This window comes from Strix uralensis, chromosome 19 (genome assembly GCF_047716275.1).
Source record: "Strix uralensis isolate ZFMK-TIS-50842 chromosome 19, bStrUra1, whole genome shotgun sequence".
Lineage (NCBI taxonomy): Eukaryota > Metazoa > Chordata > Aves > Strigiformes > Strigidae > Strix > Strix uralensis.
The window spans coordinates 14126509-14241911 of NC_133990.1; the positions used below are offsets into that span (position 1 = coordinate 14126509).

General features: G+C 50.1%; 4 protein-coding genes across 6 annotated transcripts; 2 read left to right on the top strand and 2 right to left on the bottom strand.

Annotated features, from left to right (window-relative positions):
• The first annotated feature begins 722 nt into the window (after nt 1-722).
• Nucleotides 723-30350, top strand: GNA13 (G protein subunit alpha 13). The gene is made up of 4 exons (XM_074889618.1): nt 723-1091; nt 3032-3258; nt 20673-20723; nt 25386-30350. Exons 1-4 carry the CDS (start codon nt 809-811, stop codon nt 25956-25958), a joined length of 1134 nt encoding a protein of 377 aa, XP_074745719.1. The 5' UTR covers nt 723-808; the 3' UTR covers nt 25959-30350.
• Nucleotides 30351-47903: 17553 nt separating this feature from the next.
• SLC16A6 (solute carrier family 16 member 6) lies at nt 47904-57171 on the bottom strand. Its single transcript, XM_074889142.1, has 6 exons — nt 56800-57171; nt 54584-54825; nt 53828-53971; nt 52948-53076; nt 51137-51958; nt 47904-50508 (listed from the first exon to the last, which is right to left on the bottom strand). The coding sequence occupies exons 2-6, from the start codon at nt 54816-54818 to the stop codon at nt 50267-50269; spliced, it is 1572 nt and encodes a 523-aa protein (XP_074745243.1). The 5' UTR covers nt 54819-54825; nt 56800-57171; the 3' UTR covers nt 47904-50266.
• On the top strand, nt 55681-83914 carry ARSG (arylsulfatase G). 2 transcript variants are annotated; one of them, XM_074889140.1, is made up of 12 exons: nt 55681-55978; nt 63799-64568; nt 64862-65049; nt 65902-65949; nt 66029-66140; nt 66456-66596; nt 70256-70452; nt 71074-71154; nt 74494-74602; nt 79037-79157; nt 83151-83241; nt 83557-83914. In XM_074889140.1, the coding sequence occupies exons 2-12, from the start codon at nt 64360-64362 to the stop codon at nt 83886-83888; spliced, it is 1629 nt and encodes a 542-aa protein (XP_074745241.1). In that variant the 5' UTR covers nt 55681-55978; nt 63799-64359; the 3' UTR covers nt 83889-83914. The 2 variants fall into 2 exon arrangements, with proteins under 2 accessions (XP_074745241.1, XP_074745242.1); XM_074889141.1 differs by having other exon boundaries at nt 66459-66596.
• A 1785-nt stretch (nt 83915-85699) lies between these two features.
• Nucleotides 85700-111184, bottom strand: WIPI1 (WD repeat domain, phosphoinositide interacting 1). 2 transcript variants are annotated; one of them, XM_074889145.1, is made up of 13 exons: nt 111166-111184; nt 105787-105869; nt 104037-104206; nt 100515-100611; nt 96704-96801; nt 95579-95671; nt 95209-95279; nt 94189-94296; nt 93393-93557; nt 93106-93213; nt 91769-91890; nt 90917-91017; nt 85700-86236 (listed from the first exon to the last, which is right to left on the bottom strand). In XM_074889145.1, exons 3-13 carry the CDS (start codon nt 104121-104123, stop codon nt 86189-86191), a joined length of 1098 nt encoding a protein of 365 aa, XP_074745246.1. In that variant the 5' UTR covers nt 104124-104206; nt 105787-105869; nt 111166-111184; the 3' UTR covers nt 85700-86188. The 2 variants fall into 2 exon arrangements, with proteins under 2 accessions (XP_074745246.1, XP_074745244.1); XM_074889143.1 differs by lacking the exon at nt 111166-111184 and adding an exon at nt 107254-107387.
• Between the last annotated feature and the right edge of the window lie 4219 nt (nt 111185-115403).

Below are 115403 nucleotides of genomic sequence, written 5' to 3' on the forward strand. Positions count from 1 at the left end.
CAGTGGGATTTTTAGTCCTTGCATGTCTCTCAGCCTATTATTTGCTCCGCCCATCACATGAAGGGTTGCTAAATTTTAGGAAAATTTTACTATTAAGCACTTGAAAATACTGCCTTTGTTTCTTTTAATTTAATAACGGGTAAAAAGTTCCACTCGCTTTTTATCACCCTGACTGCATACAGCCCCCGCGTGAGGCCCAGGACCGGTGTGTTTGTTCAGCCTGGTGCCGTATCCCAGCAGTACTGCAAAGCTCTTCTCAGAGGAGCAGAGAGGAAGTACGTGCCAAGTTGTTCAAAGCGCTTTAACGAAACTATTTTCTCTTTGTACCGAGAACAAAAACTGCTTAGCTGGCAAGCTCCATCCTGCCCCCCTGACCGAGGGCTGACCTCCCCCGGCCGCTCGCCTGTCAGCTTCCCTCCAGCGGCTGCGGGGCCGCGGCAGAGGTGCCGCCTCTGCCGGGGCAGGCTAAGCCTGGGCCTCATTTTCCCTCACGCGAGCGCACGCTTCGCTTCGGTTACGGCTGTGAGCGCGGCCCCGCCGGTAACGGAGGCAAAAGCAGCCGCCGCCCCCTCCCGCCATTTCCTGTGAGGCGCCGCTCGTGGGCGGGCGCGAGCCGCTGTCACGTGACGCTCCCCCGCCCTCCGGAGCGGGAGGGGGCAAACGGCCGCGGTCACGTGAGCGGGCGTGTGCGGGCGGAGGCGGTGCCCGGCGGGGCGGGGCGGGGCGCGGGCGCGCATGCGCGGGCAGAGAGCGGGCTGGTGCGGGCCGGGCCGGGCGGCCGCTCCCCTCGCTGGCAGTGCTCGCTAAGATGGCGGACTTCCTGCCGTCGCGCTCCGTGCTGTCGGGCTGCTTCCCCGGCTGCCTGCTCACCAGCGGCGAGGCCGAGCAGCAGCGCAAGTCCAAGGAGATCGACAAGTGCCTCAACCGCGAGAAGACGTACGTGAAGCGCCTCGTCAAGATCCTGCTGCTGGGCGCGGGCGAGAGCGGCAAGTCCACCTTCCTCAAGCAGATGCGGATCATCCACGGGCAGGACTGGGACCGGGCGGCCCGCGAGGAGTTCCGCGCCACCATCTACAGCAACGTGATCAAGGGTGGGTGAGAGGCGGCGGCGGGGCCGGCCCGCCCCGTGAGGCACCGGGCCGGCGGCCTGCGGGGGCCCGGCCCGGCCCGGCCGGGGAGGGGGGGGCGGGGGAGTGGCCGCCTCAGGGCGGGGACGGGGGGGGTCCCTCGGGCCGGTGAGAGCTGCGGGGTCGCTGCCTCCTCCCGCACTGTCGGCGGTTTCGTTTCGGGCGTCTCATCCTTCCTCCCGCCGAGGACTATCGGCCCCGCGTTGCCGGCGTCGGGGAGCAGCCCCCCCGCTCCGGGCCCGCGGGGTGTCACCCCCGCCGTGACGGGGCGTCCCCCGCGGTGGGCGCTGGCCCGGGTGCGGCCCGCCGTGCTGCGGAGGGCGGCTGCGGCTCTTGCCGTGGGAGCAGCGGTTTCAGTTCGTAAGGTCCCCGGCTTTGCCATTTCCTGGTAACGCGATCGCAGTAATGAGCGGTAATGGATGGGGGAAGATGCACCTGAAAGGGCTTGAGGATGAGACGTGTCCCGTGTCCGGGGAGGAAGCGCTCTCCGCGCTTCGCTTCACTGGAAGAAACGTTGCCATCGTGTTGGAAACTGGTCTGACACATCAATCAACAGAAACCCGCACGCAGAGCCGCTGTTCATAGACGCGTTGCCAAAGCCTCCACACATGGTTTAGGAGCGGGCTCTTGATTTGACTCCTGTCATCCTTACTTCTTTTCTCTCTCTTATTTAAACCGCTCGTCGCATTTTCGGTTTGGACTGTGTAATAGTTGGACAGAGGTTTAACTAAGTTTCTCAAAACGGCAAAACGTTGTCAGACGTCAGACTGGCTCTCGAAGGAGACTGAGGTCCAGGGATTTTTAAAAAGAATTGTTTTACAAAACTGTTTATGAATCAAGCCTGGAAAAGCTATAAATAGCAAGGCAGTAGAAATCACGAGCATGTGGGTTGACCAGGTGATAGTTTATTAATAAAGTAAGGTACTTCCTACTCTGTGAAAGTATCACATAGGAACTGCAGATCTTTTTTGGAGGCTGCTTTCCTGCAGTCATAGCTTTTGACAGATAGAAACATTATGCAGAGAATGAAGCTTGAAAAAATACTTTGGCATTGGACAAGTATGGTGTTATTTTCATTTGTTACTATATCTTCATTTCCTTATACCTCGCCCCATGCCTTTCCAAATGTTTATTTCTGGAATTTTCTTTTTTCTTTTTATTTTTCATCGGTAAATTTAGTCCTAGAATTCATTTTCCTGCGTTTCCCTTATCAGTATGAGTACAATGTGGTTTTTTTTAAAGTCCTTTATAAGAGAAGTTTAAAATACTCTCTTTCTCCTAGAGAATGTTTACCAAAACAACAACAAAAAAATTGCGGAGAAGTCTTTAGGTGATACAACAGCACTTTGGCAGTAAAAACATACTTTTTAGAAAGTGCTATGGTTTTAGTAAATACTGTCTTCATATCTCTGAAAATGGTAAAGGCAGTGACAGCTCTCTACAATTTGATATAACTAAATGCCAAGTTCATAAGAATACAAAAACTAGAGAACCTTATAAAGAAGCCATCCGATGGTTTGACGATATTCTGAAATAAGCTTTTAAACAGACTTCGTTTGTCTTGTATTCGTGCCAGGTAAAAGAGTTTGCTTGGTAGCACAGATTGGGGATTTAGCAATTAAAAATAGCACTTTTTCAATAGTTAAACTTGTACTATGGACGTTATACTGTTGAGCATGGCCGTGTTTTTCTGATAGCAAATATCTGAGTTTTGATATTACCTGAAAATGTAGTGCTTTGAGTAGATTTTTCAGAAACTTTCTGATTTGCTGCTGGGTGGATAGTCCTATTGAGCTTTGACTGTACAGAGTAAGTGCATTGTTTGAATCCTTACAGATTTGTAGGCTAGTGAAACAGTAGATGCTGAGAAACTCTAATTGCAATGCCCTTTCATGTTGTTAAAGGTGTGAGAGTCCTCGTAGATGCCAGAGAGAAACTTCATATCCCTTGGGGAGATCCTGCTAACCAGAGCAATGGAGATACGATGATGGCTTTTGATACTCGGTCAGTCACGGTGGTGCAAGGCATGGTGGAGACGGCAGTTTTTTTACAGTACCTTCCAGCCATAAGAGCTCTATGGGCGGATAGTGGTATCCAGCACGCGTACGACAGGCGCAGAGAGTTCCAGCTGGTAAGATTTGTGTTTCAGTGTTTTTAATTGAGCGCGTATGATTCTTGTTTCTGTGTTGCTTTTCCATAAAACACTGATCAAGCGACCTCCTTATGGAGCTTAAGCGTTTTTGGATGGTAGACTGCTACACTGTGGTATTGCAAACAGATGCATTTTGCTCCTTCCTCCCCCCCGCCTTTTTTTAAAAACAAGAATAATAAAGAGCTTCTGACGTAATTGTCCTCATTTCATATGTGAGAAAGCTGAGGTATAGAGGGCTTTTATGTTTTGTAACAAAGCTAGTACCTGTGTAGTGTTTTTACCATATAATTATTTCCACCTTTTGTTAAGTGCATCGACTTAAAAAAACAAACCAAAACAAAAAAGCAGTTTGCAGTAAAGGAAGACTTAATAATATGATTTTTAAAAAGAGATATGCATGGGTTAATGAGAAGAATTTAAAAACCACTCCCTTCTCTATTCCAATTTGAGCAATCTAGCAAACATTCCCTTTGTATACTTCCTGTTTAATTTTGAATGTCTGTGTTAATACTCATGTAATGAGATTTGTTATATTGGAGTTCTCAGCTGAAGATGGAGTATACAATTTAATAGTGGCGTTGAGATGGAGTATACAATTCAATAGTGGGGTTGGAAAGGAAAAAGAAACATGTCTTGATTCTTGAGCTGGACCTTTAACTGTGACAGCTGAAGTCCCTTCATTCTGTTTCCATGCAAATGCTGCAAAAGGAAACAAAGAATTTAAGTTAAATTTGCTGTTTATTAGTTCATAGACTTGTGTAGTAAATGCCAGTGGCATGGGGTTTTGTGGGGGTCGAGAACCTTAAAATAGATTAAATCTGTTTTTGTAGGTCTCTTAAACCTAAATGGCTTTGTGTTTTGATGTCTTAAAAATAACCTTTGTGTTAGTGTGAATCTGAACAATAGCTGATGATGTCTCCTGTTGAGCTATTATGAATAGTTGTGTAATCATGCTCTGTCTTAAATAGGTTGTGTAAATAACTCTCTAAATATGTATTGCCCTGATCATGGAATGTCTTGAGATTGCAGGATGGGCAGGTGCTGGAGTAGCCTATCACCTGCCCAGCCTAGTTCTGAGCTATGTAAATAAGTTCCTAATGAGACCCGTTGCTCCTTGTATTTTGCCTTCAGAGTGCTCATAAAAGGGTAATTGCTCTGCTATAGCCAAGGTCCTCTTCTGGTGCAGATGTGACTTCTAGTGACGTAATTGCTGTGCTGGAGTGATCTGTTTCAGAATCAGTTAAATAAAATTGTTTCATCTTTGATTAAGCATGTTTAGTGACTTCAGGCTAAGTAGCAAAGGCGAAGGGAGCTATTATTATTCTGTCATCTTGAGTCTCTGAGAAGTAGGTTCTTTCCATAACTGAAGCATGTGCGGAGTTTCACTTTGAGTAGGATTTGAAGAATGTGTTCTTCTGAATCTGACAGGACAAAAAAAGCTATTTCTTTCTTTAGGAAATCCTTAAATCTGTGTAAGGTTCTCTGCAAAAATATATACGGATCATGTTGTGTTTTAGGCAGAACTCGAGAATATTTTTTTAAGTGCTCTTAATAGTTGAGTACTGTCCTAATACTAATTTCTGAAAGTAAGGTAACTGCTCAGTTTATACTTACATTGTTTTATTTCCCAAATCCTTTCAAAATCTCAGCCCGAGATATTTATGCCAAGTTCTAAACATTAAAAAAAAAAAAAAGGCTGAATGATGTCACTATATTGAGTGCAAGCAGTGTGATCAGTGCTGGCCAAGCGTGAAGTCTCTGTTTTACCCCGATAAGCTTCCAGCTTAAGTTATGACAGAGCTCCATGTGGGCAGCAGAATGGTGGAAAACTCCTGAAAGCAGTACCCATTTCTGTCATACCTGCTGACAAGCTTTGCAGAAGAGTGTTCAGAGAGTTTAGATACGTGCCGTAATATGGAAGGAAGGCACAAATGGTTAAGGAGGGAGTGACAGGCGTACCTGTGTCAGGAGGTAGTGCCAGGGGAAGTTGGAAGAGACGCAGACGGTTCAGTTGTGTCAAGTACTGACTCCTGAAGTAAAGGTTCAAGACTAAAAATTGTTAGTGTTGTAGAGTGGGGAATAAGGGAAAAATACTGTTCTACTTCCGGTTCGACTACTTGTGGCCAAAAATGTAATGAAAGGAGAGATACCAGCAATGATTAGAGGAGTAAGAGAGGGAAAAAGTGGCATTAAAAAAAAGTGTAAAATGCAGGGACCGAGTATGGTAGAAGAGTATTATTTGCTGGTGTATACTCTAACTTCTTTTCAAACTGTTGAGGGAATTTAACTTTTTTCACTGGATCGGGTTTGACACTGCACTGAAAAACATGGTTCATATTAAGAGAGCGCAGGCAGGAATGCTGGGAAAGCATTGTTTGTCATGGGAATGGGACACTTTGGGGCAAAGGTAGAAGAGAGCAAATGAAGAACAGAGCAGTGATGGATAAGGAGTGAAAAATGTCAGAATTTACGTAGAAATTCTGGAGGAAAGGAAGCAAGAGTGTGTAGTTCTAGAAGCCATTTGTAGCTTGGACAGATAGGAAGTACAGAGAAAGAGAGTTTAAGATTAAAGTTTCTGCATATATGTGGTTAAAACTTAGGTGTATATATACATTTGTGAGAGATCAGTGAGCTGTTCCTGCTTTTTTCGTTTTTTCTCCATCATCTTTCACAATTCCAGAGATGATACTAGGAGCCTAAAGAAACAATTTGGTCTTTTTATAGCAGCATGAGAGGGCAAAAACCAGAACTTGGTTGTATTTTAATGGAATTAGAAATCAGCATTTCCATGCCTAGTTCACCGGAGTGTCCTTCCTCATTTTGTTAACTTAAGTGGTCATGGGGATAGTCAATATGATTTATTTTCCTTGGTATAAAAATAGGTGCCTTCTGGCCACTAACAAAAGTATTTATGAAAATTCATTAGTTCACGCTTGTGTAGTGCTTTAAAACTGGAAAGAGGTAATTACAGCTTAGTGCAATGTATGCCACTTCAATACTTCTCAGGTGGTTAATATTGTAAGCCCTCAAATTTTATTACAAACTGAAGTCAACCATGTTAGTGGAACTATCACCCAAATGACTGAAGACTATTTAGGATCTGTAGCTTAGTCGGTTCCTGCAGTTTATGCTTAAGATTCTGGTCATCCTCAAGCTTTCCCTCCCTCATCTACTGAGTTTGTTTCTCCTACGGCCTCCAGTCAGATGGCTGACATGGATTAATTAGAGTTAGGCTGAATCAGCCATACGCTTTCTGTCATCTAATTTACATTTCAGATTTCTCATTGCAAGTTGATTTCCGGTGAAAATCTCCTGAAATGACTTGGAGAAACATACCCATTATCTTAATTTTACACCATGCAAACTGATTTAATTAGCCATTTCCTAGTCTTTATACTTGTGAGCTATTCAATTATGTGGTTGTAAAGGTTTGCTGTTCTCACTGAAATTTGCTTTGAGGCACTGGCAGCTGAGGAGTGTCTAGTGCTGGTGCTGCGTGTCTGGTAACACCAAGGAAAGTGCTTCTGAGTAAGAGTACCGTTGTATGCTGCCTCTCGCTTCAGTGCGTTTGCTGTGAACTTGCCTTTCTTGAATTTGCTGTGAGAGTCGTTAACAGAGAAGCCTTCTGAAGTAGACTCCAGGAGTCTTCTAATTCTCTGAGAATGGAAAAGTGGGATGAGAGCCGAGTTGCTCAGATGCATGATAAGCTTTGAACGTGTTAAAGGTTTGTTCTTGTTAAAGATAGCTTTTGGGTGGGTTTGGATGTTTGCTACCAGCCAGTGTTGATCTTCAGATAAGTACTTTTTGCCCTACTTGCAAATTACACCCAACGTTGGAGGTTTTTTTTTTTATGCAATGCGCAGGGGCAGCGATGACACTTTATTCTGTCCTCATTTGCGTAGAACTGCAGACACAGATGATACAGTAAGGATGATAGCATGTGCATTTACCTCTGGATCCTGTTTACTTCTGTGACATGTCTGCAAGTGCTAGATCAGATTATAGAAGACAGGAAAAGGCGTGTTCAGCTTGAAGTTCAGCTGCTAGTTTAGCTGCAGCTTCTCTTTAGCATTTTTGTGTTGCAGAGTAGTGTTTTTGGAGAGTGTTGTTCAGTTTACCGGAGGATTGTACTTTTATCTTGCTCTAGTTGGGCTTTTCTGGGTTCTGTCTCTCAATATCAGTGGGGCTGTTGTACATGTGAGAACATTCAATTAGATATACTGAAATAATGAGTCTTCAAATGACCACTGCAAAGTGTTAGCAAAGCTTACCATTCTTTCAGGTGCAGAGCAGCACGTCCTTGGTATGTGCTTGATTATAGAGTTAGATACTGTGGAGGTCAGTTATGTTTGAAGCCAGACTAGCTTGCCAGATGTTGAGGTCTTCCTCCTTCTCAGGTGTGGATGCCCATCTTATGAAACAATTCTGAGGTCAGTGCTTCAGCATCTCTCTGAAGTCACAAGCATAGAACCTGGAAAAAGATTATTTTCTCTGTTCTGCAACCTCCTCACGCCCTTAAGTTGGGGGTTAGAGATGTCTTTCCCTCCTCCCTTTCCCAGATCTCTCTCTGGTTCTGGGATTGCGTGTTCGGTTGTCCCACTCTCTTTCCGCTTGAAGCGTGTAGGTGGTGCTCCTCTTAGGACATGCTTGAGTGCATAAACTGTTGGTAGAAGGTTTCTCAGGCTGATAGAAGAATCTTCTTCGCAGATAATGTGATTCAATCACCCAGCATTTCTGTAAACACGTGCATTGAGTATTTGGGCACTTAATCATATAATTCAGAATTACTTTATTTAAATACATTTCTGTAGTTACACTGAATATTGCTTAATTTTTTTGTGGGGAAAAACAAAAAGCTGCTGCTTTGTATGTGTCGAGTTATGAACTATTTTTCCCCTCTTTCCCTGATCAATAGGTCTGCCAAACATCAAATCACAGGATGGCATGTGTGCAGTGAGCATGATTCCTTGAAGCCCTTGAAAAGATTAGAGCTACTTGCCATCTTCGGTCTTGATGTGAAAAGGATTTATCAAAGATTGTTGCTATAACTATGGAAACAAAAGTGCTTTACAGATTTACACTTAAAAATGAGTCATTCGCATCCTCAGAAAAGAATTGGAGTTCTTGAGGATTTGCTGTTTTTCCTGCCCAAATGACAAGATAATGCTGGCTTTGAGTTTGTATTAGTAAGGCTCCATGTAGGGATTAACACAGAGTCAAACAATAAGAAGGCTTGAGTTCCCTTATTCTTGGTTTGTGGCCAGAAACCCTTCAATATGTATGCCAGTGCTTTGGTAATGGGGATTGACCGTAATATTTTAGTTGAGCTGAATGATCTCCAGGTGAACTTTCATACTAATGTAACACAAAGTGCCATTTTTTTAAATAGTTTTCCAAATTGGGATTAGGATTTCTCTCTCAGCCTCTGTGAGTTACTGTGCCTTGAAAGGCTGTTTCTGGGACTGCCTTGCTCCCTTTCCACTATTCTTCCTTTCCTGACTTTTCTCGCTGGCAGTAAAATACTGAAGTCTTTGGAGAGGAGTGGTCTTGTATTGACCAATTGATGTTGTAGTGCAAGCTGGTCTGGTTTTACTGAAGAACATCTTTGCCATAGTTTTTTCTGAATGTTACTATTTTTTTATATATTTTTTTGTGACTGTTATTTTTAAGCACAGATGTGGCTCTGAATTGAGAGGTCTTTCAGTGGGAGCTGTCTTGATGTGGACATGTTATCCCAGCACACACGTGCCAGACAGAAACATGACGAGTTGTCTTCCAACCGAGAATGCGAGCAACTTTTTGGGAGTCTTGTGTGCTACACTTAGCTTGTTCCAGCATATCTTTTCTGTGTGGTTTCAGTGCAGCCTCTGAGGATGGAATTCTTAATTCAGACTCTCCAGATACCTGTTTATGGGGAACTACTGCTTTTAAAATGCAGACTTTCACAATACAGTGTGGGAGCAGAGTGATGTGTTCTTACACATACTCTGTCTTGAACAAGCTGTGTCATGTTGATAATCGTGTGCCTTGGTTTCCTAAACATTTTGTTGTAGACGACTAAAGGATGACTAGCTTTCTGCAAAAATTTGGATTTCTATAACTGAGCCTTGATTAAATAAAGGTAAAATGTAAGTGCTCTTCTGAATATGCTGTGCATGCCAACAACCTCTTAAGACTTCAGAGGAGGAGACTTTCTCAGCCTTTCACACGTCTTGAATGTGTGAACCTGTTCTCAGCAGATTCTTCTAAATTGGTGCAAATGTGTTAGATCAGCTTTTGCTGCTTTCATTCAGAGCCCATTTCCTTGCTGGCTACTAACCTGCAAGATAGTGCATGTTAGTACCTGTAGAACACTCTCACTACATTATTTCGCAGAATTTAAATATAGCAGTGGCTATGCTGTTCTCAGTAATTTCTAAATGGACATACTAAATAGAAGCCTGATCTACACAACAAGAGTCCCAGTATTCATAGCTGTCAGCAAATCTCCATGCTGGCAAAACATGTGGTATGAATGCACTGTGATCTTCCATCTATACAGGTGAAATTAATTTTGCACCTGAGGCAAAGAATATGGAGTGATCTTTTTCATATGTAAATCAGGGATCCTTTAGGATTAAGGTGCGATGCCAGGGGCAGTGTTGATTTGTGCTGCTGTTCGCTAGTTTGAGATTACTGTAACAAGACTTCAACCTTAGAAGCTACTTAAGTCTGTTCTCACTGGGCACATATTACACTTACATTTGGATGACTGTTCTGGTGGTCTTTATTGACCTAAACTTCAGTTAATGATAAATGCTATTTATATGTTCTGAGTTCATGCTGTACTTCTTACGCAGAACTAGCAGAGTGGTAGGGAAACTTGGGCTTGTGGTAGCTGAGGAAGTTGTTCTAGAAAATGTGAGAAAACGCAAGCGCAGCTGACCTTACTGCGTAAGAAAGGCAAGAGGATAACTATGCTAGTGTCTCACATAGAAAGCAAGGTAGTCTACATACCAGTGTTGTGTCCACTGGCGCTTTTTTTTTTTGGTAAGTATCTAAATTTCCCACAGATCAGTTGAGAAATCTGGAAGGTGCAGAGCCTGCCCTCTTGCAGAACAGCGAGCTGTCTCACTGATGGTGCTGGTGGAGTCTAGCTGACACCAAGTCGTGTCTTGCATTGCTCTGGAATATGAAGCCTTTGTATCTTAAAGGTGAATAAATGAATCATAGAACATAGTATTAGTTAACTCGACAGCCTCAAACACTAAATATATTTAATCCAAATAAAAATCTCTGAATAATCCTGGAGACTAACTCTTATACTCTACAACCCTTATACTCTACAACCAAAGTAGTTTGACAGGTAGAATTTAAATGGTGAATAAAGGAGGTATTTAAGACTGTGTCAGCAGCTAAAGAAGGTACTAAATTATTTCCAATATCTTCTCCACTTGCATGTCTACATTAGCAATAAACATCAGGTAATACAGCTGAGAAAGTTGAGCAATTTTAAGTACGGAAGACACCCTGAATTCTTCATCATTGCAATAACTGACAACTTCAACTATTTCAGAGAAGAAAACTTATGGACTATAATAAGCAGTGAGCTGCCTTTTTCAGCACTTAATTCACTGTACCATGCTGCACGCTTCTCCATCATGGTCATTCGTGCCTTAGGTGTTTTCCCAGGACTTCAGAGTCTCCTCAGTTAAAATAAGTGGAATATCATGCTCCTTCCTCTGCAGTGACTTAACCAAGGAACTGAGAAGACCCCAAATTCTTTGTATGGATGAGAGGTACAGGAACGTGTAATCACACATGAGTTTCTGTATCTTTTTCCTTTGTTTAATGATGCCAGAGAAATAATTTTAAACAAACCGACGGGAATCTCGGCAGGCTGCCTGGGAGCGCTTCTCACGGAGCACGTGATGGTATTTGATCACCTGCTGGTGACCAAATAAAGAGGATGCAGAATTTCCAGGCAAGAAAACACAGTGCATTGACACCATCTGTAATTCAAAATATCTACACAAAATAGTGTGTAAAAAAAACCTCAGCCAGGGTGATCTGAAATGTTACAGGTGGGTGGTATTGGGACCTTTAACTGTTTTCACTAGCAAACAGTTACATAGTTGCTGTAGTAAGTAATTTCTAGTTTTTCTATTTTTACTTCATTTCTAGTATGAAATTCTACAAGTGATGTGAAATGTTTGCAGTCTCTTGGATGTTGCTGCTGTTTAGGGAGTCTGGTGTACTTTACTGTTGCTTTGAGTGCTTTAGACACAGCTTTTACTAATTTTTAAAAACACTAACATTCATCTAATGATCCATGTAGATCTTTCATAAGACCTAGTAAATTATCACTGAATCTTGTCAGAGCTTGTAACAAGAACTGATACATTAGTATGTCACCGTTTGCAAACAGAAATACCAGAACTTAATTGAAATGGATTCTGCTAATTGAGGCAGAGGAAGGAACTAAAAAGCATTTGGTCATCTGGATTTCTCATGAGGCTGAAATAGGAACCAAATGTACTTTAAAACTGAATCCTAGGGATGCATCAGTGCACGCACTGGTATCTAGTTTAAAGTTCTGCTTTTGAAATGTTGTGATTTAGTTTACAGTGTATGCAATAATGGGCTTTTCGAGCATCTTAAAGTTCAATATGGCCAGTTTTAGCGCTGATATGTTTTCACATGCCAAATATTTGTCATGTTTTTGGGAGCCTTTGCTGGTCTTGTACAACTTGGAAGCAAGTAACGCTCTAAATGATGGATGGCAGATTTGCAGACTCACTGCTGCTTCAGTGTTAAATTAAATGCAGTTTGAGTTGCAAACACATGAAGTCATGGAGCCCGTGGGTCAGTGCACTGAAAGAAGAGCGGTGTTTACAGTCTGGTTCCAGTCTGTTTTGTGTGCAAAACATCTGAAGTTTATATAGATGCTTTCCAGAGTGTAAATAGTAATTGGGAGGTGGTTGTTTCGTCTTGATCAGTGCATGTGTTCATATTACTTCTAGGTCTGAGTGTGTGCCGTGACTTGGACGATTTCTTTCGTCAATGAAATTTGAAAATATTTTGCAAAGTATCGGTGTCTTTTCTAAAGTAAACTTTCTGGAAGAGGAGTTTAGATTGTAAATACCTACTGAGGGAGAGAGTAAAAACATCTTTGAAGAAAGAAAGTGCACCTGATCTGTGCACAGCATATCCTAATTTGCTTTCATGGATTAATCTCTGTTCAGGTTATGGCAAACAGAAGCATCTTCGTTAGGTGCTCTGGTTCTGCATGTGTAGTGTCCCATATGCCATTTATTGCATTTTTTGACCTGGCTCTGATCTCTACAAGGGGCTGTAGTAGATTTGAGTTTGCTTTTGTGTGGTGCTGAGTTTGCACCTTCATGGTGCTCAGTTGCCTTCTGGTCTTAAACCACGACAGCTTCCTATTTGGAAGCATTGGCGATCCTGAGGGGAATGACATGCCAGGGTAAATGCTGTGTATTCCTTGGGTTTTTAACTGTGGGAAAGAGTCTCAGCAGACTTTTGGGTTTTGTTCTGGAGTTGTACAAACTCTTCATGCAAGTCAGAGCTATGCAGTTTCTTAAAATTCTCAGCTGTTTATACAATATGGCACATAGTGGCTTCCAAGTAGTCTTTCAGAATTAGTTAGAAATATGATAAGAGTGCCTTGCGTGGAAAAAGTTGTAGTTCTGTAGGCTTTAATGGAATGCTGTTTCATGCCTAAAAGCTGTAGTGAATTTTCATATTTTTAGGCAAGTTTTGTTAAGAATCTGGCAGTTACTTCAGGAGAGGGGAGGAATACCTAGCTAAGAAAAATGAAATTGGATTTCTTCCCTCTTAGGAAAGTAATTCAAAACTGCAGCAGTTTGCTCTGTGGTATACTAGTATGCAGATTATGCTTGATCATGTCTTCATGTGGTTAATTGGGATAGCATGTTCTATCTGAAACCGTGGAGATGCCGTACTGATGGGAGAAAATCCGAGTCTGAATTGTGTAAGTGAATGAGGCACTTGGAAGGGTAGTGCAAAACTGAAGTGAGCGCAGGAAGGAGAAACAGCTGATACTGGAGCCTTATTTGGAATATTTAGTTCGAGACTGACTTGCTTGGCTTGGCTTACCTCCTCTCTTTCACTCCAACTGTTTGGTAGGGCAGCTGCAGCAGATGCTCTTGGATACCCAGCAGCTTGCAGATGCTGGCTAGTAGCGGAATGCAGGAGCTGTGGTTGGCATGCTCTGTCTGCCTCCACTTGTTATCCCCATTTTGAGAATTACGGATTAATTGGATTACACAGTAAAGAGGGGATAATAGATTAAAGGGATATTATTGGGTTAAAACCTTTCTTAAGCCCCTTCACCTTTCTTTGTTAATGCCATTATGCAAGATAAAAATGTCAGTCATGAAATAAACAGTGTAACTCCTCCCTTGCTTGGTGCTTTTGAGCACCCTCCACCCAATGTGATCCGGCTGTTCTGAATATAAAGTCCACTCTGCTACCAAAAGGTTTTACAAAAAAACACTTCTATGAGTCAGGACTTCAACCCTTCCTTTTTTTAGGACAGATACTCAGTTTGTGTGGCCAAATGCAAGTCAGGTGTCACTTCTACACCGCATGATGCAGTTCTGATTGCTTTGAAAAAAGGCAGATAGAACTCGAGCTGCACTGAGGAAGTGCTGAAAAGAGGAAGTAGGGTAGAGCTCTCAGAGGTAGGTGACGCATTTGTGACGTTCTGGCGGAGAACAGGATTATTTTATACTCCTGTGTAAGCAAATGTAGCCTGTGTCTGAAACTCTCTAGTCTTACAAAGAAGCGGCAATTAATCTCAACGTACTTAAAATTGATCTTTGAAAATGGGCAGATCAGATTTAAATGACTATTTGAATGGTTGAGCTGGAGATAAAGAAGCTCGGAGATCCTGAAATGTCTGATCTTGATGTATGGTATCTGTGCTTTAGCCCTTTTAAGGCTGGTCCATTAATGCTTCCCCTGGCAGCAGTGCCATTTTAAAGCAGTTTGCCCTCCCTTCTTAGGGAGGGGGGGGATTATTTTAACAGGGAGCAGTTGGCTGGTCTGCATGTGGCTGCAGTAATGCTTGTGTGGGCATAAATGGGGACTGCTTTGTTTTGGCAGGAGTGCCAGTTTATGCTGGTTTTAACATAACTTTGGCCATAATTAACACTTAGAGAAAGGAAACATACTTCTCTCCAGGAAATGTGTTTTGTGTTAGCACACTCTCAAATATTTTGACCCAGACTTGCAGTTTGGTGAGTAAATATACTGTTGCCTACCTTGACACTTTTCCCTAAATACCTTTAGCACCCTTATTAAAAATTAGTTATTGTATATGCTTATTGGAAACTCCCAAAACACTGCTAATAAACTTGCTGCTTAAATAGAGAGCACTGTATCAAGCACAGGAGTGGCAATTGGGAAACAAATTGTTTCCCCTCACCTTAGGAGATACCAAGCAAGTTGCTGAATTGTTGCTATAAAATAGGGAAAGTATCTGGTTTTTAAACTTAGTTCACTGAATAAAGAAGTTATAGGTATGAATGTGTAGCAGTTTTGTCCTGTTGACTGGGGCATGTTGGAAAGAGGAATCCTCTTTAGAAAGCACTGGGAGGAGTGACTGGTGAGAGAATTTAATTTGTAGAAACCTGAAAACTGTGAAGGAACCAAGATTATTTTATTTACCTCCAAGTCTGAGGCCGGTAAAAGAAACCAAACCAATTCAATGTTTCAACATAAGACTTGGTTCAACTTCCACTGGTCTAACAATAAAGACAATTGTGGATTTGAGCTCAATAATATAATCAGTGCTCGGTGCATTGACGGCATAAATGTATCATCTGGATCATCTGCCTCTTTTGTGTAACGTTGTGGACATCCCTTGTTTGGGTGCAGGGAGAGGAGGTTGTAGTGCTCTCTACTGCCTCTCCAACTAGGAAATCTGCATTCATTTGACTAAAACATATCTCCATTAGTTATCTCTCTGTTTATTACTGAAATTTCAGAAGACATCTGGTGAAACGTCAGTAGCAGCAGTATTGATTTGCAGTCAGTCATCTTTTGAATCAGCTGGGGTGGGGTGTTCTGTGAAATTCTGTGAAATAAAGGTTAGAGATTATTTTCTCTGGATTCTGTGTCAAAATCCTCAGCTATGGATTTATCTGGATTAAACCTCTAACAGAAAAGAACTGTACATAATGAAGTGTATACTATAAGGATTATTAGGGTGATGTAAGATGCAGAATTTTAAGGCTCTGGTTATTCCTCCATCATCTTTCTTTGTTCAAGCTGCTTTTCCCATGTTATGGATGGTTTGGTTTGTGTCAATTTAGGCATGTACATGCCAACCTAAAAACATTGTAGTTACCTATTCTTACTATAAACTAGGCTTTTAAAAAAAACCTTCTTTTGTCATTGGTTTTGTTTGCTTGGTTTTTTTACTTGGGTTTTTGCTTGGGTTTTTTATTTAAAAAAATAGGAAAATTTTGTTTATCTTTTCTCAGAAATTCAAGTACGGTCAGGAAGAGAAAATGTTTGGTGGTTTCTGTAATTCTAATCTAGAGTTACTAAATTGTGTCTCCTATTTTCTTTAAATATCTGATTTATTATTTCAGATACTTAATAAGTCTTGTCAGTTCAGTATGTTCCACTGAACTTGCAGCCAAACATAGATGGTTTGATAAATTGTACGTTTATTTCTTTCAACCTTGTGATGACTAAATTTGATGAATTTTCTCTTTCTTTTTTTTTTTTTAAGTGATTGCTATTGGAAAAAATGTAGTGTCTCTGTTGCCCTAGAACAGCTAAAAAGCCATTTGGCTATGCTGAGGTTTCAACAAATCATATTTAGGTTGCTGACATTGTTTTCATGGAAACCAAATAAATTGGTGCCACTTCCTGGGTTTAAAAGATGTGTTCATCTGTTGTGTATTTCATGTAGTCTTTTTTTTTTTTTCCTCCTCAAAATATTTTTGTGGTTACTTTGGTTTAGGCACTAACTAGCAACATTTTAGACAGTAATCTTCCTCTGTGCCATGTTTTGTTTATAAAAGATAACTGCTCTGGTTTACTTCAGAAGACCACACGAGCAGCTACAATACACTATTGTCTTATAGGTACATGACCAATACGTGCTGTAATCCTGCCTTTGCAGAAAGGGTGCCTTACGTAAAACTTGAGATATTTCATTGTCCAGGCCTGATCAAGACTAGTTAAAATAAATGCAAAGTTGTAAGGGAAGCTGTTGTAACATGGAATACCTTGATAAGAATACGATTTAGTTGTGTTTTCTTGTAAATCACTTGTTATGTTCATGACGCAGTGACTTGGTTTGGTTTTCTTCAGTAAGGATCGTAAGACTCCAGGAGGCACACAAGCTGTTTTGAATCAAACCTTTCTGAAAATGGAATACTTGACAGTTATGAATAAAGTTATTTAACAGGCAACTTCCTGTGGTTTACATGCATTTCTGAATCAGGAGGAGGCTGAAGGGCTGCAGCTGAGATGCGTATACTCCATCTGAACAAAAAAGAGCATCTTCTACAAGCAAAGGGATTGCTTAAAATCTGATATTCTGATTTATTTTAATACTGCATTAAAAGGGCAAAAGCGCAGTCACCAAACACTGGAAGATCTTTGAAGCTAATGTGTAGGCCGTTCATTCTGTTGTATTGGTGTGTGTTTAACAAGTTTGCTTTATTACAGTATGTCAACATGCATATGAGAAATGTGTTCAAGCCTGTCTTTGACTCTGTCACTTCTATTGGGGTCTTTGGGCCTGTGCTTTAAGTTGGGCAGAAGGAAGCGGGCAGTGGATGAGCAAGGCTCGGTATGGTTCCTGCAGCGTAACAGCTCCTTGGTAACCTTCAACCACACTTCAGAAGTTTGTAGTTCAGAACTGCTCAACTGTAAAAATGACTTTAAAGGGTTTGCCTGCATTTAAAAGGAAAAAAACAACACAAAAGTTTACCTGTGACTAATTTAAGACCTTCGTGTCGCTTTATCTTTTTAACTAGATCTTTAATTTTAAATTTCCATTGTATGTGCTCACAGAACATGGGTGAGAAGACAACTGGCATGCAGTGGAGAACTATAGAGATTTTTAACGGGGACAGATCCTCCAGTTTCTCAGTCACCTCTTCGTTTTGCTCTTGGCGTGGCTCCTTTGTGGCATGGTGGCAGCAGCCTGACTGCTGCAGCAGCCACGTGGCAGGGGCTGGCCGCGGTGAGCCACACTGGAGTTAGTCAGGCAGAGCGGGGAAACCCGGTTTCTTTTTGCTAGTCATCTCAGGTAAACCAGAGTTTACAGTTTGTCTAAAGGGAAATTTTAGAATGCGACCACTGTCGGTTGAATACAGCCGTTTAAATATAGCCACTGTCATCGATTTACAGTGAGATCTAGTTCTGTATCTAATACCAAGAAAAAGCAGCCGAACCGTTGTGAATAAGTTGTTTTCTCAGTTTTAACAATTGCTGGCATTAAGGCTTTCCTTGGTGGTTGTGTGGTGGGTTTCTCTTCATTATTGCATAAAATACATAGGTTCACCCCTTTGGAAAACGATCAGAAATCTTGCTTGGTTGCATTGTAATGCCGCCTTTTTGAAGCTTGTTTAAAATGGGTCAAAACTCTTTAGTTCTGCAGTCATGCGTTCCGATAACAATCTGTTAGTCGTGGTAGTTGGCTGTTCAAGAGTATCTGTAGTTAGAGCTTAGCCTGCTCACATGAAAATGTCCAGGTCAGATGGAAAATTACCACTAGTCAAGGCACTGACTTGTAGCTGTGGGATATGGAGGGGTGTATGGAATGTGATGGAAGAACAGATGATGAGTTTGAAGCTATTACTAAGTTCTTGATGCCATATAAATTGGTAAAAGCCAATGATTGAACAACTTTCATCCTTAAATACAGAGTTGAGTCATGTTGACGGCACTCACTTGGTGTGTCAGTTGTCTGAATAAGGGAAGAACCCAGTGACTGAGCCAGAGATTTGGAGGAGGGAAAACGATATGTCACTGCTTTATTAACTGTATTATGCTTGTAACTGATTGCTTTTATAGTTTAATGTCCTGAGTTTCAGAATGGCCACCTTGATATTTGTCTGCCATTGTCTTTGATACGTGACAGCCTCAAAAGCTAAGCAGTCTTCTGGTGTGCTTTCTGGCAGTTACTTTACTGTTGGATGTGTGGCTCTAGAGCACGCATCTAGTTTGTTGCTGCAGGCCGATGTATTTCACATTCATGTTTTCAGGAAATCCCCTCTTTTGGGAAGCTGCCTCTGGGGGTGTTTTGTGACCTTTACAGGCTGTGGCTTACTTGTCTGCTCCAACTGCTCAATCCATTGCAGTAGCAGTAAGCCCTGGGACTTAAAGGAGAGGTAGTAACTCATGCATTCCAGTACTGGGGAGTTAATGCTGCTTTAGGGAGTAGGCATTGCTGTAAGTAGTATAAAAAAGAGCTCAGATTAAAATGCATGCATGCACACACACATGCATACTTACAGCCTCTGAGACCTGGGTATGCTAGAATAAATACCTCCACTTAACGAGTCTGAAATCTGGCTGATTTGTACATAGTCCTGTGAGGGAGGGAGGGTTGCCAGCTCCTACTAGGACCTAAAAAAGAAATTAAGTCTGACCTTAAACTTTATTTTGTCTTAATATTCAGCTACAGACAGTGGTCTTAGTACTTGGAAGGCCTGAGTTCTGATCCTGTTACTCCTGCTTGGGAAGCTTGGTGGATTTGTGCATCAAGCTTGTGCGTTTTTATTTTCCGTAAAATAGGAATGCTCTTCCCCATACTTCCCTTACAGGATTGAGGCTAGAAGGGATTTCTGAAGTGCTGAAAAAGATGTAGGTGTAAAATACTGCTGTCATTGCAAGCAGTTGCTGGTGTGTGCCGCCAGGCTTTAAAATGGTTAGTGTTACAGCTGCGGTTTGTCACCCTAGAGAAAATCGGTAACGTTAAGCCAAATAGAAGGTAAAATAAGGTAGTAGAACTGTGTCGGACTCCTTCCCTGCGGGTGTGTCGAGCACAAGGCATGTTTCAACCAGAATCCCTGTCTTCACCAATTAGATGTTGATGTTCAAATTGCACGCTTAAAGGTGCAGTATCTACTAGTGTTATGTAACTTTTTTTAGTACCTGAAAAACTTGCAGAGGTGCCTGGCTCATGTGGCTGCCAGAAACCTTTTTGGACTGTTATTTACCCTACCCTACTTTGTTGCTGCTTAGATGACACAGTTTAATACTGAGGTTTGATATTCTTCCTAGATAAGTTGCAGAGTTCAAATTTAAGTGAGGGGAAGTCATTATCAGGGTGTAACTCCTGTCCTAATTCACCTATCTGGCTTAGATGTAGTCACCCCAGCCTTGGATGCTTCCTGAATTTCTCATCAAGAAAATTCAGTCAGAATTCTTGCTCTTCCATCCTCAGAGTGAAAACACAGATGGTTTCTTTTCTATATTTACTATAAAGTAAATAAGTTACAGCTTGGTAATCAAGAGCTTTCAAAAGGAAGCATGTTTCTGCTTCTGAGATGATGCCGAGAATCTTAAAAAGGTACTACTTTCCTTTTCAATAAATTCAATCAGTACATTACCTATTGCAAGTGAACTCAGGTTCAGCAGCATCCTTGTAAGAGTTTTCCCTTAATCCTAGCACCCTAATGGAGTTCTGGAGAGTTGGCTGTAGTTCAGGCTTACAATAAAAAAATCTTTAGTTCTGCATTATTTGGAGGGATTAAAAGCTGTAGTTACTGTTTGCAAGGACAGTGATGGCTTGAGCCCGTAAGCAACCTGTGATATCATGCAGTGTGTCAGTGTGGAGCTCTGTTCCTTACTCCCAGAGTAAGAAGTTCTTCTCCGACTTCGTCTCTGATAGGAAACTTGAGTAAAATGCTTCATCTGTTGTGGTTTCTCATCCTCTATTCTGCTAGTCATTTGCCGTGCTCAGGGTTTGAATGGGATTGTATGGAAATGCAGTTATAAATTAACTTATCTCCAGTGATTAATCCCAGTACCTGAATGCCTGTATGTGCAGGCTCTTCAAAGGGTTAGAAGAAATAAATCTATGTTTTCATCATAAAGGTGTGGTTGCTTAGTTGGTACTTCCTGTGGATAACACTGTAGGATTTATTTAGCAATTCTAAACTTGGAAAGAATTTAACTGTTACAAATGTGCCTTACCTATGCTTTTAAGCTTAAATATTAACTGGCCTAAAAATAAAACATCAGTTCTGTTCTTAAGATAGCTGCTTTAAAAAATAGTAGTGATTAAAGCTTGCAACGCTTAAATGTAGATTCTGGTAAATTCACTGGACTTCAGAATGTAAACTATTGGGATCAAGTGTGCTGCCTATTTAAATAACCATTTGCTTTGTTTTTAGGGGGAATCTGTAAAGTATTTCTTGGACAACTTGGATAAACTTGGAGAACAAGTAAGTTCTTTTTTCAGTCTTGAGTTTTAAGTAGTCTTTGTGATCTCTGGGTTTTAAACAGATGAAATGTAATTAGTGTCTACTCAAATAACTTTATCTTTAGTTAACTTTGTCCCATTATCTCAGCAGTTCATCACTGACATGTCAAAAACACAGGGCAATGCAAGGGCCAAGAGACTTTCTGGAAATAGAACTTCTGTAGAAATTGAACAAAAAACAAGTTGCAAATGCTTGTCCAGTTGGAAGACGGTTAAAGTAGCACTTCAACATTAATTGATACACAAAAATGACTGCTTTTGGTTTTACATACCCAGTTAGGAACAGTAAGTTAAATCAGTGCACAAGTCAGTGGTACCTTTCTGCAGTAGCAACTTTAAAATAAACAGACTTGACAGAGAATAAAATCTGTTTTCTCTGGGGAAAAAACTGAAACTTCTGTGGAATACTTTTTGATAGAAATGTTGGTTACTGCTTGAATAATGAAGTTGTATGCCGATACTCGTTAGTTGTGTATTGCAGAAATGGCATGTGGAAAAAAAAAAATGGAATGCTAGCTTGAACTCCATGGGGAGATGGTTTCTCCATGGTCACTTCCAGCTGGTGGCTAACGAATGATGAAGGAATCCAAACCACTTCAATTGAGTCCTGTTACATCATGCTTAATTTCATTTTTCTTTTTCTTTAACAGATAAAAGTTTAATTTTAAGCCAGACTATTTTTGTGCTTTGAACTGTCATTTTTCTTACTAGAGCGCTGGTGATCATCTTGCAGAATACATACGCTTCCCAGATACCTTGCTTGAGAACTCCAGCACTCACTCTCTGGATTTTGATTTGATCTTGAGTTATAAGGCAGTACCAGAACTGCACTCACTTTAATGAACTGCTAAACCTTCTGCTAATGGTGGATTTCTCATGGTCTTTGAATCCAATGCCACTTTAGTTTTGAAGGTCCTTGGTTATATTTTTTTTTCCCCACACACCATTTACGCATATTTGGGTAAAGATTTTTTGCAACTTCTTTTCAAAGTTCTTTACTTAGAAACCTTCTAAACCTTGGTCCATTCTTTGATTAAAGCGTCAAACTTGAAGTCACTAGTGGTTTTATATTTTTATATACGCACACACTCTTATTGTAGGTCTGATGTTGCTGTGGGAACGCTGAGCTCTGAATTACAGCTTTTCCAGTTTAAAGTTAGACCAAATGGTGTTGAGATACAGAGGGACTCTTCAAGATCTGCTGTCACGGAAAATTCTAGGTCTTTGTGGGATAAGTGCTAAGTTTTGTTACTGAGTAAAAGATTTGATAGGTTCTTCTGGTTTATTCTTATCTATATGCAAGATTTGTCTAATGATTATTTCCCCAAACTGTATTATATAAGTATTTTACTGTTCTTATCTGTTATCTGATACAACTGGGCTGGCCTGCAACTAAATTGCTTGTAAACAGATAGACCTGAGATTCATGTGTCTCTTGCCAAAAGGAAGCTAATGATAACAGCGTGTAGGGAAAAGAACTTAATGTTCAGATTTAATCAGATCAGCAAAATAAGAGTAGCTGGCTGGCAGTGTGGGATCTGCCAGATTCCTTGCAACTGTTTGTTGTTATTTCAACTGCCAGTGCAGACTATATGTATTCAAAATACCTCATAGAGAGACATTGCTTTCCATGTTGTGATTGGATCTTGTTCATGCCTTAAATTCTAATTTTAACTAAGCAAACAGTGATGTGATAGCCAAAAGGAGCTACCTGATAACCAAAAGAAGTCCTGTAGAAAGAAAACAGATTAGTGAATTTGAGGAAGGAGATAATTCAGGAAGAAAGCACATGTTCCAAGTCAGTATCAATATGTATCCCTGGGAAGAGCTGCACAGAAAATAAAACAAAAAACCAACAGACCTCCCCCCTTCCAAAAACAAAACCCCAAAATGGAAGAAGGTGAGGAAGGAAACAATCAACATGGAAGTCTTGGGTAAGGTGTAGAAAAGGAGTGTGCTTGGGGATGCTTGCAGGAAAAGTACCGATTGATGATGGTAAAACATTAAAAGGACTTAAATAACAGTGCTGTCCAAGGAAAATACTCACCTAATTCTGGAGTCTTCAGATACAGAGAATGGGATCAACAGTGAGGACGGGGCTTGTTCAGAGCTGCTGCAGAGGCAAGCTGCTAGTATCCCAAGGATCAGGGCATGGGGGAGAAAAACCTAATCATCCTTCAAAAAGATAACTGAAATACTGGGAGATTTCTTAGGAGTTGTTGTATCTGGTTTCCTGTAGCCAAACGATGGCTGTATCCCAAGCACTTGACTTCCAGCACACTCATTTGCAGACTGTTACATCAGAGTAGCCATTATTTGGTATAAAACATGGTAGGTCTTCTGTGCGTGTAGAACTTGAAAGCACTTTATTTGTGGTTGCAAGCATGGAAGGAATTTTAAATGAGTAATACTCGAGAGGGAATTTGTCAGGAATTCTAGGGATAAGCTCCTTGTTCTTGAAAGCTTTACTGAATAAACATTACAGGCCAACTCCCAGAAGAGTTTGCTTTGTGCTTTTGTTTCAATATTGAAGTTATATATGGCTTTGCCTATTATATTAATTGATTTTATTTATTTACTACTTTTAACTTCAGTCACTCCTGAGCTTTCCTAAGACTATCTGGTTTAGTTCTGAGAACTTGAGACTAACTTTTTAAATAACAGAAGTTTATGCGTTCCTGTTTGAGAGATGGAATAAGTGTTGAACCTGCAACATTCTCTTGCCTGAATGTTAACAGCCAGCTTTACTCAAAATCCCTTCACATGTGTCCAGTGACATTTGATAGAGTCATTGCTCTATTCCTCTGACTGTTCTCCCTCTCTAACAGTTTCTGGTAGAAAAGACCCAAGATAAATTTAACCAATAAAGAGAAAAATCTTACTACCCTTTAAAGTTGCTTCTTTTAATCAGACAAGGGGGTGACAGCACGTGTCTGTCACTCATTTTGGAGAGAACATAGTGCTGCCCTAGCAGTTCAACTTTCCTGCAGATTTAGGTGGTGCAGGTTTTGGATGTGTAATAGTACTACAGCAAAAAGTGCAGGGTGGGGAGCCTGTGCTTCAGAGAGCTGCTTTGTAATTTGTGCCACGATAAAAATCAGTACCTTAGTCATCGGCTGCTCGAATAAAGAAACCCGGGAGTTCAAATGAAACAGTGTTTCTCTAGCTGGTTTCACTTTTGAGCTTACATAGTAAAGCAAAGTGATCTGTGAGTTTTTGGAACATTACACTCACTTCATGATTTTTAAAATTGCTTTCTGTGGAGCATACTTGCCCAGCAGCCTTAAACTTGGAATACTAGTATTTAAATAGCCATGCAGTTGTGTATTTGTTCCCTCCACCCCAGCTTACTAGTTGAATCAGACTTTCTGGACTGTGGTCTCTAGACATCTTTATAAAAGCTCCAAGCCTGGTAACTGGCACTGTCAAAGGAAGATCATAGATCCTTCACTAAGAGGAGACTAAAATTCCAACTCTGAAGCCTCAATCACGCTCTTTGAAGTTGTGAGAAATGCTGGAAAATGTAAGGAAGAGTTTCCATAACAAGTGAACAACAAAGCTTTAAACTTCAGCCTCAGCCAGCTGCTCTTATGGATGCAGTTTTTAAATAGCAGAAAGACTTGTACCATATGTGAAAGGGTAATTCTACAAATGAAGAAATCCCCAATACGAGTCTTGAATTTCATGCTGTCGAAAGCTGACTAATAAGAATTCCTCTTCCTGTTAGCATCTGCATCCGTTGATGATGACTGTTCATGTAACAGTCAAAAAACCAGTAAAAAACCACTTACCCTGCGTATTTAATTCTGGGAATAAAGGCAGGCTAGGGAGAACTGGGTACAGCTGTCTTGGGTGCCCTCCTGGGCTGTGCCGCTGCGAAGGGGCTGCTGTCCTCAGCTGCCTGTTTCTTCTCTTTACCAATTGCACAGAATGTTTTGGACCAGATGGGGCTGTGTGAGCTCACAGGTGTGGCACACAGCTAACAGAAGTGACTTCTTGGACCGATAGAGCTGGATGCAAAAGATCCATGGCACAAACACAGGAAGCTGCTTAGGTTTTGCTTTTCTGGCATAATTGATTGCCTTAAGTACTTAGAGGAGCAGCTCATTTTTCTAGAAGCGGTTGTGCAGTATCCACGAGAACATGGGAGGAACTGAGTGCCCCGAGTCAGAATGAGATACTACCATGGTTACTGATTCGAGAAACCTGTTTTAGACGCTATTTGCTGCATTGCAGCGTTGGCAGCCAACATGTTTCTCAGCTTTGTGGGAAGAGGATGAATGAAGCATAAAGTCACCCAGAATGAGGGAAACTGGCATGTGAGGAATTGATGGTACACCTCTCGGGTTGGTTATGGATCCTTGCATGTGGCAAATAAAAAGCTTCTGTTCTCTGGGGTACATGTTTTGATTTCATATTGGGTGTGTTTCCTGATTTGGACTCTAGATCTTTCCAAAATGCTTCAGTGTTAGCATATAAATATGCATACATGTGTACGTTTATTCAAAACTTCGTGCTGTTCCTCTGCAAGTTTTCTCTCGATTGCAAGTTGGCTGTGATCACCATGCCTGTGACTTGTATCCTAATCGGCAAATTCTCCTTTTTTTTTTTTTTTTTTTTTTAGGATTATCTTCCTTCACAGCAAGATATACTGCTGGCACGAAGACCCACAAAAGGGATTCATGAGTACGACTTTGAAATAAAAAATGTTCCTTTCAAAATGGTTGATGTAGGTGGCCAAAGGTCAGAACGGAAACGTTGGTTCGAATGTTTCGACAGTGTCACATCAATACTCTTCCTTGTTTCCTCGAGTGAATTTGACCAAGTGCTTATGGAGGATCGGCAAACAAATCGCCTTACGGAATCCCTGAACATTTTCGAAACAATAGTCAATAACCGGGTTTTCAGCAACGTCTCAATCATTCTCTTCTTAAATAAGACGGACTTGCTTGAGGAAAAAGTACAAAAAGTGAGCATCAAAGACTATTTTCCAGAGTTTGAAGGGGATCCCCACTGCTTAACAGATGTCCAAAAATTCCTGGTGGATTGTTTTCGTACTAAACGCCGGGACCAGCAGCAGAAGCCCCTCTACCACCACTTCACCACTGCTATTAACACAGAAAACATCCGGCTAGTTTTCCGTGATGTTAAGGATACCATCCTTCACGACAACCTCAAGCAGCTTATGTTACAGTGATGTGCAAAAAGACATTTTTATTTGAGTAACTTTCGTGTGTTGTTTTTTTTTTTTAATTAGAAGTTTACAGCAGGAATAGAGAAATCCAGATCCTGTCAGACTTCTTGATATGTGGCTAAAAGCTGCTGCTGAACACGTTATTGCCAATTTCTGCAGAAATTCAGGCTTAATCTCATCCAGTGTAGGTTCAAGTTGTCTCAAGTTGTAATTTTATAGCAGACCTATGTCTAAGTTACCTGTAAAGTGATAAATTTGACCTTTTACAAACATGTATATTATCCTAGAAAATGACTTCCACCTTCAGAATTCTAAGTCCAAACTTCAGTGAAATTGTTGCAATTGTTAGATGGTGGCAGTAATTTGGGGGGGAGGAAGGAACTTTTCACACCTAACTTCATTATGAAGACTGTGATACCATAGCTGACTTAACGATTTCTCAGGTCTGTTGTTGGTTAGAAATTCCACAAATCCCTTGCTGGAATCATCTGTTTGAAGCTCGGATTCCTGTGTGTAATGTACTTCCTGTTTGAGTATAAATCTTTGCATGGGGTTTGACTAGAAGGTGGTTTAAAAATACTTAGATTGGGAGCTTCAGCCATAGCTGGCAGGAAGTACTAACGCAGGCAGAAGTCTAGTGACGAGGAATTAGCGACTGGCACAGTACATGGTTTCACTCCGTTGCATCGTACGTACATCCTAGAGCCATGGCAAAGCACAGAGCACTATGATATGGTCCTCTTGAAATTCTGATGTGGGAAGGAGGAAGCTAAACTTGTATTTCTTATCTTCACTAACCAGATGTTACATTACCTCTTCTTGAAGCGCTTTAATATAGCACTGGTTTATTTTTACTTTCTTCATGACTTCTTACAGTGTGCCTCATCTTAATCAGTAAGCATTTGGTGACGGATAGAAGTACTTGCAAACCTAAGTGCCTCCTTGTGTTCTGTCCTACGGTATTCTCAGTGGCCTTATGTGAGCATATGTGTTCCCAGCAGAGGCCTTGTGTAGCTGACACCGTGAAGATGAATGTTTTCTGCTGAAAAAAGAAATGTCACAGCAGAATGTGCTTCAGCTGATGAGGTTCTTTCTGAGACTTTCCAACTGGGTCTAGCAGTCCTAAGTGTACTTGAGCCAAATACGTTGCACAGCATCCTACAGAGTGCTGCTTGTGACTAAAAGAATATTTTACCAAAAGCTCCATTGCGGTTTCTTTTTTTTTTTTTTTAAGGGGAGTTGTTACTGTTGCCATGTGATTAAAAAATAATAAAAAATACTTCTTGCCCAGAAATCCTCACACACCACACAGCGTATTACAAAATGAGAATAAGCTTGGGAGCTTGTGTTTTGAAGTTGTGCCGCTACCAAGTTTCCCCCAGCCTGTAGCGTCATGTAGGCAGTTCAGCTTGCCACTTTACCCCATGGAACCGGCCAATTCCTGTGGATCATGATGCTGGCCAATACTTAAAGGAATTTTTATTAACATACAGCACATGTGGCAAGCGGTGTGACGTAATATTCTCACTGCTTGGAGCAGTGTCCCTGCTAGAACATAGGAAAGCTGCCTGTCTCTGAACTTAGCCTTTTACTTACTGTGAGTGTAAGTTGTATTAACATCTCTGTACCTCGTTCTCCTGCCAGTAGAAGGAGAATAGTGTATTTTTATTTAGTTAGGTGCTTTGAAAGACCTCTATTTTTTTATATCATCCAATGAGTAGTCATAGATTAGTCTGCAATTTCTGCAATAAGGCACTGTTTTGAGAGGAAAGAATTCTGAAAAGAGCTTGGGAGAAGTCACAGTGCATAATCTAAGCATGAACAGAAAGTCTGGGTGCAACACTGATGTCAGGAGGATTAATATAATCTTTAGATGGGGATATTTAATGTAGGTTTTGCCTTCTTACTGGACATAGATCTCATTACTTGTGGTTTGATGTGTTCAGGTCATATGTGAGCAATTCAAGAAGGATGATGAACTAGAGACCTCAAAAAAGGCTAGTGAGGCTATTTAAAGGACTGGATGACATGCCTGTCATGGGAGTCCAGAAGTTCTCCATTTCGCTCTTTGGAGAAGGCTGACAGGTTGATGTCGTTGAGCTATAAATGCTGCATGAGCAGACAACAAACCTCTGCCTAGTAGCCTAAAAGTCCAGTGTTGGAAAGCAGAAATTCATGTCCTTGTTAGTCAATGAGAGGAATAGTAGGATTGGATTTTTTCCTTTACTGACAGCAGTCTGAAAAAGTTTCTTTTTTGAGAAGAGATTTATCTCTGATTAAAACAATTTGGAGAGGGTCTGTAGTACGTGTTTTGCAGGATGTCAGACTAGATGATTGCAGAAAAGACTAAAGACTGGATAGTGGATGATATGAAGATTACCAGGAATTTGTCTATAAACAAATTTGTTTATGTAAAATGCTGATGAATTTTGTGTCAAAGGACCTGTTAATTACTAAAGATCCTCAAAACTGATGTCAGTCTAAGGACATAGTATCACCAAGGCACTGGGCACTTCTGATGTTAGCTAAAGTGAGAAGAATATTCAGCAGGCTTCTCCCCTGAACCCACCAAAACCCCCTGGTTTTAGTCCTTTCAGATCACTTTCCCTGTGAGCACCAGGACCTGTAAGATAGCGAGGTGGACCCCGCAATGCTGGGTCACTTCTGACAACGTAGGCCCTGGTAGATAAGCACTATATAAATCTCAGGCAGAAATGAATTATTTTAGTGAAATGACTGAGTCAAATCACTCACATTTCCCACTTCCACTTCTTTAGCGGGGGTGAGGCAACTAACCTTGATGTAACTGTTTACATGGTTCCTATGTTAACGTACTGCCTAAACAAACCGAATCAACGTTTGGCTTTTCCATCTTCAAACTTACTCTTCATTAGCTACCTGAAAAGGAGCACAGCATGTACTGTCGTATTTCTTTTTAGATTTGTTTCTAAATATTATTTCTTTATAGCAGGATATAATTTTGGTACAAGAGCGGAAGGATTGATGTTTTGAACAGACTGATTTTTATCCTGAAGCAAACAAAGAGTCACAGCTGGCTAGTAAGAGTGAAGCTTGTTCACGTAAACCAGTCTGTGGTGCAAGGTCAGGACATATTTCTAGTGAAGGTGGGAAAGCAGGTAGAAAATCAAGTTTCCCAAAACTTTCTTCGTTCTCTTTGATGGAGTGAGCTCTGTTAAAAAGATCTCTGGTCACTGACCGTATGGAGATATACCACTGTCTTGTACAGCCTTCCTGTACTTGAAGGTGAAATCGGTGTTTTAGGAACTGTTCCCTGCTGCAATGTGTTAAACTGAGTTGATTGATACCTGAAAACTGTGGCTGTTCATCAGGGCTTTAAAAATGTTACTTTTTTTTATATATTGTATGTGGGAGTGTAAGCCATCAGTTTGTGTAAAACTTAAGCTTTCTTCTAGAATATGTACTCTCAAAAAAAAGTCAGGTGGGCTCATTGATCTCAAAGGCTGTATATTGGACTCATTTGTCTAGTAAGTAGCTTTAAATTTTGCCCATCAGAATTATTCTAGCAAATTGCTCAGATCGGGTGGGTGTTTCAAGCTTCATGTCACTTGGCTAGTAATAGCATTTACGATCAGTCCCAGGTTGCTTGGTCAAACTGCATCTGCTCACCCTGTTTGGGAGCAACTCACTGCTTAAAGACTGTGCGTGTTCAACGTGTCCATCGCCATCGGGAGACTTCTCTGGTTATTCCTCTTTAAGGATGGTTGCAGAAGGTTAATTTTCCAACAATAACATTTCCTGTTTCAAAATGATCAGAAGTTTCATGCCATACCAGGATGTTCACAAGTTAACTTTACAGGTCTTGTCTATTTGATGGTACCATTAACATAGTTTTTTTTAATTACACAGCATTGCAATACAGTGCCATTTTGCAATTTCTTTGCATTGTACTTGAAACTAAGTTGAATTGCAGACTATTTAAAACCGCTTTCCTGCGCTTTCAGTAGCAGTGAGAGCTTATCTTACGTGAAGCCTTTATGTAAAAATATATTTTGTAACAACCTCATAGATCTTTAACAAAACCAAGATTTGTATTAGCTTTGTATAAATGTTTGTGGCTTACAATTTTATATGTTTAACTTTTTATAAACTTTCCAGGGACTACTTTTTATTGTAAATTTTTTTTTTCTCCTTACTTTAGTTTAAGATTGGCAATAAATTATTTCTAAGGGAGGTCTTAGAAGAAAAAGCATCACTTCCTTTTTATAAAACGGTTAAATTGATTAATAGTTTAAAACCTCTTACACTCGCTTGTACATTGCTCTGTACATACTCTCCAGAAGTGTTGCCTTTCAGCTATTAATATTTGCCTTGTGTACAAAAATTACTGACGATGAATAAACATATACAGCCTCATGTTGGTATTACGAAATTATTTTTTCAAATTAATGATGTGTGGAGGCAGCCAAGTGACTTTTTTTGTTGGTTGGCTAAGGCCAGCTGTTTCGCTTCTGCCACATCTTGTGTTTCAAATAAAATATGTAATTAGAGTTAGTCTCTGGTCTCTAGCAAGCTCTTTGCTGAAAGGGCTGGTCCAGATCCTTGTTCAGCCTGATTGCCGTCTCTCCAGGAGAGAGGCAAAAGGAAATCGCTGACTTGGGTTTGACAACCAGTTTGGTACTCGATATTTAAAATATTGATGGCGCTCATGTGTGTTCTGGCATAAGTGGCAAGTCTCTGTATAAATTATGTATCTCAGTATTGCAGAGTTAGATTTTTTTTTTTTTTAAGCTGTTTTCTGAGTAAGCCAGCCTCTGCCTCTTCTAGAAAAGGATCACTGGCTGTTCTGCAGTCAGCTGCCATATGAAGCAATGTTTTTGTAGCAAAACATTGATTTCTCCTTGTCAGTTTTTATAGGCCTGAGATGCTTCATTTTCCACAACAGCCTTTGGATTTGGCTGGCATGCTGTGGACACTAAATCTCTGAAAATACTCAGACCAAGTCATGCTTGTTTATAAAGTGAGTGCTCAACATTAGCCTTTGCCTTGGTAATCGGAATACATAAACCGTAAAAATCCTCAGTGTATGTGAACGTGGCTGTGGATCGGTGGGAACCTGCACGCTCCCCCCAGGCTCTGTGTTGTGGGGAGCAGTTCCCTGTGGGGAGGAGCCGCCTCCAAGTGCTGGCGTTCGGAGTTAAAAACCTGCCAGGTGCCCTGAAACTTCACCCAGCTCCGCAGTGCAGTTTTGATTCCAGGTCCTGCCTGTTCCTACCGGGGCTGTTTCTGAGGAATCGCCACCTCACCTCATGACTTTTTTGCACTGAAAGGGTTACATCAAGTGAACAGCGTTTGGTTTTCAAAGTCAGAGTAACATTACAATCTCTTTAGGTTTTTTTGAAAGCTTTTTTCTTTTTGCATCTTATTTCCTGAGATGGAGTCAGACACTTGAGGAGTAAAACATCTGGAACTCAACAGATTGTCTTTGAGGGTTTTTTAAGCCCAATATTACAAGTGTAATTGCATTAAGGTTCACCTGGGCGTCTAGTTAAGCTCTTGCTGACTACAGCTCTCCTTAGAACTAGGTTAGTGGTGGTGTTCCTGCAGCAGCAACTCGCTGACTCCGATAACCTCACGGTGCTGATGGGCCCGCGGGTGACAGCGCTGGGGAGGGCCGAAGGAGGGGCAGGGAAGGAGCATGTTACAGGATTTATGTGAGCAAGTGGAAGTTCCTTCACTTTTCACAAAGCTCTTGATTTAACAAAACACCTCATTGCATGTACTACCGAATGTAGGTTGGGTTTTCGAGCCTCTTCCTTCCTGTTCAAGTAACTCAGCGATTACACAAGAACTGAAATAAGGGAATGAAAATGGAGTGGAGCTCTGCCAAAAGAGCTGCCCTGGCTGCCCCACCAGCAGCAGGAGCTGGTTCCAGAGCTGAGCTCCCAAGTCCGTTCCTGCGGAGGAGCTGACCCGGTGATGAAGCTGTACAGCAGCTGAGGGGCAAAGAGCCGGAGGAGCGGCTGCGGAGGAGCAGGGCCCTTCGGGGAGCACGGCTGGAAACGGGACAAGAGTCTGTGTAGGCGCAGACCCCGCTGGTTTTTTCTCTAAAACAACAAAAAAAAAGGTAATAGCATCAAGTTACCTCTGGCCAGCCCACCTAATGGTGTTTTCCACAAAAGCTGAAATGTTTTCACTGTGTGTGAAATACAAATTCCTAGATTAAATTAAGAAGAAGGGTCCAGATAGACCGAGTCCCACAAGGTTCTGTGATAGTGTTCTATTTGTGCCTAACTTTAGATAGTATTAGATTGCTTTTCTCTGCTTGCTTCCCTTGTGTTTCTATGCATGATTAAAAACAAGGGGCAAGATTTTTGTTCCTGCTGGAGTGCAACTTCCACCATCAGTGGCTTTGTGGGCTCTGGGATTCTGGCTCACTATTGCTCCTAAGAGAAGCTCCTGCAAAATGACAGAGTGAGCCCCGCTCCAGCCCGTGAAACGTGCCGTGGCAGAGCCAGTCCCTGCACCCCAGGTCAGTAAACAAGCTGCAGATGACTCGAAGATAAGGAATCAAAACATCCAGCAGAACCGAGATGTGCACTGAGACGGGAGCTGCGGTGCCGCCCATGCGTGCAGCCAAGCTGCTGCCTCTGCTCGGCTCTGCGGGGGAAGCCAAGAGTTTGATTAATTGCTGAGCACTAGATCTGACAAACCTGGATTGGGGGTAGGCTGTTGTAAGCAGAGGTCCGCTTCAGTGCTTGCGACTCCATATGAAGGTTGATATTTAAAGCCTGTGTCCTCTCAACCACCGGCTGTTAGCAGCGGGTTGTGCGTTTGCTGTTCCTCGGGCAATGCGGGCTGAGAGGCGCTGGAGGATAAGGTAGGAACGTGTTTGTCAGCAGATGCAGTAAGTGAATAAATCTAATTTCTCTTCCTGGATGGTTTGAAACGTGGTGACCCAATAAGATGATACTGATCAGTACAGACTGTTTTTTATTAATTTAGGACTTCCAGAGCAGGAGCAAGCACAAGACCCTGTGCATCCAGTGGCATCAGAAGAGACCTTTCCCCGCTCCCTATTCCAATATTCAGTATAGTGGATCTTGGATCTTGCCTGTGTAGAAGATGCTGACTCCATTCCCAGGCTTCTTCCCACGGACAGGCAGCAATGCTTAGAGCCAAAATCCCTGCCTGACTTCCAATTCTCTCTCCTATCCAGCACCAGGCCAAACCTTGGATGGCTTTTAGCTGTGTTCCAGGCTCTGTCCTGTGTTCTCTCTCTCAAGTTGCCTGCAGCCTGGAAGACAGGCAACTTCTCTCATGTAGAAGAAAGCCACCCCTTTATCAGATTCAAAGGGGAAGCACTAGTGGGGAAAAAAAAAAAAAAAAAAAAAAAAAAGGCATGTATTTTAAGGTTAACACTCCCCCAGATGGTCTTCTGCGCTGATTGGGAGACTGAATGACTGTTTCCATGTTGGCCATATACCATGCAAATGATGTTTGTGGGATGACACCAACCGTGAATAATTTACCTCCAGCAGCTCACCACATCAGGCTGTAGGGCAGTAAGTGCTTCCACAAGTAGTAGGTGTGATCACTAGCCCTGACGTGAGGTTCAAATCTGAGTGCTCTTCGTGCCCACAGTCTTTGCCTGGGAGTTGTTCTTGGTTTTCAGCTTTTATCGAAAGAAAAGGCAGTATCTATAAATGATACAGATCTTTATGTGATTGCCTAAGCATAATATTTTGCACTTTTTCCCTATCAGCTGGATTCTCTTATATTAATCAAAAGTCTAATGGTGGGAGCGGCTGTAAGTTGCTGACGGTTTCCTGCTGTAGCCTCCATTTTCCCTGAAGAAAAAGGAAGCAAACAAAAAAACTTCAGGGAAACCAGCATTTTCAAAGAGTTAACACCAGGATTCGCAGGGGAGCAAGTTGAGCAAGGCTTCAGCAGCAACAGCCTTCTTACATCATGTCTGGCATTTGCTAAAAATTGCCTAGAATTAAGGGGAAAACTTCCTCTTTTATTCATGCAGATGACCCAGGCAGACTCTCCCTCCCCCTCCCTCCCATCCCCACTTACAAAACTTCAGGAGAAAAGGGGATGTGATGCGGCCCAGGCACAGCCAGATGTGGTGCGGGGCAGGCTGCGGGCGCTGCGGTGCCCCTGGAGCGTGCAGGGCTGCTACCAACCGCTCCGGGAATTCCTGCTTCATGGAAACCCGTGATGCCCTTTATAAAACCACGACCAAACCAACCTCCAAGTTTCCTGTTTTATCGTCTGCTGTGCTCCACAAGCCTGGCTGCTGCCCAGGAAGGTCCACAGCCAGAGCCACGCCAGCTCTCCTTCCTCCTCTGCTCCCGATGTCTCTCCCCACCGATGGCATTACATCTCTGCCCACAGCAGGAAACCTTTCTGCTGTTCCTTCTCTCACCTCTGCAGTACTCAGGGAGAAATCACAGAATCGTCTAGGTTGGAAAAGACCTTGAAGATCATCCAGTCCAACCATTAACCTAACATTGACAGTTCCCAAATATTACTAAATACTTTTTTCCACCATGTAGCAAATCCTGAATCCTCCTCCTGTTTCCAGTGAAATGTTGCCTTTCATTGCACTTGTAATAAAGCAGTGCACGGTCATCTCTACTATCTTTTATCCGGGGATGCCACTGGGGTTAAGGGAACATTTTTACATGTACAGACAGCAGCAGCAAGTCACCATGGCTGTTTCCTTGTTGTGCCAAAGCACTGATTGACACTGTTGCAAGATTTCTTCCTTTAGAAAGGCAACCCCATCTGCCTGAACCGGTAGGTTAGATACATGGAGAGTATTTAGACGTTTCATATTCAAATTAATTCCCAAAAGTAGCTCCTCTCTAAGAGGCTAGCAAGGTAAAGTGTTTTGGTTCTCCCTCTTCACAGAAGCAGGGATCGAATATGAAAGCATCTGGAAGGCGGCCAGCCGTTTCGCTGGAGCCAGGCTTTCCACTCCGTGTCTCCGTACCCAGTCTCATTTGCTTGCAGCAAGACAAATGTCTGTGATGATACCAAAGTAAGGAGAGCAGAGGAGGAAAACAGTCTGGCACCTTCACTTACCGCTGTGGCTCTCCTGGGAGATTAAGGCCAGTGATTCCCTGGGCAGGTGGGGAGCCTGCTGGTCCTTGGGTGAGAGTCGCTGCCCACATTTAGGGAATGTTTCTCAGAGCCAGGAGCTTCAAGGGCCTTCTGTAATCAGCAGGGAGGAAAAAGCACCTCCAGAGAGCAATTCTCAGCCTGAAACAGTGTCCCGGGTAGGTCAGGTCAGTCACTCCCCAGCAGTGCCAGAAGTGACCAGCCCAGACTTAGTCGTGGGACTTTCAGATGCTTCCAGTGAAATGAAACCACCTCTGCCCCAGCACCTTTGTCCTGTATTTCCCTGATAAAGAAAGGCAGTACAGTGTGAGCATGTTAGTGTAGAGTGCTCTTGAGATCCTTGGAGGAAAGGTCTAGACTATCTTCTTGCTGAGGATTGTTCTCAGTGCAGGGTCCTTCAGTACCTCTTTGTGGCAGGATTTCACCCGTCCCATCTCCACGTTCACTTTTGTAACAGTCACAAGCCATTGCAAATAAATAGTTCCAGATCTTGGCAATGATGTAGGAAATAACCCCACATATTTTACAGTTCCTTAAAAGCAAAAGAGTAACTAAATCCTCATTTAAATTCCCATTTCCATAGCTGGAGCTCTTTGGATCACACCTTTCTCTAGCATAGGCTGATTTGTTCCTCCATCATCCGGTCAGGCAGGATTTCTGTTTGTGCAGACACGAGTGTCACCCCATCTTTATGTCCCACCCACTGTGGGTAAGCCCAGACTGCCTGGGAAGAGCTCCTAACACGATGCTTATGAAAAATACTTCAGAGCTGAACATACTAGTAAGAGAAACAGCAGATCTGCAATGCACAGCTAGTTTGTTTGACTGAAGTGGCAAGATTATTCACTGCACACAGTTCTGTTGGAGCCCTGGACCATTCTGAAGCGAGCACACCGCCTGATGCCAGCCTTACGCCGTGCGTGTGCCCTGGACAGGGTCGGAAATATCGGAGCTGTCTCTGCTCGCTTCAGACCACATCATCACGGAGGAGCCGCGCGGCAGAAGGAGAACTGCCATGATCTGAGCACAGAACTGGATTCCAGGAACATCTGAGCACTAAATATAGCAGCTGTGCTCACTCAGCGGCTGCGGGTCCAGCAGATAACATCCTGCTTCGGGACAAGGCTACGGCAGGAGTCACACCGCCCTAAAGGGAGCTGTGAAATTCAGTCTCTTATCACCACATCGGCAACGCTTTCCAGGAATCCCAGGATCCCTGTCTTTTCACTGGTTTATGTCTCGTTGAAATAGTTGAGAGGATAATGAAATTGTCAGGGTAAAAAATAGAACGTTAACGTACTTATGTTGGAACCACGGGCTAAACTCTGTCTCAACATAGTATCTTCCAGCAAGCCTCACTGATGTTTGTAAAAGCTTCTGAACACAAAAAGCATCACATGAGCATAAAATATTAGAGCTTTTGTTTGTTTGTTTGTTTTATAAAAACACCACAGAACTATTAGGTACGTTGGGGAAATGCTGCTTCTGGCAGGGGAATAGAGAGGACACACCTGTACAAACCAGTAAGCCCAGGAATAACTCCTGTTATAATGTTTCATAGAAAAAATGTCTCCTAGTTGCACGCATGGAGGGAGGTGATCCCCTGACGGGTTTCAGCTCCGGGATGAGAGCGTGGTCACCGTGCCTCATCACTCACGGCGCTTTTTTCCTCCATTTTTGCAAAGTCTACACAAATTCTCCTCCAGAAAGGGCGATGCTCCTTGCAAAGATCACGAAGATCTCCTTTGCTTGCTGCTGCTTTCATGCAGGTCTTTTAAAACTTTTAAATTGGCAACTTTTAAATGACCTGTATTAATAAAATACACTCCGTCTCTCTCATGCACATGTTTTAAATTAATAATTGCAATCCTGTTGTAAATACATGTAAATACATGAAAAAAAGCAGATCAGCATGCCAAGTCCTGGCACACGTATTTGCCTCGCATTTGATGGGCTGTTTTGGGGACGCAGTGCTCCTTTCTGAACTGAAAGCTGAATTACAGCTCAATGTCCCACGCTGATGGTTTTTTCGGCGCTGCTGGTTGCAGGTAACACAGTGTTTGTGTGTTTTTAGCCTCATGTGTTGCCTTGCTTGGGTGTGATGGCAGTAAGCAAAGCCCTTACTCCGTGGCAATAGAAGCTAGCTAGCATTGCAGTAATTATTGCAAACATCTGTAGTGCTGTTATGCAGTATCTTGGACTGCTGCTGCGTAGTTCTCTTTTCCTTTATTTATTGGTTAAGTTGGCAAATATCAGTGCAACAAATTCGTGGAATTATAAGGAGTTGCAAAAGGTTATGTGTATAGCGGGGGCATGTTATAAATGCCATTTCGCAGCGAATACATGTATTTTTCTCCTGAGAAATGAATAGAAATTTGGAATTCATTAAACACCAAAATAAGTGGGAATATTACAGCTCTGAGGAAGGGCTGTGAAGTGAATTGTTTAACCTAACAGAGGGGACTTTAGGCTCTTTGTGACTTGTCCCAGTGCTTTGTGCTGCAGAGAAGGGCTGTGAGCGTGGTTTAACGCTCCCTGTCTCGCCAGCCCCCATCCCAGCTCCCGCAGCTGTTGGATTCTGTAATTTTTATTCACATAAGTCCTTCTGTTGCAGCCAGCAGGATAATCCAAGAGCTGTGGGCTCCTGCTTCAGGAGCTGGTTGAATCACTGTTGTAGCTGTGAAGTCCGAGCTCTGCCAGCCGTCGAGGCTGAGGCATAAACTCCCCACGTTGATGCAGTGGTCAGCTGGAGGTTTTGCCTTTTGTTGAGCATAATTACATAGAATTTAGGTTCTAGCTTCAACAGTAAAGATCAAACTCTTGTCAAGCCTGTTTAAGACAAATTTTCTTTGGGTATTGTAATAAAATCTACTGTTTGGCCATTCTTAATGGTGATTTTTATCTGATGTGGTCTGCTAGGAATTTTGCTGAGCCCACATAGTGTCCATAGGGCTAGAAAGATTCTTCCCGCTAGCAGTCAAAAACAGATTCAAGCATCTAAGTTTCTTACTCGTATTTCTGCTTTTGTAAAGTAATATTTCAATCATCTGTGAACCAGAAAAAAAACCATCTGGGCTGGTTTGTCCTGAGGCCCAAGTCTGCAAAGAGAGCTTGGCCTTGAAAGTCTCTCTTTGGAATACGATTGTGTCTGAATGCTCAGGCTTTCCAGATCAGCAGTGTGCATTTACGTATGTAAAACAATCCTGTGTGTTCACAGCTTTTCTGCATATTGCTGCTTGTTTCCTGAAAATAGCTTTCTCACTGGTGCTTTTTTTTTTTTTTTTTTCAGGGAACCTCTTGAAATATCTAAAGGAGAAAAAGCCCAGAGATGCTTTTGGTATTGTGGGAATAACCCAGATGAGTCTCGGAATTTCATCATTGGACAAGCTTCCTTGACAAAAGAAGCACAGCTTTTAAGTGTCAGAAACTAAAATGACTTTCAAAATATGAACAATCATCTCAATAATAGGAAAAATGCCAAATCATGCTTGCTGTTGAAGTGTGGTGGAAGGCGAGCAGGGATGCTCAGTGCCTAGCAGTTTCCTTTATGCCGTTTTTAGAAGACCAGTGAATTTCCAACTCATTAAGTTCTAGATCATTTGGAAAAGGCAGGACACGGGTAGTACTGAATCACTGCGCTGCTCAGGCACCTTTTCCTTTGCCAAGTTTCCCAAGCAGATAACATGGAGGGGAATTCCTAACAAATGCCGGCTGCCCTGTTGCTTGCAAGTGAACTTTTCCATTGTAGGGGGAAAAAAATGTACTTGATGATTGTTTTTACATACTGAAAATCATCATTACATGTGAATGACTGGATACAAGATATTATTTTGCTATAAACTGGAGGCAAAGAGTGTGAAAAGATGGGGAAAGAGAACCAGACCCTAAGCGACTTCAGGTTGCCTCCCGATCGCAGCAGGATTCTCCAATGCCCAAACCTTACTAGCCATAAATACACTTTTTGGTCCTTCCATCACAAAACAACGGCTGTGTTCCTTAAAGCTGTCATGTATTAGACTTCCCTAAAGACATCATGCTTAAAAAATCAGATTCGTACAGCGGCAGGGTGAGCGTGCAGGCTCCGCGGGGAGGCTACGTGGGCATGGACGGTATCAACCCCACAGCGAGTTTAGTGAGAAATAAAGCTTTAAAAAACTGAAAAGCAAGGATGGGAGTGGAGGTTGGAGTTCGCGCTGCCTGCGTGAGCTTTAGCGTGACAGCCACAGCCTGTCCTGGAGCTCATCTGTCCCATCCCGCGGCAGATCTGTGGGTCATTCGGCACGGTCAGGGTAGCCCACGCTGGCTTCCTCGGCTCTTACAGGCAGTTGGCCTCTGCCAGGAGCCGCCTGCGGGTTCCACGGGTGGGACACTCTCGTCCCCGCGTGCTCTCGCTGCTGCGAGAGGCGCGGGGCTCAGGGAAGGCCGGGCTTGGTTAGGCTCGGCAGCGCCGGGTCACGGGGGAGAGCCTGTCCCGAGTGGCGGCGGCCGCCAAGGGGCGCTCGAGGGCCGCGCAGCCGGGGAGGAGCGGGGGGGACCCACGGGTGGGACACACGGACACACACGGACACACGGACACACACGGATACACAGACACGGACACACACAGAGACACAGACACACACACACACACACACAGACACACAGACACACACGGACACACACACACGGACACACACAGAGACACACAGAGACACAGACACACACACAGAGGCACACAGAGACACACAGACACACACACACAGACACACACACATACAGAGACACACAGACACACACACAGAGAGACACACACACAGACACACACACACACGCACAGATGCGCACACACACATGCACAGGCACACACAGACACACAAACACACAGACACACACACACAGACACACACACACAGACACACAGACACACACACATACAGAGACACACAGACACACACACACAGAGACACACACACAGACACACACACATACAGAGACACACAGACACACACACACACAGAGACACACACACAGACACACACACACACGCACAGATGCGCACACACACATGCACAGGCACACACAGACACACAAACACACAGACACACACACACAGACACACACACACAGACACACACACAGACACACACACTGACACACACACACAGACACACACTGACACACACACACAGACACACACACACACGCAGACACACACACACAGACACACACACAGACACACACACACAGATGCGCACACACACAGACACACACACTGACACACACACACACAGACAGACAGACACACACACACACCCACACCCCCAGGTGAGAGCCGGGAGCCTGCGGCCGGGGTGCGGGAGCGGAGGGAGAGGCGGAGGCGGCGGTAGGAGCCGTTGGCCCCACACAGGCCGTTTGTCAGCCCCTGGCCCGTGAAATCGGGCCCGGTTTTGGTCTCCCGTGGCTGCAGGGGGTCACGCAGGGCTCCAGCCACCCAGAGCACCGGGGACACGTCCCCTGGGCCTCTGCCCAGTTTCTCTGTGCAGGGTGCCGCAGGCTCGGGGGGGTGCGGAGCCTGGGCGACATGCAAGCGGGCACCCACTCTTTTCTCTCCTCCCTTTCCAGCACCCGCCACTGAGCCCTCCCGCTGCTCGTCCCTCGCAGGGCACCGCTGCCCACCCCTCCTGGCAGGGCAGACCCCAGCAGAGGTGGTTCTGGTGACACGGGAGAGCTGGAGGAGCCCAGACCACCAGCCAGCTGCTTCCCAGTAAGGTCACCCACTGCCCCGCAGAAACCAGTGCTCCCAGGTGTAGTAGCCCATCCTCAGCGCTACAGCATCACCCGAGGCCTCCTGGAGACAAGGGTGTCCAGCAGCAGCCTGTTCCCATCCCAACGCTCTGGGCTGATTTCTGGGAGCCGTGTCCCTGTCCCGGGATGGGACGGACCCGCTGGGCCCGGGAGCGGGTACCGGGGTGCCTCTGCCTGGGGCCGTCACCTCCCGCTCGAGGTTGGGTTACAACATCAGTGGTGGGCATCAGGCAGCCTCGGTTTTTAACTTCCTTGCAGGATGAATTTCACAACCCCTACGTTAGTTTGTGTTTCAGCTGTTGCTGTAGATACTGTAGCTTCTGTCTGTGCGTGTTTTCTTGTTTTTCTCATCTTTCTACAGTCTTACAGACGTAAAAACTGAAGCAGCACATAAGTTCAGGGTTTCCAAAGGAAACTGTGGTCTGAGACATGCAAAGAAATGTCAGTGGTAGAGAGTTATACTTGTGGTTAGTAACTGTTTATTTGTTTTGCTAAGTAGAAGCAGGTGTTACAGAAGAGTCAGGGTATTTGGGGGAAGAGGCAGAAGGGTTGCGTTGCTCACACGGGTTGGGGGTTGAAAACCTAGCCAGTGTTAACCATATTGTTTTTAAATGCAAGAAGCAGAATGCAGTGGAGAGAGAGAATGATTTTGCTTTAGTCTTTCAATATTAAGATTAAAATCTTTCAACTTTCTTATTTCATTTCCATTCCATGTGTTACTTCTTGAAGACCTTCCTATCAAGGAATGAAGACGAAGCGAAACAGTGGCAGGAACCCAAATGTGTTCACCAAAACCCCTACAAGCGTTCAAGAGAGCCACAAGTGGTTCTTAAAATGCCTTGATGTGCTGCAGGACTAAAGCGTGTGAGCAGTGTGTAGTATATGCAGAAGGGCTCATGTATTTGAAGGGTTACTTTCTGTCATTTACTATGGACTATTTTAAAACTTGCTGTCTGACAAGAAACTACCAGTGCACTAAAAATTCTTCACTGAAAAGCTCATGTTTGTATCATCTCTTGGCTGACACTGGTTGCTAACGTGATGCTACAGTATTTGGTCTCTGCTGATGCCCTGTGTATCCAGGGATGTTTGTCCTCATCACTCTTTTCTAAATAGGGTCTGGGGTGTGCTGCATCCCACACAGCCACAGGAGACTTGTGCGGTTTAGTTCTTTGGATTTTATAAGACTAATAAAAAAATTACAGGAATGGGCGTCCCTAAGTAGAAGTAAAAGGGTAATTGCAGGTGAGAGGGGCAACTATGAATGAACAGCCGGGTTTTGGGGCACTGGCACTATGTGGGGAGGGGCAGCCTGGGAGCACCCAGCGTGTGCTGTCCTGAAAAAGGGTCCCCAAGTACCACGATCTGTCCACAGCGCAGGTCACAAGGGGAGGAGCGAAGTCCAGTTGCATCTAAGAGTTTGCATGAAGATCAAGAGAAGATGCCTTGAACTTTAATCCAGGTTATTTACATAGTTTCTCTTTTTTTTTTTTTTTTTTTAATCGGGTTCACAGATTTAATTGGCGCTTTGTGCGAGAGGTTTAATTTCCTGTGTCAGGATGTTATTTTTAATTACTGTGACCAGGATTTGGTTAGGCTTCCGTTTTTCTTTACATCACCCAGGTAGGACGCTTCCTCCTCTGTGCTGGTAAATTGACTCCCTCGTACCAGGGCCCCAAATCCGGCTGATGGGGGAGAGTTCCCACTGGGCACAATTTTCGGGATTAATTTTTGCTCCCTGCTTCACAAGTCTACTTTTGTGCTCCTTTCCTGGTCTTACACACTGTGAGCAATTAATTTCTCTAAAGTGTGTGAATTATCGGCTATTAAAAGTACACACCAGAGTGCATCTATATATATTTTAAAAATTACTCTTTTGAAATAGAATCACTTGTGCATTTTGATATTTATTGCTGTTGCTTGCTTATTAAAATTGAATTTGACATATAGAGAGAGTTTATGTCCAGTTATCACTTTACACGCTATTAGCTGACCAGTTTGGCCCCTGTGCCATGCTGAAGGTGCTTCTTAGGAAGGAGAAATTCAACATATAGGTCAGGCTGCAAGATCAGCGTCTAGTCCTTGAAGACAAACACTGAAGTTGAAATTCCTGTCTTATCCAAAGCTTTGCAAAGGAGATTGAATAAAAATCTTTGAGATGTGAAGATACCAGTGTAGATCTAGGAAGGATAGGAGTTGTCCTCATGAAAACATTTTATGAACTAAAGCTTGAACGTGGCTTTGTATTTAAATATTCAGGTGATTTGTTTGCATCAGGATTTGCTCTAACAGCTGTGGAGGGAGCGGGTTTCCATCTTTTCTCTTCTAAGTGCTCTTGATTGAGATATTGGAAAAAGCTGTGAAGGGCTCTGAGTCCTCACCAGGGGAGGGGGAGAAGAGCCAGCAAAAGGGAGAAGAAGCAGAAAAACTGCCTTTATGCCCGCAGACTCCTTTCCAGGTACAGTTTATTTAATGTATTTTACTTCTGGTAGAGCATGGGGAATTGTAGGAATTAGTGAAGGAGGGGAAAGTCTGGCAAGGCCGGCGGGGTCTCTGTGCGGGTGAGGGTGGACACGAGCGTGGTTGAAGCTGTGGTTCGGGGTTTCCAGGCTGCGGTGGTGTGAGGGCAGGGACAAACCCCCCGCTGGATTCTGTGCGGCTGCCGTGCGGTCAGGAAAGGGCCGTGTTGGGCGAGCAGCGAGGGCACGACTGCGTGTCTGTGGTGCGAGGGCCGGCTGGAGGTCGGGGAGCAGATTCCTCCGGCGGTACCGAGCAGATGGGGCTGGGGTGTGTCCCCTCTCGTGCCCGCTCTCGCCCGGGGGGGACCACCGGGGACCCTTTGCTCGCCTCGACTCCCCAGCCCGCGCTCCTCCCCTCGGTGTGGACGGGGACGGGGAGGAGCGGGGCTCCCGTCGTCACGCCGCGGCAGGGAGGACTAAAACATGGCGGGCAGCTCTGCGCCGTGAGTGCACGGGCTTTCGCTTCGGGCTTTTCTGACTAGAGCCGGGGGGGACCCGGCTTCGCGCTGGCTTTCCCTGGCAGTGCCAAACTGCCTGCTGGCCTTCGCCTGCTGGGACCAGTTGGCCGGAGCCCATTGTGGTGGTGCGGGAGGCCTGCAGCACCCGATAGCGCCTGGGGGTGCCCCGCAGTGGGGTGTGGGGGCGAGGCCTGTGCCTGCCTGATGCTGATAACCCATTGTAGCGGCAGCCCGCGGGGTGTGAGGGGGAAAGATACAGGCACACGGGGTGTTTGCTGGCTGTTATTTGGTACAGTGAGGGCGAACTCGGAGCGTGCGCCGGAGGGAGGCCTGGGGCTGCAGCAGGAGGAGGGGAAGGGAGTGATTTCACAGTGGGCAGGGAGCCCTGCGGGGTGTGGGAAGGAGCTGGCTTTTTGGGGGGTTCAAGCCCAAGCAGGGCACGAGCTGTTGCTCCAGGCATGTTTTCCAATTTCAAATTTCCCAGCATGCGTGTTGCAGTTTTTGGCAAAGGCTGGCTCGTCCCCTTTCGGAGGAGCAGCAGAGGCGCATCCTGTCCTGCATCCGCAGGGATACATCCCGTCCCGCGGTGAGGCTGGCGTCTGGTGCCAGAATACGGAGGGGTCCCTCCTCCCCGTGCAAACCAGAGCCTGTTTCTCAGCGGGTACGAGCTCTCTAGGAGAATGCAATGTGGGAATGCTGAGGTGTACTCAGCGCTGTGCCAGCTCCTGCCTGCGGATGCTGCATCTTGAGTAGAAGTGGCCGTGCGTGTCGAGGTGTCCTCAAGTCACCGCTGCGCTCCGGCTGCCAGGGCCAGCCCCGGCCGGGACACGCAGCCGCTGCCTGGTCACCGCCAGCAGAGAGAAGCAGGGATGCAGAGCTGTGAGGGGAAGGGTTTGCGTAACTTTGGTCAAATGCTGTGCCTGGGAGCGGATAAAAGGCTTCAGCAGCAGGTTTGGCCGAGTGGCAGTGCCAGAATCAGACCTTGCCACATGTCTTCCTGCCCTCCAGGCGATCTGTGCATCCATCACTGCGTTATTTAGTCATTAATTTACAGTTGGTTTATGCCCACTGAAGGAAACCTTCCCCTACCATCACACACAGCGTGGGGGCCACGTGTATGGGCTGCTGAGCTGGGGGTTGGAGCACTGAGAGGGGAGGTGACCCTGTTCGCTCAGTCCCCAGGACGGTGCTTAGGGGGATGCTCAGCAGGGGTTAGGACATTGCTTGGCTTAGGCAGGAGCATCACCCTGTTACTGGGCAGCAGTGGGAATGGAAAGCCTCACTGGCAATGTTGGTGCTGGCTGCCCAGGGCCCCCCATGCCTGTCCCCTGCCGTCCTCGAAGCCCAGGTATAACTTCCCAAATGGCCTTTGCTCTCCACTGATGTTTTTGGGTCTTTGTCTCATTTTGCAACATCAAAAAAAAACCCAACCAAAACCAGCCACATCAACAGCAAAATGCAAAAGCCTTGATGCGCTTGAAATACTTAAAAAGGTGAATTTTGCTAACTTCCCATAGCACAAGCGCAAACTGGTGGAGATGAAAGCGAATTAGCGGAGCAGAGAGGCAGGAGGGGGGTACCAGCATCGCTGGGGAGAGCAGGTCGCTGAAGCAGGAGCACAGGGTGATGCTCAGCACCCCAGTTTGCCGTCGCCTGACTTGGTCTCGCTGCTGCTCAGGCTCTTTGGGGCTGGTTTGGGCCGTTTCTCTGCCAGGCTGACTGTGGCAAGCAGCCGGCAGCGGATAAAGTAGAAAAAGACGTTCACAACATTAATGAAAGCTTTGACAAAAAGGAAGCGGGGGAAACTATTGTCTCCTCGGCCTTATTCTCATAATGTCTGCGTGTAATAAGTCTTTTGGTTATGCTTGTGGCTTCTGTGACAAAGCAGTGATTTAGGGGGCTGTCTTTACAGAGGCAGAGCTGCTCACACGGGCCAAAGTGCTGGTGAGTAATATTTTACCACAAATTGTTGTAACTGGAGCTTGACAGCTGCAGTAGGAAGGAGGGTGGGGGATTGCATTTGATTTATTAGATGACTTACTGCAATTTGCAAGAGCAAGCTTTATGCAAGCGCAGCCATGAATTTGCAAATCCTGCAAGTAAAAGTCCATGTGAGTGAAACCGGGGAGAGGAAAGCTCTGTGTTTGGCTGCCAGAATCCCCAGAGGCGTCCTGGACCGGGGCAGGCACACACACATGGCGGCTGCAAACCGCCTTCTCGAACTGACGGCGCCTCGGGATGCCTGGGAGCCTTTCCCACGCGTTGCCGCTGCGGTGTGCTGGGGGGAACCAGGGCTCCTGTCTTTTGGTGTGGACATCAAGTATAAAATAATTCCTCTTGGCAGCAGTGCTTTCTCTCTCAGCCTTCAAACCAAGCCAGAAGTTAAAGGGATGTTTTTCCAAACCCAACCTGTGAAGCACCTTTAAGATGAGCTTTGAAGAGGGAGGGAGGAAGGCTGCTGCTTGGGCTTGCGTCACCGTCAAAATTCAGGTCATGTTTACTACGGGCAGCTGGAAAATTATGATCTCAGATGCTAACAAGTAACATCTGAAGGGAAGCATTAAAACATTCGAGCTGTTTTGTAAGCACCTACTTTACTTTTTTCCAAAACCAGTTTAGCTATTTTTAAAGATTCATTTGTCCCCTTAAGTACCTGATGTCGGCTTATCTAAAATAAGAACAGGAGGTTGCCCTTCCTTTTAATTTCAAATGGAAAAAATGGTTTTGTCTCTTTTTAGAAGACCCCAAAACAACAAACCAACCTACTGTACAGCTTCCTTTCTGCTTCGGAAAGGATAGATACCTACGGTCTGAGGGCTTTCTGTCCTTCTGCAAGCTGACCTTGTGTAATTTCCTTTATTTACATTTGACTGGCACTGGCCTCATTGACTACAAGAGTTTATACAACCACTTTTGAGAGGAATACCAAGGCTTGCAGAAGCGAGTTCTGCCCTGCGTTGCCCTCTTATTTACTGGTACAAAGTAGATATACAGTGCTTCTGAATAAAAATAAGTATTCTTATCCTATTTTGTTCTGGCCTTAATGCCTTTGTAGCAGGAGAACAGAGGAGGTTGTGGGCAATTAATTTAAACCAGGTGGGAAAAATTACCCCAAATTGTTTCTGCGCAGGGAGACATCTGATAGTGTTACAGTTTTACGTGCTTTTATTTATGTGAACAGTGTGCAGCCTTTGTAATCCTTTTTTTCTGTTTTTTGGGGGTGTTGTTTTTGAGGAAGCTGTTGCAAATAATGTTTGTTCACTGCTGTAATTGAGCCAGAGTCAAATTTGGAGACAGATTATCTTCCTGGGACTTTGGTATTTGTGTTAAGTCTGCGCCGCTTGCGTGCGTGATCACCTCTGTTCTAGGACTTTTGCAACCATAATGAAAACAAATTGCACTTAATACGTATCAGTGGCATGATGATTCCTTCAACAAGTAGTTCTTTTGCAAGTCTAATACATGCATTGATATTTGGAATTAAGCAGCACGGCAGTGTTACCCCTTGTAGGGTTTGATGATGCTAGGAGTTATGGGCTAAGCAGGGAAGGGTGTGAAAAGAAATAAGGTTTGAGGGAGAGAAAATTGCCCTTTAGTGCAACTATCCTGCTATTTAGTAGCTTGATTTCTGATACATGAGCCGCCTAGTCTGGCATGAAGAAAGTATTCTGCAATTCAGAGATGATAAAATAATTACATGATTGCGTGCTTCTTGAAGACACGAGGATAATGTTCCTAAGTGCCACCAATTCAGTTACCAATCAGCAGAAGAAAAGGCTCCTTCTAATCAGGCCTCCCCGGGTAAGGGTTTACAAGAGTACCCTTGAGGTCAGCACTCATCTACCAGCTTCCAAGCAACCCCTTTAGAAGAGCGTAGGATTGCCCAATTCGCAGAGCAAACATGCTGCTTCAGGCTGAGGAAGTGGCATGTGATGGCCACGCTGCCGCCAGCCCTTCGGGCAGGGGAAACGGCGGCCAGACCCTGCATCAACCCGCCCCAGCCTCACCCTCGGGATGGAGAAGAGGGAGAGGAGGAAAGTTTCTTTCGTTTTATTAAAAAAAAAAGACAAAAAAAGGAGAAAAAAAAAGAAAAAGTTTATTGCAAAACTCAGTGTTTTAGAGTATTTCCAGAGTCCACTAGGTACGTTACAAACAAGTCAGAAAATCCTGCTTTGAACGCATTAAAGCCTGGCTTCTGGGTCTTCTGCGCCCGCACACACACATACTCACTCGCTCCCCTGCTCGTGCCGCGACACAGACAGGAACAGAAACGTACTGTGAGGTCAGTGACAAACATATTATTTGATCTGTATTGGAAATTGTTGTAAAAAAAAAAATTAAGTTACAGTAGAACCTCGCAAATCTGCAGAACAGGGAGCTTACACACACACGCAAAACCTGGAGGCCTTGTTCCACTTCCAAGCAGAGTTGTAATAGCAAAGTGCTGTAGTGAGGTCTCGTATCACAAAGACTTCAATAATCTTACAATTATAGTCTACAGAACATTTACCAAAATGCTTGAAGTATCATAAATTAACAATAAATAAAAAGCACATCTTAATGCAACATCGTTATTTGTTCTTTACTCACTGATTCACAAAACTTTAGTTCTCAGTAAGGGGTCTTCCAGTCCTGGGTGCAACACAGCGAGGTTCTGCTGGCCGTGATAAAGTGCTGAGGCAGAGGAAGGACGCGAGACCGCAGGTCTCGGGCAGTGAGGATGAATTGCTCCAGCCACTTGGTTGCAAGAGTGCCTGTTTCTTTTCTTTTTTTCTTTTTTTTTTTTTTGGACATTTAAGACAGAAAAAACAAATCAAGCACCTTCCCAAAAAGAGGTTGGTTTTTGTTGTTGGTTTTGTTTTTTTTTTTTTTAAACAGATTGTCCCACATTTCTATGGCTGGTAATACAGACAGGTCAGCATAGCAGTTAATGTATGATACCACTTCCACTTAAATACACAGAAATGTTGGTTTGTTTTTTTCCAAACCAAAACAGACTTGTTTTATTTGTCCCCCTGAGTTGCCTAGAGGCGTTAAGATGCATATAGGTGGGGTAAGCAAGCTTGTGTCACCGTGAGTAGGAATCTCTCCCATTAAGACTAAATGAACAACTAGCACGTTGTCTTTTATCCTAACCTTCATGCCTTCAATGTGCACAGGCTCTGGTTCATTTCTCACTGAAGTCAGCAGCAAAAAAAAAAAAAAAAAAAAGAGCCTCTCGCTGACTTTGGGGGAGCACAGAGAGCTGGGGAAGGGGGTACAGCTCAGAGCAGCCACCCCATGCCCACACAGTTGGCAGATGCGGGGAGCAGGCTGCGAGGGGCCGGGTATCGTGGGGGTTTCCACATTCATGCGGTGATACGGCCAAGATTTCCTTGTGCACCTGTAAGCGAAGGTTTCGGGTACATTAAGACATACTGGGCCAAATCCTCCCTGTGGGGTGGGCTAGTTATGGCAGCAGAACTGGGTCCAGTGACACCAGCTGAGGCCTTATGGAAAGAGATGCTGGATCTGTAGTTTATTATTTGGTTTTTTTTCCTTTTTAAATCACAACTGGGTTACCTAAGACCTACCTATTAAAAACAGCTACACTCTATGCTGTAAGAGTAAGTTTCCCAACAATTTCACAAGCTAGCAATACAAGATAGGTATTGAAGAGATTGATGTAAGGACAGCTTTCCGTTATGCAAAAGATGATTTTTCCTCTCCAGTTATTTAAGATAACCTCCTTTAACAATCTTAGAATAAATTAATAAATACTAGTTAAATTAGAAACAGTACATCAGATCTGACTATCAATAGAAAACAGTCCTAAGGATACCAATCAGGAGAAGAAAAACGATCTTATGAAATATGTGCAGTAATAACTGGCCATAAAGACATACGGAGCCTCCTATTTCCCAGCATTTGTGACGTTCAAGTTAATTAGAAGAACACTAGCAATGGTTTAAGTCAGCTATCTAGCCTAGCCTCCTCCTCAAATCTAAAACATGAGTCCATATTCTTCCAGAAGAAGATTCAGTTGGCTACTGGTGGCGTATGAAATGCTCGTCTCCAGTTTGTATCATCGGTTTCTTGTCTGCATGGAATTTGTGATAGGAGATGGGTAAGGGCAGTCAGAGGCTGAGCTGCTTCTGCTGCGGCTGTTCTCAGTTTTTCTGGGATCAGTTGAACCTTTACCTATGCTTGTTATCAAGAAAGCAGGAGTGTGCATCACATCTTCATGCTAGACAGAAGTTATGTGGCTATCTGTATTTTCTATGGAGCTTTCCATTGTTGGTTAAAAAAAGTTCTTTCTAATAAAAAAAAAGTCGGTAGCAACTGTTCACATTTAAAATTTCACATTCCCTTCAGAATGTAGTTTTAAAACGTGGAGCAGAGCTGACCTTTCCCCCAGTCTTACGCCGAGTACATTAGATGGAGAAGGAACCGGTTTTGTTTATGCCATACCATCACAGCCTTTTCCTGAATTTTCTGCTTTTCCAATATCCATTTCAATAAAGTCATCTGGTAATTCTGGTACGACCTCCGCCGCGCTCTCCTCTGCGCGCTGCTGCTGGCGGTGGCACAGCCCAGCCTTGCACGGTCTCACCAGGGACAGAAACACAGCACCCAGGACCATGCCAGCAGCACAAGAGTAAAAGGCTGAGCTGTAGTTCTGTGTCGTATCCACTAAGACACCTGCAGAAAACACATTCACAGCAGTTAGCCACAACCAACTCTCTCTCTCTCCCTTGCCCATCCATCCCTCCTACAGGATTTTTAATCTGGGTACCACTGCATCATTTTATTTGCAATCAAAAGATGCTCAATGACAAACAGATGCTCCCTTAAAACAAACAAGTCAAAACACTGCGTTCAGGGGTACATAGTGTCATCTCAGGCAAGTCAGAAGCCTCTGGGCACTGCAGGGATGCAAAGCCCGAGACGCATCAGGCATCTATTTGTTATGATAGAGACTTCACCTTTCTGCAGCGTATGGCACAAACACACGCACAGTGAGAGCAACTCCGTTCTGCTCTTCACTAGAGCCTGAAGTGATGCCAGGTTTAGGTTTCTAAGAGGAGCAGGGTAGCACTGCAGTATTTTCCCTCACTCCGAGGTTCCTCAGTGGAGGCTGCCTCATCTGTGGGACTCTGCAGAGCTGCATTGCAGCAGCCTTCTGGCTCTGAGAGTCTCCTAATACTAGTTGCAGGGCTTTTAGCATAGTACTGAGATTAGCACTGCCAGAACACTCTCTAGACAGAGATCAGCACCAATAGCTGTCAAACATACCAAAAAAAAAACAAGATGAAACTTTTAGACTTACCTGCAAGGGGTGGTCCAGCCAACCCAGCTAAGCTTTGTATGAAGACGTAGACTCCAGCCGCAGAAGACATCTTTGCGATGCCAACCACGTCGTCTTCTGCCAGGAGGGGAATATGTGTGCCTGCTACCGTTCCGAGCATGAACCCAAAAAATATGCTACATGTCATCAAGCCCCAGAACTCAGAGGCAAAAGGGAAGGCAAACAACGCTACAGACAGCAGAACAACACAGATGAGTTCGATGTAGATCTTGCGGATAGGCTTTTTGTTGAGAACCCAGCCAGCTGAAATTCTTCCAAAGACCTCTGCGATCGCCATGGCAGACAGTATGTATGCAGAGTGGTCTTTGCTGATGCCAAGGCTGAGACTCAGGGGAATAATGTAGAGGGAGGGAGCAAAGAAGCCCAGGGTAGCAAACAGGCCAAAGAATGCATAACAGATAAAGCTATAGTCTCTCATCACAGAAAAGTCCAGTAGTTTGGTTTTTGGTTCTGGAGGGGTGCTGTTATTTTCAATAAGTATCTGCACGTTTTCCTTTGGTTCTTCACTTTTCGGCTCTGCTTTGGTGTTTCCAGGCACATTGCTGGGTGAGGTAGTTATTTCTACTCCTGAGTCTATGGACTCTATTGAGGTGCGTGTTTGCTCATTTTCAAGCATGTACTTTGTCTCCGTGGGCTCTTCCGGAGGCTGTGCTTTCACTTCTTCTTGCTCTTTGATGATAATGGGTCGCAGCAGTGATCCACAGATGACAATGCTTAGCTGTAGCACCCCAACAGACAGGAGGCTGTATCTCCAGCCAATCTGCTCCTTCAGAGCAGTAATTGCTGAGGGAAGAGGGCAGAAGAGGAAGAAAGTGTAACTAAAAAAAGCCTGTACTTACACACCAAGGAGCTATTTGAATTTACAGCTACTGAAGTAACTGGAGCTTTCTCACTGGAGGGTCCCAAGCACCTCAGCTCTTGCAGAGGCTGAGCAGGGGTCCCTCCTGGTCCATCCTGCCCAGGGCCACCCGGGGGTCCGGCACCCACATTCCTCCCATCAGCTGCAGTGAAGAGCTAGGAGTTGCATTTAACATCTGGCTAGCAGAAGCTACCCTCTAGGTAGCCACTTCTGAGGTCCCAGTGAGTTTGGGGTGCACGAGGATGAAGGTGGTGTTATTTTTAGTGAGTGAGAGCAAACTCAACATTCGAGTTTCCTCTCTCAGCTGACCCCACCCTGAAACCAGCTACTAGAGGAAGTCTCTTAGCTCTACTCAAAGGTGCATGTCACTGCTTAATTACAAGCCTTCATTTGCACTCAAAGCAGCTTTGCAACGGGTATTAGCTGAAAGCAAGCGTGCACAGCAGAGCACCTGAACTGCAGGGGACAGCCGGTGACAGGGCAGCGCTGCCCCGGGGACAGGTCCCCAAAAGGCTGGAGCAGTTCGGCAGCCTGTGCTAAGCACAAGCCCACTAACCTTTAGGAGCAGTTACGTGCACTGCGTGTTTTAAATAGCTGGGAGTTTCTCAGTCTTTATTTTTAGCCTGCTAGATCTATATAGGGAACCCGACGGGCTGCGTATCAGTGAGACACATCCTGCGCTGGCAGGCGATGCCAGGGAGGGCTCAGGCATCGTTGGACCAGTCTCTAGGATTGCTTGTAACTCTGCCCCTGGGTTACGTGAGCAACCACCTGTGGGCTTCAGCAGCTCACGGGGAGGTCACGAGCACCCTGGTATCAATGGTCTTTGGCTCCCATTTGCTTGGGAAAAGGCCTGGAGCAGCGCTGTGCTTTGGGCACGCACGTATGAACCCACAACGTTCGGGCACTGTACCTGGTGCAAAGGAGAAAACAGCAAAACATTCCCCTGTAGATGCCACTGCTGTGACCAGCGAACGTCTTTTGTCAAAATACTGTGATAAAATGGTGACAGTCGGGAGGAAAGAGAGGCAGTATCCAAGGCCTGTGAATAAATGCCAAAAATTGCCATAACAACAAGTAAGGGAGGGGGAAACACCGATGCAAGAACACGTTAAGTCAGCTTTCCCAGTGGCGAGATTACAGTATCATTTCGGCCAACTCAGCAAGTCATCCTGGAAGAAAATCATTGGGGAAACCAGAATGTTATTTTTTTAAATTGGAGGGGGAAAAAGAAAAAAAAAAAGAAGAAAGAAAAAACAAAACCAAGAGACCCAACCTCCCAAATCTGCTAGATAATGCCTTCTGTTCCCCAACAGCCAGTGGGGTCCACTTCAAGGACCTCATCTGCTTTAAAGAGTTCGAGCCTGTAGCAATTGCTCCCTGAAGCGAGGCAAGCTCCTGGCCACGGACACGAGGCCAGATTGGAGAGGGGGAAAAGTATCAGAAAAAAAGCAAAGAGATAGAGGGAGAGGTTAGAGGATTTGACCCTGTGAACAGTTTTCATCTCCCCAGCGATCCCAATGAGAAGCGATGGGTGCAGCCGCGCTAGCGCAGCGGTCTGCAGGACCGAGTCCCTGGGTGGTCCCCAGGGTAAGCCAGGGCAGAAAGCCAAGCCTTGAGCCCAGCTCAGCACCTCTGCTAGGAGGGCGAGCTCAGCTCAGAAGGGGCAGCAGCATTTCTCAAGCACTCCCCATGTCGTGGGGAGTCAGACCCCCCCCGCGCCAGAGCCGCGCTTGCAGGAAGCTGCAGGAGAGCAGGAAGCGTTTGGCGGGTACGGGAACAGGACGACTCACCAGAGATGACACCAATGGTGACATACATGTCCACAACAGTGCGGGCAAAGGAGGCAGTGACCATGCCGGTGCTGATCAGCACCCCTCCAGCCATCACCACAAAGCGGTGACCGAAGCGATTGCTGAGGACCGTTGACAGAGGAGCTGGATGGGCAGGAGAGCAGGAGAGCCGTGGTCAACACCCAAGTCAGCAACTTCACCAGCTCCCATCTCCTCTCTTCTCATACCCCTACCCCGGTCCCTGTGACATGCCACCTCCCCTGGCCTCACACAGCAGAGCATCACCCTGGAGCCATCCCTGGAGCACTGCACAGCTCACAGCATTCAGGATGTGCCAAAAAAAAAAATCCTAAGAGACTATGATGGGTGCGTGGCAGCTTGGGACTAACCTGCAGCAACATCCACAGACACCAGTGGATTTCAGTGAGGCTCAAGTTACTTCTAATTCTTTTCACTAGAGTTAGGGTTCAAAACTCTTGTTTTCAGCCCTTGCTGGTGAGAGCTGAGCGGCTGGGCCAGGGTCAGCGACACCGCCCTGTACCACACAGCAGGACACGAGATGGGGCTCAGCGGGACTGCCGGGCTGAGACAGCCGTTAATTGGTATTTCAGGAGCATGCAGCCTCTGGGCTTTATGGCTTTTACTTAGAATGGAGCCATTAGAGGCGCAAAAAGTCACAGGTACCGGGTCCACATATGCTGAGTCAGCAGTACAACAGCCCCCTTGCACTCACGCCCGAACGCCCGTTACTCTTACCTGTGAAGGTCTGTACAAACACACATATGGATATTATCCAGGATATCCTGCTGTTGGTTTCATCAAAGCTTTCCATCAGGTCGTTAAAGAAGACACCAAATGATTTTATAATGCCATACGTTAGAGCTTCCACAAAGAAGAAAGCAAAAGCGATTGTCCAACCCCATCCTCCGTCAGGCACTTTAGTATAAACATTTGGAGTGGTGCACGGCATGTTTACAGCTTTGACAGTCATTTTTGATCTGGAAAAGAGGGGAGAAAGAGCCAGGCATCAGTTTAAGATGATTTTTGCTGAAAGAGGCACGGCCTAGAAGCTGTAACATCCCTAAGGCACCGCTAAGCCGGTCCCTGTGCTGCCGAGGGATTAAAGGCAGGAGTTGGGCTGAACTTTCTGCCTTTGTCACCCCACAGGGCTCGTTTCTGCCGGTGCCCTTTGAGCCCAGGACCAGAAACCCTCCGCTCAGCACCCGGCCGAGCTGTTTCCATCAGCAAAACCCAGCGCCTGGGAGCCGTCATCTGTATTTCAGCGCGTGGGGGTGGATGGATGCAGTTGGGGAAAGATCCGCCGCGGGACCCAGCACGGGCTGGGGGAGCCACAGGAACACCCCAGGAGCACCCATCCACCCCCTGCCTGGCCTGGGGTGCCTGCTGACACCTCAGTACCCCCCCCCCAGTTGCTGCGGGGTCGGTCAACGACACAACCCACCACCATCGCAGCCTGCGGTGCCCTAAACCCACCTGGCAGCCGCTGGCACTGGGGGTGCCAGGAGCCTGCTCGCCCCCCACAATGGTTGCTCCAGGGCACACCACAGTAGCCTGGCAACAGCCGCTGGGGGTAACCCCCACTTCCCCCAGCTCCCCGTGCTGTCCCCTGCAGCCCTCGGGGTCACCGCCACCCTCAGGGCAGGGGGAGGCTGAAGCAGGGGGGCTGGAGGGGATCACCCCGTACAGCACAGGGGGGGGTCTCTTGGCCCTGCCCCGTGTCACCCGTGTCCCGTGGATGCGCTGGGGCAGTTTCTGTCCTGCGGGGGGGGAGGGGTGCTCCTTGCTGAACCCGAGCACCGTCACACCTGCGCGGGGGGGACGGGGACGGTCCCGGGGTCAAGCCCTGGCTCCCAGCGGCCACGCCGGGAGGGGACCGCGAGGTGACCGTGGGCTGTCGCCCCGTGGGCTGTCGCCGGCCCCACGCCCGCCGCGTCCCGGGCACAGCGTGAACCTGCGGCTCTTGCGGGCGGCGCGTTTCCTCCCCACGCCGCCGGCCCCGGCAGCCACCAGGCATTTCCCTCCTCCATTTTCTACCGCCGATCATCAGCACGACTTTGGCAGCAGAGGAAGCCAGAGCGGCTCCGGCAGCGCTTCCCCATCCCACCGGGGAACTTCTCACGGCGGACCGAGGCGAGTGCGTGCGCGTTCCCGGGGACACCGGCACCAGCACCCACCGGGGACCCGCGAGCGGCCCCACGGGAGCCTGCCGGGGGTGGGGGATGCAGGGGCCCACCCCAAGGGTCCCCTGAGCAGGGGGGGAGGTGTGTGTCATCACCCCGCTGACCCCTCTGCGGTGCTGCGTGGTGGGTGAAGGCTGGTGCCCGGCTCCCGTGGGGGCTTTTCTGCCGAGGGACGGAGCCAGGCGTGGGCTCCAGCATCCCCCGGTGCTGCCCGCGCCGCGGCTCTGCTGCAGCCCGGGCAGGGCGGGGGGCACAGCAGGACCACCCCGTGTGCCCCGGCGGGAGCTAAACTTTGTGGGAAGTGCCTGGATCCCCACCCCCCGCGAGAGAAACAACGGGGCTGCAGCGAATCCCTGTGTCACCGCATAAGGAATGGGGGGAGATTGGATCAGAAGGAAGCACGCTATTTAGAAGGAGAAAAAAAAAAAAAGAAAAAAACCCAAACCACAAACCTTTGGCGTACATTGTGTACGTTTAAAAATTAAATGACGTTGGGGGGAAAAAAAAAAATTAAAAATTAAAATGCCTGAGCTCAGGGGCCCGGCGTGGCCCCCCCTTCCCTGCATCACTTTCCGAACATTTCAGACCTGATTTCTGCATCGCCACCGCCGCACCGGCTCCTCGGCCGGGGCCGCCAGCTAAAAATAAAGAGATGCGGAAAAAGGGGAGGGGAAGCGAAAAGGCAGGAAAAAAATTAAAAATAATAATAATTTTTTTTTTAAAAAAAAAGAGCCAAACAAAGCCACACACACACACAGAGTCTCCACTCACCGGGCGGCGCTGGGTGCTGCGACGGGGCTAAGGGCTGCCCATGGCCGGGGCAGGGCGGGCGGGCGACCCTCGGTGAGGAGGAGGAAGGCGATGAGAAGGAGGATGAAGAGGAGGAGGCGGCCCCGGTGCCCGCCGGCCGCTGCTGCTCCCGCTGCCCGCGGCGGCGGCGGTGGCTCTGCGCTGCTCCCAGCCCTTTATATACCGGCTGCAGCCGGTCTCCGCCGGCGGCTCCGCAGCGCCATGTGCGCGCTGGGCCCGGCTCGCCCCGGCGCCGGCTCCGCGTGTGCGGCGGGGAGGGGCGGTGCTGCCGCGGGGACCCCCCCCCCCCCCGCTCCGCTCCCCGCCCCGCGACGGCCCCTCTGCCACCCCCCAAACCCACCCCCCCACGGGCCGGCACCTGCCGGAGCGCTGCGGGTTCGGAAGGTGGGGGGGGGAGCCCCCACCGCACTGCCGGGGAGCGGCACCGGGAGCGGGTTTGGGGGTCCCGGTGGGGGTTCTGGGGACGGTTTGGTGGCGAAGTTTTGAGGTTTTGGGTTGTAGAAATGGCCTTGATTTCCTGATGGGAAAGGGAGGAGAGGGTGCGAGTTGGGGCGCGGGGAAAGGGGAGCCCCGCGTGCTTTAGGCCCTTTGGGCAGCCCGGCTGGGGGGCGGCTGTCTGCTTCCCCCCTCCCTTGTCCCACCGCAGTGGGACGTGGTGCTGGGAGCAACCCGGGTCTGAGGTCACAGAGGGATTTGGTGTCAGGAGCATCCCAGGTTTGGGCTCGCGGCAGGTTGCGGTGCCGGGGGCATCCTGGGTTTGAGGCTCACAGAGGGATTTGGTGCCGGGAGCATCCCGGGGGATTGGGCCCACAGCAGGACGTGGTGCTGGGGAGCACCCTGGGTTTAGTCTCACAGCTGGGATTCTGTGCCAGGAGCATCCCAGGTTTGGGCTCACAGTAGGATTCAGTGCTGGGAGCATCCTGAGTTTGGGCCCACAGCGGGACACGGTGCCGGGAGCATCCCGGGTTTGGGCTCGCAGCGGAGCAGGCAGCCGCCGTCCCGTGTGCCGGGCGAGGTGCTGGGGACGGGACAGGAGCCGCTGGGACAGGGCTGAGCACACGCCGAAGCCCTGTGCGCCGTGCGCTTGACCCCTCGGTGCTCCATCCTTGTGGGCAGCACACGTTGCAGTTTTAGGGGAGAACATCTCCTTTATGTAGGGAACTTAAAAAGTAGCAATTTTTGAGTCAAACTGGAAGCAGGCGAGACCGACTCACGGATGGGGGAGGAAGGCAGCGGTGGGGGTCAGACATCTGGCACGGAGAGCGCGGGGCTCAGCAGCACTCAGCAAAGGGGGATGGAGCTGAAGTGATGGACACTTTAGGGTTTCCCCTAAATTTCCCTAAAATCGGTACAACAGAGGAAAAAACTGACAGCGCTGCGTTTCCCGGCTCGCTGTGCCACAGCCACCGCTACCACCCGGTGCTGGCTTCGATGCGCCGGGCGCGGACGGACGCTGCGGGGGAGGTTTTGGAGCCTCACACCCTTCCTCAGGGCTCATGGGCGAGTGACTTTTGCCCACAGGTAGTAGCAGAGGGCTCCGTGTGAGGCAGTGGCCAGGCCCTTCCTCGCCCACCCTCCCGCACTGGCCCAGGACCCCACTGAAATTTGCTGGGTTAAAGTGGAATCTGGTGATTCTGGTTTGTACCCCTGGAAAAGCTGCCCGGGTTAAAGTGTTCCTTCAGTGCCTCACCCGTCAGCAAGGGCTGCTGTGTTTGATTTGGCAGGAGTCCTTTCTCTTGGCTTTTTTTTTTTTTTTTTTTTTTTTACAATGGGCAGTGCAGGTGAAGGTAGTGGGCAGCAGAGGCAAATTCTGCAAACTTCTGACAAATCAGGCAAATTAGCTATTGCTTTCGCTCGGTCACTTCAAGAAAGCTGCTGCTGGTTTCTCACGGCAATGCTGCTCCAACGGCTGCTGCCTCCAGCAAGCTGCTGGTGCTCTTGTCCTCGCAGGGAGGTTTTGGCAGCTTCACCCCTCGCAGTCCCATCCTAAACAAGCTCAAATGCAGGCGCTGGGGCCATGGGGAGCCATGTGTGACACGAGGATGTGTCCTTGGGGAGCCTCGTATCGTCCCGTCCTGCAGGAAACCCCCTCCTCCGCCAGGTTATGCCTTTCAGGGGTACAGGTAGAGGCCAACCACCTCGTCTGGCCTCGAAGAGCCGATATCCCGTTACACAAGCTTTTCCTTGGGAATGGGTCACCCTCCCCGAGCTGTAATTCTTCCTGGCAGCGACAGTGCAAGTGGTTATGGGACAACAAAAGAGGTTTGTGCCTCCAGGGGAGAAATAAGAATGCAAATATCTTTGGCATGAAAAAACAAAGGCGATTTACTCCTTGGTATTTCTTGTCAGTACTTTGCATCTGTCTCTGCTTCACCTTCTCATTCCTTTCCTTCGGACTTTCCAAGTGCAATAAGGCTTTGGGGAGCGATGGGCGCTGGAGGGGCCCCGTGGGAGGGACGGGGCTGGTGGCTGCAGCCTCACCAGCTTCCCAGCTCCGCTGTAAAATCCTTTTCCCCCCCATATTGTTTGCCCACTTTGGGGGGATTTTCCCCTGCTGCAGCCCGGCCTCGGAGAGGACTTGGCCGTGTCCTTGCCGGGACGCTTTGCCCCGGCACATCCTGTGTGGGTCTGGCCTGTGCCAGGCAGCCGCTTGCACCAGGACCTGCTTCTCCATCTTCCCGGGTGCTTCTGCACCGCTCCCAGCCCGGGTGCGCGGGGGGGTGTTTGGGGGTTCTACCAACCATAGCAGAGGAAAGCAAGTGTCCCGTCAGCGGGCATAAATCAGCCAGGAGCTGGAAAACAGGGCGGGCTGCAAACAGAGAGGGAGCGCGGGCCCCTGCTTTCTGCCGCCGGATGGTCAGGGACTTCCAGTTCATTTATTCTGCTGGGGTTCGCCCAGCCCTGCTCGGCATGTGTAATGTTTTCTCTGAAAGACTTAGCAGTTAGATGGGTGAAAAACATTCTCCTGTCTCAGGAGCTGGCAGAAATCCTAGTAAATCTGCAGAACTATGTTTTTGTCGGTGCTGCTTATTCTGTTAGGGGAACTAGTATAAACTATTCCAGTAGAAAACCTTTTCCTGGAATAAAGTCTTGACTCTGTTCAGAGCATTGTCAGGACTTTATACCGGGAACAGAGCTTTGCTGGTAAACATGCCGGGACTAAGGAGGCCTAACAGGGCAGACACAGAGCTCGGGCAGCATCTGCCCCATGGATAAACCCCTCACAAGGCACCTGCTGCCCTTTGCTGTGCTCGTATCAAAAAAAAAAAATATCCGTGCGTGGTTAATTTGCAAACAAAACATGGATTTATTTTTTCTCTCCTCTGAAAGCCCGGCTGTCTCTACTGGGATGTGCCACTGTTCATCCCCTCCAGGCTGCGGCCGGGCATCCCCCGGTGGGGTTGGGGTCAGTGCCACGAGCCACGCCGTGGGGACACGTCCCCATCCTGCGTCACTCAGCAGCTGCGGGATCCACACACAGCTCGAGCGCTTGCTTCTCTGTGGCTGCCTCAGTTTCCCCAACTCAGCCTGGCTGATGCGAGGGGTGATGCTGGGAGCCCTCAGGGCGGCCCTGGCATAACAGCAGGTGCCCACTCCAGTTTGAATTTCTCATCCCCTGCTGTGTCCTTATCTCCCCGCTGTCCGGACCGGGATGTCTGCAGGGCTTTTGGCAGAAGAGCAGGCCTGCCGGCGCGGGTTTGGGCCGGAGATCAGAGCTGTGATGCCCCGGGTGGGGTGTGAGCCCCGGGTGCTGGCAGGGGACAGCTCGGCACAGCCGGGCGTGCTTCAAAGGGCAGCAGGTTTTTCCGGGCTCCGGCTGCTGTTTTGCTCTCCAGGCAGGCGTGAAAATGTGAAAGAATGTGAAAAATGTGAAAATGATCGTGCTGGCCCCAAGATTTGTAAACTTCTGGTTAATGTGTAATAAATACATGACAGATACTCCCAGCACTGGGCTGGTGACCACGGCCGCTCAGTGGTGGCACAGCCAGCGGTGGCATCCCCCAGCGGAGGAGGCATCTCCCCTGCCCTGCCCTGGGGCCAGCCCCAGGGTGTCCTGAGCAGCAGTTGGAGCGGCTTTGGGGCTTTTCTAAACTGGTTTATCTGGTCTCCACTTATCCCTTTCTCTCTTTCTGTGAACCGCCTTGTCTGGCTTGCAGACATGCACTTATTTATTCGTTTAATTCTTCCCTGGTACAAGGTGGGTGCGGTGAAGCCCATGAGCACAGCGTCCGGCCCGAGCGATGCCGGCGAGGAGCACGGTGCCGGTGCCGGTTATCTGGAGGCCTCAATCCTTGGCTGTGATTCTGCCCAGGCAGCTCATCGAGCTGTAACCACCGACGCAACATGTCCTGCTTGGCACCAAGTGAGGTGCTGCAACAACCGTGCTCCCACCATAGTCAGCCCGGGGGAATCTCTTCCGCGTCGCTTAATTTTTTTTGCAAAAATAGCTGAAAGATGGTCCTTCAGCTCTACATGTTGTAGCAAAGCTATAGGGGAACAGAGTTGCTGCTGAAGCGTGGGTCCTGGCGTGGGGGAAACGGGGCTCGTCCCAGGGAGGCTCCCCACAACCGCCCTGGCACTGCCGCAGGACGTGCGCAGCGCAGAGCCGGCTCACCCGGGAATCTGAGATCAAAAGGGTTGGAGAGGTGCCTCTACCAAGGAGCTGGGAGCAGAGCATGCTGGAGTCGACTCCAGAGGACGGCCTGGTGCTGTGCTGGGGCTGGGACCTGCTGTGGAGGATGGGGACGGCTCTGCAGGAGGCTGGCGAGAGCTGGGCGGGCACATCCCACCTTCCACAGGCTGTGATCCACCTCTCCTTCAAATGGCCTCCGAGCACCAGAGATCAAGAAGTTTTGTCTGACTCTAATGCATAAACTTCAGCCCTGGATGACTTTCCCCTGTAATTTAGAAAGAAGAGAGTGTCTTTTGAAAATGGTTTTGATTGTTTTTGTTAGCCGTGTCGTCCTGGCGTCGCTCCCCAAAGTAAATGGAAAGGACAGAGGTTTGTGGGTGAACACAGGTTTGGCTCCCTTGGGTTTTTCTCAGTTTTTCTGGGTGGCTGCAGGTGCCAACTGGGGGTCCCCGGTGCACATTGCGTGGTGCAGGGCCACCCCCTGGGGACGGGATGGGTGGAGGATGCTCGGAGGGGCTGGGGCTCGGTGCAGGGACCATGCTCAGCCTGGCAAAGGGGCCCAGGAGCTGCTGGATGCTGGTGAAGGTGCTGGAGGGTGGGATTACGTGGTGTGGCTTCCTGGAAAGCCTCAACATCACCCGCCTTGGGCACGGCTCAGCTGGGATGGTTATGTGGGGCTCAGCTGAGCTTTGTCGCTTTATTTTTTCCCCAAAACCGATTCTAGTGCTGGGTGATCTGCTCCATCCCCCTGCGGAGAGCCCTGCCAGAGGGCTGAGGTGGGGCTGAGATCACCCCAGGCCGTGCCCGAGTTAATCCATGTTGTTCCTGTGTAACTGGTGGCTCAAGTCCAACCGGGCTCAGCCCCTGCATGGGGGTGTTGGACTGAAGCAGGGCTGCTCCTTTCAAGCACCCATCCCCCAAAGAAACCCCAAGGGCTTTCCAAAGAAACTGCAAAGGGATTTTTTTTATGGGAAAATAAAGGCGATTTAGCCACCATCAAACATGTCCTAACCTTGATTCTTCTTGCTCTTTGGCAGTTCAGGGCACGAGGGACGAGCTGTGGGTTTGCAGTTAGGGTGCAGAACGGGAGCTGGGCTCGTGCACTTCGTTTGGGCAGGGCCATGCAGCCTCTCCCACAGCTCAGCCCCCACCCGCGGCTCAAGTCACCGACCCACCGCATCCCACCCCCCTGAATTCATGTACCGAGAGCTTCAAGGCCCTCGGATGGAAGTTTCTAAATTGATGCTCTGAGCTATGAATTATAAATGGAATCACACCCCTGATCACTGCAGTCCTGAAACTGCTGATCTGAGCGACAGCCCAAGGCTTTTAAAGATGTGAACAGCGAAACCTGGGAGTAATTTGCTTTGCCAGCTACAGACCTCTTGGCCTACAGATGGGGCTCATCGTATTCCCTCTCCTGCCTCCTCCTGTCCCCTTCTCTTTTGTTTTCCAGCATCAGCTTCTCTCCTCGCCCTCCCAGTTTGAATTCATGGATGTTGTCCTGCTTGGCTGTGTGACAATTCCGTGGCATGTTCCTCCTCCAAGGTTGCTGGTACCAGCTGGGGACATCTGCTGCAGTGGTGGTCCCAGCTGGGTCCCACTGGCCCCCAGCTGTCCCCATCTGGTCCCCACACCATTCCCACGGCCGTTGCAGAGCTCCTCACACAGGGCTCGGCAGGTTTTTGGCAAATCTCTGCCTCTTCATCTCCCTTTGGCCATAACTTTGTGCTCAAGACGTGGTATTTCACAGCTCCATCTCTGCCATCGGTCTTTGGGGTGTTTGTCCTTGAATTTCTCCACCCCTGGAGGCCAAATCCTGCCCTAAGCAACCGTATGTGCTTAATCCTGTAAACCCAGGTATTTCTGGGGTTTATTGACTTCTGGGTTTGCTTGGATTTCTGCATTCTTGCCTCCAGGAGCAGGTCCCTCCCGGTGCCCCAAGGCGGCTGCGCTGCCTGCTCTGACCCGCCGACAGCAGTGGGGCATCGTGAGCAGAACTAAATTTAAAAAATGAGCTCTAGAAACTTCTCATTTGTTACAAATGAAGGCAAGGCCCTGCACATTGCCCCCCACGGTGCTGGGAGGGAGCAGCGCTGCTCCCTGGGGATAACAGCACCATGGGAAACCATCCCAGCCCGAGCGATGGATGCGGGAAAGGGGCACTTGTTTTTTCCAGTCCTTTCCAGTTGAGTCATCATGAGCCAGGCAGCAAAAAATACAACTTCAAAGGCAAAGTCTTGGTGCCTGGATACAGCATTCTGCCCTGGGCTGAGATGCAGGAGGGCTCCGGCAGGTCCTGACTGTGTCTTGTTTCTCTTGCACAGGGGATGCTGTAGCTGTGCAAGGTGAAGGACGGACCAACAGTCACAGGCAGAGCCACGACAGTTATTTATCCTCCTGAAGCAAGGGAGGGCAGCGCTTAGGGGAGCCGAGGAGCGTGGTCTGCAGGGAAAGAGCCATTTGTTGGATGTGAATATCCCTGCGGCTGCGGTGAGGGGAGAGGAGCTGCTGCCACAGATCGAGCACACTTCTGGAGGGAAAAATACCACTTTGGTTTGGTGTCTAATTAGATATTTACCAGGAAGGAAGGAAAGTTAAAAATAGAGTGACAGTGACTTCAAAGGGTGTTTTTGTCTTCTAAGAATAACACCTTTGCTGGCACCGACTTCAGGAATATCAGCTGTGCCTGGGTGCGAAACATGGAGGAGATGTTGCAGCTCTGTTGGTAGCCAAGGGAGCAAACCTGGACCACCCGGACCCAGCCCTGCGGGAGCAGCTAAAGAGGGGACATTTGCATCGCTGCGAGGGCCCGTGGAGAGCTCAGCTGCATCCCCAGGGTCGCAGCGGAGGGAGTCTGGGGAAGACGAAGCCGCTGGTGCCCCAGCATGGGTGGCACCATGGGGACCCCCTCCCCGCGGGTGGTGCTGGTGCTCGCCGCGGTGCTGGTGGGGCTCTCGGCTCCCTGGGCAGCATATGGGTGGCCCAACTTCATCATCATCCTGGCAGATGACATGGGCTGGGGGGATCTTGGGGCCAACTGGGCAGAGACGAAGGAGACCCCGCATTTGGATGAGTTGGCGGCCGAAGGGATGAGGTAACATCTGTCCCCCCTCCCCAGCCCCCTCCGAGCATCCCTGGTTACTCTGTCCCACAGCAAAGGGGGTTTTCCTGGCAGGCGAAGGGGGTTTTGGGTGCACGGGGAGGGTGGCTGGTGCCCAGCACCTTGGGGTGCAGGTCCATCCATCCCTGCTGCGACCTGTGAGCTTCATCCTCCACTCCAGACCCTCATCCTGGGGCAGAAGGGGACACATGCAGGGGAGCAGGGAGGGAGGGAGCAGCGTTGGACCGCGCAGGGGCTTGTGACCGAAAGGTCCTTTCATTTTCTAGGTTCGTGGATTTCCACTCGGCTGCATCCACTTGCTCCCCGTCCCGTGCCTCTCTGCTCACGGGGCGCCTTGGGGCACGCAACGGGGTGACCCACAACTTCGCCGTCACGTCGGTGGGCGGCCTCCCCCTGAACGAGACCACCCTGGCCGAGGTGCTGCGGGAGGCTGGGTACAGCACGGGGGCTATAGGTAACGCCTGCCGTGCCGAGGCTGCGTCCGGGGTGGGGGGCGATGGCGGGGGGGGGTCGAATGTGCCCGTGTCCATCCGCAGGTATTTAGGTGAAACACTGGCAAATAAAGGAAAGTCTAAAGGATCATGTGGGAGAGATTTTGCACCTCCCCCTTGGATTTTGCAATCCCAAGCTTAAAATCTTCATTTTCAAACATACGATATTACCTGAAATCCAGTCCCTCCCCAGCTCTCCATTTAAGCTCTAATTGCTTCAACTCGCAGGGAACGCACCGGATTTTCGTGCCCGTGCACAGCAGCTCTGTCATCCCACATCCCACACCGGGGTGATGCCACTGGTGCTGGCCCCGTGGCTTTGGGCACCCTCCTGTCACTGTGGGTCCCCCCGGCCCGCGCGAGCCCCAGCTGGTAGCGAGCCCTTTGCACCCGCAGGTCCTGTTGCTTGTGCACATTGCGCTGGCAGAAAAGCCCTTGGTTTCTCCTTTCCCCCACAGTTTTTGCAGTTCTCCCTCTTGGATCGGCGCATTCAGTGGGAGCAGGCGCTTGGCAGAGGTCAGAGGATGAAGCTGGTTGTTTGGGAGGGGTTAGAAAGTTGTCTCCTTTGAACACAAATGCATGAAAGAGCCTTTTAAGGCTGGGAGCAGCTGATTTGCACAGGCACGAGATACCTTATACATTTTTTCCGAATTTTGGAAAAAAAAAAAGACATTCTGGAAATGTGGCCAGCACAAAAGTAGCCTTTCTGGTTGCTAGATTAAAGCCCTCAGAGCTTTGGGCACCTCGTGGGTGATGACTGGTGGTGGCTGTAGTTCTCTTAACCTCTGAAATGATGTTCTGTGGCTTCCACGCAGGCAAGTGGCACCTGGGACACCACGGCCGCCATCACCCCAGCTTCCGCGGTAAGGACTGTGCCAGCGGGGACGAGCCGAGCATCCCGTGGTCGCCTTGTCCCCGCCGACACCCTTGCTTGCCCCTCAGGCTTTGACTACTACTTCGGGATCCCCTACAGCCACGACATGGGCTGCACGGACACCCCTGGCTACAACCTGCCGCCCTGCCCGCCCTGCCCACGTCTCGGCGCGGCTGCCAGGTACGGGGGCACGTGGGGGTTTCGAGTGCTGGCGCGAGGAGTGGGTATTTGCACTGGTGTCCCCAGTCCTGAGAGCTGCCCTTTGCTGCAGTCACCTCCCCTTATGCTCCATGCACCCAGTGTCCCCCGTGTGCACCCCGCAGCAGGGCGCAGGTCGGGGAGGGGTGTCTGTCCCTGTGCCATGGGGACATCGGCATCGTCCTCTTTCTCCTCCCCTCCTCGTCTTTCTGCAAAGTCAGGAGAGCAGTTGGGCTCCACACCTGCTGCCACGCTGGTCCCCGCTCCGGTGACGAGTGTGGGGTGGCCTCTTCCCAGCAGGATCGGGGGGAAGGACTGTTACACGGAGGTGGCCCTTCCTCTCTTCGAGAATGTCACCATCGTCCAACAGCCCGTCAACCTCAGCAGCCTGACGACACGCTACGCGGAGGAGGCGGCGCGGTTCATCCGCCGGGCGAGGTGAGAGGCCGCCCCACCCACTCGGGGGTCGCTGCAAAGAGTCTTGCGCATCACGTCAATGCGGTGCTGGGAGGGGGGGACGGGTTGTTGCCTGTTGGTTCTTGGGGAGCAGATATGGGCTCTCCATGGCTTGGATTCCCAACCCGCTGGAGAACGGACAGGCCACCGAGGCTGTCACCGGGGTCCTGCAGGACTCGCCCTGGAAGCCTTTCAGTGCGTCCCCTCTAACCACTGTTGGGACTGTTTAGTGTGAGGAGGAGAAGGCTGAGGGGAGACCTCATCACTCTCTACAACTACCTGAAAGGACATTGTAGAGAGGTTGGTGCTGGTCTCTTCTCACAGGTAATTAGTGAGGGAACGGCTTTAAACCCCAACAGGGGAGGTTCAGACTGGACATTAGGAAAAAATTTTCACAGAAAGAGTGGTCAGAGGGTGGAATAGGCTGCCCAGGGAGGGGGTGGAGTCCCCATCCCTGGGTGTGTTTAAGGGTCGTTTGGATGAGCTGTTGGGGATGTGGGGTGGGGGAGAACTTTGTAGAGTCGGGCTGATGGTTGGACTCGATGATCCCAAGGGGCTTTTCCAACCTGAATGATTCTGTGATTCTGTGATTTACAAGGAAGGTCAAAGCCTCAGAGCTGGGCTGTGCTCTGTGGGGCGACTGCAGCGAGATCCCAGCTAGCGTGGGTGGGAGGGAGGGAGGAAGAGAGGGAGGGAGGAAGAGAATGAACAGGAGCCAGCAGTGTGCCTGGATGGCCAAGAAGGCCAATGGTATCCTGGCTTGTATCAGCAATAACATGGCCAGCAGGGACAGGGAAGGGATCTTACCCCTGTGCTCGGCACTGGTGAGGCCGCACCTCGATGAGTGGGTTCAGTTTTGGGCCCCTCACTCCAAAAAGGCCATTGAATGACTCGAGCATGTCCAGAGAAGGGCAACGGAGCTGGTGCAGGGTCTGGAGCACAGGTCTGATGGGGAGCGGCTGAGGGAACTGGGGGGGTTTAGTCTGGAGAAGAGGAGGCTGAGGGGAGACCTCATGGCCCTCTACAACTCCCTGAAAGGAGGGTGCAGAGAGCTGGGGATGAGTCTCTTGAGCCAAGGAACAAGCGCCAGGACAAGAGGGAATGGCCTCAAGCTGCGCCAGGGCAGGGTCAGACTGGCTCTTAGGAAGGATTTCTTTGCAGAAGGGGTTGTTGGGCGTTGGAATGGGCTGCCCAGGGCAGGGGGGGAGTCCCCATCCCTGGAGGGGTTGAAGAGTCGGGTTGAGCCAGCGCTGAGGGATCTGGTGGAGTTGGGAACGGTCAGTGTGAGGTTCATGGTTGGACTGGAGGATCTTCAAGGTCTTTTCCAACCTCGATGATTCTGTGATTCTGTGAATCACTGCCACCCATCTGTCCCCCGTCCCTCTCTCCATCTCCACGGTGGCATGGGGCGAGGCGGCAGTGGGGTGGGCAGTAGGGGTGCCTCTGTGGGTGGGGGGTGCTGGTGGGGGTGTGGAAGTGGGTGCTGCGTGGCTGCCGATGGCAGCTCCAGCGCTGGAACCGGAGCAGCACCCAGAGGTGCTTAAACTCACCCCGTACGTGGGGTTTGAACCGTTTTGGGGATAAAGTGCTCCGGGATCCGTGGGATCAGGGTCAGTCTTCCCCAGGCGTGCGGGGGCTCCTCTTCCCCGAGGAGCAAAGCGGCTCCTCCGAGACGACGACCCTGAAGCCCTGCTGACGGGTTGTGTAATTTTAATCCCTATTATTGGCAGATTATGAGCTGTGACTTTGCAAAACGCCTCCCTGCAGCGTGAGGAGGGGAAGCGCTGCCGGGCAGCCGTGCCCGAGCCCGTCCCGCGCCTGCACCCAGGGATAACACAGACCCAGGGAAGGGCCACGGCGGGGGGGGCCTGTGGGTGAGCTGGGGAAAGGTTTGGGTAACGGGGGCAAACAAAGGGCTGGGCAGGGAGCAGCCTGCGGGGAAATGGCTCTTTATAAGCCTGGGTACTGTTTTGTGCGCACAATACCTACAATTCATCCCCTTTGGGTACTAAGAATCGGCCGCAGTGTGACCCGGCCGCTGCACCAGGGCTGCGGGGCAGCAACGGTCCCTCCTCCCCTGTAAACCCCCAGCCCTCCGGGCTGCGAGGATGCTCTTTGGCTGTGAAACCAAGCAGGTGAGCTCTGGGTTAATAGGAAAAACCTTTAAACTCCAAATAGTATTTTGGGGTTATCTGCATTCATGGAGAACAGGATTAAGCAGGTGCCTGCCTTTTCTCTCCTCTTTGATGGCTTATTCTAGTTTTCCTCTGCCTGACTCATTCATTACGGGGCAACAAAAGAACACCGGATTTGTCATCTCGGTGTTTTTTTAACCAGTCGTGTCAAGGTTGAGCAATTCATGGCAGTGAAACTTGGCTCTGTCTGGGACACTTAGGGCGCAGCGAACATGTGAGCACAAGTCAGGGGCGTTTGTCTTAAGTTATTGATTAAATGTTTGCTCAATTTTCGGGAGAATTCTGAAATGTTGATGCGAAAAGCAAGCGGGATGTTCAGCTGAACGCCGTGGTCATGAGTCTGTCTGGATGATGGAGCCCACCCGGTGCTCCCAGGAGGGATGTGAGCTGGGGAAGCAGCTTTCCCCTCTCCAGGGTCTCCGGCATCCCGAGGGGAGAGGTGCCGCGTAGCCTTTCGCAGCGGCGATTTGCGAGGGATGCATCAGCACCCCATCAGCGTTTTGCAGGGGCTGGGCAGGGAGCCAGGGGGACACAACCCTTCGCAGGGCTCCAGTGCCATTGGGGAAGGATGCGGCAGCTCCGGCCAGGATGGGATTTACTCATTTTCCATCCCCAGGTGGGTGACGGGTAAAGGAAGGAAGTGCTGAAACACACGTCGGAGGGGCCCCGAAAGCTTTCTGGAGGCAGCGATGGGGTGGCCGGAGCTGGGCGCGTGCGCGGGCCGGGGCACGTCCCCGGGATCCGGCCCCTCCCCGCCACTCGCCATCCCACCCTTCCCGTCGGAGGTCCCTGAGGAAGAGCAGGCCTCATTGGAGAAGATAAATATAGCTGTAAACAAGAAAACAGGACATGTCCTCTGATGATTTAAAAGCAAACAGGCAGCGGGGCAGCGCGCGGCGAGCGAACGTGCTGCGCTCCTTGTCCAGGGCTGCTCGGCAGCGCCGATGCCGCACTCAGGGTCGGTGGGGGTGTCCTTCTGCTGCTCGGCCTCTGCTAAATCACCGGCTAGGGCTGAGTGCGTGCTGGGGAGGGGGAGGAAGGGCCAGAACGGGCCCCGTGAGAGAGGGGAGGAAGGCAGGTGGGTGCCAGGGGTGCACCGACGGCGGGTGTTTGGCTGGCGGCTGGCATGCCGCTGGCTGTGGGACACTGGGAGATGGAGGAAGGGACAAGCCCATCCCAAACGGAAGGACAATGGACAATGCGGGGAGGTTTAAGCAGGAGCCATGGAGAAGCAGCTCACACTGCACCAAGCATCCCCCCTGCAAGGGGAGCGGGTGCCTGGCGGGTTTGCAGCCTCTGGTGCACACAGGGAGGTTTTTCCCCTCAAGCTGTGGCAGAGGCAGGGGTGGCACCAGGACTGTGTCCCTAGGCTCGGCAGTGCCACCACCCTGGTGACCTCCTGCTTCCCCAGCCCGGCTGAACGCTCTTCCCCTCTTCTCTGCACAGCGACAGCGGCCGCCCCTTCTTCCTCTACCTGGCGCTGGCCCATATGCACGTCCCGCTGGGGGTCCCCCCGCTGCCCCCCCCCGCCTCGGGCAGGGGCATCTATGGAGCCTCCCTGAGCGAGATGGATGCCCTGGTAGGACGGATAAAGCGGGTCGCCGACAGCCACGGGAAGGGCAACACGCTCCTGTGGTTCACAGGTACAGCAGGAAAACCAACCGGCTGCGGTGGCACGATGCCGGGGGACGACCCGTGTTTGTCCCCTGCCCTGCGTGCTCCCAGCTGCTCCACGGACTGGGGGGGACACCAGCAGCCACAGCCAAGCTGCCTGGGGCCATCACATCGTGGGGATGGGGGTCCTGGGGGTCTGCGGCCGCTCAGCGGGGTGCCCACCCCGCCACCCCCCCTTCGGCCACAAGGCTGAACCGGCAGGGCCGTGCCTAATTAAACTGCAAATCCTCATTCATTAAGAAGCCCAAATCCGCTCTCGCTGAGCAGCCTCCCTAATGAGGATGTCTTGCTCCTGACGACAGGAACTGCTCCGCTGCTCATTAACGCCCAAAGCTGGTGGCAACTGCCCCCCCACCCTGCACCCCAGCTCTGCTCCAGCCCCTCACCCGGGACTTGGGCAGCCCTAGCCCTTGAAAATAAACTTTTAGAAATAAAAATAAATCAACCCACTGCTCTTGCTAATGTGGGAATGCATCATAGGGATGGGATGGAGAGGCCACTTGTCCTTGCCTACCCCCCCGTTGTGGAGGTGTCCCCTCCCAGCCCCCTGGTCCCGGTGTCTCTCATGGGGACATTTCTTTCTCTTGCAGGTGACAACGGGCCCTGGGCACAGAAGTGTGAGCTGGCAGGACGCCTGGGTCCGTTCATGGGGGCCTGGCAGAGGCAGCGAGGTAACCTGGCAGCATGGAGGGGGGGGTGTCCCTGTCCCCAGGGGTGCAGGGGAGCTGCTCCACAAAGCCCTTCATCGCCCACCGAGGGAGACATGGGGAACACTTCACTCCCCAACCTTTCCGCTGGCTGGGGAGCATTGCCTTGAAGACACCCCAGAATAATTTTATTCTTTCAAACAGTCAAGTTTTCCCCTAAAACTGCTGCTGGGGGGGGGATGGGCCCCCCCCGCTCCCTGTTACCTTGGAGTTTGAGGTGAGTGGCTGCTGGTTTTGGGGATGGGATGCCCTCACCACCCCAGGCTCCAGCAGGGTCTCACAGCCCCCAGCCCCATCCCGCCCAGAGGAGAGTGCCCGGCAGCCCTCTCGGCACCTCGGAACTTTGCTTTTCTTTCTCTCCATCATTTGTTTTTTATTTCTTTTTCCTGCCTTTCCTCCTTTTCCGGCCAAGCCATCTGCTTGGTGGGTTTATTTCAGTCGGAGCGGCCAGAAGCATGCATGAGTCAGGCGTTTCCCACTTCTGCTTGTATTACGCAGTGTAAACGCACGCCGGGCTCGGTTCCCCTCTTTGCTCGGGGTCAGCGGGGAGGGAGCGGCGGCCGAGGGGCCGCGGGCGGCAGCACCTCTTTCCTCCTCCGCTTCCTGACACCCCGGCGATGCAACCGTGGCCACTTCCCTGGGCAAACGCTGCCGCTGGGCTGGCTCGCTTTCCCGTTCCTTCGGCTGGCCCGGGGATGAAATCGTAACCTTAATTATTTCTTTTTTTTTTTTTCTTAGTAAACAAACCCTGCTGACGACCTGGGTTGCTCTTGAGCAACCAACGGTCACAAGTCGAAGCAGATGGTACAGGCAGTCCAGCGTTTGGGAACAAAGCTGGGAAAACACGGCCCCTTTCCAGCCTCTTGCTGCCCTGCGAAAACACCCCGAGCCGTGGCTATCGCGGGAGGCTGGGGAGGAGGTCGGGCTGGCAGGGCTCTCGGAGCTGGCTGTAAATACTGCCTGGGAAGGATGACTTCTGAAATCCCTCGGCTGGTGGTTGCATGGATGTTTTGAAAGCCAGCCCAGTGTTACTGTCTGCTGCCGGCTGGTCTAACGCTGCAAACACCCGCTGGCGTGGGGGGTGGGATGCTTGGCCATCCCACCCCAGGGGCATTGTGTGTCCCCCCCTTCCCTGGCCGGGAAAAGCCCTCTGAGGAGCAGGAGGGCAGGGGACAAGGGGCTGCTCGGCACTCTATACGTTTCACATAGCTTGGCGTTTCCTTTTAGGGTCCAACCCAAATTCCAGGGATGTTTTCCATTGATTTCGGGTGGTCACTGGAGTCAGTCCTCACACGGAGAGAGCAGCACTTCTGTGTGTGCTGACCCCTTCTCCTGTTGGGGAGCTTCCCGCAGCCTCCAGCCCGCCCCAAAAACCCATCTCCCACCTCAGGGCCAAGCGCCCAACAAGGGGGGTGCCGGGATGGAGGTGCACGTTTTGGGGATGTGATGCTGAGCATGTTTTGAGGCAGGTTTGGGAGGCTCCAGACTCAGTGTCCCTGTGCCGGGGACCTGCTGTGTGTGGCAGGAGGGGGACCAGGGGTTTCATCCCAGCATGGGAACGCTCAGTTCAGCTTTCCTGGAAAGCCACGGCCTCCACAGTCCCCACAGCAGCAGGGCTGCATCATCCCTGCTCTGGAGAAAAATCCCTGGTTGGGTTTGGGGTGTTTCAGCCCCGTTTACTGCCTGAAGTGTTAATGTGAGTTCATTCACAGGCAGCTCCAGCGTCCTGCCCAGCCACAGGGACTCGGGTGGCTGGAGGGAAATACCCACCCGATGTCCTCCTGGAGACCCCTCGACCAGGCATGGAAAAGCCCTTGAAATGCAGCTGCCTTACCGGGGGGGATGAGTTATTTAGTCTAAATGCAGCGAGGAGAATTGTTATTTATTGCTATAATTGCTATAATTTCCTCAGGTGTCTGAAGGCAGGCGAGGCACCTTGCTTAAGCCGTATGTGACACGTGTTGGACGCGCTGTGACATTTCCAGTAGCCACAAGAGACCCCAGTACCGGCTGTGCCCCACCACTTCAGGCCCCAAAGAGATGTTCATCAGCGGGAAATGCCAAAAGTTTGGGTGGGGAGTGGTAGAGCTTGAGGACATGCTTGCTCCGTGCTGGCAGGATGGGCAGCAGGGTCAGAAACCTTTTCCCTGGACTATTCCTCGTGCCGCTGGCACCGCGGCATCCGTGTCACACGTGTCCTTCTCCGCTCAGGCTCCGTACGGCGGCGGCGCTTGGGGGCGCAGGATCAGCCCCGATGCCCAGAGCATCAGGTGGTGGCTCCCGGTGAGGCCGGGCTGGGCTGGGGAGCAGCGTGGGGCTGCAGAGGAGTGCGGAGGAGCGCGGGGTGGCCGTGCCACAGCGGGGACGTCGCCTCGCTCTTGGCTCGGCCCGGAGGAAATGGCTTTGGGTGAGCGCCGTTGCCATGCGCACGCTGAAAGGCGGGCGGACAAAGGCTGTGCCTGGGAAGTTTGCTCGGTGAATCGGGTCGGGATTTTCTGTTTGCCCCATTCCCAGCCCCTTCCCCCCGCAGCTGCCTGGAGCCCTTTGGGCTACAGCCAAAGCAGAGGCTCTCGTAACACCCTTCCGCCCGTTTCGATGCTCACTACTCTCATTTCAGTGCCCTGCACCCCTGTTTTGCTGCTCGGCACCCCCATCTGGTTGCTCAGCACCCCCGTTTTGTTGCTCAGCACCCCCATTTCAGTGCTCAGCAGCCCAGGTGGAGGAAGGGGCGAGGCAGCTTCCCTGAGCGGTGCATCTCAAACCCAAGGGCAGAGCAGGGGTGTTTTGGGTGATGTCAGGGAAACAACTGAACATGTTAATTAGCCAGCAGGACGGTTATCAGCAGGACAGTATTTTTAACGAAGCAGGTTTCCAGCAGGCTGGGGGGGGCTGTTGGTGCTTTACCACACAGAGGGCCGCAGCCCGTCTGCATGGGCAGCCCCTGGCATAAATTCCTCTATTTTTTTGCCTGCTCTGTATTCTCACCCGATATCAAAAATGGATGGAACTGTGGTGGCTCTGGCAGTGGCTGCATTTCTCATCTCTTGCTGGGGCAGAGGAGAAACACAAGGCACTGCTGAACTGAGCCCCCTTTCTTTCCCCTTTCCCTATTTCTTTAAAACCCCCCTGTAACTCTCCTCCCTCCCCTGATTCCACTGAAATCATCCTCCTTTGGGGTCATTTACTCCATCTCTGCCTCTGAGTAGCTCCTTTCCCAGGGAAACTCTCGGGTCAGGAGGTTTTTCCCCTCAACGCAGAGCTCCTGGGCAGCGGGATGCTGAGTGCTGCCCTTTTTTCTTGCAGGTGGGAGCTCAGCGAAGCGAACGACCTGGGAAGGAGGGCACCGGGTGCCGGCGCTGGCGTACTGGCCTGGCCACATCCCTGCCAAGCAGACAAGCCACGCTCTGCTCAGGTAAGAGCCCGGCTGGATCGTGTTGGGGAGCAGGGCAGCCCCCCTTTTTGGAAGCACACACCATCCCCGTGCTGGGACCCAGGTGATGATCTGGATCTTGGCAGCAGCAGCTGCCCCGCGCTGGTTATTGCCTGCCTTGTGCCAGACTCTGTACTTTTGTCCTCTCCCAAGCCCGTAAGACTTAATGCTTCAGCAAAGAGGAGCTGAAAGGGCTTTTTGTGAGGCTGGCGGGTTGGCGTTAGCAGCCACTGGGCTCCGTGTGCCTCCTGGCCGCGGTGGCTGAGTGCCTCCCGATAATTAAAAGATGACGATGTTCTCTCTCTCCACCAAGAAGCAGGCTTAGGCTTTGTGGTCTGTGAATGGCTTTATGTGGAGGAGGGTGCGGTTGTGGGAAAGGCTGGCCGGAGAGATGGTGCTTGCAATCAGCGCAGGATGCGGCCGGGCTGGGAGGTAGCGAGTGACTTCTGTCGTTTCCGGAGAGAGCGGAGGGAAAGGGCTGCTGCCTCCCCCTCCTCGCCTCGCCGGGGAGCGCTGCCCCACGGAGGGTGGCGTGGAGGGGTCCTTACTGCAGCAATATCGCACCTCTGCATGCAGCAAGTGCACCGCTCCATGCAGCAATTGCACCTCTCTGTGTGGCTCTTGCAGCGATTGCACCCCTCTTTACAGCCCTCCTTTGCAGCAGACGCAGCAGGGGGGGCACAGCCTGGGCTGGGGGCAGCGCAGTGGGATGCCCCGTCCCCTTTCATCCTTTGAAGCCCATGGTGGAGGTCAGGGTGGTGGGGCTGGGGGGTTGCTGGGCGTTGGGAATGTGTCCCAGCTGCTGGAAGCCGGTCTGGACTGGTGGGCCCCGGGGAGGTGTTGGGTGTTTCTAAGGTCCAGGAGATAAGCTGGAGCTGTTTACTCCTCACGTGGCCTGAGGGCAGCTCTGGGAGCTGGATGTTTGCAAGTGGGGGAAGGTTCAAGGCGTGAGCTGGGGCACTGAGGTGGCAGAGGGGATGGGGTGCCCACAGCACCCCTTGGGTTTTACCTCCAAACACTTCCCCTCCATGGCTGGGGGATGGACTGACCGCTGGGACATGGGCAGAGCTGCCAACCCGTGCAGGATCAGTGCCCGTCCCCATCCCCTGTCCCACCGGCCTCCTCCCAGGCATTCCCTTTATCTCCTCGAAGACCTTATCTCCTGCATTCCCCAGCTCTGGTCCAGCAGGTCAGACAGCTGGAAATCTAGAAAGCCATCAGCAGCACGGGCTGTGCTGCACACTGGGTGCTCGGGAAGCAGCTCTGTAGCTCCCCAGGAGTCACAGCGCACCTGGCATCCTCCACAGCACAGCCCAGCATTGCCACGGGGCTGTGCCTGGTGGTGTGGGGCCATGTCCTGGCATCAGGAAGGGGCAACCCCCTGTTTGGGAGGCAGCAGGGAGTCAGCCTGGGGTACATGAGCAATGGCTTGTGCTCAGAAAGCTGTCACCACTGCGGTCCCAGCCACGGCCTGAGCTCTTGAGAGGGGGACGTGGAGGGACGTGGAGGGACGTGGAGGGATGTGGAGGGATGTGGAGGGACGCAGAGGGACGTGGAGGGATGTGGAGAGCAGGGGCTGCTCAGTGCTCGCACTGTGTCAGGGCAGGTGGCTTTTCTCTGCACCTAGAGTCACCCTTGGGGACATCTCCCAAAGGACAAGCGTGTGAAACAGGGTGGTTGAAGACTTGTCCCCCCAGCTGATGGGGAAGACCAAGACGCTGGGAAGGGGATGACATCTGCATGCAGGTGTGGCTGGGAGACCTCCGCAGGGCAGGGCTGGGTAAGGGCAGGCATTAGCTGCCTGCGTGAGCCTCCCTCTGCCCCTGAGGTTATGAAAATACTGACAGCCTTTGCCACCCGGCTTCGGAGAAAATCCTGTGCCTTGCCTCTCCCCAGCGTCGCTTGGCTTCGCATCCTCCCCGGCGCAGAGAGCGGAGCGGTGAGCAAGGGTGAGTGTGCCCAGGGGCCAGGGAAGCAGAAAAATGCTGATGCGTCGTTGTGGACTTGCACCTGCACGCTGGTTTCTGCAGAAAACTGCCTTGTCGGCTTTTCTTAATTATATTTAATTGTCGGAGCTACCTGCTGTACTTCTGCCCTTCCCTGCCCCAACCCAAAGTAGGGCACGGAAGAAATAGGTCAGTGGGGTGGTGAAGAAGCAGAATTGCACCACCCCGGCTGCGCCGGCAGCGTGGGGCTGGGCAGGTTGGGCAAGCTGGCTGGGGTGTGGGGAGAGCTGGTTCAGCTGCCTGCAGCTGCCTGCAGCTGCCTGCACCATGTCATCGCCGGGGCAGGGCAGGGCAGCACTCCCTGCTGCCATCCTGCCCGGGATGCTCAGTGCCCGCGCAGCACCCGCGCAGCTCTGCCTCTCAGGCCCTTTTTCCTCCGCGTTCGGGACAGCAGCAGGACGCTGGAGTGACTTTATTTATTAAACCTCTCTTGGCCAGGGCAGGGGGGTGGCAGCATGGCTTCCCCTTTCCCTGCAAGCGTGGCTTCCCCAGCTTGGCTCCCAGGATGTGCCTGCTGGTGAGGCCTTTGCTTTGATGCCAACTTTGACCAAAATCCTGTTTTTTTCATGCGTTTTTCCATGGGTTACATCTGCCGGTGGCTGGGAGGGACCTTCAGCCACCTCTGCCCGCAATCCCATTGTCCTCCCACCTAGGTGACTGTTTCCAGCAGTCCCAACCATGCACCATGCTGGGGGCCTGATCCTGAGGGTGCTGAGCACCCATGGGACTGCCCTGGGCTCCCTTTCGGGTGGACCTGGGCTGACCTCAGCGAGGTGCTGCAGGGTTGTGCTCTGCCTCGGGCGCAGCGGGGAGCCAGAATTTTTCTGGGCGCCTCCCGGCTCGCCTGGTGGCTGGGGCCGTCTCCGCGAGCGTGTACCGGGGCTGCCTCTCAGCAGTGTTTGTTCTTATTTGTTCTCCCCGTCTCTTAGCAGCTAAATTAAAACTTGTTGAATGGCAGAACCGGGGGCCCTTAAGCCCTGGGCTCTTTTCTCTCTCTGTTCACGCAGCCGTGGCGGGAGAAGGGCGATGGGGGGACGGGGGTGGCAGGACCGTGGCAGCACCCTGTGTACTCCCCGGTGTTTTCTCCTCCCGCAGCGATTTCCTTGCCTCAGCTGAGCCCCCGGAGTTTCCATCCCCCAAGAGGGTTTTGCAGCCGGAGGGGTGTGGGGTGGGTCCCTGTCGGCCGCTCAGCACCAGTGGCTTCTGGCTCATCAGCTCCCATGCCACAGCCTTGTCCCTGGGGAGGGCAGTGCTGGGATGTGACACTTGGCCACACCGCCATCCCGCTGTCCCCTGGGGCCGTGGGACACCCCCAGTTCAGGCAGCTCCTTTTAGAGGTGTGGGGTCACCCCGTAACCACATCTGCGAGAGGGAAGGATGCGCTTTGTGGTGGGGGGGGACACAGATGCTTGTGCCTTGCAGGAGCAGGATGTGGGGGGCAAAGTCAGACGTGGGGGCTGCTCCTGGGCTGTCCCTGTCCTGCTGGAGTTGAGGTGGCTGGTGGAGGGGGAAGCCCTTGCCCAGGCTGTGCGAGGGGCTGGCAGCAGGGCCGGGTGATCCCCGTCCCACCCCAGCAATGACTTTGCTCGACCCGTGGCCCCTCCGCACCATGGGGACGAGCCGGTGGGTGGGGAATTGCCGTGGCCGAGCTCCGGCCACGGGGCCACAGGTAGCAGGTGGGAAAGCAGAGACTGTCCCTCTGCATCCCCACGGAGCCCGAGGGACAGCAGGTCACCCATTCCTTCCCTGCATCCCTCCACACCGGGAAGTGACCAAGGGCGAGCCCTGAGCACTCTTTTGTGGCTGAGGCCCCTGAAAAACCCTGAGAGGTTTACGGTGGAAATGCTGACGGGCGTTTTGGTGGGAGTGCACAAAATAGCACTGCTCTCATTTTCCATTCTGGCTGCAACGGCTCGTGCTGCGCCATGCAAAAGCGAGACCACATTTTCCTGGGGCCACTGGATCTGCTGTCATTGGCGTAAAAAGTCCCTGTGCTAGCACTTTCTCTGGAGGGTGACCTGCTGCCTTCCCCTGTGTCCCCGGGCGGAGGGATGGCGGCTGCCCCGCTCCCCGCCGTGCCCGTGCAGGATTTGCCGGGCGCAGGAGCGGCCGATCCTGGCTGAACCCGCCGTGCTGGCGAGCTGCCGGCGCCGGGGGTGGGAGGTGTGTGAGGCGAGGGCTTGCTGGGGCCCAGCCGCTGCTTGAAGCTGGTTTTAACCTTTTCTGCAGAGCTCAGCTGTTGGGATGGGTGCTGGGAAGCAGCCGGCCCCCCCCACCCCACCAAGGTGCTCCCCTGCCATCAGCACACCCAGTGCCCCCCAGGCAAGGGGCTGCAGGGTGCAGGTGGGGTTGGGGGGACCCTCCGGGGTGCTTCACCCCTTGCCCTGATGAAAGCCACCTCTTTCCCCAGCACCCTGGACATCTTCCCTACACTGGTGGCCCTGGCTGGGGCGGCGCTTCCCCCGAACAGGCGCTTCGACGGCTTGGACGTGTCCCCGGTTCTCTTTGGGTGGTCGGATGTGGGGCACAAGGTAAGGCAGAGCCACCCCCCTGGTGACACCCCCCTGCTGACAGCAGGTCCCACCGCCTCTGAGTTAAAACAGGTAAGTGGGGAGAAAAGCTCCGGGCTGGCAACATGCGGCCCCACGGGAGCATCATCCCCTGGCCCGGAGGAGGAGGAGGAGAGCCAAGGCTGGGCTCAGGGTACCAGGGTTAAAGGGCTTTGGGATTAATGAAGAGTTGGTTTACGCTTTGTTCATAAATCTGGGATTAGAGGTGAAAATGCCTATGCACGCAGCTCGGCGTGCCTTCCTGTGAGCTGGGCCCGCTGCCCCAGGGGTGCCCGCACAGCAGCCCCACGGTGCCCGGCACGGCGTGTCTCCTTCCCAGTCGCAAAAGATACATCAGTGTGGGAAAGAAAAGACCCCAGGGGCTCGGACCTAGTTGCATCCGCTTTATTTATCTTGCCAGATCGAGCCATAATGAAGCCCTCCTCCCCCCAGTCCTTGGCCGGGGAACGTGCCCGTTGCTGATGTTCGAGCGGGGCAGCTCGCCCCGTACCCTGCAGCTCTCTACCCATACAATAGGAGCTGCTGACAGCTTCTTTAAGCCTAAAAAACACAGTTACAGAACAAGCAGTATGGCGATGCATTTTTCTCAGAGTTGCACAAGATTTTTGCAGAACCCAAAGGGAAAAAAAAAAAAAAAAAGTGGCTTTAATAGCAGTCCTGCAGATAAAGCCCGATTTTGCTTTTAAAGTCCACCCTCCTGCGAGCACCACGAGCCAGCTCCCAGTGGGGATCTTGGATTTGCTTTCTGCGTCCATCAGGGTTTTGGTATTTGCTTCGTATTTATGGAACCCTCTGCTGAACCGTGAGATAAAGCGGGGAAGCGGATGGGATGTGGCCAGCGTGCTCTGCCGTGCTCCTCGCGATTAACCCTCTTCTCCCGCGTGTGTGGTACTGGGAGCGGGGACTGGTGGTCTGCTGGAAGCGATGGTTTGCTGGGAATTAGGGTTTGTTGGGAGCAATGGTTTGCTGGGAGTGATGGTTTTCTTGGAGCGGTGGTTTGCTGGGAGCAATGGTTTGCTGGGAATTATGGTTTGCTGGGAATGATGGTTTGCTGGGACCAATGGTTTGCTGGGAATTATGGTTTGCTGGGAGCGGTGGTTTGTTGGGAGCAATGGTTTGCTGGGAATTATGGTTTGCTGGGAATGATGGTTTGCTGGGACCAATGGTTTGCTGGGAATTATGGTTTTCTGGGAGCGGTGGTTTGTTGGGAGCAATGATTTGCTGGGAGTGATGGTTTTCTGGGAATGATGGTTTGCTGGGAACGATGTTTTGCTGGGAGCGATGGTTTTCTGGGAGCAATGGTTTTATGGGAGTGATGGTTTTCTGGGAGTGGTGGTTTGCTGGGAGTGGTGGTTTGCTGGGAGCAATGATTTGCTGGGAATTATGGTTTGCTGGGAGCAATGGTTTTCTGGGATGGATGGTTTTCTGGGAGCAGTGGTTTGTTGGGAGCGATGGTTTTCTGGGAGTGATGGTTTTCTGGAAATGCTTTACTGGGAGCGATGGTTGGTCGGGTGTCAGGGTGCAGTGGAGGGGCACACGCCAGCCGTTCCTGCGTGTTTCAGACCGAGGAATAAAGTCCTGAGCTGTGATGCACCACCAGCTCCTGGGGCTTCCCCAGCATCACCCCAGCCCAGCGCTTTTTTTGGGGGGGGGTTGTTGTGCTGCAGTCAGGGGGGGAATTAACGCCTGTGGGGCTGGCAGCCGGGGGTCACAGCCGGGTTGTCCCTGCCCATCCCAGCAGCGTGAGCATCCCCGGGGGGTGTGATCCAGCTGCCACAGGACGGGGTGACCTTGGGGGGACACACAGCCCCACGGGGTGACCAGGAGCAAGCGCGTGTCCCCGCTCCGTCCCTTCTTGGCTCTCCGCCTTTCACCTCCCGCTTGTGAGCGGCTGATAGCTGCCCCCCCTTTGATGCTGCAGGGTTTTCCTTGACACAAATCCTCCTGAAAGCGGTTCCTTTGCTGGCCCCGCCGCCCGGTTTCCGCACAGCCGCTTTCCTAACAGGGTCCCTGGGGCAGCTGAGGCTCCCCGGCGCGAGCGGCCCGGGGTAACCTCGCTCCACGTCCCAGCCCGCGCGCTCGGCACCGGCACAACCTGTGACGGGGCTGGGGCGATGCCAAGGTCCTGTTTTGAGCGAAGGCTATTTACAGTAAAAATAAACACATCCTACAAGATGTATCAAGGGTACAAGTGTCAGACAAATAAGCTCTTTCCATGAGCTTTAATGGCAGAGGGGTGTGCGCCTGCTCCCCACGCGCTTGCTCGCTTGTGCAAACATCCTGGAACGCCGAGTTCAGACGACAGGTTTTCTGGGGAGAAAAGGCTTTCCCCCCCCCCCCCTTTTTTTTTTTTTTTGTTAAAATAACGAAGTCACAGGTCAGTAGAAGGGTTGCAGACCTGGGAATGTTTCTTGGAAGGGCTCAATCGAAACAAGCTCCTTAATTATTCAGTAAATTATAATAGATTTTCTTAGCGTGGGGTTTTATGAGGCAGGTTTAGGAATGTGCTTGCTGGTAGCAAGGGAGATTTAAGTCCCTTTACACTGAGATGGCAGCATCCCAGCTGCGCTGCTAAAGGTGTAGGCAAAGCTTTAGGCTGGAAGCAGATGAATTGATTCAGTTGCTGGTACCTTGGCTTCACAGGCCCTTGAATATTTGCTGATTTCTGCTTTGGAGCTGTTTTACTCAGACTGAGGAGTGTCAGCATAAGGGGAGTCTGTAGCAGGGGTTTCCTTCTTGCAGCACCTCCTCTTCCACTTTACACCCTTAATTTTTTTTCCCTAATATATGATTTTTAAACCAAGCTCCAGAAGATTTTTTTTTTTTTAAATTTACCTTGCAACAGAGGGCAATACAGGAAATCACCCCCCACCCTGAATCCTGGCATTTCTTGGGTGAGTTACCAACCAGCCCCCCTCAGACGGCGGCTGCACCCGGAGCAGGCAGTGTGGGACCGACATCTCGGGGTGCCCGAGCGGGGTGCCCGGCGGTGCTGCGTGCCGGGGCAGGGCTCTGTGCCGGGCACCTGTTAAGGCATTACCGCTCCGGTCAGCTGCAAACGCTGTTACTAAACTTGGCACCGCAGCTGCCTACAACTTCGGCAGATGTTTCTGATTTTTAGCACAGTGGAAATTTCTTGAATCACTTTTAAACTCAATTCCCAGGGAGGAAACCTCGAGTGACTCACCCCTCAGTGAAGCCATTGGCTCCGCAGCAGATATTATCTGACAGATGAGCCCGCTGAAGCATCCAGCTCACTTGTCTTCTCCCTCCTGTGTGCCAAAGCAGTCGTCCTGCGCGGATCAAGTGTCCTAAATACCGAAAGGGAGAGATTCAACCCGCCCTTCCCTTCCTCCCTTCCTCCTCACCCCCATTCCCTGTGCCGGGACGGCTGTTGTTAGGGAAGGGAGCGCTCGCACAGCGGGGTGAGTCAGCAGTGGAGACGGACCGGGGGTGATGTTCCAGCACCTCACCTACCCGTGCAGCCTCCGCTTCGCATGAGCTCACCCTCAGCTTGTGCCTCGCTGCTGGCCCCAGGCAACGATTCGGCTCCCTGAGCTGTCCCTGCCAGCAGCCGAGCTGTGTGAGACGGGTGTCTCGTCAGCATGGGGCAGTGGTGGGTGACACAGAGCACCCGAGACCGGCCCGGCTCTGAAATGTTCTGCCCTGCTCTGCTGAAAGCCCCCGCGCCTTCCTGATCACTAGAACTGGTCTGGGGAGGTAAATTCCTGGCATGCAGGGCCAGGAAGGCACAAGAGAGATGCTGCTGTTTCCCGGTGCCCTCTTGCTGTCACCCCACCCTTCGGCAAGCAAAACTCGCTTCGTTGCTCAGAGCCCAGGTGTCTCTAAAAGTGTGCACGGGTGGGACGTGGTCTCATCTGGGGAGGGAGTGGGTCTCACAGAGCAGGTTTTCTCTGGAACAGGCTGCCAGGCGCTTTTCTGTTCTTCCTTCAGGTTCTGCTCCACCCCAACAGCGGAGCAGCTGGGAAGGACGGCGAGATAGAGGCGCTACGGCTGGCTCAGTACAAGGCGTTTTATACCACAGGTACTGCGTCCCTTTTAGAGAGCGTAAAGTCTGGGAAAAAAACTTCTGGAATTCTTGGTTCCTTTCAGATACAGGTAAAAACCAACTCAGGTTAATTCAGACCCAGCGAGGAGCACGTACGTGCCCCGCTGTGTCTGTGTGGTGGCTCTGCCACCCGGGGTCGTTGGCCTCTCAAGCTCTCTCAGACTAGCAGCAGGACCCAGGCTCCCAAAGCTGAGACACGGTGGGACTGAGCTGTCCCAGACGGGTGAGGAGTAGAGAGGTGATCCCTGGGCAGCCAGGAACTCTGGTGATTTTCTCTTTTTTCCTCCCCAGGAGGGGCGATGGCTTGCGATGGGAGCATTGGGCCAGCTGAGCATCACCAGCCACCCCTCATTTTCAACCTGGACCGTGATATTCAGGAGCAGGAGCCTTTAGATGTGGCATCTGGAGAGTATCAGGCAGTGCTACCTGCAATCAGCAGGGCTTACGCCCAGGCTCTGGAGGACATTGCAGCCGACAACGTCTCTGTTGCGGATTACTCCCAAGACCCGGCTGCGACGCCCTGCTGCGACGCGCAGCACGTGGCCTGCCGATGCCGAGCGCCCGGGTCTCCCGCACCCGTGCTGGCCCATCACACGGAAAGAAGAGTGAAACTTTGTCTTTAAGCAAATAATTGCTCAGGCTGCTCCTTTCCCGAGTCTGGTTCCTGTGAACGGGCGTGTTGTGCACGTGGCTCCAGGCTGGAGGTTGGCCGCTGAGGAGAGGGATGGAGCCTGCGGTCCCCTTTGCTCTGTGCTGTGGAGCAGGGAGGTGAGTTAGTTGTGGGTCTGTGTGAGCACACGGAGCGTCCCCTTTGCTGCAGAGTGGGACTGTCCCCCTGGCAGGACTGTCCCTGCGGCCCAAGGAGCAGGGCATTGCAGTACCTGGTGGCTTTGGGCATGTGGAAGGAGACAGGCTTGTTGTAGGGCTCTTTAGCTGAGACAGAGACAGGTCTTGGGTTAAAGCAAATTACTCGAATTACTTGAATGACTCGAGTGTGTCCAGAGAAGGGCAACGGAGCTGGTGCAGGGTCTGGAGCACAGGTCTGATGGGGAGCAGCTGAGGGAACTGGGGGGGTTTAGTCTGGAGAAGAGGAGGCTGAGGGGAGACCTCATGGCCCTCTGCAACTCCCTGAAAGGAGGGTGCAGAGAGGGGGGATGAGTCTCTTGAGCCAAGGAACCAGCACCAGGACAAGAGGGAATGGCCTCAAGCTGCGCCAGGGCAGGGTCAGACTGGCTCTTAGGAAGGATTTCTTTGCAGAAGGGGTTGTTGGGTGTTGGAATGGGCTGCCCCGGGGCAGGGGGGGAGTCCCCATCCCTGGAGGGGTTGAAGAGTCGGGTTGTCCCAGCGCTGAGGGATCTGGTGGAGTTGGGAACGGTCAGTGTGAGGTTCATAGTTGGACTGGAGGAGCTTCAAGGTCTTTTCCAACCTCGATGATTCTGTGATTCTGCGAAAGCAATCTTCTGTGAGAGCTGGCTTTGGGAGAGAATTCCTCTGGGAAAGTCGCTTGGCTTTCCTCTAAAATGGACCTTGCAGGAGTGGCTGGTGGGAGCACAAGACAGGGGAGGACGGGGCCGCAGCCTCTGGGCTGCATCGCTTCTGGTGCTGAGAGCCTGGAAGTCTGTGGCTGCAGAGAGAAAATTCCTGGCTGGCAGGAGGTGAGCACTCTGGGGAGCAGAGCAGCTGCCCTGCCAGCTGCCCACTGAGGTTCATTAATGGGGTTATGCTAAAGACCCAACTGTCTGTAAAGGAAAGAGGGTGCTGGGCTCTCCCTGAGTGCTGCCCTCCTCGGCTTGTCCCGCAGCTGCTTGGCGCTGCCACAGCGGAGGCCAGGGATGGCACTGAGACAAGCACCCCAGTCCCAGCATTCGGAAAAGGCTTTTTTTGGGAGGGTGTGGGGGAAGAGGTTTGCAGTGCAGCGCTGGGGTAGCTGCTTCTCACCAACTCTGCATGGAAAGAGCAATGGTGTAACTGCATTTTTTTTTTTTTTTAAGGGAGGTCAGGGAGAGGTCCCTGCCCCGAGGTCTCCCAGATCAGGGCTCCAGGCAGAGAAGCTGCTCCTGGCGATCCCAGTGCGATGCCAGGGGCGCAGATGGGGCGAAACAGCTCTTACAGGGCCATTTCTGGGCAGATGCAAAGGCCTGGGGTGCTGCAAAGGCAAAATCAAAGTTGCAACTGAAACTTAAGAAACCACAGGGATTTCTCAGCAGCTGAGTGAGGGTTTTCTGAAACAACTTTGGACTCCAATTCACACACCCTGATCTTTCTTTGGACAAGCTGTAAGAGGACTTGTGTGGACTTGGCCAGGGGGGTCGGGTGGTGTGGGAGCAGCCGTCCCCACACCAGCCCCCCAAACCCACTCTCCCACTCATAAAACTTAATCAAGACTGACATCTTTAGGGCCCCACAAAGAACAGCAGGAGCACGGGCAGCGAGCTGCCAGGGACAGACCGTGACTTTATTCTGTCTTTAAACATAGCAAATGACATCTTCTCTAATATCACTGCAAAAATACTCTGCCTGGGTAAAATAGTATGTATATACTGTACAAAGACATAAGTTTAATATATCTTCCTATAAGTACATTTATACACATAAAACAGCATAAATTAGAAAAGGGACAAACGGGTATATAAAATTCTGGTTACGTACAAATCTGATTAAATTAGCATTTACATTGTGGTTCTAACATATAGTTTGTTAAATATAGCGATGTGCATACAGTACATTGACACCCCACCCAGACACGAATTAAAACAAGGGGCCAGGTATTCACTTAAACATACTGTAGGAAAAAGCAGTGGCCCACCTTTGATTTTTTTTTTTTTTTCCTCGTCTTGGGGACTCACAAATCTGTTCTTCGAAATTCCTGGCTTTTCCAAAGCACTTCCCAGCAGCTGTCCTAAGCGCGGATGTTTGCTTCTCATCATGACCTCTTCGCTTTGCCCGGCTGACCTCCACGGCACAAGATTATCTACCAAAATCAAAACAGAATGGCCTTACTTTTCCCAGCAACAGGGTGTGTTTCAAGTTGGTTTTACGCACATGGGAGGAGGAGGGGGAGGGATGTCCTGCAGTGTTTTACTTTCCATTCAAAGGCAGATTTGTGAGCGGTTTATTTATTTACTCTCCCCCTCCCCAAATTTACAGTCCTGGGAACAGGAACCATCTGGCTTGGTGATAAGTGTGTCTTGCCTCTAGCTGGCACTGGGCTGAGCACAGCCATGCTTGTGGGAGTTGGGTTACTGGGGGTGAAGTCCCTTTGCCTCACTAAGTCCTCCCAAAAAGTTCAGCTCCCGGCATGGCAGGAGGGGAACGGTGTGTGCTGTGCATCACCGTGTCTCTCCGGGGTCTGCAAATGGAGCCTGGAGTTAAACACCTACATGTTAGACTGGATTAGGTGAGGGGAAGCCTAGCCTAAGTATCAGCAAAACCTCTGAGTGGAAGAGTAAAGCAGGCGCACAGAAGAACAGGCAGCAGCAGCGAGGACCCTGAACCCTTCACATCAGCTACTCACGCCACGGGAGGAGGCTGGGGACGCTGGTGGAAGATGTGCAGCAATGTCTGGCCGAGGCTTGGGTAGAGCTGTGGGGCTGCTGCAGCGCCCCAGCGGGTGCCTCTGCGGATCCCAGCCCCGAGCCAGGGCGCAGATCTCCCCTTTATCAGCTCCAGCCTTGCCAGACGTGACCTGTGTCTGCCAGCAGCACGGCTGCGATCCCCACAGCCCCAGCTCCTCCTCCTGGGATCTGTCTCTCCACAGGCCTCAGGACCATCACTTGCCCAGTTTGGAGGCACAAGCGTTGGCACTGGATTGCACGTTTCCCAAGGGACCTCAGTTAATGTACTGATAAGCTGGGCTTAATCCTGCAAGCCCCAGCTACCCAAAATGCCTGTCAGAGCTACCAGGGCAGGAGCTGCTGTGAGGAAGAAGAGGCCAGTCAGATTCTGCCAAATTTGCTTATCCCCTGTGAAACACGATTACTAGTAGAGCCTCACTGAAAATTCTATGGCTTTTCCTCTGCTAACAGCCAGCTGTTTAAAAAAAAAAAAAAAAAATCACTTAAAAGCATCAATGTCACATATCCACACAACAGAACGAGAGAAACACCATCCAGGAAACAGCGAGGAGGAACTTGGGCAAAGACCAGTCCCACGGAGCCGAAGATGCACCTGCAACCTGGTTGCCTGTATGAAGACCCGTGGTCTGGAGCAGCAGGGATGTGTGCGGGCCCCACGCTGGGGCACGGATTCCTCCCCTCTGCAGCCAGCAGCGCTGCTGGCATGGAGACGTTGTGCTGGCGAGGGTGGCCGCGGTGCACGGGCTGCTGGAGCTCGTGCTCCTGCCCGTCCATCCTTCCCGGGAGCAGGCAGGAGCGGGAGCTGCAGCGAGGAGCTGCTGGAGGCTGCCGGGGGGAGTTTTCATCCTGCCCTGAGCACCCTGTAACCAACACTGCAGGCAGGAGCCACAGGCAGCAGCATCCTCTGGCAGCACAGGAAGGCTGCCCAGTTTTGGAGGTAGCCAAAAATCGATGTGAAAGGTATCTGCGTATCAGTGAGGGGAAGCTGTCTTTGAAGAGCTGCCCGCTGTTTGCAATCTAGCCTGACTTAATGAAATGGCTCTCCCGATAAAGCCTGCACATCAACTCTGGTCCCGAAGCTGCCAAGCTTCAGCCAAACGCAGGACGCATCATGAGTGCCTGGAAAAGCACCAAGCAATCTGCTGGAAGAAATCACCTTTCCTACTGAATCCCAGAAGTTTTAAGAAGATCCCCTGGCTGCATTCCTCAGGTCCATGCAGGCCATCTTGCTTGCTGAATCCTGTAGGATTTCTTTTGTCAAACCTCCCAGCACTACCCCAGATCTGTTCTGGCCGCGCCTTGGTGGGGTGAGCCACTGCGGGGGCTCCCGAAAGCAGAGCTGGCCAAGCCATGCCCTGCCTGGCCCAAAGCACACACCGACAGCTCCCGACACCACTGGAAACCTCACCAGCACTGATAAACCCACCGAAAAGTGGCAGCTGCTCGAGCAGGTAACCAGAAAACAGCCGTAACTGCCACAACCGTTTGCAGCCAGAGCTGGGCTTGCTCTTCCCATTCCACAAAACCTTCCGACCAGCAGAGCAAGGGCGACGCAGCCTCCTCCCAGCACGACTCCAGCACGGCACCTTCTCCTCTCTGAAGGCTTTAGCCTGCTGTCCACCTCAATAACACCTGAGTCCTTCCTGCATAAGCTCAACATCAGACCTGAAAGCACTTAATCCACCCCATCAGTGCAAGCAAGAGATGTACTGAACTCGTTTAACCTCTTGCCACTGGATCCTTCAGCAGCACCATCCACATTCAGTCTTGTTGAGGCCACTTTTTATGAGCCCTCCTTGGGCTTCTCATCTCTCCTCTGATCTGTCCCTCCTTCTGTTTAATGAAGAGGCAGTTTTCAGCAATTAGCAACAGATTTTATGTTAGACTGAAGCTGCTTTTCCTCACTTTTAACCGCTGAGCCTCTGAAGTCTTGCTTGAGGTCAGGGGGAAGGCAAGATGTTTCAAAATGGAGAGGAACTGCTGGGTCTGAGCACTGCTGTTTCTCCAAAAGTATGTCTTAAGTTCAAAGCCATACTCATGGCGTGGGCTGTGGGTGAATATTCCATTTTGTCACAAGTTTTGAGGTTTTTAAATGTCTTTTTGTTGCACACTGGAAAACAAACAAAACCCTTCCCATGTTTCCACAAAGCAGAATGCTGTCAAAACATTTTTGTTGGATAAGGTCAGGTTTTCTCTCCCTCCTTCTCCGCACAGAAGTGACCGATGCCTGAAACCCCCCTTGAACACGTCACTGAGACCGAACATCTCAGTGCTGAGAAAACAACGAAGTTCAGTGAAATTCAGAGCATCAAAACATCCCGACCAACTCCCCGTATGCACTAACGCAGCGGGAGCCAGCGCCGCACTAGCTGGTAGACCAGATGCAGAACACATTACCATCAGCAATGGGGGGGCAAACCCGAAGTTCTAGCTGCAGGGACTTTATCTGGAAGCTCCAACTGCTAAGCCACCGTATCAGGGAGTATTTTTGGAAGGCGCCTTCCCTCCCACACCACCTCCTCCCTAACGTGACACGTGTGAGTTGCTCTGTCAGGTTCATTACAGCGCAGGATTTTGACAGATCAAAGTTCATTTAATAAAGCGCCTGCTGTTGTACAGCGGGGGTCTGGGGCTGCTTTTACACGGCAGAGTCCCAGCAGGAAGGCTCATTCAGGAGCAGCGTGATTCCTGCTTGCTGGCATTTGCTCGTCCCCAAACCACATGTTCAAGAGCAGGTTCATCAGAAGGAAGCAAAGGATTTCTCTCTGGCCCTGCTGCTCCTTCCAGGGGCCTGGGCCACCAGCTTCTCCATGGCCACACGACTTTGACCAGAGAGGAGACATTTTAAATATCCTTCTTGGGTAAGGGAGTCAGACAACTAGAAAACTCTTGTTCTCAGTTTGCAGCAGGTTATGTTACAGGTAACAAAAGAGAATTGGTCTAAGGTTTATGCGACTTGAGTCGGATTTAGGTAGTGTTGTTTCAAAGGGAGTCATGAGCTAGTCACCTTTTATCTAAATTACACTTTGCATCAGTTAATAGGAAAGTGCCTCACAGAGGTCAGCCTCAGCATATGGAACAAATCCCAGGATCCTGATAAAGTTTTTACTTCCTCCTTTTCAGGCAAAACTCCAACAGCAGGATATGTAAAAATGGAGTAAGGGATTCAAAAGTCTGCCAAGTCTACAACTTGAAATCCATTACAATATTCTGCTGTATTAATGCATTACTATTATGAAGACACCGCTGATTACAACCAGATCATAGCACGGTACCAACGTCTGCCCATTTAGGGGTTATACTTAACACAATAAATGCGTGTGTAACAGGAAGAGGAGCAGGAGAGACACTGCCAGGCTTAAGTTAGATTTTAAAAGGCCAGTATCTTCTTCCAATGGTAACTGAGAAAGTGCCATATAAAAATCATAAAACGGTTTCAAATTCATTATGACTTTCATCTTTGTACTTGGAAAAGGAGTTTTCAGTTAACTTGGAAATGAAGAGACTGGTGAGGTTCAGGTATGTCCCAGTTGCATTCCATAAACTAATACCACTGACTGTAAATGCAACAGGGAGTATGACGTTTCTATTTCTAAATCATCACAGAATCACAGAATAGAATCATAAAATGGTTTGGGTTGGAAAGGACCTTAAAGATCATGGAGTTCCAACCCCCTGCCATGGGCAGGGACACCTTCCGCTAGACCAGGTTGCTCACAGCCCCATGCACATGATGGTTTTGTTCAAATTAAAGCTATTCCTGGTAATACTGGAAATCTGCACAAGGCACAAAGGTCAGATCTGGATCTAGACGTCATTCTGCATCTGCACTTCATTCAACTAGTTCGTTCAGATCCATCTCTAATTATTAGGTTTGGTCAGCTTTGCCCCATCCCTAGCTGCCATTTAGTGGAGGTGTACTTTTCCTGGCACTGTCCCTATAACTTAATTAGCTATTTTAGGCTTCACAGTGAGCTGGGACAAGGTGGGGGCAACAGTATCTCTTCTGTAAGAGGTTAATACTTTCTTCTTAGCATGAGGGCTGAATTGCAGTTTTAGGGGTCCCGAATGCTCACAGGAGGAAACTCATTCTCGTCATCAAGACACACTGGTCCAGTTGCAAACTCATGCTCTGGGATAACCTCTCCTCGCAGGGCACCGCCGTCCTCCGAATAACCTGTCCAAGTCAAAATACAAAATGTTATGGATAAATGGATGGAAGGAGGCTGGAAACAAACAGTGGAGACACTGTGTTATCACCTTTTTAGCCTTGAGCTGCTTTCTCTGGCTTTTTGGCAGAACTCTGGGGGACTGCGGAAGAGAAAGTGATCCCCATGGACACTACAGATTAGGGAGTGGACTACATGGGTAGCTCCTGTGGCACGGGCTTTCCTCCTCCCGCCGTGGATGTAAGCCCCAATTCCAGAGTAAGATCCACATCTGTGTGCAGACCTTTAGACTTGGGAATATAATGAGATAGTCACCCAGCCTTCTGCAATAATTTTGTGCTAGCTTCGTTAGGTAAGGTGTAACAGGTTTGGGAGAACCTGTGGCAATCTTGCCACAAAAAGAGTGAGATCTGACTTCTACACCCATGGTGTCACCTCCTGGAAACCAGCCTGGCAGCAGCTGCTGTCTGACACACCGGGAAGCTCGGAGGTGGTGCCGGCTCTGCCAACGGGCCCGTTTGTGGTACGGCTCTGCACAGGGGGGGAAGCGCTGGTGAGGGGCCCCAGGAAGCAGAGCAGAAAACGCCTGGCCTGGATTTGGGGCAGGGGATGAAGCAGGTGAGCTCCAGAGTCCTGCTGCCCCAGTCTGCATTGCGCCAGTGGTGTTTCTGGTTGAACCCTTGGAAGTTGGGAGACTTTCCACGTTGCCCCAGGCGGCTTTTCTGCTCCTGCCTGAGGAAGGGCAGACATGATGCCTACCTGGCATGGTCGAAGTTGAAGGCACTGTACTTTGTCTGGCTACAGTTGCTGCGTAAGATTGAGGTAACGGAGGCCGAAGGTCGTTTTCTTTGTTCTCCTCCGTCTTTCCTGAGCCAAGCAGACTAATTGTACAGGAGCAAGAGAAGGGAGAAGAGTTAGTTCTGGTCCCAACCGTTCCTCCCTCAGCACCAGCTAAGACAAGCACAGGCATCCACGTCTCCTTGAAGCACATCACCCATCCACATCACTGCATCCAGGCACTGCCTGCAGCCCTAGCAGCGCCGCCGAGGAGGAGAGCATTGTGCTCTGCAAATAAAGCAGGGGGGGAAACAGAAGATAGGGAAAGCACTACTTCGGCTAGAGGACAATGCTGGCACGAGAATAGAAGGGAAGAGATTGACCACAAAAGCTTTAGGTTACAAAGGCGAACAGTGTTTCTAATCACAGAGGGGGCTCCAAAGGGCTTCCAACAGGAGCAGACTAGATGGGAAAAGCAGCCCTGGCTAGTTTAGGACGGAGTTTGAGCAGAGATATAGTATGATGTAACGTAACTCATGACCCAAGGGCCCTTTTCAGTCCTCTGATGCTAAGAGGAACCCACATACAAAGCTGGCCCGCCAGCTCCGGACGGCTGCTTCGGGACGGGAGCGGGCGGGCGTCAGCGGTGTCTGAGGGCGGCGGGGCGGCCGGAGCACGCTGGACAGCGCAGCTTTGAAGTGCCGTTCTTTTGTGGCTTTTCAAAAAACTGCTGGCATTTTCCTGGCTGTCAGCCACCTCCCAGCTTAGAGCACATGTTACATCGCACCCCACCCCAAAGGCTTCACATCTGGAGCCAAGTAGCCCAGATGAGGGGGGTGGAGGGGGGCTTATGTGCTTAATCAAATTTGCATACAAACTGAGCAGCAGCACGGAGGACGCTGCTTTGGCACTGCACGCCGGCATCTGTGCGTGGTTTTGTTTACGGAAGCTCCCAGCGTCGCTCCACACCATCCTCCCCCCAAAGTCAGCTCTCCAGCACCCGCTCACGCCTGGGGAAGGTGCTCTGCCCTCCTGCCACCATGCTGCCGGAGGCATCTTGCAAGGCACAGCCTGCCCGCCTCTGCTGTCTCAGCTCAGGTGCCCTGCAGCTGCTGAGGGATCTGAGGTGTCTCTGGTTTCTGCTGCGAGGAGCCCCACGGCCCTGCCTGCTGACACGGTCCCCACCCACATCGTCAGATCAGGCAGCTAGAATCACAAACTCAGTTCTAATATTCTTGCTCCTACAGCTCCATTTTGTGCTTTCAGGTGAAATATCCCTTAATTTTTTAAAGATCAGATGTGTCTGGAGGTACAGTTACCTGTGTTTCTTAATTAAGACACACTCCCCTCCATCTTGCGGGTCCAAGTTATAGATACAGAGATGTCCATCTGACGTAGTCACCAACAGTCGAGGCAGCTTCTGAATCCTGATGAGAAAAGCATCATGAGTCCAACCACACCTGCGCTCCCACCCAGGCACAGCACACACCCCTGCTGCGTGCTCTGCAGGCATGGCTACAAGATAGGGGCCACAGAGAGCGGTGCTCTGCAGAGATAGTTGTGTCTGCTCACAGCCTGGCGCGGCAGAGGGGATGCAGATACATACGTGGAGAGGGCACAGATGTTCCTTTGTCCGGAGATGTTCAGGCGGACAGTGGCAAAGGCTCGATCCTGGTTCATCATGCCCGATACCTGAGCAGGGAGGTAGTTGGTAGCAGCCTGGAACATCTTTCCCATGTAACCGCTCCAGGTTGGAGGCTCTTCTGGCCGGCTGAGGGGGTCACAATGCAGCATCAGTGGGGTTACGGCAATCAGCGTGACAAAACAGAGCAGGGACTGACAAAATGATCCTGATCTGAGATACATGAAGGCTTTCTTTGGAGCACCCGCACATGGTGCGCGCCAGCCTAGCTGGCTACATGGGAACGCCAGGGCAGGGTTAGACTGGCTCTTAGGAAGTATTTCTTTGCAGAAGGGGTTGTTGGGCGTTGGAATGGGCTGCCCAGGGCGGGGGGGAGTCCCCATCCCTGGAGGGGTTGAAGAGTCGGGTTGACCCAGCGCTGAGCGATCTGGTGGAGAGCGGTGTGAGGTTAATGGTTGGACTGGATGATCTTCGAGGTCTTTTCCAACCAAGATGATTCTGTGATTCTGTGATTCTGAGGCAGGGGACAGTGGCAGCCAGTAAACCCAGAGCAGGCCTGGAGAGGCAGACAGCACGGATGCAGCCTGTAGCTTTTCCAAGGAGCGAGTCCCTCAGGACACAAAGCCAAAGAGACAGTTTGCAGCTGGTATTGCTCATGAAGAGTACGTGGTGAGGAAATGGAGGCCAGCTGTGTAAAGGCAGACCTTTGAAGCCGAGCCACCCCTGGGGCAGGCAGATTAACCCAGGCTAAACCCCTCACCTGTCAGTGAGATGCTCCAGTTTAAAGATGTGCACGGTCTCCGTGTTGCTGGAAGCACAGAGGAACTGGGAATCCATGCTGAACACCAGAGAGCTGATGTTCACATACCTGGGGCCAAGCAAGGACAGCACTGGTCACTTCATGGCGTACTGCTCAGGGGGAACGGCTCGGTTTTGCTCAGAGAGAAGAGGATGGGGACCCATACGTGGTGAGGAGTGCCCTGCCTGCCTGCTGCTGAGCCTGCGGGCTGACTGACTAGCATTTCCCTTTGCTCAGCAGAGCTGGGGGGAGCCTTGAGCTAGTAACAAACAGCCAGAGAGGTGGGAATGTCCTTGCTTGCAGAGTGGCCTGCGGAGTGAACATCTGTGCCAGCCTCGCTACAGCAGCTAAAGCTTCTAGTACTGCAAAGGCCAGGGAGGATACCACAGCCACTGGATAGTGGGATACATACGGCATCTCCTCCCGTGCAGGTTCAGCAGGGCCAGGGTGTCTCAGTCACAGCAGTTTTTGCACTTGCAGAAGCGTGTGAAAAATCACAGACAGGCCAGGGATGGGGAAGAGGGAAAAGTCAGGAATGGGTCTACTGAAAATATCTGAGGGAGCCTGCAGAAGGGCAGCAACAGCCCATTGCTGCCATCGAGACCTGGGCTCTGCGCAAATGACTCAGTAGCTTCAAAGCACCTCCTTTGATCGGGCAAGAATTGGGCTGGTAACTTTGGGGACTTCATTATTTCAAGTAAGAAACAAGAAAGGACAGGGTAAATGGGCTGAATATACCTCTATTCTCTGCCATCGCCCTGTTTTGCGACACACTGAATTGAATCACTAAACTTGCCGGAGGCAGCTGGGCACAGTGTGGCTGTCTGGCACAATGACATTTCTATCTGAAACGTTTGCTCTTGTTTTCTTTCTGCAAAAGATGCCAAAGCCACCAGGATCTGACGTTGCCCTGTCCCTCTGTTTACATTTCTGCTCCGGGAGCCCTCTGTGTACTTGTCACCGACAGAAGAATGAACTGACCTTTTCATCCCTCGCCGGAATTCATAGAGCTTTTGCCCCCCAGGAATGGAAAATACACGAATGACTGTGCCCTGCAAAAAATGCAAATGGAAAGATCATGCAGGAGCAGGGCAAAGAGCATAAACCCTTTCTCTGACACACCCAGGAAACCCAGGATGTGCAAAGGCCCCTCCTGTTTGCCAGCTGGAGTCAATGTGAACCCGATACACTGGCCGTCTCCAAGTCAGAGTCCTTTTAGTGCCACTCCTGTTGGCCATGCTTAGGAACAGGCAGCTCAGAGGTCCTGCTCTCCACACTGCAGGCAGCTGATGCCCCAGAGGGGCAGGGAGCACAGGCAGCAGGGAGGGTGCTTGCAGCAGCGCTCACTCACTTTTTCAGAAGCACTTGCCAGCTTCGAGCCAGTGGAGTTGAAGGCGAGAGCAGCCAGAGGCCCGTCGTGGGCAGGAATCGTGCAGGCTGTTTTCTGTAGGGCAGAAGGGAACATGAGCGCAGAGACACGCTGTAAGGGCAGGATGTTCCCCACCTCGTACCCTATCCAGGCGTGCCGGTGTGGATTCACAGGATCGTATTGCACTTAGGGTACCCCTTCAACATCCTCAGCACTTCTTATCTCTGCCTTGCCTTGAGCTCAGTCCCCGCTTACTACGGCCACTGTGATTACAGAAAGCTCATTTCAGGGCCAGAGGTCCTCAGCTCCCCACCTCTCCGGGCCACAGGATCGCAGCTGCGCCCGCTCCACAGCCCGGCATTTCTCTGTGCAGAGACCCAGCCGGGGCCTCCCTGCACTTCGCTCGGCCGTACAGCAAATCCTGCTGCAGCAACACCACCCTGGTGCCTGCAGGGAGCCCAGGCCCTCGCTAGTACCTCTCACAGCAGCAGCGTGTTTTCCCCTCGCGCTCTGCTCCTCCCCTGCTGCAGATCCTCAGCTCCCGCTGCACGTACAGAGTGACAGCCTTATGTAATCCAAAGCCCTGGCATAAACAGCAGATAATCATGACCCTGCTTTCAGCCAGGGACAGATTTCCTGAGGGGGCTTTGGACACCTCGCCCTCTCTGTGACTTCGAGTCCGGCATCCCTTCCAGCCCGCAGCGTGGCAAAGCAGCTGCTCCAGGTCCTGCGCTTGCGCCTGGAGCCGCCCCAACCCTCTCTGACCCACTTCAGTCACACCACTCCCGTGGGATATGCTGCTGAACCCCCTATAGGAACCCCTCTGTCAGCCTGGCAGCAGCCCTCAGGGTGTGGGGTAACAGGTCACGTTTCCCTTAATATCCCGTACCAGGAGTTGGATGTTCTGATCTCAAAGAGGCTGTCTGCTTCGCATGACATCCAAGCAAGGGGAATGGGGAATGTGCCTCTCCGGGCAATTCCCTTGCAGTCTAGCTCGGTGGAGTGTATTTATTTATCCTTCCCAAAGGCCCTGTTGGGTTGGCTTTGCTGTGGTTCTGTTTGTTTTCAGTCCCTGCCGGTATCCAAATGGGCGAGCTTCGCACTTACCAAAGTATTTCCGTCGTAAAGCGCGATCTCTCCGCTGGTCGCGCTGCCGGGATAAGCCAAGTAGGAGTTGGCGTGGTTGATCGAGAGAGCGCACAGACCTGGCAAGGCAAGAAGGACGCAGCTGAGGTTGTTTGCTGGTGGAGGACGGAAAGCAGAAATGTGGCCACAGACACGGCAGGGGGTTGGGGCTGTGTCTCATTTTGGGGCAGATTCCGGCCCCGGGTGCGCTGGCCACGCCTTGGCCGTGGGGGACAGTACAGCTCCCTCGGCCCCGCCACCCTCCTCCTCAAACCCTGCTCAGAATTTGGGCACTTGGCTTCTCCCCCTTAATCATCTCCTTCGAGAAGGTAGGAATAGGTACATGAAACACAGCAAGGGACATCTTGATCTCAGGGCTAACAGGACTCATGCCCAGGCACATCTGGGCACCTCCAGATGTGCGCAGGGTGTAGGTGCCAGGGCAGAAGCTCAGAGGAGCAGCGCAGCACGGCCAGGCAGCAGCTGTGGGGCTGAGCAGCACCGTTTCCTTCTTCTCTGAATGGAAAAGGGAAGCAGGGAGAGACAAAGCAAATGCCACAGTTGTGCAGGGAGTTTCTGGCTGACAAGGAACTTGAACCTAGCTAAATTTTAACCACAGAGGATATTCTTCCCTATAACAGCCATCTGGTTTTATGCCAACATGAGCATAAAGGTTCCCCAACACCCCTTTCAAAGTGAGCAGGAATTACAGGATGAGACAGGGATGGATGGATGTGTGTGTGGGTACGTCCATCCGCCTGTCCCCCAGGTGACCTCGGAAAAGAGCATCTCTTCCTGCCTCTCATTTCTGCCGCTGGCTGAGGACCCATCCCAGTGAATCCTGTCACATCAACGGGTCTCACTTGCTTCCTGCACCACGTCCGTGTGCTCACAGTCCTCCCAAATCCGACTCAAGGCTTCAGCATGACCTGAGCTTCCTGGCCCCCACCCGGGGGGTCCCACCTAGTCCCACGTGCAGAGGAAGCCGTGGGGTTAAAGGCTGCGGGGGATGCTGCCACACTCCCCAAACAGGACGCCCGCATGCGTGCACGTATATGCACAGACACGCGGCCACATGCCGTGCAACCCATCGTGTCAGGACACGGCCCTGGCCCAGGCCCAGCAGTGGGGAAGGATCAGCTGAAGCTCTTGTTTTAGGTCATTGTTTATAACTAAACAAAGAGACCGCAGCGGAGCCAAGGAGCCGCAGGATCGGCCGGGGGCCCCAGGGATGCACTCCCTATCAATCAGAGGCATTTACATCATGCCAGGGACCGAACGCACCGGGGAGAAGAGGCACAGCAGCAGCAAAGTGCAGGCAATTAAAGGGCACCCAAAGAGGGAGGGATAGCAGAGGGGCAAAGATAGCCCAGAGACTTCGCTCGTGATGAGCATCCTGTCTTTTCAGGATGGTCTTCCCCCGGCCTGGGCAGCACGGGGGGATCAGCACAGCCCTTTCTCTAAGAGGAGGATCTAGAGAACGCTGGAGCTAAACAAAGCAAGCTCTGAGCTGGTGAGTCACCCGCTCCCTCTGCTCCGCGCCTGGCTGGGAGAGCCGGACGGGAAACCAGGCCAGGGGAAAACACAGATGCAAGTGTACTGGGCTGACCTCAGGGACGCACAAAGAACAAGGATCACAAGGGACACGGGCAGCCTTTGAAGATGCTCCTCTGCTCTCGGCAGCCCCACAGCCCTGAGGAGGGCCCATGCATGCAGTGGCAGGCTCAGGAGGGAGGAGGCAGGCTGGTGCTGCTCAGGGTGGCAGCTCCGGGAATGCCACATTGAAGGTGGCTTCCTCAAGCAGCATGGAAAAAAGCTACAGTGCCCGAGAAGCCTGTCCTTGCCCCCCAACCAGCAGGTCCAGGCACATCTGGGGCTTGGGGGGAGCCACGTGAGGTGGTTTCCAAAGCTGCAGTTGTCCCTGAGATATGGCCTGGTGGCACGCATGTCACCATGAGCACGGTGACCTCCTCGGCACAAATCCTGCCCCTGACATGAGCCACATGAAAACCAACATGCTTGAGCACACATGAAAAACAACAGGCTGGCCCACTTTTCTTCTGCGTGGAGGAGACTGGGCTGGGAGGCAGGTCCTGGCCAGGAACAGCCAGAGATCTCACTGCGACCGGCCGGGGGGTGTGCAGCGAATCCCGGTCCTCACTGTGCTGGTGTTACCGTGCCCAGGGTGCACACTTTTCGGGGGGGGTGGTACACTTGCCGTGTGCTCCTACAGCCCCCCGGCACAGATCCCCACTCCAAAACGGGTCGTGTGGTGAGGCTGGACTGCCTCGGCCTCCTGGACATGCCATCCTGGGGTCAGGCTTGGGACCAAAGCAGATGGTCCAGGGACAAAGGGAGCACACGTGGCACAGCACTTGTCACTCAGCTCATTTCAATGACAGCTGCTGCAGTAAAAGGGTTTTAAAAAATTAAGCCCATATGAAGTTCTGTGATCTGCAGCAGCCCACTCCTGGCCCGGCGGGTGCTGACTGCTGTTGCTCTTAAACCATGAGCTGATCATTCAGCCCCACTGCAGAACAGCTTCAGGCCTGGGTATCCCTGCCCTTCCTGCTGCTGCTGGGCTTCCTTGGGAAGGTTTTAAACTTTAATTATATTTGCAGTATTTAGTATGTTTAATCCACATGGAGAAGCCATCTGTTGAGACCTGAAGTAGGTCAGAGGAGCCGCCAGAAGAGCGTCCCTTGAAAGCCCAGAAGCCAGGCATGAGCACATCAGCAACTTCCCAATCAACCACCCGTGAAATGATGCTGCAGCCTGCGACCGACCGGGATAGCACAGCAACACATGGCAGCGCTGCCGCAGGCGCTCGGCCAAGTTTTCCTCTCCGTGGCTAAAAATAGCTCCCCTCCCATGAGCAGGAAAGCTGGATTCACCTATGCTGCATGGAGAGGATCTGCTCTGCAGCCACCTGCCCTGCCCGTGGGGTTTGCAGCATATATGGAATAATATCAGGTGGTAACCCAGGCTCCTGAGGACTCCCTGGCAGGGAATTAGCGCTGTGCCCGGCTGCATTTTCTGCCCCAGGTGATCTTCACAGAGCTAATCACTTTGAGAACTGACCCCAAGCCTGTAAGTAATCACGGGAGCTTTCTACCTTAGTGGAGCAGTCGTTCGTGGCCAAAGGAGAACCCGGGTTAACTTCAGGTCTGCAGGGAGTGCCGAGCTCTGCAGCACGGCGTGACGCTGCAGAACTGACTCACGCCTGCAGCACGGGGAAACGGGGCTCCTTTGTCCGGAGACCAAAAACGCCACGGGACTCTCTGATGCAGGGCACAGTGAAGGCAAGGCAGGGAGCCTCGGAGGGAGAATTTCAGGTTGTCTTATATGTGGAGGGAAACTTGCGGTCCTGGCCTGCCCCTACAGCTTTCCGCTTGTGAAAGAGAATAAAGGCACGCTGCGGGAAGCTGTGAGCTGCACGCACATCTCGTGTGCGAACGGGAAGGGACCAGACCTGGGAGGTGAAGTCAAACCACACTGACCATTTCTGCTCTCCTTTGACATGTTTGCACAGGACAGAGCAGGGGTTTGCTCTCCCAAGCCTGCCTGCCTGCCTCCACACATTTCTGGCTCCCCAGTGCTGAATTACAGAGTCAGAGAATCATCAAGGTTGGAAAAGACCTTGAAGATCATCTAGTCCAACCATTAACCTCACATTGACAGTTCTCGAATTAGCGTACACAAGCCACAGGCTGGTTTAAATTCTAACACGAGTGTTGTGGCTCTACAGAGCTCCTGCAGATCTCTCCCTTTCACAAAGTTCTCCCACATTTACCTGTTGTATTTGGAGGTGTATCCATAATAGTCTTCAAAAGCTTCATGTCCTTAATGTTATGGATGTAAATTGACTCCTCCAGGCAAACAACCAGCCTCTGCAAGGACACAAGGGACATGCACAGAACCTCACCAGCATGGGCACGGTGCCTCTGTCTGCTGCTCCCACAGCTCACACACCCAAACCTTCACTGTCAGAACATCCCTCCATCCTCTCTCACTGGACAACCTTTGATTTTGTATGTCTCTGCTTTTGAGAGCTGCCTGCATCTGGTCTTGCTTCAGAAAGCAGATAAAACATCATGACTTCTTCTCTGCTAAGAGCTGATCTTCCACAGCCCCAGACCCCAGGAACAGGAAGATACATCAGGGTTATACCCTGCCATGGGCCTTGATTGCTATCTATTCATACCCCAACTTTTCTTTGCAGTTCTTTTCATTGCAAATTACTTTTTGATCATAAGATCCTGCTTGTCAGTATGCCTACAGATGGAACTATGTACCCCTTGCCCTGACTTTTTCCTGATTTGGGAGCAAGCATTTAGGTGCGGGGCCTCCCACTGCTGCTAAACCTAATGCATCTGTTCAGCAAATTAATGTTTGTTTTCCCATTCGGGACTGGCAGGCAAGACTCTGCTTTATGTGCCCTGCAGAACTGTGTAAAAACTGAACTGGGAAACAGTTGTTCAGGGACAGTCACATTTACACCATTTTGGCAGACAGGTATTTCCAAGTTCATGTGCTTGTACCTCTTCTGCTGCACTCATCAGGAACAGCCACCCAGCCAGCCAAGAGAGGAGCTGCCAAGCGATGGGGAGGAAAGGCAGAAAGGAGAAAGGAAGCCTAATGCTGTAACCTGAGCACTGGGCCACCATCTCAGTGACCGCTCAGCTTTGTGTCTCAGCTTGGTCCAGATCTCTACGTGTTACCAGGGAGACATTTTGCACAGAGGCTTTTTTTGGGCCCAGGCTTTGGATCTGGCTGAAGGGTTGTGCGTTCTAAGTCCAGCGAGTGCACAGCTCCACCTACATTAGTGCCAAGTGTCCAGAAGTGCTGAAAACCTCCCAATAAAAACGTTAAGGCCAGACTCCATCCAGGCTCCTGAAGTTGGAGCACCCGAATCCATGTACAGGAAGCCTCCACCTCTTTAGAATGAGGCCACTTATTTAGTATCTAAATGTGGAGCTTAGTCACTGACTTGAAACACCCACATTAGAAAATCTTTGCCTTGCTCCACCATTACTCTCGGATCAAACTCTTTCCCACTTCTATTCCTGCTAACCACAGCATCTGGGGCTGTGTCAGAGCCATTTTGCATTTCCAGGAAGACTTTGCCTTTTCTACAGTAACAGCCATCAACTTGCTAGCAGGGACCGTCAGAGTAATATTTATACAGCTGATTTCGGCAAAGCCACCACGTGCTTTCCCAGAACTGCAAAACGCGCTGCTATTGCTGTACAGGTGAAGGGAGGCTGCCAGAGGATGGCAAAGCAGCAGCCAGAGCTCAGCAAGATGCTGGCACTGACAGGGACAAAATCCAGGAAAGCAATGGGGGTGGGAGCTGAACAGGCGAAGGAGGCCGGGAGAAGCTCACCACGAGTTGGAGAGGGCTGGTTCTCTGCCTCCTGCCCTCCACGCAGCCCTGTAGCCCACACTAACCTCAGCGCAAGCCCTGCTGAGGTGAGGAATGGGTTCAATCCTCACTGTGCACACAGACAGAGCCTCAGAGAAGGTGCCGGTGCTGGGATTGCTGCACTGGGTTCAAGGCACTGCGGCTTGTACAAAATGTTACTGCTCACCGGTATTTTTCTCTAGTACTTCAGTTTGTCATGAATCAGGTTAGATAACGGAGTTGTGTGTTGAGGGCTTAAATGTGGTGGGTATGGACACAGCCAGCAAAATGTATCAAACCCCTCCAAAGAGCTCCGCAGGGTTTCAGCAGTGAATGAAAACCCAGGGAGGTTCTGGAGAGCTCCTCAGCAGTCCCACAGCACGGCCTTATTCCCTGCTTTGAGGGAAATCACAATCCACCTTAACACAGAGTTATGATGGAGCCTGGAACAAAGAATTCCCATGGATCAACAACCACCGAGGGACTTGGTTGTTTGCACAACGAGGACTTTTCACAGAGAGATCAAACTGAAACACGCACCATTTGTTTGAGTCCTGTTCCTGTTTTATTTGCCAGCATTTTCCTGGGTTAATGCCTCGTATGGGATTTGGCTTTCTATGGACTTTTAACGAAGTAGTTTTTATACAGAAGCCCAGGCAAGGGGTTCACATGTCACACCACATGCAGAACCCAACTGCCACCAGTTTAAATCTTGAACATAGACTGAAACAGTGACTTTTCTCCTGTCTACCCAAGTATCTGTAGCATCTTCAAATCTCTCGAGGTGTGTCTATTACGGCTAGAGGATGAGTTCAGCCCAGGATTTGAGCACAAGCTCACAAAGCAGCCAAGGAATGCTGATGCAAGGCTGGGCCTATGCATCATCTTCAGGCAATCTCCAGAGCAGCACATGGGGAAAAGCCTGAACTTATTTTATTCTCACACTAATCTCCTAGAGCTGCTAAGCAGAACCTCCCAGTTTATTTTTATACACATACATCTATCTGCAATTCAAAGGAAGTCCTTATTTTGCCAGCTTCATTGTAAGTTTAAGTGAAAAAAATCAATTTAGGACAGATTTAATTGTAGTACAGGAACTTCTGGTCAAACACAGTTTTACTGGAAACTCAGCCCAGAGTTTCCTTATGGGAGAGCCTTACTGCAGGACTCACTGCTGCTAACTGAGGAGAGGCTGATTATATACAATTACACAGACTGCTTATTTCTTCATTGTAAAATTTCCTCTGCTTCTTATGGCATATACTTTGAGAATATTTATGAACAAAAAGAAAAGATGACTTAAAATCCTCCAAAAGGGCTCAGGGCTGCATGAGGCTGTATCAGTTCAGAGAATAACACTCTAAAAGCTTTCTTCTAAGTGGCCTGAATGTTTTCTATACCTTTAAAAATAAACCAAGGCTGCTAGCAATATTTGAGAAGCAGCCTTTCACCCCATCCACAGAGTTCAAGTTACTCCTGGGTTTGGTTACCAACTTCGAAGGTCTCATTTGCAACCAAGATGGCAGAAGTGGGCCTGAAGTCAGGATGTGGAATCCAAGGGAGGGAGGAAGATGAAAAGGTGGTTTTTTGGCAGGGCTGCGTGCTGAATAGGCAAGAAGGCAGACAACAAAAAGCCTTTGTGTAACTGCTACGAAAACAAGGACTTAGCTTCATTCTACTGAAGCAAACAGTCATGGCAGATGATACCCACAGCCATTCTGCTCCTCTGTCAGAGGAGCCTGAAGCAGAGCTGGTTGGAGAGGACAGGTACCCACCCCTCCTGTCCCACTCCACAGCCTCCGTGCACACCTCCCCAGGCGGCCGCTGCTCTGCTGGTCCCCGCTGGAACGTCAACACCAGCAGAGAGCCAGAGAGGGACAACTCTGGCTAACCCCTTCCCCAACCTCTTACCTGCCGATTCAGCCGGATGGACAGTATTTTACTGGAATAGCTATAGTTGCAGATCTCTGTCCCTTTCTTGAAGTGGTAGACATTCATTTGCTGTGGCTTGGCATGACTGACCACAACCACAAGGCTGCTGGAGAACAGACGCTCCACGATGTAAACATCTGGGATTTCATCTGGGCACAGAAGGAAACCAAGACAGAGTCTTTAGCTTGGCTTATGGTTGGTTTGATTGCAGCAACAAGTAAGACTCAACTCAAGAAGGAATCGGGTTGGAACGCTCTGTGCTAAGGTGTTCAACATCTGCTTTTGTCGAAAATTTCTCCTACCTGGCACAAAGCATTTAGGTCAGAGCAGGAAGGGGTTAATGAACCTTCCCCTGAAGGCATAATTTAAGCCAGCCCCCTTTGACTGGGCTGTTGTGCCTCTCTTGGGCAGGGCCCTCCAGCTGAAGCTAATCTTTGGGAAGGGGATATACAAAAGAGGAGCTCACCCAACGTGGCTGGGGACTTTTCTGGAGGGTGTGAACAAACTAGGACTTACTGAGGTAAGGAACAAGCTGTGTGTAACCTACTGTTTATTCTGCACGGTGTCTGATTTCTCCCAGCCTCCTCAGGGACATTTAGGCTGACTTTTTAATGCTCCCTCTGTCACTGGGGTTGTGGTCTCTTGAGAGCTCTAGCATGGCTCTGGTGAACAGTGGTGTGGTATGTCTTGCAGAGACCGCGTTTGGGATGGCTCCTGCTGTGCTGAGAAGGCACCATTACAGTGGTCCTGGTGGACCTGTACCTAAATCATCAGTGACTAGGACTTCTTGTGCAGGTAGCCCTGAATGTGCTCAGTGCTTAGGCTCTGCTGTGTTGGAGGTACAAGGGCTGCTCACGTTTCTGCCCATCACCTTGAGCGTGTCACCAGCAGGAATCTGTTTCTCTTAGGCCTGACTCTAGGCGCAATCCAAACTCCTAAATACTTTTTGATCTAAGTCTATGGCCTGCTGCTGTGTAGCAGCTCAGTTACCTTGTGAAGCAAAGAGAAAAGGAGCCTGGACTTTGCTCCAGATGATGCAGCTACGTCCATTTGCTGGAGCTCCTTCTATAGCCAGTGGAGAGAGCCTAGCACATCCCAGCTGTGAGGTGTATCTTTAGCGCATCTCAGCTGAAACACTTCTGGCCATGGCCTGAACCAGACTAGAGTGCATGTTCCATGAGGCCTGACTTGTTTCAGGCTGTTAAGTGCATTGCATGCTGCTCTGAGCACAGCTAATAGCTGAAAGCCTGTTGTGAACGACCTTCTTACATGGGAAACCTGTTCAAAACATCTTGCTTGTAAATACCACATTGGACTAAAAGCCTGCAAGTTATCCAGCATCTGTGCTGGGAGTCTGTGGTCTCCTGTCTGTGTATCTGAAACATGCTAGTGGTAAACTACCTCCGAATGCTGGTTTGTAGGACAAACTGCTCCTGTCAGACTGACAGCAGTGAAAAAGAAACTGGACTCTAAACTTGTGGGAGCCCTTCAACTTTGTTAAAGTACTGCTGGCTGTTTAGAAGCTTCTCCAAGGCTGTAGCTCACTTTAAAGGCTGCTGTGCACAGGGCAATAACCAGAGCTGTTCCTCTCCTGGTAGGGGTACAGCAGAAACAGATGCCCTCTCCGCAGCAGCAGTGAGCAGAATCATCCCCTGAGGCAGACCAAAGTGTAGTAATACAGGTAAAGTCTGTCGGCCAATATTCCACTGCAGTGAAACAGGAGACTTACTGCTTTCATGGACCTGGTCCAGTTGCTCCACAGAACTTAAGGAGAAAAGCCTGTATCCAGTTGTAGTTCCAATTGCCAGGGAGCTGCAAAGACAAAAACCGGCTAGTTCAGACCTTAAGGCCTCCAGGTGACAGCAAGAGTCCCTGCAGGGAGGGGAAATGGGTAGTTCCTAGTACAGGGATCTGCGAAAGGCACAACTTCAGTTTCCACACTCAACCTAAAGCATATAAAGTAACAAACCCAAGAATCCAGCTTTCCATCTGAGGCTACTGCAGCCGACAGAAGGCAAGTATCCCTGTGAGACAGCAAACTGTCATCCATTTGTACAGTCCTGTGGCTAGTGGAGGAACAAACAGGCATAGCTCTACACCGGAGGCTGCAGACGGGACCTTTGCGACATAAAAAGGGTCTGTTTCCTAAGCCGGGAGCTGATCTATTTGCACCGACACCCTGAGTTGTGAGGGCTGGGGAAGCTTTGCTCTCCCTGCTCACGACAGTGAGTGCAGGCATGCAGCACGAGGCATGCTCATGCCAAGTGCTGGCTCTGCTCGGTTCCAGATATAGTAAGCACCAAGCTCTAGGTCTTAAATCAGCAGCCAGCCCAGAATACCACTGCACAGCGCTTGTGCTGGCGGCGGTGGCCAGCAGGTTCCTGTCAGCAGCACATCGCCACCCATCAAAGCGCTCTTTGTTTAGACACAACAAATGCAAAGCGGGGCTGCACAGGTAACGATATCTCCAGGGGTGAGGCTGGTATCTGTGATCCTTATCTGGTACCCCATAATCCAGGCTAGGGCTGCCAAATGCCATGTGGCTCGCTGCTTCAGGGTCGTTGTTGTCCCAGTTGGAAATGGTCTTAAAGGGTTGGCTCTGAAGCGGGTAAACCACAGGTTAGCAACGGCGTAAGGGTGAGAGGCTCCAAGGAAACCCTCTGTTGTCTTGAGGTGGTGGTGGGGCCACGCTTTGGCACAGGCTGCTTGCCAAGAGCCCGCACGGAGCCCTGGGCGACTCTGCCACCTACAAAGTGGCCACAGCACAGGCCATTAGAAAAAGCCCTAGGAGGAAGTCACTTCCCTGACCATCCAAAACTGCCTCCCAAACTGCTGGGCAAGTGAAAAACCAGCGATTCCTCGGAATTTCCTGCCTCCCTTGGCCTCCCAGGGACCCAACCTGGGGGCGACTGGGATGCCAACCGAGAGCCGGGTACCCCCAATGGGGGAGGTAGGGCCTTGTGAGCCGGGGGACCCCACGGGGCCAGCCCCGTTTGGGCCGTGGGGAGAAGAGCCTCGCCCGGGGTCCCACGGACCCGTGGGGGGGTGGGGGTGTGTGTGTGGAATCCCGCGGGGGTCCCGCCGTGGGGCCGGCCCCGCTCCGAGCTGTCACGGGCGGTGGGGCCGGGCCAGCCCCGCCCGGCTCGGCCTCCGCCGCGCTGCCGTCGCCCCCCCGCCCGCCCCCCGCCCCGCTTACGTGCAGTCCTGGTTGTAGGAGAAGCAGCTGAGCGCCGCGGGCCCCCCCGGGGCCTCGGCCGCGGCCTCCATGGAGCGGGCGCGGCGGCTCGGCCCGCTCCGGCCCCCGCGGCGGCGGCGCCTCCCCCGCGCCGGCCCCGGCCCGCTCCACAGCGCCCAGGGGCGGTGCCGCTTCCCATTGGCCCGCACCACGCCGGAGGGCCCGCCCCACCCGCGGATAGACTCTCGGATAGACCTATCGGCGAGGGGCAGGCGGGTCGGTCCCGCCTCCCAGGTTAGCGGAGCCGGCTGCTATTGGCTGGCGGCGGGGAACAGCTGCGCGTGGCCACGTGGTGATGTTGTCGTTGCATCAGACGGGCCCGGGCAGCTGTTGCGGGGGGGGGGGGGGGGCACATCTGGGGGCACGGTACAAGGAGGGGGCAGCACCAAGGGGGGGCGAGGGGTGGGGGAGCCGCTGGTGACACCTCTGGTGGCGGCAAGGCGGCCGCCCGCCTCTGGGCCGATGCTCCGAAGGGGCTGTTTTTCTCTTATTGACAAAATTTACACGCTGAACTTGCTGCGTTCGTGCACGGAACAGCTTCATGCACGTGATTCAGCCGCTGCTACCTTGTGGGGTCACATCTACCGAAGGGAGGGGGGATACAAAGAAAAACAAACCCTATGCCAGTCCCTAAATGACAAATGTTCTAGAAGTCAGTACAATGACATTAACAGTGCACAGAAAGGCAGGGGCAGAGCCTGCAAACCCCCTAATTAGATGAGTAATCCTCATGTGAGTGCTGAAGTCATTGGCCCTCGATCACTTGATGTGCACCACAGGACTTTTGGAAAAAAGAGCCACATGCAATACCATCTAAATGAGGCAGATTCCATGTGGACACATATATCCGACTAGATTAATCCCCCTTTGCAGCATGTGGGCCTTCGAGAGTCCGTAATATTCCCCTGTTACAGAGTTTATAACCTGCAGCTGTGACGATGGTTGATTTTGGGGAGGAAGTATGAAAATGCACAGCTTCAAAACAGCATTAGCTTGGAGTGAGGCTGATGGCAGAACGTCCCTGGGACACACAGCACATGAGAGACACTGCAAAGGCTGCTGGGGGGGAATAATTTAAAATTCATTATGTTTGGGGGGAAAACATTTTCTATTCATAGGGGCCTAGTGGGAAGCTCTAATAAAACCCCGAAATTAAACAGAATAGCTGGTTTTGAATGTCCTGAGACTGTCCCTGTGGATCAGCACACTTGGATTTTGAAACAGGGATGTCAGATGGAAAATGGAGTTGTGGAGCAGGAAAAAAGCTTAAAACCAAAAAAAAAAAACCCAACAAACAAAACCAGAGAGTCAGTGCCTTGTAGTTCAAAAAGCAGTTTCTGAGCAACTGCTGCTTGGGTAATCACCATGAGCTGGTTTTAAAATTAAGCCCTGATACAGCAGAGCCACTGAAGCATCTGAGACTTGGGCAACACAATCATTTTTGTAGCTCGACTGATGCAACCATGTTGGTCAATCTTCCTTTCAGCGAGCTGCCTACAGGGGCCATTTAATGAGCAGAGGTGGGAGAAACAGAGAGTTCTTGTCCTCTGCTACAGTGTGAAAACCTTTGGCGGCCTTTGGAGCAGGTGTTGCTGTTGGGTACAGCCATGCCACAGCGATGGCCGTGGCTCTAAAACCAGGGCCAGCATCGGGGCAAGCTGCTCCTCTGGCTGGAATAGCTTCTGTGTGTGGGTGACACCCAGCCTCACAAGAGCCCTTGGACATCTCGGGATCTGTGCTCCGGTAGATGGGGGCATTTGGGCTTTGGGCATGAAATAGAAGCTGAGGTGCTGCGTGTGGAAATTGTGGGTCTTTCTGGTAAAGAAATGAGGTGTCTCTAATGTGTCAAATGTCAGGAAATAGCTAAACTGATTTTTCAGGAACACAGCTTTGGAAGGAGGTGGTAGTTAGGGTAGTAGTTAGATCCCAGGATCTTTCTTGGGATCTGGGTATATGTCACACCTGGGGAAAATGGTCTGGCAGAGACAGCAGACAGCCCTGCCAGACACCAGAAGGATAGTTCTTGCCCTGATGCGTGCGTTTGCTGGGAAGAATATGTCAGGAGTTGGCTTCCCTTTCCTGACAATCCTGTGATTGCAGTAACTCTACTTTGAGTGCAGTAACCATTGACAGTAACAACCTCAACTCAGTCATTAACTCTAAAACCAGTCCAGAGTGTGGCCATCTGATTGTGAATATTTTTCAATGCAGAAAACTTTGTGTGACAGATGTTGGTTTGTGTTCTCCGCCCTGGGTGTATGTATCCGAAACTTAAAGAGGAAATGGAGGTGGAGAAGCTGGGAAGCTAGCCCCTGTGCCTAGAAGGGCCTTTCCCAGCCCTGCGTGTTGCCACTCGACATGAGAAGGGTTAGGTACCTTTTGACAGATTTTAGGCTTTCCCCTAGCTTGGCATTTAAATTCCAGCCAAGCTCTTCCTTCTCAGATAAAACCTTGCTCCTACTGATAGGTCTGGTATTTGAATGAGATCTGCTACAGGAAAAAGAAAAAGGTCTTGGCAGGGGCTAAATCTGCTAAATATCCTTCACTGGTATTCATGATAACCAGGAGCCTGTTGAGGGACTAGAGCCTTCCAGGAAAAAACAGGCAGGAGGGAACAGGCAAAAGGTGAATGTCTAATAAGGAGAGCAAACATTTCTCACAGCAAGGAAACCATCTTTTGTGTGTGAAAGGCGTGGGGAAAGGTGGCACGTACCCATTCGCTTTGCTCTTATCTATTACCCTTACCAAGCAGTATCATGACCATCGAGGGGCAGAAAAGGAAGAAGTGGCTGCAGCCCAATCTTTAGGGGCTTTAACAGTACTGAACTGCCAGTCTGGCTGCTCCAGGGCCTCCAGACAATAAATGCTGCCATCTGGTGCCCTGTGTCCGGCTGCACACATCGTTCATGCTGGTCCAGCATCAGCACGCAGCGATGCTTCTACACGGCACTTGCTAGATGGAGCGAGCAGCCTCTCCACAGAGCAGTCTGTGGGTTATCCAGTGGAGTACTGCACCTCCACTAGCTTTCAGTACTGATGTAGGAAAACCACTGACTTCAGAGAGAGGCGAGTAGTCTTCCTAATAAAATGCTATAGAGTGGAATTTATACCTTGCATTCTCCACTTGCTCTGAGTTACTACTTGTTTATGTCAGGACAGATAATTTTTTTTTTTCTCTTATACAGTGGAAAAGTGAGAAGAAAGCGGAGAGCTGGACTGCATGTGTCAGAGGGCAGTCTGCGTGAAGAACCCTGATCACAAGATCTAGACTCCAGAGAAGTCATCAGTTCAAAGCCGTTTCTTTTGGATATCACAATTCCTGTATGAAATATAAAAATGTGGGAAAGAGAAAACAATGGACAGAACCTACTTGTGACAGTCACCAGCAGTCTGGCTTGTCTTGCTAAATTGTCTGGACAGATCCTAACCTAGCGTGAAGAGGGGAAGGGGTACAGAGTGGAAGTGTGTGTGCCACGTGCACACAAGCAGTCTCATTGCACTCTGTTTAGGAACAGAAATCAGGAAAGATGCATCGAGACCTTGAGAGCCATCTGCTGGCACTTAAATCCATCAGGGTGATGGAAGGACAAGAGCAGTCATGCCTGACTCCACAGCTGGTCTGAATGTCACCAAAGTTTTGAGAGCTTTGTAGTAGTTTCTCCTTTTCAGTTTTTGACACTGACCCTGAGCCAGATTCTGCCATTTAATGAGCTGTAGTTAGTGAGCAGCACTTTCAGAAGTGCTTGCCAAGGTCAGGGAGGAGCTTGCAACCTAATGCTACGTTTCCGTGTAAATTGGATTAATGCTCCTTATCTTGTCTGTGCTCTGGCAAATATCCCATTTCCCTAACTAGGATTAGGGCATCACACTTACCCTGGTAATGGATTATCTCAGTGGAGGCTTTCACGAATTGGTTTGACACGCTGCTCACAGGAGTGGTACAGGCTGGGGGTGGCTGATCTCCATGTCTTTTTTGGGTGCACACTGGACTCCTTAAAGCCTTGGAGTCTCTTCAGCGGAGAACCAAAAGATCTGTACCACAGAGAGCAAAGGGGTTAAAACTGGAAGGGAGGAGAGAGAAACTTTTGCCAACCCCTTAACTCTTGGATACAGCACTAACTGTAATTCCTCTGTAATTACCTAGAGATGAAAGAATGCTCTGACGTGAGAGACCAGAACTAGTAACATTGTGAGGGAGAGACAGGAAGCACACAGAGGCCCTGACAGACAGGGGCACGTTGGGTTCCCGCACAGCCTGGTGTGAGCAGACCAGGGGAGCAGCTCTGCACAGAGAGGCTACGGAGGGACAGGCTGCCCAAGCTCCTAGCATGTAAGCCGGTCTCATGACCTGGGTGACTTTCTCCCCCTTTCGTGCTAGAGGAGACAAGGAGGGGCTTTGAGGAGAAACAGCATAAAACATTGGTATAATAAATACATTCATAGCAGAAACAAGTTGGTTCTTGTTCAAACAGAATGCAGAGAGGCATCTATACTGTCCACTGTGGTGTACACAGAGCCAAGGTAGCCATTGCTAGCCATAGCCTCCAAGATGCAGCTTCATGACTTCTTTTGCAAACCGTACTGCGTTGGTTCTTGTGTGACTGGTTTAAAGCTCGTTCAAGTAATTCAAGTACCGATCCCCATTACTGGAGCATGCAAATGTCTCACGAGCTTGGATTCATCCTCAGCCCAGAAAGTGCTTTTATCCTCATCCCGCCGGGGGCAGCGGAGATGGAGCAAGGCTAAGTGACTTCCACAGGAGAGGCTGGAAATCAGTAGCAGAACAGGAAACTGGACCTACATCTCTTAATCATCTTGCTGCTTCAGATCTAAGGGTTACAGTTGGAGAATGAAAAAGGCTATATCGTATTCCTGCGGCGCACAGCACATGCCAAGCTAGCCTTAGCTGACATTTCAAAGACCTATTGTTTTTAAAGTGGGTTCCTTCCATTTGGGAAAATGTTCTATTATCTTGGGGGGAGGGAGGCAGAAACTTGCATCAGAAATCGCTTGATTCTGTAGCCAGTTTGTTAGATGTCGGTCCAGACATTGTCTGGATGTCAGTCCAGACCAAGAATAGCGGATCTGACCGACTGCATGATGTGTTTACTTTGCCACCTGCTTTCAGAGACAAGCACATAAGCAAATGGCTGGTTTGAATGCTTTCATGTGTGCGTTTATCTTGCAAGAGAACTGTGTCACAGATGATGCTCAGAGAGGGAGCTCTCCCCAAACTGCTTCTGTGTTAAAAGCAGGGGAATTGAGGATGCTTTTCAATGGGGGTATTTACATTCTATTACAGAACAAACACTGGTAGTATTTCACATGCATTCCTGGAAAAGAGGTCAACAGTAGCTGCACACTATCTCATTGCTCTTTAATGTGGTTTGCGTCAGAGAGATTTTAAAGTCAAGAATTGCATTTGCAGATGCTTGGGCAGTTCACAAACTGCTGAAGCTGCCCAGAGGTTGTATAAAGTTAACGATGCAAAACAAAGACGGTTCACATCCAAATTGCAGGAGGCAAAGATCTGCTGCTCTCCCATCTCCTTCCCTCTCTCTGGAGGCCTGAGCCTCACAGGGGCTTTTTTTTGCTGTGTTTTGGATACTGTTTTCCATCTCCCAGTTCTTGGGGCAGCCTCACACTCTGACCTGCATCTGTTTCCCACTGTGCTAATCCCTGTCCTCACTCAGTTGAGGAGAAGGAATGTCCCTGAAGTCCTTTAGGCTTGTGCACAGGCGCCTAAGGAAGGAGTTTCCGATAAATATTGTTGGGAGGGTGCTTAGAAACTTCTTGCCCCACTGTTGAGGTGCAGGTTAATTGCTGGGCTAGACACAGCTCCTTAGGTCAGAAGGAAGAGAGAACGCGGAGTTCAAGTTAAGCATGGTTGGATGGCAGGCAGAACACAATTATCTGTGTTAGAATTTAATCAGGGTATCGTGGCTTTTTCAAAGTGTCATTGAGCCTGTTCTTAAACAAACACAGGACAGCTTTGTGACATACCTCAGATAATGATGGGCACCACACTGCTGAGCTGTTTAGCATTTACTCAGGAGGTAAAATGTTCCCAGCGTTTCCCCTTGGGTGTTGGAAGCCTTCCAGCTGGGAACCACACTGAGTGTGTGACTGGCTGTGTTGCAGCAGGCACGTCCTGCAGATGTAAATGGATTCCCGACTGGCCTATCTTTAAGATCTGGGCACTTCAGGGCATTTTTTTCTTGGCTCTTGGTTACTCTGTTTTGAATCTTACCAGTCATTTTCTTCTTCAAAGTAACATATGGAAATGATTTGAGATCTGCTGCTCAAAGCAAACTCGTTCTGCGCTGGGGACCATTTCACACAACTGTCTGCCCAGTTGACGTGCAGCAAGACCAAAGCCAGCTCCCATGCACCATCTTTCAGGTCCAGAGTGGTTTTTAGCCCACGGCACAGGTCATGATGGGGTTAGAGCAGGAAGCTCAAGTGCTATCTTTCAGACTGTATGTTTTTTGTTCACAGTAATTCCTTTGTTCACATCAATTCCTTGCTTTGTTCGTTTATCACCTTTCATGTGGCAAAATTACAGACATTGATACCAGATTTATTTATGCTGCAACTCATCCAGAGGCTCAGACTCCTTGGCAAACATTGTGCATTGCTGGGCACTGCGTGGCAAGTACCCTTCTTCTCTCCTTGCATGCAGGTATACTGAAGTGTCACACTGAAAGCTGTCAAGTTTGTACTGACAACTCCAGAGTTTGGCCTGGAACCCAGAAGCCCTCAAATAGTCTATTGTTAAACAGGAATACTTTTTTTTTTTCTGTCTTTTGGCCCCTAATTTATGGATCTTCCTATAAATTACACTATAGTCTCAGTGAGACATGGTGTGCAGCAGCAACAGGCAGTTATTTTCTATGCTAGTCAAAGCTTAAACAAAATACAAGAAGATACACCCAAAGGACACCGCGTGAACGCTACCTCTGACATCGTCACAGTGCACAGTGAGCTCACAGGCTTTAGTTCCACTGACTTTCTAATTTCTGGCTCTTGGGATTAAAGGTAGTTTCTGTTAGTAGAAGAAACCCTTCTGTAACCTCTACAGCTTCTCCATTCCCCATTGCCCCCACCCCAAGGCAGCGCACACACAGCAGCCATCCCCAGCAAGACAGTGTTGCGTGTTGGGCTGTGCCTCTCTGGACCCTGCTTGTACATCAGGGGTGATAGTTTTGCATGATTTAACATGTAAAACTGGGGGAGGAGACACAAACTTTTGCTGCTTCAGTCTGACACTTGCTCAATTCATTTGCTTTCAATCCTGGTGGCTTGTCTGAGGCGGTGGTACCTCGTGGGCAGAACATGCTACTAAAGTTGGGATGGAACCTTCAGTACAAACCCCTGCTACTAGAACTCCTGGGTAGCCTTCCAGCTACCCACAGGCACTGTTAATTTTGCTGCCACTAAAGTACCTATCAAGAAGCTTCTTTTGTTCTATGCACACAGCAGGGGTACACTTCTTGTATGCTCTTATTTCTCATCTTGGCTCACATAACTTTCTCTTCCCTGAGCTCCCCAATCGCTGCCCCACTGTTATTCCTGGCAGAGCGTGATTGCTCATGGAGGTGTTTTTTCTGGCCTAATGATCTATGATGTTTTTTATTTTTTCGCTTTCCTTTCAGATGGATCCAGCGACTCCTCAGCCACTTCAGCTTCGAGCTGCTCTTCACACCCCTTTAACACTGCTCCATGTGCCCTCCTCCCCATGTCATCCTCACTGCTCCATGCACAGCCGCCTTACCTGGCTGCCGTGCCCTGGATCTCCTTCCCCCCAGCTAACCCGCTGTGCCAGTGTGCTCTCATTTACTTCCTCGGTGAATGCTGCAATGCTTTGTGCTTGCAGGATAATACTGAGTCAGTATCTGTGGGGGGTTTATATGATTGCGTAGTGGCAAGCAGAATAGAAAGCTTTGACTTCTTTCCTTCCCAGTGACCATTCTTAGCTTCTATTACTGTTGATCACCATGTTGATAAATAGCACCATAAAAATTAAGAGTAATAAATTTAGTCTTTGTAAGAACTTCTGGGAAGCTTTGTTAAAAAGCAAACAAATTATCTTCCCACTTGGGATATTTCAG

What these genes read in the sequence shown, in the direction of transcription:
- GNA13 (XM_074889618.1), top strand. Translation starts at nt 809, where the DNA reads ATGGCGGACTTCCTGCCGTCGCGCTCCGTGCTGTCGGGCTGCTTCCCC. An exon ending in CTACAGCAACGTGATCAAGG is followed by an intron (nt 1,092 to 3,031) that starts GTGGGTGAGAGG and finishes ATGTTGTTAAAG; the next exon opens with GTGTGAGAGTCCTCGTAGAT. An exon ending in GGCGCAGAGAGTTCCAGCTG is followed by an intron (nt 3,259 to 20,672) that starts GTAAGATTTGTG and finishes CTTTGTTTTTAG; the next exon opens with GGGGAATCTGTAAAGTATTT.
- SLC16A6 (XM_074889142.1), bottom strand. Translation starts at nt 54,818, where the DNA reads ATGACTGTCAAAGCTGTAAACATGCCGTGCACCACTCCAAATGTTTAT. An exon ending in CACCATTGGTGTCATCTCTG is followed by an intron (nt 53,077 to 53,827) that starts GTGAGTCGTCCT and finishes ATTTATTCACAG; the next exon opens with GCCTTGGATACTGCCTCTCT. An exon ending in TGTTTTCTCCTTTGCACCAG is followed by an intron (nt 51,959 to 52,947) that starts GTACAGTGCCCG and finishes CTCTTCCCTCAG; the next exon opens with CAATTACTGCTCTGAAGGAG.
- ARSG (XM_074889140.1), top strand. Translation starts at nt 64,360, where the DNA reads ATGGGTGGCACCATGGGGACCCCCTCCCCGCGGGTGGTGCTGGTGCTC. An exon ending in CCATCACCCCAGCTTCCGCG is followed by an intron (nt 65,950 to 66,028) that starts GTAAGGACTGTG and finishes CTTGCCCCTCAG; the next exon opens with GCTTTGACTACTACTTCGGG. An exon ending in CACGCTCCTGTGGTTCACAG is followed by an intron (nt 70,453 to 71,073) that starts GTACAGCAGGAA and finishes TTTCTCTTGCAG; the next exon opens with GTGACAACGGGCCCTGGGCA.
- WIPI1 (XM_074889143.1), bottom strand. Translation starts at nt 107,324, where the DNA reads ATGGAGGCCGCGGCCGAGGCCCCGGGGGGGCCCGCGGCGCTCAGCTGC. An exon ending in TTTACGACGGAAATACTTTG is followed by an intron (nt 95,672 to 96,703) that starts GTAAGTGCGAAG and finishes TCTGCCCTACAG; the next exon opens with AAAACAGCCTGCACGATTCC. An exon ending in TTCAACTTCGACCATGCCAG is followed by an intron (nt 91,018 to 91,768) that starts GTAGGCATCATG and finishes TGACTTGGACAG; the next exon opens with GTTATTCGGAGGACGGCGGT.